A 121,896-nucleotide genomic window follows, 5' to 3' on the forward strand; every position below is an offset into this window, starting at 1 on the left:
ATATATTTTTTATTTTTTGCGGGTCTGGGGATGAAACCCAGGGGCATTCTACCTCTGAGGTGCACTCCCAGCCCTATTTTTATTCTTTATTTTAAAACAAGATCTCACTAAGTTGCGGAGAGCCTCACTAAGTAGCTGAGGGTCCCCGCGAACCACGATCCTCCGATCTCAGTCTCCCGAATGCTGGGATTATAAGCCACTGCTCCTGGCTTAGAGGACCCTTTAAATAATTATAAATTTTCTTTTATTTATTGGGTTTTCTTTTGTCTTTGGGGACTCTGGTGGTGTGGCAAATTTTCATCTGTCAGTGTAGCCAGAAGGGCCACATATGATTACCTTGTTAGCATAGCTTTGGGTTCTTCCTTTACACAAACTTTAGGCCCTTTATTCTCTTCCTACAAAACAGATCCAGCTGCAAGGTAGTACCGTTGTTTACATTTCCCTCTAGTGGTCATCCCCTCTGTCCTTTAATGTGTACTATCAAACTCAGGCACAGAAAAAGACTAGGCATTTTTCTTTAGTGTCCAGGCATCAACAGATCCCCAGTTCTGCAAGATACAATCAAAGAGGGTGCTAGTGACCTTGGCGGATGGGAAGTTTCCCTCTGAAAGAGGGGTAAAAGGGGTCTTTTAAACTTTTCTCACTGTCTGACTGCCCTAAGGTGCTGTCTGGGTCCTGAACCTGACTGAGGTCCACGCACGGCCATGGGCAGGATGAGTCGACTGGATGCATTCACAGACACCAGAGAGACAGACCTAGCACCTGTTTTTGACCGTAGGTCACAGCTGCCCGCCTGTAGCTTCTCTCTGTCTTTCAAGGAAAGTGTCCTTAGTATATCTCTGTTTGGCTTTTCTAGGAAGATGGCCAATATTGGTCTGATCCTTGTCTCCAAACTTTTAGGGTGTTCAGGTAAAAGGATAGATAGTTGTCTCCATCAAAGTAATGTATACTTTTCGTGTACAAGTTTATACATTGACCTGAACCACAATATCCAGCAACCTCTGTTGTTTACAGTAAAGATCCCAAAACAAAGCTATTCTAGTATACTGCTTTTCTATATATCAACAATTTCAAAGCCCACAACAGACTCAAATGTTATTGTAGATTTTGAGCCGAGAACATCTTAATTAATTAATCAATTAATTAATTTATGCGAGGGATTGAACCCAGGGATGTTCTACCTCTGAACTACACCCCTAGGTCTATTTTATTCTTTTTTTTTTTTTTTTTTTTTTTTGGTGGCACAGGGGGTGGAACTCAGAGGCTTTCTACCTCCGAGCTATACTCCCAGACATATTTTATATTTTATTAGAAACAGGGTCTCACTAAGTTGCTGAGAGCCTCACTAAGTAGCTAAGGCTGGCTTCGAACCTGTGCGATCCTCCTGTCTCAACCTCCCAAGCGCGGGGATTACAAGCGTGCGCCACCACGCCCGGCTTTTATTCTTTTTTTTTTTTTTTTTTTTTTGGTGGTACTGGGGGTGGAACCCAGAGGCTTTCTACCTCCGGGCTATACTCCCAGACCTTTTTTATATTTTATTTGGAAACAGGGTCTCACTAGGTTGCTGAAAGCCTCACTAAGTAGCTGAGGCTGACTTCAAACCCGTGTGATCCTACTGTCTCAGCCTCCCAAGCGCGGGGATTACAAGCGTGCGCCACCACGCCCGGCTTTTATTCTTATTTTGAAACAGGCTTTTACTAGGTTGATGAGAGTCTCACTACTTGCTGGGGCTGCCTTGAAACCTGTGAGCCTCCTGTCTCAGCCTCCCAAGTTCTGGGATTACAAGCATGTGCCACCATGCTGGGCTAGCCAAGAGAATTTTAAAATATTAATTACATTTTGTACTTACCCAATTTAATTTAATAACTAAATCATAGGTCGCACCTGAAAAATTAAGGTATCAGATAAACATCATTAGTGTCAGCCAAGCGTGATTGATGGCTCATGCTTGTGATCCCAGTGCTTGGGAGGCTGAGACAGGAAGATTACAGGTTCAAAGTCAGTCTCAGCAACTTAGCAAAGCCCTTCACAATTTACTAATTTTACTGACAATCTACTAAGCTGTCAGGTTTTTTCAAGTCACATGAGCTAAAAGGCCTTTGTTTTTATGTTTTTTTTAAATTTTATGAGCACTCATTTATTAATATGCCTTTTTTTTTTTTGCAGTATTGGGGATGGGACCCAGGGGCATTCTACCTCCAAGCTACACCCCCAGCTCTATTTTTCATTATTTTGAAACAGGCTCCCACTGGGTTGCAAAGGGCCTCACTAAGTAGCTGAGGCTGGCTTCAAACCTACATGATCCTCCTCCCTCAGCCTCCCAATTGCTGGGAATTCAAGCGTGCGCCACCACGCTCAGCTAATATGCCAATTTTTGGTACCATGTAGACAATAGACAGACAACACGTTCATGGGTATAGACACACATGAAGATAGACGGCAAACAAATATCTATGGCTTTTATTTGCAAAGTAGTAAATACCCACAGATAGGGACAAGAGAGAGAGTCACAGATATTTACCAAACATAGTGCCAGACTTAAAGTTCCAGAAGTCAAAACAAAACCCGTCACAGATATCTGACACTAATGATGTTTATCTGATACCTTAATTTTTCAGGTGCAACCTATGATTTAGTTATTAAATTAAATTGGGTAAGTACAAAATGTAATTAATATTTTAAAATTCTCTTGGCTAGCCCAGCATGGTGGCACATGCTTGTAATCCCAGAACTTGGGAGGCTGAGACAGGAGGCTCACAGGTTTCAAGGCAGCCCCAGCAAGTAGTGAGACTCTCATCAACCTAGTAAAAACCTGTTTCAAAATAAGAATAAAATAATATAGAACAAAAGAGACAACAAATATGGAAGCCAATTCAGCAGAGGGTGTCTGGGGCAGGGTCCACCAGTAAAGACCGACGCTAAATCAACACTGCGTGGCCACTTGTTATCATGAGGAAGCGTCTGCATCAGACGTCATCACCACTTATTTTTCAGGGGGAAAGCCCCAGATTCTTAGCTCTTTGCCCATTTTCTTTCCCATTTACAGAACAAGCCTTCATTTGCTAATTTATATTAGGATCAAGCCAGGTAACAAAATTAAAAAAATAAATAGAAAATAAAAACTAGTTTCCTCCTTTTTCTCTAAATCCTCTGCCTTGCCGGGCGTGGTGGCGCACGCTTGTCATCCCCGCGCTTGGGAGGCGGAGACAGGAGGATCGCGCAGGCTTGAAGCCAGCCGCGCTGGCTTAAGAGGCCCCTATTTCCAAATAAAAATATAAAATAGGTCTGGGAGTGTAGTCCGGATGTAGAAGGGCTTCCAGGAACCCCAGTACCACCAAAAAAAAAATTAAAAAAAATAAAAAAAATAATAAATAAATTCTCTGCCTTAATTTGCAATTTTATTATAGCAATGATATAAAACCTCAGGGAAGGTCTTAAAGAGGATCCCAGGACACTTCTGGATAAAACAAAGTTAGATAGATACAAGACACTTCTTAAGTAGAGCCCTCGCTGTTCCACAAAGGTGGAACTGTTTTTCTTCAAACAGTCTCATTATGTATTTAACTCAGTTAAGACAAAAGGTCACATAAAGAGGCTGTGTCTACTTAAAATGAGAAGATTGAACTCATTTTTCCCCCAAATATTGAATACCAAGTAATAGAAAAATAAACATGTGAATTAACATTTTAGTTAAGGCAAAGTTCTGAGAATGTTCCTTAGCTGACATTAACTGACATTTGCTAGGCCATAAAACATGAGATTAGAGGCACTTCACATTCACAACAAAAGCTCAGAGAGCTGAAAGATTGGCCCTTAAGATGTATCGGGTCTAAATATGTGGTGCTTTGTGAAGGTAGTGATAAGTAAAATAAAAAATTATGCGAGTAAAATAAAAAATAAGTGAGTACGGCGGAGTGTGAAAAACACGAGAGAGGTCCGGTACAAATGGCATGTAAAGTTTTAATGGCACGGCTCTCCCGGGGATCAGGGCGAGGCACCGTGGGGCCCGCGCGCCTGTCTGAAGCTAGAGGACCCGGGCTCTCCTTTTCAAGGTATGCATCTCGTGAGATGGGGGTTTTACTCGCGGGAACGCCCAATTATCACGGGGGCTTCGGTCCCTCCCTTGCCCTGCAGAAGTCATGTGACACAAAGTCACACGAGTGCAGGACCCAATTTATCATCCCAGCCTTTTGATGGTAGGGATAACAGATGACGATTGGACCCTCTAGCTTCTTCCTGCTGTCAAGGAGGGGCGTCGTCAGGGGCCCCAGGCTGGGAGGAGTCGGGAGTATAGTCCCCCAGAAGGGGGGGGGGGCAGGTGGGTGCATAGCTGCAGTGTGAATTGGAGGTTACCCTAGACAGCTTAGTGATGTGCGCTTGAGGAGGCTTGAACAGGCGAGGGCTATTAAAGAAAAAAACAAATCATTGGATTGAGCAGGCGACTAAAAAGGAGACTGGCTTACTCACTACCTGGAGAGCTACCCTGGGCTGGCAAGGAGGATGGAGGTTGAGGGATCCAGGAGTCTTCAGCCAGGCTGAGTAGGGCCAGTGACGGGGCCTGGTCTGGAAAGGTGCTCCCCCTGTGCTGAGGCACCTGGGGCTCACCCTTTTCCAAGGGCACTGTTCCAGTGGCCCTCCTGGCCACACACTGGGCACGGTCTGATTGGTGGGCGTGGCTTCGCCCCACTTCAGGCAGGCTCTGGAGGTAGTCGTCATTGCAGTCCTCCACCCCTAGGTGGCGCTCCAGAGGGCTGAGCCGCCACCGCCAGCCGAAGGGCAGCTACCAGGGATCTGCCTTTTGGCAAAGTCAGAGTGTACGCTCCATCTCTGCCTGTTTCTCTCTGAAATTAAAACTTTAAATGCCATGTTAAGGTTCTGTCAGCTGCGACGGACCTACACTCACACACAAAGAGCGCGTCCCGGGGCAGTTGTCTGGCAAGAATGGCAACACAGACTCCCCACGGGCAGACAGAGGGTGTCGCCCCAGCACCGGCCCGGCTCTGGCGTTTCCCGCAGCACCTAGGGCGCGCCCAAGTGGGCCAGAAAGGGAGCCAGAAGCCGAGCGTGTTTAGGACCGTGCGGAGCAGCCGGGCAGCCGCCCAACAAAATTACAGTCTGGTGGGGGCCAAGATAGTGACTGTGATGTCACCAGGCAGTGACTACACGCCATCACAAAATGGCGACTGACGGGAAAATAAATGGCACCTGATGGGGAAGAGCATTTGGAGGGATACCAGACCACTTATAAAAGTTCCTAACTATTCCTGGGCCACCACAACCCATTTCCCAACTTGTATCAAGGCAGACAGGCTCTCAGGGCATCTGCTAGTATAAAGGTTCGACTCCCCATAATTGGTTCGCGGGTGGAAACGAAGAACAGGAAATGGGCGTCCCCGATTTCCCTGCTCAATCGTTTGGAAACGGAGGCTAAGAGATAGAGAAGAACGTCTTCATTCCTTCTCAAAACCGGAGGATGACCTGGTCATCCGGAGGGTGATCCCAGTGGACCAGGGGACAATGGGTCACCAAGCACTTGGATTTTGGGGTCCCAGTGGACCAAGTCCAGACCCGCTAACCAAGGGAAGGAGGCAGTTTACTGGAGTGAAGCATTGCCGGCCAGTGCTGGCTGCGACAGAATCGCTGAGAAGCTGCTGGGGGCGCGGTGGAGCCAGGGCGTGTGGATGCCAGTGGCTGGTGTGGACGGCGCTGGCGACCAGCACAGGCGGGATCAAATGGTGGCACACAGACGGCATGGCTTGCCGGGCCCACGGCATGGAGACACAATGGCTTCCAGGCACACAGCAGACGCTGAGGTCGGGCCCCGAGGAGCACCGCCAGTGAGCCTGGCTTGGGCGGGCGGAACGGAGCAGCAGCAGCGAGTAGAGCTACACCTGGCGTGGGTGACTGTGGCGGACACTGAAGCCGGCTGTGCGCCGCCCAATGAGCCTGGCTCAGGGCGGGCGGGGCAAACCAGCCAGAGGTTCCGGCGGTGACCGGAGCGCCGAGCTGGAACGGCGGTTTTAGGAGGTCCAAGCGGCAGCAGAGGTCCTGGCCCGCGCAGGCGGTTGGCAGGCAGAGCAGGTGCCAGCATCACCCAAGGAGCCTGGCTCGGGGTGGGTGGAACTGGCAGCCTGGTGGCCGGCGGAGCCTGCACGCCCCGGCAGTGGTGGCCACGGCCGCAGTGGCAGTGGAAGATGGCCGCCGGCGCTCTGGAAGAGAGCACGTGGGCGGGAAAAGATGGCCACCGGCTCTCAGCAGAGCACAGGGCCGGAAAGATAGCTGCGGACTCTCAGCAGAGCGCAGGATCAGAAAGATGGCTTCTGGCTCTCAGCAGAGCGCGGGGCCGAAAAGATGGCCGCAAACTCTCAGCAGAGTCCGGGGCAGAAAGAAGGCCGCCGGCTTTCCCGGAGAGCACGGGGCTGGGGAAGAAGGCTTACAGTCCGGGCAGGCATGGGGCAGCAGCGGCGGCAGTGGTGGGAGCAACGCCTGCAAGCGGAGCGCTGGTGTGGGACCTCGCAGTTGAGCTGCTGGCGGGTCGGAGAATCCAGGGCTCAAAAGTGAGTAAAAATAAAAAGGGGGAAAAAAAAAGAAAAAAAAGGGGAGGGACCCAAGAGTTCTCCCTGTTTGGCACCAAATGTTAAGTAAAATAAAAAATTATGCTAGTAGCCGGGCGTGGTGGCGCACGCTTGTAATTCCCGCGCTTGGGAGGCAGAGACAGGAGGATCGCGCAGGTTCGAAGCCAGCCGCACGCGCTGGCTTAGGAGACCCTGTTTCCAAACAAAAAAAAAAAAAAGTAAAAGTAGGTCTGGGAGTGTAGCCCGGAGGTAGAAGGGCTTCCAGGAACCCCAGTACCACCAAAAAAAAAAAAAAAAAAAATTATGCTAGTAAAATAAAAAATAATGTGAGTACGGCAGAGTGTGAAAAACACGAGAGAGGTCCGGTACACGTGGCATGTAAAGTTTTAATGGCACGGCTCTTCCGGGGATCAGGGCGAGGGCCCGTGGGGCCCGCGCGCCTGTCCGAAGCTAGAGGACACAGGCTCTCCTTTTCAAGGTATGCATCTCGCGAGATGGGTTTACTCGCGGGAACGCCCAATTCTCATGGGGGTTTCGGCTCCTCCCTTGCCCTGCAGAAGTCATGTGACACAAAGTCACACAAGTGTAGGACCCAACTTATCAGGTAGTTCCCTTGATCAAGGTTGGTTCCCTCAACATGTGTCTCTGAAAACCTCATGGTTGATGAAATGTGGGGGTGCTCAGAATGCTGGGAGACAATCCCTCATGTGTGTTTTTCTGGATGAACGACTCATGTTCCCTCTGACCCAGGAGCAGGGTTTGTTAGCTTAAAGGGTGTATTCTATCTTTGATAGCTTTATGAGCAAGCACTTATCTTCTCAGGGCTAGCAGGCTTAAGGCCAGAAAAATGAGAGAGAAGATCTCCTTTAAGCTCCCTAGCTTAGCAGCTGGTTTTAAAAACAACACTGCTCCCCTCAGTCTCCAAAGGGCTATGGAGGTGTCTCTTCCATCCTAGCCATAGTTTATACACAATGAAACACTAGCAGGCAGCTAAGACGTCTATGGGAAGTCCTGCAGCAGAGAAAGTGAGAAGAAAAAGGGAGAAGGACCATGAGCTCCTTGCTGGAGCCAGCCGGCAAAAGTACGGGTTCCAAAGAGAGGAGTGAGGATGAAATAATATAACTCTTAAGAATTAAATTCCAAATATTATTTATTCCTAAGCATGGAAGGATCGCCAGTCAACTCCCGGGTCCATATCTCTACTGGCCGACACTGGGGTTTCTTCTCTTGTGGTATTTATAGTTTTTAGCTTTAGGTTACCCTAGAGGGGAAAATTCCAAAGTCCCGGACAGGTCAAACAATACCCTGTTGCCACAAACAATACAAACCTAGCCTTAGCTCAGACAGAACAATAGCATCATTAGCATTAGTAAGCTTCCAAGGCCCAAACCTTGTTGACTCTGGGCAGAGGACAGTCAGAAGTATGCTTTTAGTAAAGATAAGGGAAGACCTTAATGGCTCCCCACAGCTCCTGCACAGCTTTGGCTTAAAGATGAGAGCACGGGGGACTCGTTCAAGAGGACGATTTGGAGCTGGGCGTGGTTGCTACGGTTTTGAGAGAAAATGTTATGGTTTGGGATACCGTCCCCAGGGACCTTTGTTAGACCCCTGGGAATAATTCTCCCCCCAAAAAACCCACAAAAAGTAAAAAGATAAAAAGCGCAGGTTCTTGTCCTAAGCTAAGGATAAATATGCAATAGCCTGGACTCTTGCTGAAGATTTAAAGTTTATTAAAAAGATAGAAATACAGAAGACAGCGCCTCATGTTACCCAAGTAACACGAGGGGGTGCATCGAATGAAATCACCGAAGTAAAAACACGGAACAGACTTTTTATACACATGACCTCCATCTTGTTCACGTAATTCTGATGTAGTAAGAGTCCCTGTAAGGTTCCTCCCCCGCAAAGGTGTCTCCTTTCACGAAGGAGAAGGTCGACCCCCTCCTCCATCCTAGCTAGATTATCCAATTATTATGCAGATCTGTCTTTAGAAAGAAGAAGTCCTAGCTCCCCTCTCCTATTGACTTGCTAATTACTTTTAGCTAAATCAATTTAAGTTTCAATAACTGTTTGCTTCCTGACCAAAACCAAAACCAAGTCTTTCCCCAGGTCTGTCATTTTACACAACTATTTTTGAAGTATGTCTATTAATAATCAGAGCTTTCTCAAATCTTCCTAGGCCATTCCCAATACTGGCACAGTGGTGGTGCACGCTTGCAATCCCAGCATTCGGGGGGCTGAGACCAGAGGATCGCGGTTCGCGGACAGCAGACTCAGCTACTTATGAGGCCCTCTGCAACTCAGTGAGACCCGTTTTCAAAATAAAAAATAAACAATAGGGCAGGAGGTGTAACTCGGAGGTTGAATGCCCCTGGGTTCTATCCCTAGACCCGCAAAAAAAAAAAAAAAAAAAAAGGGTGATTTGGTTGGGGGAACATGGTTGACAGAGAGAGGGGATGGGAACCTCCAACCATCTGCTATTGCAGTGCTGAAATTGTACCAGTATAGGAGAATGGCTTCAAAACGTATTTGAAAATAGATCTGGTATCAGAAAGCCAGAGCTTGAGTGCGGGCAGGTGCTCAGACAGGAAAGGGACCCTGCAGAACCCCCCCCCCCAACAAGGAGAACAAGAGACATAGCCCCGGGGCCCTTTTATTGTAAAGATATGCTAATATTTCCCAAGGATATGGGAGGAGGCCATAAGCCTTCAAGGGATCCTAGACTCAGATAATCAATTAACACATTTGGGGAGGGGAACAAAAGGCTGGGGCTCTGTACCGGAGACAGGGAGACAGGGCAGGCCTACAGGAAGGAATCCCCACATCAGAAGACCTGCCCTGGAGAAGGGTGGATCTCGTCTGGTCAGAAGATTAATTGGTAGAGCAAGATGAAGGACTGTGTGTCGATAAAACTGCTCTGTATCCAAAAGACTCCAGCGACTTCTTTTCTTTTTTTTTTTTTTTGGTGGTACTGGGGTTCCTGGAAGCCCTTCTACTTCCGGGCTACACTCCCAGACCTATTTTTACATTTTTATTTGGAAACAGGGTCTCCTAAGCCAGCGCGCGCGGCTGGCTTCGAACCTGCGCGATCCTCCTGTCTCTGCCTCCCAAGCGCGGGGATTACAAGCGTGCGCCACCACGCCCGGCCAGTCCAGCGACTTCTTTTCAAGTCACCCCACTATGTCACCCTCTGTGGCATAGCGCTTTAATCTAATTTATGTCCTATCTTTCCTTCTTTGTAATCATAAAATCGCTTAAGCTTACAGCAAACAGAGACTTTGGGCTATTCTTTTCTAAGATAGCTCAGAACAAGAACCCACAGCTACATCTCTCACTGTTACAGTTTGGGAGCCCAACAGGGCCCCTGTGGACAGTTTTCACCATAACAGAAATGTTTAGAGATTTGCACTGAATTGGGAGATGGAAAATGCCATTTTCTGGCCTCTGTCATTGTCTAGTTTGTATCGAGGCCAAATTGTATTGCAGGAGGATATTAGGGGTTTGGGGTGAACTGTTGCAGTTACAGACGCTGCGGTGAAAGATGAATATTACCGTTTGGGGGTGAGGGTTACAGGTTAGGGGAACAGTCCCCCGGGGACCTTTGTTAGACCCCTGCAAACAATTCCCCTCAAAAAAAAAAAAAAAAAAAAAAAAAACACACCACGCATTCTTGTCCTGAGCTAAGGATAGATATGCAATAGCCCGGATTCTTGCTGAAGACTTAAAGGAGTTTATTAAAAAGATAGAAATACAGAAGACAGTTACAGCCCCAGGACATGCAGGAGTGGCATGGGGAGGGGTGTTTCAAGTGGGTTCACTGATGCTCCCTGGACGCAGAGTATTGTTATAGCCCCCCCCAACCAGATCTGCGCAGGTCGTTTGATATGTAGATATCCCGCCCTATCTCTAACCCAGGTGTCCTGCTCTGTCTCCAGCCCAGATCTTCCCAGGCCTTTTGTTACACTCCAAAAGGTGTTATCTGGAGTTCCCCACATTCCTTGAGGAAGTTTGCCTCTCTTTAGAAATGTAGAAAGGCCCTAGGCTTCTTCTATTCCTTTGCCAATTGTCTATGGTGCCTGGAAATCTGCCTCCCTCTCCCCACAGCTCCTGACTTTTTTTCCACTACCAAAGATATATTTTAAAATTGAAAATATTTCCCAATACTGGCACATTAATACATTTTGAAGCCCCTTCCCAATACTGGTACATGAACGACCACTGTGAGGCCAAGGGTGTGAGTTTTGAAGGAAGCAACTGGACGGGGCATCCTGTGGGAGCCTAGATGGACCTTCCAGTTGTGAAGTGGTCTTGGGGTGTCCTAAACCCTGGAGTAGGGGTGGGAAGGTCCTGGGCCCTTGGCGAATTTGTGAGTTGATTGGAGGGAGGGTCTGCACCCTTAGAGACCTGTAGGAAAGCCCTAAGCCTGTGGAAGGGAAAGTCCAAAACTGACTCTGGAGAGGGCTCAGAACCCTCAGAGGTCAAAGCAGAGGGGAGGGGTGTGCCCCAAACACCTGAACATCTCTGAATGGGAGGACCAAGCAAACAGCCTCTGGGTGTCTCCACGATGCTGGACTGCTCTCACCCAGTGCTGGGATTTTGGTTATTGCTCCTAAAGTGATATACGGGGGTCCTGGACCCACGGAGAGAGCAAAATGGGAGGAAATGGCGTGGACTTGACCAGAGGTGATGAACTGGCTGGTGAAGGATGAGACAGCGGCAACCCAGATGGTCACTGCCGGAGCCGTGGGGAAGGTGAGGAGATGGGAGAGAGAAAGGGCAGTGAGAACCTGGAGTCCCTCAGGGCTGGGCGTTAGCCTGGATGAGCTGCCGCTGCCCACAGCTACCCAGGTCACAAGAGGGAATGTACCCGATGGTTCCTCACTACTGTGTCCATTACGAAAGGTTTGGGGGAGGAAGGGCACGGGAGACGGCTCAACGGCAGCACAGGTTTTATTGAAATAAACCTGTGGAGGGGATCTCCAGGAAAAGCTGGAGTGGTAGCTAGCTATTGCCAAGGGGCTTGGTAAGGAAGCTTCTGCAGGGCAGGGGAGGGGTGGTTAACTACTGCCAAGGGGCTGTTGCATCACAGTTAAGCAGGACAATGGAGCTTTCTCATAGGAGAGGGGTCTGATAAGCAAGGGACTTCGGCAACACAGTGGGGACATTTTGAGAAGCAGGGGGAGAGTGTGCTGAGCCAGACTTGGGAATTCCTGGTCAAGATGGAGTCACTGTTGTTTGAGGCTCTAATACTGGGGGCGTAGCTTGGAGGTACCATACCCCAGTGTTCCATCCCCAGAACCACAAACAAACAAACAAATAAGCTGGGGGTGGGGGCACACATCTGTAATACCAGTACTTGGAGGCCTGAGAAAGGAGAATTGCAGGTTCTCAGCCAGCCTCAGCAACCTTGTGAGGCCCTACACAACTTACTGAGACTCTGTTTCAAAATAAAAATAAAAGCCAGGCATGGTGACTGATAGGTCGGGTCCCTCTCTCCCCCCATGGGACCCACAATGGGGACAGGAGGTGGAACCCTAGAAGCCAGAAGTGGAGATATCGCGAGACTCCAGGTGTCACAAGACTCCAAACATCGTGAGACAGACTCCAGGCACCACGAGACTCCAGATGTCACGAGATAATTGGCATTCCCACACTGCTAGCCCCACCCCAAGCCCCCACTTTAAATATCAGGGTACTTCTGCTCCCCCGCATGACTCTACTGACCGCGTGGCTCATCCGTTTCTTCCCCCACAGTCTGTAGATATTGTCCAAAGCCACCAGGTTTGATTAAAGCAGCTTTTGATAACTTGGCTGATGTTTACCTCCTTTGCGACTCCCTAGCTCAATTTCAGCATTACAGTGATACACGCTTGTAATCTCAGTACTCAGGAGGCTGAGAAAGGAGGATCACAGGTTCGCAGCCAGCCTCAGCAACTTGTGAGTCCTCCACAACTTAGTGAGACCCTGCTTCAAAATAAAGAATAAAAGGCCGGGCGTGGTGGTGCACGCTTGTAATCCCCGTGCTTGGGAGGCCGAGACAGGTTCGAAGCCAGCCTCAGCTACTTAGTGAGGCTCTCAGCAACTTAATGAGACCCTGTTTCTAAATAAAATATAAAATGGGTTTGGGAGTATAGCCCAGAGGTAGAAAGCCTCTGGGTTCCACCCCCAGTACCACCAAAAAAAAAAAAAGAACAAAAACAGGGCTGGGAGTATAGCTCTGAGGTAGAATGCCCCTGGGTTTAAATCCCAGTACTGCAATAAAATAAAATAAAAATAAAAGCCAGGTATGATGGTGCACTTTTGTAACCCCAATACTTGGGAGACTGAATCAGGAAGATCGCAGGTTCAAGAACAGCCTCAGCAAGTAGTGAGACTCTCATCAACCTAGTGAGACCTTGTTACCTTATTTCAAATTAAAAATATAAAATAGGGCTGGAGTTATATCTCAGAGGTAGATCGTCCCTGGGTTCAAATGTCAGTCCAAAATTAAAATAAAACATTTCTGGGAGTGTAGCTCAGAGGGATATTGCCCCTGGGTTCATTCCCCAGCACACACACACACACACACACACACACACACACACACACATACACACAAATAAATAAGTACATATATACATACATACAAAAATGGGCTGCAGGTATAGTTTAGAAGTAGAAAGCCCTGGGGTGCAGCTAGGTGTGGTGGTGCCTCAACAATTTAGCAGTGCCCTCAGTAATTTAGTGAAACTCTGTTACAAATAAAAAATAAAGCCAGGCGTGGTGGCGCAGGCTTGTAATCCCAGCATTTGGGAGGCTGAGACAGGAGGATCGTGATTCACAGACAGCCTCAGCTACTTAGTGAGGCCCTTTGCAACTCAGTGAGACCTTGTTTCAAAATAAAGAATAAAAAATAGGGCAGGTGGTGAACCTCAGAGGTAGACTGCCCCTGGGTTCCATCTCCAGTACCACACACACAAAAAAAAAAGTTGAAAGAAAGAAAGAAAGAAAGAAAGAAAGAAAGAAAGAAAGAGAGAAAGAGAGAAAGAAGAAAGAAAGCCCCAGGGTTCAATACACACACATACACACACACACACACACACACACACACACACACATGGAAGAAAGACAGAGACATGTCAATCAGTCACAGTGAATCTGCTTTAGCTTTATTTGGGTCCTGATTCAAACAAATAAACCACTAATAATTACCATCAAGTGTGCAGTCAGTCTCCACATTTCCAATTATCTCATAAATATTATAAAATTATTAGTGGTTTATCTGCTTGAAGCAGGACCCAACCAAAGCAGACTCACTATAACTGATACACATGTCTTTTTCCTCTCTCTCTCTCTGTCCTCTCTCGTGTTTCTGGGATGGAATCCAGGGTCACGCACACGCTAGGCAAGTGTTCCACCACTGAGCTACACCCAGCCCAACATGGCTCTTAAATCTACTTACCCAAGCCGAGCATGGTGGCGCACGCTTGTAATCCCAGCATTCGGGAGGCTGAGACAGGAGGATCGCGGTTCACGGACAGCCTCGCTACTTAGCGAGGCCCTTTGCAACTCAGTGAGACCTGGTTTCAAAATAAGGAATAAAAAAATAGGGCTGGGGGTGTAGCTCGGAGGTCGAATGCCCCTGGGCTCCATCCCCGGTACCTTAATCAAGCAAGCAGTGCACTCAGTTTGCTCACAGATGCCTTCTAGTGTTCTGTTGTGGTTTCGCTGCTATGAACCATCTCTAATGTGAGTGTCTCCTGGGCCACATGTATGCGTGTTTCTCTAGGGCATACAGTTGTCTCTTGGTATCTGTGGGAAATTGGTTCCAGGATTCCAAAATCTATAGATGCTCGAGTCCTTTATGTAAAATGGCATAGCATTTGCAATAACATACCCACAGTATAAATAAAACATGCTCCCATATATTTTATTGATTTATTTATTTTGGTGCTTGGAATTGAAATTGAACCTAGGGGAATTCTATCTCTGAGCTATACCTCCAGCCCTATTCTATTTTATTTATTTTTTATATTTATTTATTTATTTATAGTACCGAGAATGGAACCCAGGGGCATTCTGCCTCTGAGTGACACCTCAAGCCCTATTTATTATTTTTTATTTTGAAATGGAGTCTCATTAAGTTGCAAAGAGCCTCACTAAGTAGCTGAGGCTGTCCATGAACCGAAATCCTCTTGTCTCAGCCTTCCAAATGCTGGGATTATAAACATGTGCCACCACGCCCGGCTCCCAGCTCTATTTTTTTTTTTTTTTTTTTTTTTGCTGTACTGGGGATAGAACTCAGGGGGAATTCTACCTCTGAGCTACACCCCCAGCCCTATTTCTCAGTCTTTTTTTTTTTTTTTTTTTTTTTTTTGGTGGTACTGGGGTTCCTGGAAGCCCTTCTACCTCTGGGCTACACTCCCAGACCTATTTTATATTTTTGAAACAGGGTCTCTTAAACCAGCGTGGCTGGCTATGAACCTTCGTGATCCTCCTGTCTCCGCCTCCCAAGCGTGGGGATTACAAGCGTGCGCCACCACGCCCGGCTCTCAGTCTTTTATTTTATTTTATTTTATTTATTTGTGGTACTGGGTATGGAACCCAGGGGCTTTTCTACCTCCAGGCTACACTCCCAGACTTATTTTGTTTTTGCTTTATTTGGAAATAGGGTCTCACTAAGTTGCTGAGAACCTCACTCAGTAGCTGAGACTGACTTCAAACCTGTGTGAACCTCCTATTTTACCCTCCCAAGCACTGGGATTACAAGTGTGCGCCACCACACCCAGCTAGTCCTTTTTTTTTTTTTTTTTTGGTGGTACTGGGGTTCCTGGAAACCCTTCTACCTCTGGGCTACACTCCCAGACCTATTTTTTATATTTTTATTTGGAAACAGGGTCTCTTAAGCCAGTGCGGCTGGCTTCGAACCTGCGCGATCCTCCTTTCTCTGCCTCCCATAACAGAAGCAGAGCCGGGGTTGGAGATAAGGTGTAACATGATCTCCAAAATCAGAGGGACCGCAGGGCGCAGTGGCGCATGCTTGTAATCCCCGCGCTTGGGAGGCAGAGACAGGAGGATCGCGCCGGTTCGAAGCCAGCCGCGCTGGCTTAGGAGACCCTGTTTCCAAAAATAAAAATAGGCCTGGGAGTGTAGTCTGGAGATAGACGGGCTTTCAGGAACCCCAGTACCACCAAAAAAAAAAAAAAAATCAGAGGGACCTGCTGGACTTAGACAGGATAAAAATTCAGTAAACTGGAGTTCGTTGGCATTTTCGTTCGAATTGCCCCCCTGTGCCCCGCTCCGGCACAGGGCTGTAACTATCTCTATATTTCTACCTTTTTAATAAACTTCTTTAAATCTTCAGCAGCTGTCCAAGCGATGAATACTTATTCTTAGCTTAGGACAAGAATCCACGGTTTTTCTGTTTGTCTGTCTGTGCGATAGTGTGGGGGGGGATTACTTCTCCACACACACACACCACGCACCTCCCCCCCCCCAACCTATCCCCTGCAACATCAGCATCTCAAGTACTGGAATTACAAGTGTGCAACTGACTATTTTTTAGGTTTGAAACAAAGTCTCACTATGTTGCTGAGGGAACCTGGGATCCTCCTGTCTCAATCTCATAAATATTGGGATTACAAGGGTATGCCACTAGGTCCACTCCCCAGCCCTTTTCATTTTTTATTCTGAAACAGAGCCTCACTAGATTGCTGAGGCTGGGCTTGAACCTGTGTCCTCCTGTCTCAGCCTCCTAGTGCCTGGCCTCCCAAGTTTTTAAGTCATTTCAGGTGAGCTGTAATACCTCCCACAATGAACATGTTATGGAAATAGTTGTTCTACTCTATTGTGTTTTTAAATAGGCTGGTCTTAAAGCTGTGGTCCTCCTGTCTCAGTTTCCCAAGTACTGGGATTATAGGCATATGCTACCACCTCCACCCAGCTTTTCTTCTTTTCTTTTTTTTTTCGGGTCTGGGGATGGAACCCAAGGGCATTCGACCTCTGAGCTACACCCCCTGCCCTATTTTTTATTCTTTATTTTGGAACCGGGTCTCACTGAGTTGCAGAGGGCCTCACTAAGCAGCTGAGGTTGTCCGTGAACCGCGATCCTCCAGTCTCAGCCTCCCGAATGCTGGGATTACAAGCGTGCGCCATCACACCTGGGTCCTTGTATTTTTTTTATGCTGGCCTGGAAAAGCATATTTGGGGACCCTGGATGTAACGTGGATGGCAGAACATTCGCTGTGGAATGTGATTCAAACAACCCTGCAACACAGAATCCTTGCCACAAGGCGTCACAGGGAACCAGAAGCGCCCTTCAGTACAGGAAGAAGGCAGGGGACAGAAGACCCAGGGCGGGGCGGGGCGTTTTTAGGATAGGTGACTCCTGGTCACTGCAAGAGGACAGTCAGGTTTTTAATTAATTAGTTAAGTTATTTATACGAGGGATTGGACCCCAGGGGCCTTCTACTGCTGATCTCCACCCCCAGCCCCATTTTTTAATTTTTAATTTTAAAACAAGGTCTCAGGAAGTTACTGGGGTTCTCCCTAGGTTGCTGAGGCTGGCCTTGAACCTCCAGTCCTCTGTTTCAGCCTCCCAAGTGCTGGGTTACGGGTGCATGCCACTGCACTGGGCTGGCAGTCAGGTCTCTTAAATCCCTGCTCCCGATGTTGGTGGTTCTTAAGGGTGAATGGAAGCTGGGCGTGATGGCGCACGCTTGTAATCCCAGCATTTGGGAGGCTGAGACCGGAGGATCACGGTTCGCGGACAGCCTCAGCTATTCAGCCTCAGCGGACACCTTCTGCAACTTAGTGAGACCCTGTTTCAAAGTAAAGAATAAAAAATAGGGCTGGGAGTGTAGCTTGGAGGTAGGATGCCCCTTGGTTCTGTCCCCAGTGCTAAAAAAAATATATATACATATATGATAAGTTGGGTCCTGCACTACTGTGACTTTGTGTCACATGACCTCTGCACGGGCAGAGGGGTGCTGAAACCCCCAGGAGAATTGGGCGTTCCCACGAGTAAACCCCCATCTCGCGAGATGCTTACCTGGAAAAGGAGAGCCGCGTCTTCTAGCTTCAGACGGGCGTGCGGGCCCCGCGGTGCCTTGCCCCGTCCCCGGGAGAGCCATGCCATTAAAACTTTACATGCCACGTGTACCGGACTTCTCTCATGTTTTTCACACTCCGCCGTACCCACATTTTTTTATTTTACTTCACATTTTTTATTTTACTTAACATTTGGTGCCGACCCGGGAGGACTTTTGGGTCCCTACCCTTTTTCTTTCTTTTTTTTCTTCCTCTTTTCTCTTTTTATTTTTACTCTCTTTTTGAGCCCCGGACTTTCCGACCCACCAGCAGCTCGACTGCGAGGTCCCACACCAACACTCTGCTTGCAGGCGCTGCTCCCGCCGCCACCGCTGCCACAGCCACCACCGCCAGGGCGTGCAGACTCTGCTGGCTGCCCACCTGCCCCGAGCCAGGCTCCTTGGGGGTGCTGGCACCGACTCTGCCCACTGACTGCCTACATGGGCCAGGACTTCTGCCTGCCACTTGGACCTCCTAAAACCGCCGTTCCAGCTCGGCACTCAGGTCACCGCCAGGACCTCTGGCCATTCTGCCCCGCCCGCCCCAAGCCAGGCTCATTGGGCAGCACACAGCCGACCCCTGCGTCCGCCACAGTCATCCGCACCAGGCATAGCTCCACTCATTGCTGCTGCTCCGTTCCACCCACATGAGCCAGGCTCACTGGCGGTGCTCCTCGGGGCCCAGCCTCAGCGTCTGGAGTGCGCCTGGAAGCCATTTTGTCTCCACGCCGCGGGCCGGCAAGCCATGCTGCCTGCGCGCCACCGTTTGATCCCGCCTGTGTCCGCTGCCAGTGCTGCTCACACCAGGCACTGGCGCCACGCGCCCCGGCTCCACCGCGCCCCCAGCGGCTTCTCAGCGCTTCTGCCGCAGCCAGCACTGCCCGGCAACGCTTCACTCCGGTAAGCTGCCTCCTTCCCTTGGTTAGCGGGTTCCTGACATGGGTCTTCCGGTCCACTGGGACCCCAAAATCCAAGCGCTTGGTGACCCACTGTCCCCCGGTCTACTGGGGCCACCTTCCAGATGACCAGGTCATCCTCCAGTCTTGAGAAGGGATGGAGACGTTCTTCCCTCTCTTAACCCCTCCGTGTCTGAATGATTTAACAGGGAAATCGGGGACGCTCATTTCCTGTTCTTCATTTCCACCTGCGAACCAATTATGGGAAGTTGAACCTTTAAACTAGCAGATGCCCTGAGAGCCCGTCTGGTCTTGATAAGATTTGGGAAATGGGTTGTGGTGGCCCAGGAATAGTTAGGAACTTTTATAAGCGGTCTGGTATCCCTCCAAATGCTCTCCCCCATCAGCTGCCATTTATTTTCCCACCAGCCGCCATCTTGTGATGGTGCGCAGTCACTGCCTGGTGACATCACAGTCACCATCTTGGCCCACGCCAGACTGCAATTTTGCTGGGTGGCCGCCTGGCCGGCTCCGCACAGCCCTAAATGCGCTCGGCTTCTGGCTCCCTTTCAGGCCCGCTCGGGCGTGCCCTAGGTGCTGCGGGAAACGCCGGGGCTGGGCGACACCCTCTAGCCACCCGTGGGGAGCCCGTGCGCCCCGGGATGCGCTCTTTGTGTGTGAGTGTAGATCTGTCACAGCTGACAGAACCTTAACATGGCATCTAAAGTTTTAATTCCAGAGAGAAACAGGCGGAGATGGAGCGTACACTCTGACTTTGCCAAAAGGCAGATCCCTGGTAGCTGCCCTTTGGCTGGTGGTGGTGGCTCAGCCCTCTGGAGCACCACCTAGGGGTGGAGGACTGCAATGATGACTACCTCCAGGAACCTGCCTGAAGTGGGGCAAAGCCACGCCCACCAATCAGACCGTGCCTGGCGTGTGGCCAGGAGGGCCACTGGAACAGGGGGACCACCTTTCCAGACCAGGCCCCACCGCTGGCCTTACTCAGCCTGGCTGAAGACTAACGGCTCCTGGATTCCTCAACCTCCATCCTCCTTGCCAGCCCAGGGTAGCTCTCCAGGTAGTGAGTAAGCCAGTCTCCTTTTTGGTCGCCTGCTCAATCTCACGATTTGTTTTTCTTTTCTTTAATAGCCCTCGCCTGTTCAAGCCTCCTCAAGCGCACATCACTAAGCTGTCCAGGGTAACCTCCAATTCGCACTGCAGCTATGCACCCACCTGCACCCCCTTCTGGGGGACTCCGACTTCTCCCGGCTTGGGGCCCCTAACGACGACCCTTGACAGCAGGAAGTCACTAGAGGGTCCAATCGTCTTCTCTCATCCCTACCATCAAAAGGCCAGGATGATAAATTGGGTCCTGCACTCGTGTGACTTTGCATCACAAGACCTCTGCAAGGGCGGGGGGGGGCCCGAAACCCCCGTGAGAATTGGGCGTTCCCGCGAGTAAACCCCCATCTCGCGAGATGCATACCTTGAAAAGGAGAGCCCGCGTCCTCTAGCTTTGGACGGGCGCGCGGGCCCCATGGTGCCTCGCCCTGATCCCCGGGAGAGCCGTGCCATTAAAACTTTAAATGCCATGTGTACTGGACCTCTCTCGTGTTTTTTCACACTACGCCATACTCACATATTTTTTATTTTGCTTCACATTTTTTATTTTACTTAATATATATTAAGAGATACTTATGGGCAAGGAGAGGGAAAGGCCTGAGTGGAGACGAGCTCGCGAGATGTGCAGCCAGATGGAGCCTCGGGCCGCGCTCGGGACCGTGGTGTTTATTGAGCCCCTGCTTGCGCGTCGGCCACTTCTCTGAACAGCCCACATAGTAACTCACCTGATCCTCATAACAGCCCTGGGAGGAGGGAGGAGGGCTGATTAGCACCCAGCACAGAGGTGAAGAAACCGAGACACGGTGCGCAGGTGACCTGCCCAAAGATGCCGAGCACCGAGACCACTCTCGTGTGTGTGTGGGCTCTCGGCAGTTCTACAGGAAGCAAGCCTGTTCTATAGCCCTTTCTGGTGGCCGTGCAGTGGGGGCAATGTCGCTGGTCACTTGGAGGCCAGAGGCTGAGGGACATCTGAGTGCCAGCAAAGCCACAGGGCTGCCAGGGCGGAGACCCAAGAGGTGAGTTTCTGGCCTCTCGGAGCTGGTCTCCTCCCTCGGTCCCGCTGGCTCCACATTCCTTTTGGGGACACACTGCCCCAGCAGACCCTGCGCTGAGGGTGGGCAGGGTGGGGCATCATGGGCACAGCCAGGCCCTGGCTCCAGCCCTGGACACAGGTGCAGAGATGGCCCCCATGGTCAGCCCTGCCTGGGGTCACCCAGCTTTCTACCTTCCCGAAGGCTGAGTTGGAGTGAGGGCCAGGAGAGCCATGGATGAACAAGGACAGAAAGATGGAGAGGCTCAGAGGGCACACAGACAACAGACAGACAGACAGACACAAAGGGAAAGGACCCGGCAGAAAGAGTCAGAGACAAAACCCAAGAAAGGCAGCAGAGTAGGGAGACGGAGAGGGAGACACGGGGGTCGAGGCGGAGAGGAGCGACAGAGACCAGCAGTCAGTGGAGAGACAGGCAGAGCTCGGCACGCCTCCCTCCCCAGCCCTGTCCTCACGGCCTCCCAGGCCCAGCAGGCACCCCCACACTGACCTCCTTCTTGGCACTCCCACAGCGGCGACCAGTCCTTCCTCTGCTCTGCCCACCTCTCCTCCTGCTGCCAAGCCTATTAAGCTCCAGTCCTGGCCACAACTGAAGGGCCCACACCCCGGGCAGGAAACCACTGAAGAGGCGTCCCTGCTCCCTGGCACCCCAAACCATCAATTAATATTAACGAGGGAAGGCTCCTGCTGCCTAAAGACCCCCAACAGGGCTTGGATGGAGGGAGGCCCTGCCCCGTGACTCAGGAGGTTAAAGGGCCTGGGGCCAGTTCTGAGCCCAGAGTGTCCAGATGGCAAGCGGCGGCGGCAGGAGGGTCACCATCCAGCTGGTGGAGGAGGACGAGGGCCCTGGAGCTGCGGACCCACAGCCCTTTCGGGGCCAGAGATATGAGGCAATCCGAGCGGCCTGTTTGGATGCGGGGATCCTGTTCCGCGACCCTTACTTCCCTGCTGGCCCTGACGCCCTGGGCTATGACAAGCTGGGACCCGACTCGGAGAAGGCCAAAGGGGTGGAATGGAAGAGGCCCCATGTAAAGTGTGGTTGGGGCTGGAGCCTGGGGCTGGGGGAGGAGGGCTGGGGCTGGAGCCTGGGTCTGAGGGAGGAGGGCTGGACCTGGACCCCTGGGTCAGAAGGAGGAGGGCTGGGCCTGGACCATCTGGTCTGAGGAAGGAGAGCTGAGGTCTGGACCCTCGGGTCTGAGGGAGGAGGGCTGGGCCCAGACCCCCGGGTCTGAGGGAGGAGGGCTGGGGCCTGGACCCCCGGGTCTGAGGAAGGAGGGCTGAGGTCTGGACCCTCAGGTCTGAGGGAGGAGGGCTGGGCCTGGACCCTCGGGTCTGAGGGAGGAGGGCTGGACCTGGACCCCTGGGTCAGAAGGAGGAGGGCTGGGCCTGGACCATCTGGTCTGAGGAAGGAGGGCTGAGGTCTGGACCCTCGGGTCTGAGGGAGGAGGGCTGGGCCCGGACCCCCGGGTCTGAGGGAGGAGGGCTGGGGCCTGGACCCCCGGGTCTGAGGAAGGAGGGCTGAGGTCTGGACCCTCAGGTCTGAGGGAGGAGGGTTGGGCCTGGACCCTCGGGTCTGAGGGAGGAGGGCTGGGCCTGAACCCCCGGGTCTGGGGGAGGAGGGCTGGGCTTGGACCCTTGGGTCTGAGGGAGGAGGGCTGGGGCTGGAACCTGGGTCTAAGGGAGGAGGCTAGGCCTGGACCCTCGGGTCTGAGGGAGGAGGGCTGGGGCTGGACCCCTGGGTCTGAAGGAGGAGGGCTGGGCCTGGACCCTCGGGTCTGAGGGAGGAGGGCTGGGGCTGGACCCCCGGGTCTGAGGGAGGAGGGCTGAGGTCTGGATCCCCGAGTCTGAGGGAGGAAAGCTGGGCCTGGAGCCCTGGGCCTGAGGGAGGAGAGCTGGGACCTGGAGTCCTGGGTCTAGAGATGTGGGCTGGGGCCTGGACCCCCTGGATCTGAGGCAGGAGGCCACTGTGGGCCTGGCTCAGAGCAGGCATGGGCATCTGGGTTTCAGGGAAAAGCCAGGCCCCTGCCCACCTGTCCCCAGGCCTGTCACAGGCTGGAGGCCCTCATTACCCTGGTGCAAAGGAGGGCAGGCGGGGGCTGAGGCTGGACTCCCTCTCACCCCCAGGAGTTCTGCGAAGAGCCCCGGTTCATCTGTGAAGACATGAGCCGCACAGACGTGTGTCAGGGAAGCTTGGGTGAGACCCCTGGGCCATCCCCAGCCTCCAGACCCTGGCACCATGGCTGGGACGCCGCCGTGGAGCCCTGGCCCCGGGGCCCCATGTCCCCCCCCATCTCTCCTCACCCAGTCCAGCCTTTCCTCCAGGTAACTGCTGGTTCCTCGCCGCCGCCGCCTCCCTCACTCTGTACCCCCGGCTGCTGTGCCGGGTGGTTCCCCCTGGACAGGGTTTTCAACATGGCTACGTGGGTGTCTTCCACTTCCAGGTAGAGCTGAGATCCTCTGCCCGTGCCTCAGTTTCCCCCGTGGGGGGACAGTGATTCTTGGACTCTGGGGTTGGGGCAGCAGAGTCTGAGTCTGGGGTCCCCTCCCCCAGATTTGGCAGTTCGGCCGCTGGGTGGACGTTGTGGTGGACGACAGACTGCCCGTGCGCGAGGGGAAGCTGATGTTCGTGCGCTCGGATCAGCGGAATGAGTTCTGGGCTCCGCTCCTGGAAAAGGCCTATGCCAAGTGAGAACCCCAATGCCCCCACCGCTGCACCCCAAGACCCAGCAGAAGGCCCAAGCCACCTGGGGTCCCCAGAGTCCCCGCAACCTCTAGGACCCTCAGATCCCACTGAGGGTCCCGAACTGATATCACAGCATCCCCTGAGGATCTCCAAGTCAGACACCTCCCTCCACATCGCACACAACACATTCCTGAAACCTGCCAGTCACCCATCACCCCCAAGGACCCCGAAATCTCAGACATCAGACCCTAGACTCACCAGACCTAACGTTTATCCCCGTGTGGCCCTGTTATCTCAGAGCATTGCCCCTAGTCTATGGAGATATCCAAAGCACCCCAAAAGTGCTGGGTGTAATCCCTGGGACCCTCAATTCTTTTTCCCCATCCCAAGACTCCAAAATGCCTGACAAGCCCCAGAGGACTCACCTCCAAAGCGGGGTCCCCGCCGGGCGTGGTGGCGCACGCTTGTAATCCCCGCGCTTGGGAGGCGGAGACAGGAGGATCGCGCAGGTTCGAAGCCAACCACGCTGGCTTAAGAGACCCTGTTTCCAAATAAAAATATAAAAGATAGGTCTGGGAGTGTAGCCCAGAGGTAGAAGGGCTTCCGGGAACCCCAGTACCACCAAAAAAAAAAAAAAAAAAAAAAAAAAAAAAAAAAAAACCCACAAAGCAGGCCCCTCCCAGAGACTACGTGTCAGAGGAAGGGCCAGGGCTCCTGCAATCTGGCGCAGGACCCCACACCGCACAGTTCCGCAATCCTAGAGACCCTAGGTGTCTGGGTTTCCATAGTCCCCGATCTCAAGAGGCTAAAAATTTTAGGGATAATCCCTTGGGAGTCCCCCGCCCTGAAATAGAGGCTCCTAACCCATGAGGGGGTCCTAAGATACTTTCTGTGCCTCAGACCCCCACCCCCGCTCCCACAGGCTCCATGGCTCCTACGAGGTGATGAGGGGCGGTCACATGAACGAGGCTTTCGTGGACTTCACAGGTGGTGTGGGTGAGGTGGTCTACCTGAGGCAGGACATGCCCGGCCTCTTCTCTGCCCTCCGCCACGCCCTGGCCAAGGAGTCCCTTGTGGGCGCCACTGCCCTGGTGAGAGTTTGCCTCTCAGGGACCCGCTTCGGAACCAGAGCCATCGGGGATGCGGGGGAGGGCAGCTCACTGTGTCCTTTGCCTCTCAGCTTCTGCTATGGGCTTCTCCTCTCTCACAAATCAAACCAGGCAAATTACACAGAAATTGGTCTGCTCATGATGCCAGACGATTCAGGCACAGCCCCATCCAGGTGCTCAGAGGATGTTATTGATGTGTTTTTCTTTTCTTTCTTTCTTCCTCTCCTTCTTTCCTTTCTTCCTTTCTCTTTTTTCAAACTAGAGATTGAACCAGGGGTGTTCCAACTCCAAGCTACACCTCCAGCCCTTTTTATTTGTTATTTGTTTTTATTTATTTATTTATTTTTATTGCGAGTTTGGGGATGGAACCCAGGGGCATTTGACCTCCGAGGTACACCCCCTGCCCCATTTTTTTGTTCTTTTATTTTGAAACAGGGTCTCACTAAATTGCAGAGGGCCTCACTAAGTAGCTGAGGCTGTAATCCCGAATGCTGGGATTACAAGAGTGCGTCACCACGCTCGGCTATTATTTTTTTTTTTTTAATACAAGTGTTGCTAAGTGAGGCTGGCCTCAAACCTGCAATCCTCCTTTCTCAGTCTCAAAAGTACTGGGATTATAGCCACTGTGCCTGGCCGTAAATGTGTTTTTCTTTTCTTTTTTTTTTTTTAAGCTTAAGCAATTTTATTATTACAAAGGCAGAAAGAAAGAGACAGAAAGCACTGCATTGGAGGTGCAGTAGAGTAACTTGGAAATAAGTTACTCCAAATGTGTTTTTCTATGCCGGGGCTGGATCGGTCTCATTCTCAGACAGTATTTCTCATCAGGGTACAAAGGAGGGCCCACAGCTGCAGGTACGTCTCACCGCCAAGGGCGGGGGGGAGGTTATAATAAAGAGCACCTATTTTTGAGAATTTCAGCAAAAGTCCCAGGGTTGATGGTCCTGGGCTTAGCCTAAGCCATGTGTTCCGATGTGACCTTATCATGCACAACTCACTGACTAAAGGTCCCACCCAGTTTCTCATCCACTTGTCCAATCCTCTATGGAGTTACTGATTTTTTTTTTTTTGTACTGGAGATTGAGCCCAGGGGAGTCTACCTCCAAGCTACACACCCAGCCTGATTTTTTATTCTTTATTTGGAAATAGGGTCTCACTAAGTTGCGGTGGGCCTCACTAAGTAGCTGAGGCTGGCCGTGAACCTGTGACCCTCCTGTCTCAGCCCCCCAGTGTGTCCCACCATGTCTGGGTTATTTTTTGCCTTAAAACAGGGTTTCAGCCGCACGTGGTGGCGCACGCTTGTAATCCCAGCATTTCGGAGGCAGAGACAGGAGGATCGCGGTTTGCGGACAGCCTCAGCTACTTAGTGAGGCCCACCGCAACTTAATGAGACCCGGTTTCAAAGTAAAGAATAAAAAATAGGGCAGAGGGCGTAGCTCGGAGGTCAAATGCTCCTGGGTCCCATCCCCAGACCCGCAATAAATAAATAAATAAATGGATAAATAAATAAATAAATAAATAAATAAATAAAAACAGGGTTTCACTGAGTTGCTGAGAGTCTCGCTAAATTGTTGAGGCTGGTCTTGAACCTGCGATCCACCTGTCTCAGCCTTGCAAGTACTGGTAAGTCCTTGGAAGTACACCCGGCTGAGAAACTGATTCTTTTTTTCCTTGCGCTATTGGGGATTGAACCCAGGGGCCTTCTACCTCTGAGCTACACCTCTAGCCTTTTTTTATTTTGAAACAGGGTCTTGCTAAATTACTGAGAGCCTCACTAAGTTGCTGAGGCTAGCTTCGAGAATCTGCATCCTCCTGTCTCGGCCTCCCAAGTGCTGGGATCACAGGTGTGCGCCACCGCTTCTGTTTAGCTTGGTCTCTGGTTTCCATCTTCCGTTCTCCCTGTTCCTCTCCTCCTCGTGGCGCTGAGCCTGTGCCTTGGCTGACTCCTGCTTTGCTGGCAGCGGTCGGGGGCTGGAAGGGGCAGCTGCCCTCCGGTGCCCACTGCAGACTCTCCATCCCCGTCCATAACCAGAGCGATCGAGGCGAGTACCGTACAGAAGAGGGCCTGGTGAAGGGACACGCGTATTCTGTCACAGGCACACACAAGGTGAGCCGTCCCCAGCCGGGCTGGTGAGGCTGGGGGGGTGTCCGGGCACCACCCCACTGAACGCTGCCCGCAGGTGTCCCTGGGCTTCACCAAGGTGCGGCTGCTGCGGCTGCGGAACCCGTGGGGCCGCGTGGAGTGGACCGGGCCCTGGAGCGACAGGTGGAATGGGGCTGGGGCAGGGTGGGGGGCGTCCTCGCCTGCCGGCCCCTCACACCCATCTCTCCAGCTGCCCGCGCTGGGAGGCCCTGCCCACCGAGTGGCGAGATGCTCTGCTGGTAAAGAAGGAGGACGGCGAGTTCTGGTGAGTTCTCAGGACCCGGCTCTGCCTCTGGGAGGGCCGCTGGGCTGGGGACTCAGGGACAGGGTGAGAGGGGACAGGGGGATGTTTGTGGGGATGGGTCCTACTAGGGAAAAAACGTCCATATCAGCAGTAATTTGGTGGGAAAATTCTATTTTTTTTTAAATTAAGGAAAAAGTAGAGCCGGGCGTGGTGGCGCACGCTTGTAATCCCCGCACTTGGGAGGCAGAGACAGGAGGATCGCGCAGGTTCGAAGCCAGCCGTGCGCGCTGGCTTAGGAGACCCTGTTTCCAAATAAAAACATAAAAATAGGTCTGGGAGTGTAGCCCGGAGGTAGAAGGGCTTCCAGAAACCCCAGTACCACCAAAATAAATAAATAATTAAAAATAAAAATAAATAAATTAAGGAAAAAGTAATAGAACAGTAGTAAGGCATAAGAGTTCCTGGAGGGTTGAAAGGGGATGGGGAGCCCGGTGGGTGACGCATAGCTGTAATCCTAGTACTTGAGAGGCTGAGATAGGAGAATCATAGGGTTTCTTTGTTTTGTTTTGTTTTTTTGCAGTACTGGGGATGGAACCCCAAGGGGCATTCTACTTCCGCGCTTACACCCCCAGCCCTATTTTTTATATTTTTATTTTGAAACAGGGTCTAACTAAGTTGCAAAGGGCCTCACTAAGTAGCTGAGGCTGGCCAAGAACCGCGATCATCCTGTCTCAGCCTCCCAAATGTTGGGATTACAAGCGTGCGCCACCACGCCCGGTTAGGATCACAGATTTGAGGCCAGCCTCAGCAACTTAGTAAGGAAATAAATAATAAATACATAAAAATAAATAAATACATAAAAAAGCCAAGGGAATGTGGCGCATGATGGTGAATGCCTGTAATCCTAGTACTTGGGAGGCTGAGACAGGAGGATTGTAGGTTCCAGGACCGCCTCAGCAACTAGTGAGACTCTCACCAACCTAGTGAGACCTTGTTTTACAATAAAAACAAAAGAGGACTGAGGGCGTGAGCTTGGAGGTAGACTGCCCCTGGGTTCAATCCGTAGTACAAAAGGTGGGGGACTGGGAGTTTCACCTGGTGATGAAGTGCCTCTGGGTTCAATCCCCAGTACTAAAAAAAGTTAAAAACAGGCCAGGCATGGTGGCACATACTTGTAATTCCAGTGCTTAGGAGGCTGAAACGAAGATCACAGGTTCTTGGCCAGCTACAGGTACTTAGTAAGGCCCACTGCAGTTTAGTGAAACCCTGTTTCAAAAATAAATAGGGCCAACTGCAGTGGTGCAAGCTTGTAATCCCAGCATGTGGGAGGCTGAGACAGGAGGATTGTGGTTTGTGGACGGCCTCGGCTACTTAGAAGGCCCTTTGCAACGCAGTGAGACCCTGTTTCAAAATAAAGACTAAAAAATAGGGCTGGGGTGTAGCTCGGAGATAGAATGCCCTTGAGTTCCATCCCTAGTACTACAAGAAATAAAAATAGCCGGGTGTGGTGGCGCACGGGAGCTCGTAATCCTGTGCTTGGGAGGCAGAGACAGGAGGATCACGCAGGTTTGAAGCCAGCCGCGCTGGCTTAAGAGACCCTGTTTCCAGCACGGCGTGGTGGCGCACGCTTGTAATCCAGCATTTGGGAGGCTGAGACCAGAGGATTGCGGTTCGCAGACAACCTCAGCTACTTAGTGAGGCCCTCTGCAACTCAGTGAGACCCTGTTTCAAAATAAAGAAGAAAATATTGGGCAGGGGGTGTAGCTCGGAGGTCGAATGCCTCTGAGTTCCATCCTCAGACCTGCAAAACAAAAACAAAAACAAAAAATTTTATATATATATATATATATATATATATATATATATATATATATATATGGTCTAGGACTGTAGCCTGGAGGTAGAAGGGTTTCCAGGAACCCCAGTACCACCAAAATAATAATAATAAGTAAAGAATAGGGCTGGGATGTAGCTCAGTGGCAAAGTGCTTGTCAGCAAGTGTGCAGCTCTAGGTTCAATCCCCAGTCCAAAAGGACAAAAAGAATAAAAAATAGGGTTGGGTGTGTAGTTCAGAGGAAGAGTGCTCCTAGGTTCGATCCCCAGCACCACAATAAACAAACAAAAAACCAGAGGGCTGGGTGTGTGACTTGAAGGTTAAACACCCCTGGGTTCAATCTCCAGAACCAAATAAGTAAATAAAGGCAGTTTCACGGTAGTGGCGGGCGTGTCTGATTCTTGGTCATTTGCGGGTCAATTCTTAGAGACATCTGGAGGCCTGGGGCGGGAGCTGGGGCTCTGTGCTGGGGTGGCTCAGGCTCAGGAGCTGGGGCGTGCCCCTGTGGCCAGGGGTGGGGGTCTGAGGCCGGCCGCCCCCCACCCCCGCAGGATGGAGCTGCAGGACTTCCTGGCCCACTTCAACACCGTGCAGATCTGCTCCCTGAGCCCCGAGGTGCTGGGCCCCAGCCCCGCCGGCGGGGGCTGGCACATCCACACCTTCCAAGGCCGCTGGGTTCGCGGCTTCAACTCCGGCGGGAGCCAGCCGGGTGCCGGTGAGGCCTGGGGGCCCGAGCGCGGGCGGGTGGGGGCTGGGGTCCGCCGGGAACCCATCCCCTTCTCCTCCATTAGAACCCTTCTGGACCAACCCCCAGTTCCGGCTGACGCTGCTCGAGCCCGACGACGAGGAGGACGAGGAGGATGAGGAGGGGCCCTGGGGAGGCTGGGGGGAAAGAAGGGCGGGGGCGCCGGCCAGGAGGGGCCGCCTCCCCAAGTGCACGGTGCTCCTGTCGCTCATCCAGCGCAACCGGCGGAGTCTGCGGGCCAAGGGCCTCACCTACCTCACCGTGGGCTTCCACGTGTTCCAGGTGAGGCCTGGCCAAGCTGGGGGGCTCGGGAGCCCAGGAGCAGGGGGCGAGGGGAGGATGGAGAAAGGCTGGGGTCAGGGCAGGAGGGGACGGACCGAGCGCTCCGCCGGGTCCAGGCTGGGCGGGTCGGCGGCAGGGGCTAAGACAGGAGGGCTGCAGGTTCGTGGGCAGCCAGCCCAGCAATGAGCAAGACTCAGCAACCTACAGAGGCCCTGTTTCAAAACAAGAACAAACCCCAGAAAGGGCTGGGAGTATAGCTCGCGGGTCGAATGCCCCTGGGTTCGATCCCCAGTAGATAGACAGACAGACAGACAGACAGACCAAGGAAGAGCGCGGTGTGCGGTGGGAGGGGCAGGGAGGGGTCCCTGAGCTCGCCCTGCTCTTCTTGCAGATTCCAGAGGAGGTGGGTCTCAGCGGGGCGGCCGGCCGGGCGGGCGGGAGGGCCGTGGGGAGGGCGCTCGTGATCACGCCGCCCGCCCGCAGCTGCTGGGGCTCTGGGACTCCCCGCGGAGCCGCGCGCTGCTGCCCCGGCTGCTGCGCGCCGACCGCTCGGTCTTCTGCGCCCGCCGCGACGTGAGCCGCCGCTGCCGCCTGCCCCCCGGCCACTACCTGGTGGTGCCCAGCGCCTCCCGCGAGGGGGAAGAGGCCGACTTCACGCTGCGCATCTTCTCCGAGCGCAGCCACACCGCCGTGTGAGCCCCCAGCCCCTCCTGGGGACCCCCAGCCCCGCCCAGGGCCCTGCAGCCCAGGGGTGGTATGAACAGCCCCCTCCTCATCTCGCCTCTGCCATTTTCAGGGAGATCGACGACGTAATTAGCGCCGACCTGGAGGCTCTCATGGTGAGGGGCTGCTCTGGGAGGGGACACGACCGAGGGGGAGAGAGCTTTGGGCCAGGACTAAACTCCCCTACCCCACAGGTCCCCTACAAGCCCCTGGAGGTGGATTTGGCCCAGCTGTTTCTGGAGCTGTCTGGGGAGGTGAGGAGGGGCCCAGGGCTGGGGTGTCCCGCCCCTGCCCCACCTCTTCCTGTGCTTACATTACACCCCACCAGCGTCATTTCTGGACAAGCCCACAGCTCTTGCATGCCTGGGGCCTGAGCTCAGTCCCTTCACCCACACACCTTGCCCAGGCCTCCTCCTTCCAAAGTGCCCTTCCATGGCAGCTGGCCTTGCACCCGCCACTGTGGACTCGCACCGCCCTCCCAGTGCCGCCCTGCTCTCTGAGACAGGCATTTCCCCCATCGTGAGCCCTAAGAGGACATTATCACGTCCCCAGCACCGCCCAGCACAGGGCCTGACCCAGGGCAGTTTGACTGGCTTCATGAGCCACTGGCCTCACAGTGGCTTTCCCTAGGAGGAAGAACTCAATGCCTATCAGCTCCAGACCTTATTAAGCATCGCCCTGGAGCCTGGTGAGTTGGCCTTCCAGAGCTACACCCCACAGAGCCCCGTGTTAATCCGTGATGCCAGGGGTCAAGCAGGGCAGCACCCCCGCATGTGTCCCGAGGTGGGTCCTGTGCCTGGCTCTCCACAAGCTCCCCGTCCTCTGAGAAGCAGGGTGTGTAGCTTCTGTGAGCCCAGACTCCAAATGCCCTGCCTGGATTCAAATCCCAGCTCTCTTCCTACTTCGGGGAGTTATGTCTATAGAGCCCTTGCAGTGATGGCCGGCACACAGGAAGCACGAGGGCATTTTGTTTTGTATTGCTTTTTTCCCTTGTAGCCAGGGCCAACACCAGGACCCCTGGAGAGATCGGGCTCAGGACCTGTGAGCAGCTGCTGCGGTGCTTTGGGGTACGGGGCCAGTGCTTGGGGGCGGGGGGGGTGTTGAGGCCTCTCCTTCCCTTTCTGGCGACTTCACCTTGACCGGATGCCCCCATTTACAGCACGGGCCAAGTCTGTCCCTGCACAACTTCCAGCAGCTCTGGGGCCGCCTCCTGGTGTGGCAGGTAAGGTGGGGCCCAGCAGGGCTGCGTCTCCCAGACACACCCTGTGTGCATCAAGGCCCAGAGAACAAGGGCGAGGGGGCCACCCGATGCCAACTTGGAATAGCCTGGCTTGGATGCCCCTACCCCTCCATCTGGTTCTGAATCCTAGCTCAGCCCCTTTGTGGCTGGGTGACCCCCCACCAGGTCACCTCCCCTCCAAGGAGCCTACACGTAGCTGCCCCATCCCCTAGAAGAGGTGGGAGGCGGGAGGCGTTCCATACCAGTGACAGCCATTCGCCACCACTTAATGCCCCTCCCCCACACTTTTGTGGGTAGAATCGGCTGGTCCTGGGGCGGGGAGCTCCTACCATTCCCAGGTAAAAGCGAGCTGCAGGCCTGGCCATGGCTAGGAGAAGGAGGCCTAAGGGGAGCCAGGCGTGGGCTTGGGATGCCTTTCCAGCCTCTCGGGGGACCTGGGGAGGACTGACCTATGTCCCCTCTCCCAGGCCACATTTGACAAGTTCGATGAAGATGCCTCAGGCACCATGAACTCCTACGAGCTGAGGCTGGCGCTCAATGCTGCAGGTGTGGACGGGGACCTGGGCCCTGGGAAGGAGGGGCACAGATCCTCCCAAGAAGGGTCCGGAGCGTCTACCGGGAGGTTGAGGGCTTCCCGGAGAGGCAGAACAAGCCATCCCTTTGGTGTGAAAGCCCAATATCCTCACCAGGACATGGGGCTGGAGAGAGAGGCTCTTCCCGAGCTCCAAAGCAAGTCAGAAAAGTGCCCGCATGGGGATGTTGTGGGCCCTTGCAGGTGGACTGGGCCAGCGCTGGAGCTCCCCCAGCTGCACACCAGGTCCACGTGCCACCGCACAGTAGAGGAAGCCCAGGGGAACCGGAGGCTGTGATTGTGGCCCAGTGGGAGTAAAGAGGGAGGGGCTCGCGTATAGCCAGTGTCCAGGGATGTGTGAGACAAGATAAGCCAAGTCGGGGGAGGGAGAGATGGCGTCAGGAGTAGGTTGGGAGCCATGGTGTGGTGTCTGAGACAACCAGGAGCAGAGGCAGGGGAATGAGGACGGAGGACAGAGAGATCAAAGGTTTGCATTCATTCATTCACTGCTGCTGACGCCTGGCACATGCCAGGAATAATCTTACAAAAGAAAACTTACAAAGTGCTCTTGAGAACTGTTCAAACAGGAATGGCAGTCAGGCAGCTGAAGACGCTGGGCCTGTCTCCGAGCCTGCCACCCCATCTGGCCAGGTTCCCCCCAGCCCTGGCCATAGCACTCCCTGCCCCAGTGCCTGAGGGTGGAGGAATGTCAGGGGGCCATGACCCGTGATGGTCACACAGCCAGGAAGAGGCAGTCTCCCAGACAGAACAGCCCACAACGCACTCGCTATGTATCTGTTAAATGGGTAAAGGGGCAGTGAACTTGTCCAAGGATTTTGTGTATCTGGCCACGGGGACAGAGGTGAGGGGGAGGGGCCACCTGGCAACCTTTAGTCTCTGGGGGGGGGGGTCGAGAACCATGGTGGGGCTTTTGAAGATCTCTGTTAGCATTCTACAGCAGAGATTACTTGTGAACTTTAGATGTGGCGTTCAATGTAAATCACAAAGAAACAATTGCTTATCAGATGGGACAAAAATATCTTTGCTGCATGGAGGTATTCTTTGGTGCCCATCAGCAGGGAGAAAGTCCCGCACCGTTTAAAGAAACAATAAGCTGGGCACAGTGGCACATGCCTAATATCCTGGTACTTAGGAGGCTGAGTCTGGAGGATCAAAGGCTTGAGGCCAGTCTTAGCAATTTATTGAGAGAGACCCTGTTTCAAAATAAAATAGGGACGGGGGTATAGTTTAGAGGTAGAATGCTCCTGGGTTCAATCCCTAGTACCAAAGAAAGGAAAGGAAGAGAGAGACACACGGATACAACATGGAAGGTGCCAGACATGACGTGACAGGTCACTCCGCCTTCACATAACCCTGTGAGTTGGGGCTGTTGTGAGGAGTGAGGGGGCAGCCTACGGCCGCAGTGCCAGATCTGACCCCAGGCCACCTGCAGGAAGAGGGCAGGCAGCCATGGTAACCTCGCATGGTGGGGTGGGGCGCAATGCTGCCCTGGCTCACGGCGCCTCCCCCTAGGCTTCCACCTCAACAACCAGCTGACCCAGGCCCTCACCAGCCGCTACCGGGACAGCCGGCTGCGCGTGGACTTTGAGCGCTTTGTGTCCTGCGCAGCCCAGCTCACCTGCATCTTCCGTAAGTGCCAACCTGGGCTCAGTGGGCGCAGTGAGGATGAGTCTTGTGGTTGGGAGGGCACTCACACTGCCCCTCTCTGCACAGGCCACTGCAGCCAGCACCTGGATGGGGGCGAGGGGGTTGTCTGCCTGACCCATAGACAGGTGAGCCTGGGATGGAGGGCCGGGTGGCTCTGGCACCTCCCCAGCCAGGAGCCCTGCCTCAAATCTGTCTCTTCCTTCTCTTGTCCAGTGGATGGAGGTGGCCACCTTCTCCTAGGACCTGAGCGCCTGCTGCTGGAGGCAGGGAGCTGAGCAAGGCCACCCTGCTTTGAGCCCCGCACCCCCTGCCTGGCACCGCTGGGCTGCTGGCTGGGCCACCTCTGTGCTCTGCCTGCCTCGCCCGCAAATGGAGCAGGTGGCAGCGGTACTTTTCTTGTGTAGCCTTCGTGGGTTAATTCCGGCTCCCTACTCAGAATGGTGCCTGGCTTAGAGGGGCCCACATACCCTTTTACTTTACACATGGGTGGGAACAGGGACAGAGGGCTTGCACGTTCTCCTGAGAGGTGGACAACAGACAGCAGAGAGTGAGAGAGAGAAAGGAAGGACACTGCATGAATCCTTAAAAATATTACATGTTTTATTATCCTGTCCCCAGAAGTGTGGTTTATCCAGAAACCAAGAAAAAAATCAATCAGAATAAATTCAATGGTGGGGGCATCAACTACCAGGCAGCCAGTCCAGCAGCCCACCTCCACCCTAGGAGGTCCCCAGAGACCCCTGCCCGGCGCAAACAAGGAGAAAAATCAGTTGGGGGCTGGGAGGGCAGCAAATCAGCTATGTCTTCATTATGAGAGTGAGAGAGGCGGCAAAGATATGTTGCTAGGTGAATATATATTTATATAATAAATCCGTAAGTTAATAAAGTAAATAGTAATTCTCTTAAGTTTTTAACATTTTTATAGGTTTTTTTTTTGGTTTTTTGTCTTTTTTTTGTGGAGTTTTTTGTTTTTCTGTTTTTTGTGGTTTTGTTGTTTTGTTTTGGTCCTTAGAAAATCTGAGACCATGAGTCCAGACAGAGCAAGGCTGGGCTGGTGGGTGAGAGCCAGGCTGCCCCTGGGATCCCAGAGGAGTCGGGCTGGGAGGGAGGAGGACCTGGGAGGTGTTTAGTCAGGGCAGCAGTGGCGCCCTCTGCTGGACTCTGCAGGGCAGGGCGGTTCCTGGACAAGGCACGTGGGGCTTTGGCCTGGATGTGGGAGGCCTTGAAGGGACCTCGGGCAGGGGAGGGGGCTAGGTGTGGAGGAGCGTCCCCAGGGCCCACAGGGGAGTTGTTCTGCTGTGGGGATCCGCTGTCCCCTCCACAAACGCTTAAAAAAAAAAACACGCATCATATACATTTACCAGAGCAGAGGACTGACCTCGTTTCCTTTCCCCTACCACACGAGGGGAGAACTTCCTGACCAACCAAGAGAGAGAGGAGAGAGCCTGCCCCAGCCCCTCCCTGCCCGCCCGCCACCCTCCCCAGAAGGACCAACAGCGAGCGCTTGCATAGATACAGAGTTGAGGGATGAGGGCGGCAGGCCCGGAGGCCACGGGGAGGGGAGGGTGCAGTCAGGATTTCTCTGGTGGGCCTCACAGGTCGCTCTCGCCGTAGAGGGCTGTGGAGAAGGACTTGTAGTCGAGGGCGCCGGGCATGGCATCGGGGCCCTGGTAGGGCGCCATGCGGGCGATGCAGTACTCGGCCTGGTCGGGGGGCAGCTCTCTCCGCAGCTCCTCTGCTGTGATGAAGTTCTGGGGGCGGCAGGATGGGACTCTCAGCCACCCCCACAGCTCGCTGTGCTGGCTGCGCTTCCTGCCGCAGGGCCGCCCCCTCCTGCCAGCCCCAGGCCCTTACCTTGTCCCCTGCCAGGACCTTGAAGGAGGCGATGACCTGGTCAGCTGTGTCTGTGTCCGTGGTCTCCCTGGACATGAAGTCAATAAAAGCCTGGAAGGTCACGAGGCCACTGTGGTTCGGGTCAACCACACTCATGATGCGGTTGAACTCGGCGTCGCCCTGCAAGGGGAAGGGCACGGGACAGTGGCACTTAGCGAGGCGGGGGCAGCAGGCGGTCCAACTTCCCCCAGAGCAGGGCCTGTGTCCTCAGCCTGCCTCCAACGAGCGGGCCCAGGCAGAGCCTGCCACAGCCCCACTGCCCCAGGCCCCAGGCCTCGGAGCTGCCCCTCGGCACCCTCCCACCCAGTCTCAGAAAGTGGGGAGTTGGGCCCCGACTCATGAGTTACCTCTGGAGGGTGGGGAAGAAAGAAAGAGAGAAAGAAAGAAAAGGGGAGAGAGGGAGGGCTGACTGCCCCCTCTCTGGAGACTTTTGGGAAGGAAGGGACTCGGGCATCATCGGAGGGACCCCAGCCCAGCAGGTGCAGCAGGGAGGAGGCAGGCAAGGCTGCACTGCTCTGGTGGAGGAGTGTCCCCGAGGACATGGAAGCTCTGGAGGTGGTGAGGGCGGGAAGGCGAGGAGGAGGAGGAGCAGTGGCGGGGGAGGCAGAGGCTGCATACCAGGCTGTATCCTGTGGAGATAAGCAGAGCCCTGAAGTCATCGGAGTCCATGCTGCCTGTCTGCTTCTGCTCCCAGGACGCAGGCATAGCAGAGGAGGCCGGGCCCAGAGTAGGCAAGAGGGGCCGCCCCATGTGCACAGCGGCAGACAGGACAGTGGCGGAGCAGGGAGACAGGCGGCCCCGAGAGACCAGGTAAGGGGGAGGTGTCCAGAGACACAGGGCAGGGAGGAGGCAAGAGAGCCAGTGAGATGGCACACACGATGGCAGGGGTGGAATGGCGAGAGGGGAGAGAGGAGAGAGAGAAGAGCAGTTAATGCCACAGTCCGCTGGGGCCCTGGTGCGCGTACCTGCCGGTCATTCTCCACGTCGTAGCCCAGGCTGATGAGGCAGGCCTTGAACTCCTCGGGCCCCAGTGCCCCGCCATGGTCCTGCCGCGCCATCCAAGGCAGGTGTGCAGGAGGGGCGGTGTGGAGACCAGGCCGCAGAGAGGTGGGTGAGGGGCCGGGCCACATGCAGAGGGCAGGGGAGGACACATGGGAAGGGAAACACGGAGTTAGCATGACGCACACACGGCGATGGCCAGGGACGGGTGGGGCAGGAGGCGGCCAGGGCAGCAGAGGTGCAGGGCCCCCTCTCCTCCTCTGGACCAGGGCCTAGGGGTGCAGGACTGGGGGCTGGGCCCTGGACTCAGGGCGGGCATGGGGTGCCCCCTGACATCCAGGAGCAGGGCTTGGAGACAGGGATGTAGGGGCTGCCTGATGGTTCAGAGCGGAGGCTGCACAGAAGCCAGGGAGGTGACATATCTAGCCGGACTTTGGCACTCTGGACCCCTCTAAAGGGGTTACCAGACAAAATCTCCATTTTTAAAAATTTATTTTATTTTACCTTATTTTGTGATACTAGGGAAGGCTGACTTTGAACCTGAGATTCTCCTGTCTCAGCCTCCCTCCCAAGTACTGGGATTACAGGTGTGCACCACCATGCCTGGCTTATAATTCCATTTTAAACACACTATGAGCCAGGTGTGGTGGTACATGGCTGTAATCCTAGTACTTGGGAAGCTGAGACAGGAGAATCGTAGGTTTAAGGACAGCCTAAGCAATTAGGGACTTTCATCAACCCTGTTTCAAATAAAAATAAAAATAGGGCTGGTGATGTAGCTCAGAGGTAGAATGCCCCAGGATACAATCCCTAACACCACAAAAACCAAACAACAATAACAAAAAAGTGTGTGTGTGTGTGTGTGTGTGTGTGTGTGTGTGTGTGTGTGTGTCCAGATTCCCAGACCAGATCTCAAATCCTGGGTCTGGGTATGTTGGGACTTCATCTGTCCCAGGGTCTCAGCAGTAGGTTGGTGAGGATGCAGCCCCAGACGGGATCCCCAACCCCCTTTTCCTCACATGTACCCCCACACGCCATCAGTGGCTGGGATCCTGCCCACCCTATGGGTGGTGGCTGATGCTTAGCAACTGTGATGTGAATGTACAAACAGATGCAGAGACGAAGGGGGCAGATGGGATAGTGACGGAGGGACGACACAGCATGCATGGGGGACGCTCACCTTGTCAAAGTGGTTGAAGGACGCCCGGAACTCCTGCATCTGCTCCTGGCTGATGCCCTTGGCATCTCGGGTGAGGATCTGGTTCTCCACCTCATTGATGGTGCGGGCGATGGTGGTGAGCAGCTGCTCCCAGCCCACGCGGATGTGCTGTGGAGGGAAGGGTATGACTGCGGGCCTGGCAGCTGTGTGTGTGGTGGGGGAGGGCTGGACCAGATCTCCTCTGGAGACTTTTCCAAGTGCCTCTGCAGCCTCACATGGTGCTTAGTGCTTCCCTGCTGGCTCTGCCAACCACTGGGTTAATCTCCTACTGGGGATGGATGCAGCAGAAGGCCAAAGGCCCAAGGACACTTGTGCCAGGATCGCTGTAGCAACTATTTACTTAATTGTGTGTGTGTGTGTGTGTGTGTGTGTGTGTGTGTGTGTGTGTGTGTGTGTATGCGCTTGCTGGGACTGAACCCAGGGACATTCTACCTTTGAACTATACCCAGCATTTTTAATTTATTTATTTATTTTTGCAGTACCAGAGATGGAGCCCAGGAACATTCTACCTCCAAGTTATACCCCCAGTCCTAGTTTTTAGTGTTTTTACTTTCGAAACAGCATCTCCCTGAGTTGCAAAGGGCCTCACTAAGTAGCTGAGGCTGTCTGCAAACCATGATCCTCCAGTCTCAGCCTCCCAAATGCTGGGATTAAAGCGTGTGCCACCACGCCCGGCTTGTGTTTTTTTTTTTTTTATCTTGAAATAGAGTGTAAGCCAAGGTATGGTGGTGCATGCTTGTAATCCCAGCATTTGGGAGATGGAGACCAGAGGATCGTGGTTTGTGAACAGCCTCAACTACTTAGTGAGGCCCTCTGCAACTCAGTGAGACCCTGTTTCAAAAATAAAAAGACTAGGCCGGGCGTGGTGGCGCACGCTTGTCATCCCCGCGCTTGGGAGGCGGAGACAGGAGGATCGCGCAGGTTCGAAGCCAGCCGCGCTGGCGTAAGAGACCCTGTTTCAAAAATATAAACTAGGTCTGGGAGTGTAGCCCGGAGGTAGAAGGGCTTCCAGGAACCCCAGTACCACCAATAAATAAGTAAATAAATAAATAAATAAAATAAAATAAAAAGACTAAAAAATAGGGCTGGGGTCGCAGCTTGGAGGTACAATGCCCCTGGGCTCCATCCCTGGTCCCGTAAAAGAAAAAAAAGAAAAAGAACAAGAAAAGAAATAGAGTCTAGCTCAGCTGCTGAGGCTGTCCCTGAACCTGCAATCCTCCTGGATCAGCCTCCCAAGTCCTGGGATTACGGGTTGTGCCACCACGCCCAGCCCATGACACTTTTAGCGGCTTGCTGGTCAGTGGTCAACAGTGGCTCTGGAGGGGGCTGCACTGGTTTGTGGCATCTGTGCATCTGAACGGTGTGACCTGTCCTCAGGGTCAATTTCAAGCTACTAACAGGACCAGCTCTGAAATCCCAGGCACATTAACCCTCACTGCAGTGCTGCGCATGCTCCTCACACGCCAGGGCCTGGGCCTGAAGCAGACAAACTGCAGAGGCCACAGGTGGGGGTGGGGTGCACACGTGACCCTTCCCAGGCCCCAGGATAAGCCTGGCTTAAGATGGGTGTCATCATAGAGATGGAAGAACAGAGGTAGAGAAACTGATTTTCTTTTCTTTTCTTTCTTTTTTATTTTTTTTTAACAGTACTGGGGATGGAACTCGGGGACATTGTACCGTCGAGCTATACCTCCAGCCCTATCTATCTATCTATCTATCATCTATCTATTTATTTCGGGTCTAGGGATGGAACCTAGAGGCATTCAACTTCAAGCTACACCCCCAGCCCTATTTTTTATTATTTTGAAACAGGGCCTCATTAAGTTGCAGAGGGTCTCACTAAGTAGCTAAGGCTATCCGTGAACCACGATCCTCTGGTCTCAGCCTCCCGAAGCGTACACCACCATGCCTGGCTAATCTTATTATTTTTGAAACAGGGTTTCACTGAGTCGCAAGGGGCCTCGCTAAGTAGCTAAGGCTATCCGCAAACCTCAATACTACCGAATGCTGGGATTACAAGTGTGCACCACCATACCCGGAGGGGAAACTGATTTTATGTGTGTGTGGTGGTGGTGGTGGTGGTGGTGGTGGGGAGCTGTACCGAGGATTGAACCCAAGGGCATTCTATCTCTGAGCTACACTCTGAGCCCTATTTTTAATTTTTATTTTGAAACAGTCTCACTAAGTTGATGGGAGTTGTCACTATTTGCTGAGGTTGTCCTCAAACCTGTGATCCTCCTGTCTCAGTTTCCCAAGTATTGGGGTTATAAGTGTGCACTACCACATCTGGCTAAACTGATTTTAAAATGCATGAATATTCTGGTCTAGTCCTTTCAATCTTTTTTTTTTTTTTTTTTTTTTTTTTTTTGCAAGTCTGGGGATGGAACCTAGGGGCATTTGACCTCCGAGCTACAACCCCAGCTCTATTTTTTATTCTATATTTTGAAACAGAGTCTCACTAAGTTGCGGAGGGCCTCACTAAGTAGCTGAGGCTGTCTGCGAACTGCGATCCTCCAGTCTCCGCCTCCCGAATGCTGGGATTACAAGTGTGTGCCACCACACCCAGCTCTTTACAATCACTTTTAAAGAGAAGGAGGAAAAAGTGGTAGAAAAAACATACACATCTTTCCTATACGGCAAAAACATTTGAAATACGGAGTTGGCCAGCTATGGTCGGGTGCTCGGGCCGCTCACCTCCATGGTGTAGTTGGTGTGCTTGTTGTCAAAGATGAGCGCCTCCTGGATGAGCTGGTGCTGCTGCTCGAGCAGGTCCAGGTTGGGCTTGTAGTCCACGATGCTGCACTCGTACTGCTTCAGGTGGCTCAGCTGGTCCTCCAGGGTCCCATTCATTTCAATGGAGATGCGCCCAATCTCCTGCAGGGAGGCAGTGCCGCCCGCCGCCCGTGAGACCACTCCCAGGGGAGCCTCTGGCCCAAGGCCTTGCTCACTGGACCCCCAACACGGAAGGCCCAGGGCTCTAGACCAGTCCCTCTGGTCCCCTCTCTTGGGCAGAAGTGGCCAGGCAGCTTGTGCCCTGTGCTTCCCAGCCCCATCTGTACTGTGAGGCCCAGAACCATGATAACCCTGACTGTGGGAAGATGGGGCCTCACGGAGGGTAAGTTATCACGGGATGGGCAGAGCCAGGATTCTGTGTGTGTGGTGGTGGTGGTGGTGGTGGGGGGGGTACTGGAGATTAAATCAAGGGGCAGTTCACCTTCGAGCTATGCCCCCAGGCCTTTTTATTATTTTTGTCTTGAAACAGGGCTTTGCTAAGTTTCTGAGGCTGGCCTTGAACCTGCTACCCTCCAGTCTTAAGCCTCCCAAGTACTGGGATTACAGGTGTGTGCCACCATGCCCCACAGCTAGGCTTTGAACCCAGGCCTGGCTAGCTTCAGAACCTGCAGCTCCTGCCATGGGCAACACATGCCCTTGGCACCCAGTAGCGGCGCTCATGGCAGAGACAGCACAGGGCCTCTATGTTGACCTGCCGGCTCCACGGCCCGGCTGCAGGCTCGCCACACACACGGGCCACTCTGAATGCTCAGTAAGCAGTGGCCTGAGTTGCTACTGGCAGTGCTACAAACCTCCTGGGGATGTCACAGGCCCAGGGAGCACAGTGTGCTCGGACCCTTCTGTTTGCAGCTATGCTACAACCATCACACGGGCCAGCAGAGGGCAAGGTGCAAAAAGCATTTGGTTGAGAGAATACAGTAACTTCACCTCCATTTCAGAGCTACCCAAGGGCTGGAAGTTCAGATGGGCCAGAGGCAAACACCTACCTGTCTGACCCTCAGCTATGTCTCCTCCACATAATCTTGCTCATCCTCCTATTTATTCTGCAAGGTGATCAGGGCTTCCGGGGGTCAGAGTTGGGACCAGTCCAACCAGGCCTCTGAGCGTGCCACCCAGGGGCCCCAGGACCCCTGGCTACGGGAGCTGGCCCGGGGCTCTTTCTCCGTTCCACCTCGCTCAGCAGCAAGGGACCCGCCCTCACCTCCATCTTGGTCTGGATCCAGGGCCCCACCACGTTGGCCTGGCTGGAGAACTGGCGGCGGAGGTGCTCGTTGGACTGCTGCTTGCTCTGCTCCTCGAGGAGCGCGTGGTCCCGCTTTGGCACCAGCTGCTGCACCTGGGAGGGACGCACGGCGGGAGGTCAGGTGGCGGCTCTCCAGCCTGGCCGGCCTGCCCGGAGCGTGCTAAGGCCCTGCCTACCTTCTCCCACTTGGAGTTGATGATCTGCGGGGTCACTGTAGTGTAGGGGTTGCTGCCTGACAGCTTGATATGGTTGCTCTCAGCGATCCTCTGTGCCTCCTTGTGGATGGCCAGGATGGCCTCCCGCTCCCGGTCGGCATCCGGGAGGGTGGACTTGAACTGGTCATGGGCAGAGATCAGGCCCTGGAGGGAGGAGGACATGTGAGGGGGCAGCCCAGGCCTCCAGGGCTTCCCGAGGAGGGTGGGAGCGGGCACAGACCTCGATTTCCTCAATGGTGTGGACGATGAACATGTCCTGCAGGTCCTCCATGGCGCTCTCCATCCAGTTGTTGAAGGGGGCAGCCCGCTTGGCGTACTCCAGGTGCAGCTGGTCGATGGTCTCCAGCTGCTTCTCTGTTTTCTGGGGTGTGCAGAGGGGCAGGGTCAGAGCCAGGAAGGTGGGGGTCAGCTGGTGACGAGGGACCCTGGGACACTCAGGGGTCAGGAAATGTCCCTCTGGGCTGTCAGAAGAACCTGGACTGGGCACATCCGTCCTCCTCTCCACCCCAGGGCGGGGACACAGGCCTCCTCACCTCCAGGGCCTCTCGGCGACTGTGGGTCAGAGCACCCAGGGCATCCCACTGGTCACAGATCTTCTGGCACCGGGTGTTGACGCTGTGGGAGTCGTAGTAGTCCAGCTCGCTGTGGGCCCAGAGACAGCAGTGAGTGCTGGCAGGAGTGGCCGGGGTGCTCCCCGCCCCACGGGCCCCGGGGACAGTCACTGGAGGCCACCAGTGGTTAGCCCGCCTCTGCTCTGGGCCTTGGCACTGGGGTGGGCTGGGGTGCCAGTTGCTCTTCTGATTTAAAAAAGCTTAGCAGAGTGCAGAGCTTAAGACAAGGTTCTCATTCAAACTCCACGGTTTGGAACTAGGCACTGTGACTGGTTTTTGACTCTCGCAACTCTGGCAGAGTGTACCCCTAGTCTGGATACCTCAGTGTTTTCATCTGTGATGTGGGGATGAGGTTGCTGAGGGGGAGCCAATGTAAAAGGAGCAATAGCTACTTACTGACAGTTTAATTTATTTCAATGGGCATTATGAGAAAATACACACCAGCTTGCAATCTCATTCTAAGAAATCAATCAGATACTTAAGAAAAAAGTGAGCAACTTAGAGGCAAATACATAAGAATATAGTGGCCCTTATCTGAGGTCTGGCTTTCCATGGGGTGAGTTACTCGTGACCACCCTCCCCAATGCATACATACAGAGTTACTCATGACCACCTCTAACCAATACATACATATAGAGTTACTCATGACCACCTCTAACCAATATACACATATATTTTGTGGTACTGGGAACTGAACCCAGGGGCATTCTACCTTCAAGCTACCCCCCACCCCGCCTGATTTTATTCCTTATTTGGAAACAATGTCTCCCTAGGTTGATGGGTCTCACTGCTTGCTGAGGCTGTTCTTGAACCTGTGATCCTCCCAAGTACCAGGATTATAAGTATATGGTATGCCACCAGGCCCAGCGACCCCAAAATATTAATATTTGCCTTAACTCCTTCAAGACAGAAGGACTACTTTGACATGACTTTTATTATAGTATATTATAATTGTATGATTTTATTATTTAATTTTGCTGTGCCTAATGTGTTAACTAAGCTTTATGATAGGTATCTACGTACAGAGAAAACAGAGGAGACATAGGGTTTGGCTCTATCTATGGTTTCAGGCCTCTGCTGGGGGTCCTGGGTCATAGCGGAGATGAGGGGGAGCTGCTGTACAGAGACTGGTTTGAATGCCTGTGGCTGGGGAGACACTGGGCTGACAAGGTTGATCCCGGCTGGTTCCCGCCTTTGAATGCCCCTCGATTCCTGCCCATCCCCAGCACCAGCGTGCCTTCCTCTAGGGAGCCAGGGCTATGCACCTGCCTGGTGGCAGGATCCTAGGCAGTCATGTACAGGTGGGACCTTAGGGGCCTGGTGAGGCGACACCTTGGAAGGACCAGGCAAGCTGGCCACAGAAAGACAGGGAGAAAGCAGCCGAGAGTAAGGCCAAGCTCCCCAGGGGCGGGTTCCAACCCTGTCTCAACCACTTTGTGACCTTGAGCAAGGCTCCGGCCTCTCTCCACCTCAGTCACCCCCCTGTGGTTGCTGTGGAGATTAAATGACCTGATGCATGTAGAGCTGAGTGCTCTGGATTTGCTGTTGCTGTTAACCAGTGCATGGAGGGGCTGCCCACCGGGCTCACTGAGACTCATCCCTGGAGGAACAGATGACACCATACACGCCCCCTTTGCCCCTCTAGGGCTTCTGTACAGAAAGCTGCTTCAGAGACCGCCTGTTCCCGGCTCAGGGGAATGGGTTTCAAGAGGCTGGCCCAGCATTCATTGCAAGTGTGTCTCCTGCCAGCTTTCAGGGCTCCACTGCCCACACCCCCAGCAGCCCAAGGGCGCCTGTGTCTGTGACCTTGCTCTCCTTGGCCTGGACATGCACAACTCTCAGAGGACCCCCATGGTGCCAAATAGGGGCACTGTGGTTCCTGGGACTGAGAAAGCCCCACAGGAGTCCGCCTTGAGCAAATGAGAGCCCCCAAAGCACTGGCAGTGGGGAAGGAGAGTTTCAGAGCAAGCCAGCCTTGCCCAGTGTGGGCCACGCTGCATCAATCAGGGCAGGCCCAGCCCCACAGGAACAGCAGAACTTTGGGGGTGGTTGAACAGGGTGGGGGTGTCTGTGGAAATGCAATTGTAGCCAAGGACACTATTTTTGAGCAGTCGGCTATTTTGAGAGTCCTGCAGCCCCTCCAGGGCCTGTGGATTTTCCATGAAGTAATGGCCTGGGCCTCCTTCTCCTCAGCCCTCCCTGCTGCTGGCCCTGCATGGTGGAATAAGGCCCCATTCACTGGCTCCAGAGGCAAAGTGTACTAATTGTGTGCACAAGTTTATCTGACTGGGACGGGGAAGGGAGGGGAGAAGCCCAGCTGCTTGGACGCCCTCACAATAAGTGTATTCTGAGCAAGAGGGAAGGGCCAGGGAAACAATGGGCTCACTGTGCAGCCCAGCTCCCTGCGGGGGAAGCGACTGGAGCAGCCAGCCCAGCCCATCAGGGGCCTGGGGGCCACATGCTGTGGATGGCAGAGGAGGCAGAGCTTCGGGGACCCTAGCACCTGAGGACCAAGACAAGGGGCCAGACCTCCCCTCTGCAGGAGGATCCAGATTTTTCTCATCCAGGGTTGGGACAAGATGGATGAAAGGCCTCAACCCAGAGGAGCCCTCTCTGGTGTCTAGGAGGTGATAACAAAGGGCTCGGGGACCCCTCCCAGCCTCGAGGCAGGCTGGCCCTCCAGTGATGGGCGCCGGGGCCCATACGTACTTGAGCTCCTGGGCAATAGCCGCGATCTGCTCCACGCGGTCCTGGTGTGCCGCCAGGTCGCTCTCGAAGGCCTCGTGCTTGCGGATCAGAGCTTTGATGTCTGACAGGGTGGCTGTCTCGTAGTCGCGGTGCTTTAGCATGGCTTCCTTCCCTGGAAGGGCAGAGGGGCACTTGGACGATAGCACAGTGGCTACAGGGCTATCCAAATTGGCGGGGAGGGGCCGGGGGGAGACACAGACTCCACATCCTTCCTTGCTGAGGATGGTGCTAGGAAGGCTGGAAACTTCAAGCACCTTCTTCCTTGCCCTCGAGGATCTTTAAAGCCAACTATGTCCCTGATGGACCTGGGAGACACTCTGGAGTTGGTGGGCCTGAGACAAGAGAGCTCACTTCAATCTGTGTGTTCTAAACCTAGCATCCTCTATTGGTAGAAGACCATAAGAATTAGATGGTGATACCATGGCTGGGACGTTAAATGCCCACTTTTGGAGCCATGACCTGGAGAAGGATCCTGGGCTCACAGCCCAGCCCCAGCATGGTTTGGGAGGCGGCAGCATGGGAGTCCGGGTTCTTTGTGGAGCCTGACCTCTGCACCCCAGCACTATGGAGACAGGTTCCTAGGGTGGTGGGCCTATCACACATCTCTGCCCCTCCCATCATCCTGTGGATTTTTATATGCAGTGGGGCAGGGCATCAGGCCCTTTGAAGAAAGGGAGGAACACTGTTATTAGTCCTGGAGCCTGGCTAATTATATACCCTAGAACAAAAGCCCAAGCCAGGCCTGCAGGCAAGAAAGGGACTGTGGGGAACAGACAGGAAAGCAGCAGCCTGGGAAGGTGGTCAGGAACCCCAGCTCCTAAAAGGGCCCTGCTTCAGGAAGCTCCTGGGACTTCTTGTAGAGCAGCAGCTGAGAGCACAGGTGTCTTTCCCAGAGCACCTGATAAACAGCTGCCACCCAGTGAGAGCTCTTGGCCTGATCCTTCATTTGTAGAATGGGACCAACTATACCTGCATGGCGGCGGGCTATTCTAAGTTTCGGTGAGGTGATGTTTGAAAACGGCAGGCACAGAGCCAGCACTATCCTCAGCCACAGCAGTTTCACCTGCCAGGCAGCTGCTAGGCACCCCAGGACAGGGCCTGGCACGACAGGGAAGAGGTGGGCTGCCTGAGAGATTCCAACTCTGCACCCCTGCACCCCACCCAGGGCAGCAGGCTTAACCACAAAGGCAAGCTTGCAATTCCCTTCTTCCAACTGCTCTCTCAAGGGTGGGAACCAGAAATAGCAGGTTAGTAGCCTGCCTCAGCAGAGTTCCAGCAGGGAGGAGGAAATGAGGAGTGGGTTGTGGCCCGGCTGCATGTGATCAGGCCCAGGGGCAGCCAGAAAAAGAATGCCGAGGGCTTCACTGTTTAGTTTTACTTCCAGGCCACCTAAATTCCTTGGAAAAGCATCCATGCAGACCCTCACCCCTGCAGGCTTTGGGCACAGGTGAGGAGACCATCCTAGCTGGGTTCCGGCAGTGGAGGGCTGGGTTCCGGCAGTGGAGGGCTGTGGGGCCCACCTGCTCTCCAGTTTTGTGTAATTGGTGACTCAGAGAAGCCTGACCTTGGGAATGAGAAGGGGCAGGTCTGCCTAGGGCCCTGGGCTGCTGAGGGCAGGGCTGGATGCAAAGCACCCGGGGAGGTGGACACCTGCCAGGCAGGGTATATGGGGGCCATTGAGCCAGCTAGACTCTGGCCTGAGACAAAGCTGACTTCTTTTTTTTTTGGGTGGTGCTGGAGGTGGAACCCAGAGGCTTTCTACCTCCGGGCTATACTCCCAGACCTTTTTGTAAATATATTTTTTGCAAACAGGGTCTCACTAAGTTGCTGAAAGCCTCACTAAGTAGCTGAGGCTGGCTTCGAACCTGTGTGATCCTCCTGTCTCAGCCTCCCAAGCATGGGGATTACAAGCATGTGCCACCACACCCGGCTCAAAGCTGACTTCTAAAAGCCCTCAGGCGAAGGCTGGAGGTCACTGCCGGGTAAGGAGCTCTGAAGCCCCAGGAGGGGCACTGAACAGCCTGCCCAAGGGAAATCAATGATGACACCCAGAGCGGCACACGGATTATGACAGCAGGATTATGACCCCGTATATCCCCATGACAAGAGGAATGTAAAGATTTGCTGGCCTGAACACTCCATGGGCAGGGGCCTCACCTATATGAGAAGCTACTTTGCACAGGACCAGGCAGGGAACTCACTCAAGAGACGCTTGCTGAACAAACGCACTGAATGCCAGCCCCATGACATCACAGCCAGCACACCCTCCTCACGTGGGCACTACTGTGATGCGAGGGAGGGGAGGCGGCTGCTCATTTCCTCGCCTCACCGACCGCTGCGCCCCTGCATTCTTTCCCTGGCAATGAAGAGCGGGAAGGATGGCTGAGATCTGGCAGTTGCTGTTGGAGACCGGCAGGGCTGAGCAAATAGAAGGGCCCGAGAGAGGCCACAGCCAGGGACACAGCTGAGCTGGATGCAGGGTTGTGCAGAGTGCCCACAGGAGCCTCCAGAGCTGGGGTTTCCTGTCCACACAGCTGGGGGTGGAGGGGAACTAGAGGAGCCCCAGAGGCGTGGGGAGGACTTTGCGGGGAGCCTGGGCAGGAGGAATGAGAACCCACACTAAGCAAGCCGCGAGAAGGAGCTGGAAGTGTCAGGGCTAAGGGAAGGAGGTGGCCACAAGTAGAAGGGAGTACTGTAAGGACTGTAAGAAGGGTTTTTTTGGTAGTGCCGGGAACTAAACCAGGGCCTCCGTGGAGTTACACCCCTAGCCCATGGGTGCGTCTTTGCTTTCCCAGGCACCAGTGGTTTTGTGGCCCGAGATCTGGAATGCCAACCATGGTGTGGGTCCTGATTGAGGGCCAGAGATGTGATGGAATTCTACCTCTTAAGCCAAAGGACAGGCAGCAGCAGGGCTGCAGAAAAACAAGAGGCAACACTGCCCCCTTGGGAGAAGCCATCATAAAGAGGGCCAGGCCCTTTGGAAAAAGGTGGAGCACCATGAAAGGGGAGGCTGGCAGCTAGAGCACCGCGCGGGTCAGGCAGTGGTGCCAGGAGGTAGCCCCCAGGCCTGGCCTTTAATGAGTCAGGAACACAGCACAGGCTCTTCAGTGTGAAGCCCACGGTCACAAGCATGTGGGAGAGGGAGGCAGGCTGCCTGGACACAGGGTCAGGGCGGGAGAGCCCCGCCCCACACGGCTGCCCTGGACCAGGACCATCCTCGGGGAGACCAAGGCACAGTGGACAGGCTGAGTGCCACACCTCTAAGAGTGGAAAGGGGCTCCCTGCGTCCCTGAATGACACAGGAAGGGTCTCTGTAAGTACCTCCGAGGCCAGGGGAGACTGAGCAGTCAGACGTACCTTGCTGCCCAAAGCTGGATGAACCCAAGCAGCACTTCTGACATAGAAGGGCCTGATAAGCAGACCCTCCAGCAGGGGCTGTGTGTGCACATGTGCGCGCGCGCGCGCGCGCACACACACACACACACACACACACACACACACACACACACACGAGCCAAGAAAGGAGTGAGAAGGGGGAGGACCCCACCATCAGTCCAGGCCTCATGGATGGATGCCTTCTGCCGAAACTTCTCCGCCAGGTGGTCCAGCCGCTCCAGCCTGCGGATCTCGTTCAGCAGCCACTCCTCGTAGCCCTTCTCGGCCTGCTCCAAGTGCTGCCAGCCACTGTTGATGTCCTGTGGGAGCAGGGGAGGGCAAGGCCATCACTGGGTGCGGTGGAAGGTTTATGAAATGGGCTGGAGTCCTCTGTGACCCCGCTTTGTTAACCTTTGGGATAAGTAAGCGAATCTGTGACTGGCGAATGAAACACCTAATGCATGGCTGCCATGGATGGGGTTACGAGAGCTGGAGGCGACTGTCCAGGGCACATCGTCCCTCCTCTGACCAAGGACCTCAAAGCATTTGCTGATCCTGGAATCATGGCAGACCTGGGGTCCAAATTCAAACAATTCCACACTAACCATGGTATGGTTTGGGGTATGTGTGAAAGCTCTGCATATAAAGATCTAGGGTGCGATGGGGGGATGGTACAGTGTAAAGCACACCCCACCCCACCCAAGGGGCTACATGTTCTGGGTAAGAAAGATGGTGCCGGTCAAACATCAAGCCTGCAGACAACCCCGGAGCCCTCCCTGCTGCCCAGTGCCCCTTGCCTGGCACGCCCAGCCGGGGGGCTCACCGAAACCATCCGGCCCTCGGAGGGCATGAAGGCGGGCCGATTGCTGAGCCGCAGCTTGGTCTGCAGCGTGTTGAAGTTGATCTCCAGCTGGCACTTCTCCTGCACCTTGGGCGGCTTGTGGACACGACGGTAGTCTCGAAAGTCCTCCAGCTTCTGCTGCATCTCCTGGATGGTCTTTTGGGGCACTCGGTCTTCCAGCCAGGGAATGGTGCGCCGGATCCACTCCAGGAGCTATGGGCCCCCCAGAAGCCATGGCAACTTTTGTAGGGCTGCTCTGAGCGCAACAGGCCACACCCTACTTATGGGCCCATGAGATCTTCCAGGTCCTGTCTCTAGGGCTGCCCAGCGTCTCCATGATTCCCGTGGGACACCCCAGCATGGAATTCTGGGAGCATGTGTCCCCATGAACCACTTGTGCCGTCTCTATTTCCCACTTGTGCCTTTGCTCCTAGTCTTCCTTTCCCAGACCTAAGTGGGGGCCTCGATTCAAACACTCCACCTCAGGAGCCTCCTATCTGCACTCTCGAGTGACCGGCTGCTGCTGGCGTCGGCCTCCCTCGAGTGGCCAGTGCACACGCAGGGCCCGGGACAAAAAAAATCAAGAAACTGAAAAAACCAAGTAACCAACTTTTATGAGCTGCTCTGATCCTTACTAGAGTAAGCAAAGTTGTAAATAAGCTACAGACTGGAGGCTCTAGAGCAATTCTGGGAAAGGAGTTACTTCCTAGCACAGACATGCTTGGAGAAGTGCCTCAGGAACACTAACCCTGGCAAAGTGGGAAAGCCAAGAGCAGGCTTCGCATGAGCGTGCATGCTGAGGTGTGGTGCCAGCCGCCCCTTCTAGGCGGTAGCTGGGGCCTTAGGAACCTAACCTTTCGCCCTGATTTGGCGTTAGGACGATGGCTGGAGAAGATAGTGGCTGTGTAATGTTACTGAGCACAGGGCCTTGCTCACAGCAGGCAAGTGCTTTGCCACTGAGATGGCCCCGGCCCCCAGCTTTGCCTCTGCAAAACGTCCTCAACTAGGCAATTAAAAAGCGGGTCACTGTAGGCTGGCTATCAAATACTTTTCAAATTTTCCTGGTCTATGGAGTCTCAAAGTCTGTGGAACCACTGGTTCAAATGACTGTTGAGCATCTCTGTAGCTCAACAGTCAACCCAAGCTCAGGACCCAGAAGCCGGCCGGCATGGGGACCCCAGTCTGACCCTCGGCCTTCTGAAGCCAAACCAGAAGGTCACACTGTGACTTGGTCAAACTCCACGATCTGTAAATTCATGACCTTCCCTAGAAGGCCTCCCAGTGGCCTCTGGCCAAGGGAGTAAGGGTGACCTTGCCCTCGGCTCAGTTCAGTGGGGCTGCCGGGGCAGGGAGTGGCACACTCACGTCGCTGGCTAGCCGCTCATAGTCCTCCATCAGGTGCTCATTCTCCTGGTTGACGGCCAGCACCTTGCAGATCCGGTTGGCAGCAGTCTCAGCCTGGGGCGAGGGAAGCACACAGTCAGGGCTGCCTAGGAGCTGGCAACCCTCCCTCCTGACACAGGTCCCGAGAGCAGCTTGTCCATGGCCCACACGGAACTCCCCAAGGAACAGAAGGAGAGGAAGCACAGCTCCAATAAGATGGCCCTGAGCAGCCCTGCTGGCACCCATGGTTTGCTATAAAACACCCTTGCCCAGTGAGTGGGGCCCCTCGGCGCAGGACGGAGGGCTAGGAGCTCTCTACTGCTCAGAACAAGCCCTTTAATCCCCACAAAGAGGAGGGCCCAGTGAGGCTGCGATGGGCCTATGTCCCAGGAGGAGCCTCCCCTGGAATGGTAGCTGGAGAGCGAGAGCTGGGCTGCTGGGGGGGGCGGGGGGGGGCGCTGCCCTGGGAACCTGGTGGTGAGGGTGCAGGCAGAGCATACTTGCTCCCTTCCTGCTCCCCTCAGAGCGGGTGCTGCCAGCCTGTTTGGCAGAAGGGCTTTGGGGAACAGGCCATGGTGGAGCAGGGAGCTGGGCCTTGTCCTGCTGAGGATGGTGTCAGGCGTGGAGCAGGAAGGAAGGGTACCACACGGGGAGAGACCAGGTACCTTTCAGGAAGCACAGAAAGGGTCCGAGAGCAGTTGAAACGGCAACAGAACAGGAACAGAAATAGTGAGGAGGGTCTACAGAGCGACGGGGAGGAAAACAGAGGCTTGGGAAAGGGCTCCAGGCCCGTCTGCTGCAGGCACCTCCACCCAGCCTGTCCAGTCCACACACACAGCACGGGGGCAGGTGGGGAGGTGGGCAGGCAGCTGAGGCTGGTGTGAGTGCATGCACACACAGGCACACACGCTGTCCTGTGCCGCGGCCCCGCGCAATGCTCTTCAAAGGCGCGCTTCACAAGGGCCAATGAACCCAGCTCCGGGAGTGCAGAAAGAAGCACAGCCTGGTGGCAGCTGGTAGGGAGTCATGGGGTCAGTTCCTGACCCCTAACTGGGCAGAGACTCTTGGTACCCTGGGCTCAGATTCACTCTGCTGCCAGGCAGGGGCTGCTGCTCAGATGTGTTTTTCACTGCTGAATTCCAGGCACCCAGCTCAAGGCATTTTTAGGTGCTTGGGGTTGATGAACAAATGAGTAAAGAGAGAGAGCGAGAGAGCCCGGCGTGGTGGCGCACGCTTGCAATCCCAGTACGCGGGAGGCTGGGATAGAAGGATCACAGGTTCAAGGTCAGCCTCAGCCACTTAGTGAGGCCTTCCAAAACTTAGTGGAACCCTGTTTTCAAATAAAGAATAAAAAATAGGGCAGGGAGCCGGGCATGGTGGCACACGCTTGTAATCCCAGCATTTGGGAGGCTGAGTCGGGAGGACTGTGGTTTGAGGACAGTCTCAGCTACTACTTAGTGAGGCCCTTTGCAACTCAGTGAGATCCTGTTTCAAAATAAAGAATTAAAAAAATCCAGGTATAGTGGCACACGCTTGTAATCCCAGCACTTGGGAGGCTGAGATGGGAGGATTGTGGTTTGCGGCCAGCCTCAGCTACTACTTAGGAATTCAGGCTGTTGGAATTCAGTGAGACCCTGTTTCAAAATAAAGAATAAAAAATAGGGCTGGGGGTGTAGCTCAGAGGTAGAATGCCCCTGGGTTCCATTCCCAGTACTGAAAAAAATAATAATAAGGGGCTGTGGGTATAGTTCAGAGGTAGAATGCCCCTGGGTTCCATCCCCAGTAAAACACACACACACACACACGCACGCACGCACGCGCGAAAAAAGAAAAAGAGAATGCTTCAGTAACTAGGCCTACTGTGCTAGGCCTGGGAATCATCTTGCATTTATGAAACAAAAACCCCTTGCCAAGCATGGTGGAACACACCTGTAATTCCAATACTTGGGAGGCTGAGACAGGAGGATTGCAGATTTGAGGACAGCCTCAACAAGTAGTGAGACCCATCAATCTAGCAAAGCCCTGTTTCCAAATAAGAAAAAAAGAAAAATCAGGCTGGGTGTATAGCTCGGAGGTAGAATGCCTGTGGGTTAAATCCCCAGTGTGTACACACACACACACACACACCCCAGATGCTCTTTGAAGAGAGTGGATTGAGTCTTTAGGGAAATGACATCAGCAATGAGAAGCATCACAAGCGTGTCCTGAGAGGTGAACTCAAAGGCCAGAGAAGGCCGGGTTCAGCACCTCCTTCCTGGATGGGTCTGCCGTCGGCTGGCCTTTATTTCTTCCTTCACAAGAGGGGCTGGGCTTGGTGATAAGCCTTCTGGGCCCAGCTGACACTCAAACCTCCAAATGCTCTGACCTGGACTTTCCTGCCAGTACCACTCCAAACATCCCCCACAGCCTCCCTCTACCACCCACCACACCCGAGTTCAGCTCCAAATGCGGGGTGGGAGTGGGGGGGGTCACTTTGTCTGGCGAGGACAATATGGGGGGCAGGGAGGCCTGTGGGGGATGCATCCAGTGGCAAACATGCTGTTAGCTGGGGCCTGTGGTAGCAAGTCCCATCACTGCCCACCCCACCCGCCTGCCTGCCTGGGCAGGGGCAGGCCTTCCCTCCAGCCTGTGCCCCAGCACAACACTCCAAACACAAGCTCCAATCACATGCAGAGTCGAAGGTGAATAGGCTCTATTTGTTCATGTGGCCACGAGACCCAGATAAACCACCCTCAAGCCTTGGCGGGCAGGAGCGATGTACGGGCCAGTAGGATCCCTGGCCACTTCTGGAGCACTTGCTGTGCCATGCAGGCCTGCAAGAACTCATTTCACCCTCAGAAGAATCCTGTGAGAGGCCCTGGCATGACCCCCATTTCACAGATGGGAAAACTGGGGTAAAGCGACTTATCCAAGGTCGCACTGCTGCACACTGCGGGGCGGGGCAGGTCAGACTGCCACGCACGGCCCTGCTGGATGTGGCGCCAAGGTGGCGGTCTACGGAAGGCTCAGGCACAGCCCCTGTGACGTTAGAGGGGCTCTATGACTTTCCAAACTTCAACTTGCACTTCTTTCAAGCGGGGCTAATCAATTAGGCCTTCAAGAGGCGCATGCAAGGCCTCTCTTACAACTTGCACGAAAGTCCTTACAGAATGTCTACTGTACAGTAAGTGTTCAGGGAACAAGACCGCGTTCCTCCTCTGCCCCCATGTCAAGTGCCAACACACGGTAAGTCAGCAGGAGCGCAGCGCTGTGAGACACTTCAGAGCAGGGAGGGGACGGAGGTGCCCTAAACGAGGGCGCCAGACTCTGGACACTGCTGTGGGAACAGATGCCTTCATCTGCCCTGTCCACGTCAGCTTGGCTCCCGTAGGCGCCAGGGCTGGACAAACTGGGTCAGCTCCAGAGGAGGGCCATCAGCTCTGATGAGCCCCACCTGGGCATCTGGGCTGGGAAGGGGCTGCAGAGGAGGAGCTCTCGGCTGCACCCCAGTGAGAGGGCACAGCAGGCTGGCAGCCCAACAGGCACAATGGCAAGAGAGGGCAGGACGCCAAGGGGTCAAGAGAGGGCAGGACACTGCCATCTACGGTGATGCCCTGCTTCCATTTCCTTATCTGAGCACCAAGATACTGCCACCAAGCTCACAAGGTGGGCTGTACGCAGAGAAAACTTCTGTAGGGCCTGGGCCACAGGTGGGAGGCACTGAGGGCCCACTGTCACGGGGAGCCTGCCCTAGGTGGTGACGCAAAGGTGATAAAGAAGGCAGGTCTGCGCCACACAGCAAGGGACCCTCCCCCCGGCTCACCTTCTGGGCCCCCGAGAAAGCGTGGTAGAAGCAGGACACGTAAGTCATGATGGCCTTCTCATCTGGCCTCAGAGTGCCCACAATATCTGCGCAGAGAGAGAGAGAGAGAAAAAGAGAGAGGCAGGAGAGAGTGAAAGATGCAGGGAGGGTGGCCGGCTGGCCTGAGGCTCATGCAGGAGGAATAGCGCTTGCTCTGGACTGGAAGCCAGCCCCGGCCCAGGCCTGGGTGGGCACGCCCTGCGTGGCTGTGTGGAGAGAGGGTCTGAACAAGCTACCTTCCCTTTCACACCAGGGCACGGCCTCTATAAAAACTGCTTTGTTTTGGGCTGAACAAGTCGACTGCTAGTATTTTCCTAAACATATGAAGTAGGATCATGTCACGTGTAACCTCCTATCACCTTTACATAAGTCCCCTTCGTTTCCTGAGGCTCGCAGCGTGAGACGCAATCCTCCCCAGACTACAATGGTTCTGTGCAGCCTCTCTAGTTTCCACCTCTCCCCAGCCATTCTGAAAAACCCAAATGTGTTCCTGCCCCAGGGTCTCTGCAATTGCTTCCCTCTCTTTGCCAGCCTTCACCCGGCAGCTCCTGCTCATCACTGGAGGAGCCTGCTCAAGTCACCCCTCCTGCAGATGGCACCAGATAAGAGTCGCCGCAGCAACCTCTGCGCCCCGTGCTGCCCCACATTCTCGATTGCGCTTCTCATCTCATGAGCGACCGTATCTGCTGATGGGCCACAGTGTTATCTGCCCACCCGCCAGGGTGTAAGCTTCCTTAATGCAGGGACCTTGCCTGACCCCATCATGACTGTGTCCTCACTACTGAATGGGCAGTAGAGCCCAGGAGTGGGGGGGTGGCTTCCAGTCGGAGAGAGGCCACTGCCGTCTGCAAGAGAAATGAGGTGAGCACGGGAGGCAAGAGCAGCAGCGGCATTGGGCAGTGGCGGCGAGGAGGGCCTGCCTGGCCCTGCCCGGTACCTTCTGCGCTCCTGAAAAGGCATGGTAGAAGCTGGACACATAGGTCATTATGGCCTTCTCGTCGGGCCGGGCCGTGTTCACGATGTCTGCAAGTGAACAACAAGGGTTAAACTGCCCGAGCGGTGTGGGGCGTCACTGGCCAGGACCCACAGAGCTGACTCAGCGACACCTGGTGAGTGGTGGGCGCAGCCCACCAGCAGCCCCACCCCCACGCTCAGGAAAGGCCAGGGCTATGGGAACTGGATTAAAAGGAGGCCACTTCCTTTCCCTGAGAATGGCCTCAAGGGGCTGCAAGACGGTCAGCTCCAAGGGCCACCAGAGGCCAGAGACATGGATCTTGGCTGGGGGTGGTGCTGGCTGGGAAACGGAGCAAAGCCGGAAAAGGAAAAAACAAAATTCCACTCTGGCGGCCTCCAGGGTCTGAGCCTGCTGCAGGCAGGGAGGGAGAGGCCAGGCTGATTGGCAGGGGGCCTGAGCCAGCCTGCCTCAACCTCCTTGCCTCTCTGCCTGGGGCTCTGGCCAAGATGCAGGCCGCCAGTGAGCGGATCCCTCACATGCCCCCCCACCCCCATGAGTGCGCCTGGGCAGCCTAGGCTGCCTCTGCTCAGCTGTCCCTGGCTCACCCAGATCCATTCACCCCAGATCACCAAGGTCACCCCCAAGCTCTGCCGAGCCCACAGGCCCTCGCCCGAAGCCAGACCTTAGGAGAGGATGAGGCTCTCAGGAAATGTAACTGCACGAAAGGGATGTCCTTACCTTCTGCATCCAACATCTTGGGGATGTCAAGGTATTTCTCGGCCACTTCAAAGGCATTGTTCAGGTTGGTGACGGGATCGTCCTGAGGGGACGGGGTGAGAAAAGCAGGAAGAATTGCGTGAGGGTCAGGAGAGGGGCAGAAAGGCACAGGGCTGGCCTGGGAGGGAAAACCCGAGGGCAGGGCTGGGAGGTTTCTTTTGGAGTCCTCAGATTCCTGTGCTGTGCAGGGAGGGTGGCACATCTGGATGAATGCAATTCCTACTCAAAGTGAAGCAAAGTAGGAACCTTCTCAAAAAAAAAAAAAGAAAAAAAAAGAAAAAGAAAATTGCAGGGATGTGCTTTTCACACTTTCTAGCCACTTATGGACCTCAGATCCTGCCTTGACACCCAACAGGTGTAGTCCAGATCTGAGAGAGAGTGTGTGTGTGTGTGTGTGTGTGTTAAACAGAGCACCCACATTCTTTTTTTTTTTTTTTTTTTTTTTTGGTGGTACTGGGGTGGAACCCAGAGTCTTTCTACCTCCGGGCTATACTCCCAGACCTTTTTTGTGTTTTATTTGGAAACAGGGTCTCACTAAGTTGCTGAAAGCCTAAGTAGCTGAGGCTGGCTTCGAACCTGTGAGATCCTCCTGTCTCAGCCTCCCAAGCGCGGGGATTACAAGCATGCTCCACCACGCCTGGCAAAGAGCACCCACATTCTATTCTCCCTAAGTACCCTAGCTCCCTCATGGGATCCCAGTGCCATAGGACTATGGACCACTGCACCCTGATCTCTGCTTCCTCTCCCTCCCCAAGGCCCTGCTGGAGCCTGGTTCAGGTTCTCACTGCCACATGGCGGGCGAGGCCTTGTGCCTCTTCCAGGAATGCTCTCCTCTACTCAAAGCTGCTCCTCCTCCAGGGCTCTTCCCTGCCAGTGCCAGTGCAGGGGCACCATCCTTCCACAGGACGGTCTGGCTTGTGTGGCTGGTTTGCCTTGCCATAAGGCTGGGGCTCCAAGAGGGCAGGGCTGGCTCCCATGTGCTCTGTGCAGGCGAATAAGAGTGGGGCTCAGCACAGGAAATGCTGGCTGGCAGGGGTGGTTTGGAACTCCCTATTGTCCTTCCCCTTGGGCAGAGGAGGAATGCTCTTAGAATACAAGGTCAAGGAAGGGTAGTGAGAAGACATACAGGACAGGTCCTAAAACAACCCTGGCTGGCTGCGACACCCATGGAGGGAGAGAGGACGGTCCCTGAGGGAGTAAGGAAGATGAAAGCCACCAATCCAGACCTAGGAGAGCTGGCATGAGGCTCTACTGGCCAGCCCAGCTGATCACGGAATCCAGTTACAGAAGCTGGTGATAGGTAGGTAGGTGGTCCTTGGGGAGGGTGAGAGGGCTGTCAAGGGGAGCTCAAGGACGTACCTTTCTCAGTTTGTCATACTCAATCAGCTCTGGTCTATGCCGGTGGATGAGGGCGTTGAAGGCGAGACCATCTTTCCAGCTGGAGATGAAAGGCAAAGGTTATGAGGAGGGCGTTCACTGCAGCAGGAGCGCCCCGTGGTCTTGGGCACCCATGGCAATCACGCGGCAGCCACTGCAGGGCCGAGTATGGCAGAGTAACTGCGAGTATGGCCTCTGGGGCCACAGTCTGGATCTTGCACCTTTGTTAATTCTGACATGGGGTGAGCGTCCCACGGTGGGTGGGCTTTGCTTTGGTACTGCGGTCTTCCCATTCATGGCAGCGGGCACTCCACAGGTACTTACTGACTGAATCAACACACAAACGAGTGTGAAGATCAGCCATCTGGTGGCAGGAAAAGGAAGGCTGTACATGGAGAAGAGCCACCAAGGGCGGGACCATAAGCTATAAACAGTAGAGCACTACAGGAAAGGCCCGGAGGAGCCTGTGAGGCCCTGTGTGCTTGTCCCAGAGCTTAGGAGGGGCGAAGCCACACCCCACTCCAGCGTCTGTGCTTCTAACTGGCAGGCAGCCGCGGTTATGGCGATGGTGCATCTGTCTTGTTATTCTCTCACTGGAGTGAGAGCAGGTTCAAGGCTGGACCTGGTCTTGCTCAGCTTAGCAGATGACGAGAACATTTTCTCCAACTCTAACTGTAACACAATCTAAGGACTGGTCCCTCTCAGGATGTCAGAATAAAGGAAGATCTTGGTGCTTGCTTCCGAGAGTCACTTGCTTCTTGGAGGCCTGTAGGAGTACCAGGCATTATTGCCTACGGGTTGTCACTGTCTCCTTGGAGAGGACAGGCAGGGACTCAGGCTGGCCACTCAGATCATGGCAGTACCATGGGAAGTGAAGGCAGTTAGGGAAGCACCCGGGTCTGGGGTGAAGGAGGAGATAAGAGGGGCTTGGGCATTTACCTGATGTGGAAGTTTTGCACATTGACATTCTTATATGGGGCTGTCTTTCTCTGGCACCAGAGAAGGAGCCCTTCCTTGGCAGAGGTCTCTGCAAAACATACAAGGACAATAAGACTGGCTCAAAAATAAATCCTCAGAACTCAGCCCAAGCTGGATGGGACTCTCAGCCTCAGGCCTGGAGGCAAACAAAACCCAAGGGGAAAAAACAGACATCACAGAGGCAGGAAGGAGGACTGCTCCTGCTCCCGCTCCGCTCCAGCACACGTGGACCTCGACCCATCCCCTGCCAGTCGGCATGGCCATGGCCTGGCTTAACCCTCACGGCCCCAAAGAGAACCTGCCAGCCATGGTGGCCCCAGGAAGCAGCACTGTCAGGACATGTGTTGTATCCTTCACTGCAAAGCCTGCCCTTAGCTGCTAGAGCACACTGTTAAAAGAACCCTGGACACCAGCTTGGCCTCTTCTAAACAGGGTGAAAAACAAGCTATGCAGCAGCCTGGGAGGCCTCTCTGCTCCTTGTGGACAGCACACGGGCAGGGGGCACATCTATCCTGCAACCTGGCTCCCAGGAGCAACCTTCATATACTGGCCTGATGGCTTTTTATGGTTATGCTGGGAATTAAACCCATTCTACCTCTGAGTTATATCCCCAGACCTAGTTTATTTATTTGGAAACAGGGTCTCACTATGTTGACACAAGCCTCACTGAGTTGCTGAGGCTAGCTTTGACTTTTGATCCTCCTGTCTCAGCCTCCCTAGTGCTGGGATTACAAGCACGCCACCACGCCTGCTGCCTGACAGCTTTTCTCATCCTGAGGAGCATGTGGGTGGATGAAGGGGTGTAAAGCCCAATGGCCTGGCTGACACCAAGTCCTCTGAGGCCGAGGGCCAAGCGTGGGGTATCAAGCAGGAGGAGAACCAGCCCAGGCCCAAATCCAGCACTAGTCTGCTCCATAACTTGGGTTGCCAAGCTGAAAACTGGGGCCAAACCCCTGGTCTGTTTCACGAGGGGGGATGGGGGCCTATAAGCTGGAGGCCAGCAGCGGGGAAGGTCCAGTCTGCCTGTAGCCCACTAAGCACTCACGCCTGTAAGCATGTCACTGTGAGTCACCACAAGAAAGCAGGGAAGAGGCTTGAAGCACAAGGCAAGGCTTCAGGAGTCCCAATCCAACGCACCCCAAGTCGGAGGGTGACAAGGTGCATCTTTTCTGTGTCTTACCTTCCACAGAGATGTCCTGGATAGCAAACCTGAGGATGATGGTCCAGATCATTCCCAGGGTCATCTTTGCGTTGCCATCCACAATCTCTGCATGCAGGGGAGGACGCAGGGGGAGAAGGTTGTTAAGCCAGAGTGAGGCTCAGCTCCCCTGACCACGGCCTCGCAGCCCATCTAGAGAACAGCCTGACTGTCCCACTGAACCCCGGGCTGTCTCCCAACCTCCCCAGTGGGACCGTGTCCTGCACCATTCCAAAGTCTGCTACTGCTGAGCCCTCAGGGCCTCCCTTCTCCTTGGCCATTCGCTGTGGTGAGCCAGCCCACAGAACTCTCCGTGGGCCTCTCCCAGGTGAGGAGCCGTCTGCTCACCCTTTGCTGGGACACACTGCTCTGACACAGCTCCACCTTTACAGCAGCAGCCCTGCCCTTGGCTAAGATGCCGCATCTCTGCTGGGTCACTGCATGCACTGCACACCTGCTGTGGACCTGCCATCTACTTCCGCCCTTGTCCATCTTCCCAAAGCACGCTACACTTGTCTCCCTCGAACCCCTTTAGTCTGTCCAACTCCACAGATTAGTATCACACCCCTGCTTAAAGCACCACTGTGCCTGAGAGGACACTGGCTCTGTGTGCGGTCAGAGGCAATGCCCCGCGCCCCTTCCGGCAGCCTCTGGCTGTGACCTCTCAGCAAGCCAGGCCTTTTCTCCCTTTGAGGGTCTCATACCTCTGTCCACTGACAAAGGATGCCCCGCCCCCTTCCCTCACAGGGTGGGCCCTCTCCTGCCACAGCCTCTGCTAATACACCACCTCTCAAAGGCAGCTTCAGCTTCCCTCACAGCCCAATCCTCCAACTGCCTTCTGGTGTCCCACACCTCAGCACACCAGAGGAAACAGGGCAAAAGGGGCTTCCACAAAGCAAGAGGGAGACAGAGGCCAGGCGAAGGCTAGCTGGAGGCACGCGGCATAGCGCTTCAGAAGGCCTGGTAACGCTGCCCTGAGGACAGGAAACTTGAGGGTGGTGGGCTTGGTTTCAAAGGAGCAGAGTGGTCATACAGAGGATAGGGTCCACTTTCCCTGGACACGCCCAGAGGGAGAGGGACTCGGTCACAAAGGAGGAGCTGCCAGGCAGAGCCATGGGCCAGAAAGGCAGTTTTTGGCTTTCGGATTTCAGAATGAGGAAATATGCTGTCAGCTGCTGGGAGGCAAGAGAGGCACCCAGCATCTGTCCTGGTCCTGACCCAGGCCCAGGGCCCGTGTGGAGCAAAGGCAGATCTTTGCTCCAGAAAGCTACATGGCCTGCCACCCGAGGCCCGGCCACAGTCCCACACCCAGCCGCTGCAGGTGAGCGCTGTGTGTGGGGACGACTCTCTCAGGACACACCCACCAGCTGCTCCCCTGGCCTGCAGCTGTGCCTCTAGCTGCTGCTCCCTCTCATGACCACCACAGAGGAGCAGGGGACAAGTGGAGGCGGGGCGAGGTTCACAGGTGTCCTGAATCTGTGATGCCTCCATGAGGCCGCCCTCCAGCAGCTCTGTCCTGGGGCTGGTCATGGGGACTGGGACTGAACCATCTGGGCATGAATGGGAACGTTTTCAGACCGAGTTTTTCTCCAGTTGAAACTCTGGCCTGCCACGGGTCTCTCCTCTAACCCTTGTCTGTATTTACAGAGCAGCATTTGACAAAACAAATGCAGCTGTGAGAAGCAGAAGGCTGGAGAGAAGCCCAGAGGAAAGATCCATGCAGGACAGAAAATCTCTGAGCCTGATTGAATTTTGGGGTTTTGATTTTTTTAAACAAACACCAACCACCTCGACTGTGGCATGCAAGGCTTGGCACCCCTCCTGGGAGAGGTCCTGGGCTGGGGCAGGGCCTTGGAACTCAGACACACATTCTGGCCTGGAGTCCTGGCCAAAATCTCAGAGCTCTGTCATTAACGACAATTAGTTTTCTTTGTTTTTCTAAAAGCTGGGACAACATGGATGTCAGGGCAAGAAACCTTGGTCTGACTAATGAGCAGAACTGCGAGCCCAGGCTGGGAGCTGCTGGACTCCATCAGGCCTCGCCTCCTCTCATCGCCAAAAGCGCCTGTGCGCTGAACCCTGGGACCCTAAGGAGAGCTCGCTGCCGGGGGCGTGGGCAGAGCGGGCGCAGCGGGCCCTGTGTATCCACTAGGACAGGGTGGTCCAAAGCCAGGCTTTCCTGGTCCATGTACCCAAGGCAAAGTCTGGGCATGGACCTTTGGCCTCATCCGCCTTCCCAACAGCCTAGGCCCTCTTCTCCACACTCCGTCTGCCCACACATACCAGGCAGGGTCAGTGGCAGAGGTGCTCTTGGCCCAGGGAGAGGCCAAGTCACGTGTCTGTCATGTCTGGTGAGCCCAGTGCAAGGAGGATGAGTGAGGGTGACTGGGGTCCATGTCAGAGCCCTTCCTCCCCGCCTTCCTGGATGGCCACACTGCACTTCCCTGACCTGAATGGCACCAGGGTTTATCTTATCTGTAGGGTGGTGTTGGGGGGCCGTGGGTCCAATGTCCTATCCAAGGCATCACTGGTCACTGGTAAATAAGCACTGGGGCTTTAAGCACCCCGAAAGCTTCACACTGACAAAACCTTGTGTGTTTAAAACGTGGATGTGCTTGGAGTCCAAAGGTCGGGAACTCGGCTGGAGTTTCAGCTGAGAATTCACTCGGACTCACCTTCCGCTCCAATGGAGACCAGCTTGACTCCTTTGCTGGCGATGAAGTCCAGGGCTTTGTTCACGTTGTTGATTTTGTGCACTCTCATCTTCCCCCGCTCAGGCTTAGGTAACCTCTCCCCTGAGAGAAATGCAAAGAAAAGGAGGGGGAGACAGAGAGAAGCCTCAGTGTCTCCTCCTCTCTCCAACACCAGCTCCCTGACCCCACGCCCGCAGGCCAATGGCAGACACAGGCTCCAGCCACTGTGAAGGCTCAGCCTTCTCCCCAGCATCGATGGGGCTGAGTTTCCAGGACTCGCTGGCGCAGGGCACGTGGTCCAGGTGTGGACTGCGCTGAACAGGTGCGAAGCTCACCTGAAATAACCTCCAGGAGGAGCATGAGCTTGAGCCCGTCCCGGAAGTCCTCGTCGATGTTCTCGATCTGTGTCCCGGCCTTCCGCAGGTGGGAGTTGCACCAGGCTGTGAAGGTCTGGGGAAGCAGAACAGAGCGGCACACAGGGTCAGCTGAAGGCTCTCTACCGAAAACAGAGGCCACCTCCCTGACCTCAGGAGGGCGAAGGCCACTTTGAGGCACTGACTTGGGGCCAGGCCCTGGTGCCACCATTCATATATGTTGTTTCTGACCTTTTCAATGACCCAGGCAAATATGAGGAAACTAAGGCCTGGGTATCAAACAAACTTACCACACAAGCAGGTGGGGGGTATGTGTGAGAGCTTGGACTGGAACCCAAGCCTGTCAAGTCTGGCAGCAAGTGCTCTTCCCACATCCGGAGCCGCCATGAGAGAGCCCATACCTGCTCCAGGCAAGAGCACTGCCTCCTGGCATGCGCGCCAGGCCTGCAGGCCTGACTGGGCAAAGGGAGCTTAGGTCCTCAGCCCTGGGCCCACCACAGATGCTGGCTGGACACTGGCTTCCTTTACCCATTGTTCCCCTGGGAAGGAGCTCAGACTGCAAATGTCCCACCACTGGCAGATACGACCTGAACAGGAAGGCCTCTGGGGAAGAAAAGTTCTTACAAATCCCTTCCTTCAGGCTCAGGGTGGCACGAGCACAGAGCTGTTGAGCCCTGTACACGTCCCCATGTAGCTGGGCTCCCTGCAGGCCAAACACCTGACCTCTCTAGTTCCTGGAGAATATCCCATGTCCCTCCTTCCAAATTGTAAGGCCCAGTGCATCTTGTAGGGGCTGGAAGGTTAAGTGGGAAGCAGCCATATTCCAGGAGGAAGTTTCTGGGAATCAACTGGAAGGCAAAAGGGAATTTTCCTGAACAAGAAGCCCAAGCCCCAGACTGAAGGTATAATGAACCCATAATGACGGCAAGTACAGGGCCATTCAGACCTGCTAGCCACAGCATGCTTCCACAGCACCAAACATCAGTGGCACAGAAGCGACTCAGGTCAGCTAACACCAACGTGCCCCGATGTCTCCTGGGGAAACCCATCCTCACCCACCCACGGCAGGGGCTGAGAAAGCCCCAAACCCCTGTACCCCGTACCCCACACCCCACCTGGCCCCCTAAGCCTGCAGGGGTCAGGGCAGAAGTGGCCAGACCACCAGGGTCGTGCAAGAGCACATTCCATGTCCAGGATACAGGCAAAAGCCACATGGGGCCCAAGGAACTTCCATGGAGTCTCTGGCCAAGTGCCATGTGTTTTGACAACTATCATCAGGCCTCCTTATTCAGAGACTCATTACAAGGCCCCTCCCAGATAAAGATAACGCCTAATAAATATGCATCCCCGCAGTGGGGCTGGCTTGAGGCTTCCTTCCACACCCCCAAGAGAGTCTGAGGGCAGCCAGACCACCCTGTCTCACTCACCTCCCCCAAGTTGCATGCTGCTCCCTCCACCAAGGATGTCTTTGCGACTAGAGCCTGGCCACACAGCCACCACCAAGCCCTTCCTCAAAACAGCCTGCAGAACAGACCCCCCAAGACACCACCCCACTAGCTTGCCCTGACCTGGTTCCAACCCAGACAGCCTTCCTCTGTGCAGACCCTGTACAGCACTGCTCTCAGGTCCCTGGCCGCTGTCTCCTCAGTGGGCCGCAAAGCAGGCGCTCCTTAATCAATGAGCAGGAGCTCATTAATTAGCTGTCCAGCCTTAGTTCCCTTGCTTTCTCCATGCAACTGGGACTCAGGCAAACCAAGGCTGGAATGCTGGTTCTGACACTCACATGGACATGCTACTACCTAGGTCAGTCAGCACCAGGACTCCAAGCCAGAATGCCTGTACAGTGCACAACGGTGCTCAAAACGGCACCCACATTTCACAGGGCCCCCTCCCTCCCTGCTCTGGTCTCAGAAATCCTGCCCAGGCCTTCCACAGACTGCCTGCTCTGTCCCCTGCCAGCCCTCACTGCCACGCACAGCCCTCACGTCTCCAGCAGACACCACGCAGTCATTTTTTGTCTTAATGGTTGTGACACACACAGCGCTGTCTTCTACTACCTGTGGGCTCAAAGGGGGTAGGAGGTGCACCTCACAAGCTTTTATAATGCCCCAAACACAGCAGGCCGCTATGGCAGCCAGCAGCAGTGCAGAGCTCAGAGGGCCTGTGGCACAGAGGGCAGCAGCAGGCGGGTCTGGTCAGGAAGTGACTGGAGACATCCAGCCTCTGCTCTTGCATGTGCCAGAAAGATGTGGTTAGATTACAGAGTAGCCAAGTCACATCCTACAGCCCAAGCGTGCAAGAGGGCGGTTCTCAGGGGGTGAGTCCCCTGGTGCTCTGGTGCTGCGGGGTGCCCAGGTCTAGGCCCCTGGTCTGCACAGAGGGCTGAGTGCATGTCCCAATGGCAGCTCTCCCCGCCCCAGCCTTCGCTGGTTACTCCTGCATGCTCTGCAAGGGACACAGACCTGGCTTTGAATGGCAGCTCCTTGCCTTCCTTGTCCTGTTTCCAACCAAATGACTTTACCTACATTAGCCTGTTTCCTTCCCTGTAAGATACATTTATCAGAATCTACCTCCTACAGCTGCTGTAAGGATTAAACTGGGGGAAATGCACTTAGAGCATCTGTCACAGTTGCTGGCATAAAGTCTGTGTCAAGTGAACCCCATGCATAACAACTGACTGCTTCCTACTCCATACCCAGGAGGGGCAGGATCCTGTCTTCCTCGGCAAAGGTCCTCTGCCCACCTACGCAGTTTGGAGGGGAGATGGAATTGTAGGAGCCTCTCTGCAGACGGCCCCACTCCAGCCTGTGGAGGCACTGAATACACCGTGCCTCTTAGGCCCAGGCCATCTGTCCTCTCAGGGGCTGCTGCTCCACCTGCCCCCCAAACACCTGCCCCAACCTTGCTCATCAATTTCTTTTTTCTATTTTTGTTGTTTTTTGTTTTGCGGTATTAGAGATGGAACCCAGAGGTATTCTATCCCTGAGCTAAGCTGCGGAGGGCCTCACTAAGTAGCTGAGGCTGGCTGTGAACCTGCGATCCTCCTTTCTCAGCCTTCCAAGTGCTGGAATTACAAGCGTGCGCCACCACGCCCAGCTCCCTGCTCACCTTCTGTGGGGAGCAAACCTCTGGGGATCGCACAGACTTGCGCTCAAGCCTTGCCTTTTCCGCCAAGGCAACCGGCCAGAACGTGGGCAAACGACGAACCTCAGTTTCCTTGCTGATAAATGGAGACCAAACCTCTCCTTGTAAGATGAGGATTAAACAAAAAGATGCATGTGAATCGCTTAGCACTGTGCCTGGCACAGATTAAACACTCAGTGTTACACAGATGTCAAATAAAAGTCTATTTTTAAATAATGGTAGCTGTGTCATGTGCATCTATCTTCCTGACTGGAAGCAGGCAGAATCCCAAGAACACAGAGTAGGTGCTCCTGGGAGGAGCCATGTGCCCTGGCAACAGGCTGGGGAGGAACTCCCTCCTGATCTGAGCCAGTGTGGGTCTGGGAAGCCCTCCTGAAGATGAGCAGCACCCACCGACACCAGAGGCTCACAAAGCCCTGTGCTCTGGGCAGGAGAGCACGAGCTCAGGGGCTCCTACTGGGGAGCAGGCAGAGATGGGTGCCACTTCTCCACGCAGTGACTCGGCAAGGAGCTGGAGTTCCAACAGGACGCTAAAAATCCAGTTTTTTCTACTCGGTTACAAAAATAACGCCCTGATTAGATCCTTTGTCTCCCTCCCCAGTTAGATTAAGATGTGTGGAATATAAGCCAGGCGTGGTGGCGCACGCTCATAATCCCCGCGCTTGGGAGGCGGAGACAAGAGGACCGCACAGGTTCGAAGCCAGCCTTGCTGGCTTAAGAGACCCTGTTTCCAAATAAAAATATAAAAAATCAGTCTGGGAGTATAGTTCTGAGGTAGAAGGGTTTCCAGGAACCTCAGTACCCCCCCACACACAAATGTGTGGAATATAGATGGTGTAGAGGGCGGTGTCTACTGATAGAGGCCTTGTGTGCCCACCACAATCTCCTCTGCTGTACAAAAATGTGAGGTCCTGCCAACTCTGAAACGCCCAGGCCCGTCCATTCCCCCGAGTAAGAATATAATCCCTTTTTCTGGTACTGGGACTTGAACTCAGGGGTATTTTACCTCGGAACTGCACCTCCAGATATTTTATTTTGAAACAGTCTTGCTACATATCTGAGGCTGGCCTTGAACCTGCAATCCTCCTGTCTCAGCCTCCTGAGTATTAGATTTAGAGGTGTGCACCACCATGCCCAGCTAATTAGATCTTTTCTATTAAGGGAATAAATTAAACTCCATTTTGCAAAACCACCCGCAAGCTTCTTGTTAGGAATAAGAGACCCAACAGACATCTGGTTTAGTGTGCTCACATACCTGACTTCCCTGGTGGCAAGACCCTTGCCGAGCCATTTTAAAAACACATGTCTTTTCTTATAACGTCATGGAAATTTACTTCTAATTTATTTCAATAAGCATTTGCTGAGCGTCCACCAGGGCCAGGTGGGTGCCAAGTTCTTAACTGTGTGCAAAAGCAGACCCAAGCTGTACTGGCATGGTGCTCCCAGACTGAGGAGGGAGATGATCCCACAAATCCAACCCTACTCAAACCACAGGGTGCACATCCTTAGAATCGTGGTAAAAAAATCACCCAGCAGACACTCCCAAGAGCCAGCTGTGTGCGAATACTGTTCTTTCATGCGCATACTAACTAGTAAGGCAGGTGCAGTTCCTGTTCCTACTTTACAGATGAGGAGACCAAGGGCCGAGATGTAAAAGCACCTGCTCGCATTAGTCATGCACCCAGAGAACTACACAGCTGGATTCAAAGCCAGGTAGCCTGGCTACAGACGCTCTCCTTGGGTATCAGGCTGTTCTGTTTTCTATTTTGTGGTGCTGGGGATCAAACCCAAGGCATTCTACCTCCAAGCTACACCCCAGTCCTATTTTATGTTTTATTTTGAAACAGGGTCTCACTAAGTTGTGGTGGGCTTCACGAAGTTGCTGAGGTAGGCCTCGAACCTGTCTCAGCCTCTCAAGTACTGGAATTAGAGGTGTGTGCACCATTCCCAGCTCATCAGGCTGATCTGTATCCTGCCTCATAAAGGAGCTGCAGGAAAGGCTCAACACAGTGGGGAGTTGCCTTTGAGAGGTCATTCTCAAACTCTAATCTGAATGATGAGGAGTTAATAAGACAAAAGGGAGACTTTCCAGTTAATGAGAACTGTGTGTGCAAAGGCCCTGTAGCAGGAGGGGCAGAACCAGGCCAGAGAAAGGGAAGAAAGAGAGTAAGGCAGGGAACGTCACCAGGCCTTTAAAGGTCACACTGGCTACTGCTGCCTGGGGAAGGAGCTAAAGGGACAAAGGTCAACTGTGCTAACAGGAAGAAAAGAGCTCTGTGGGGAATGCCTGCCTGACCTGCCTGACTGAAAGGGAACTCTAGGTCTGTCTCCTCTGGGAGAGGCCAGCCAGACTGGGGTGGGGGTGGGGGGTGCGCTCCTCTGTTGTCCTACCATTTTGTGAGGGCAGCCATCAGCTCTGATTTGCTAGAATATGGCCGTGGCCATGTCCCCCAACACCTCATCTAAGAGGTACTCAATGTATTCATCTACCTGACAGATACTGACCTGGAGACTCTGTAATGTACTGGAGCCAGGAGGAAACTTAGACGGAACTTTAAAGGCCATAGTGAGTAAGTACTAACTGCTGATTCCATTTACACACAAGTAACTCTCTTAAACCTCCAACTCTGATCATGTGAAACAGTGTCTCCACCAGACAGATGAGAGGTTGAGGGACTTGCTCAAGGGCACACCAAGGAGCACAGGTGCACCTGCGACCACAGGCAGGGAGGCAGGCAAGGCAACGCCAGGAGGGACCCTGCTGCTCCAGCTCGACCCAACCCGTCTTCGGCCCTGAAGCCGAGCACACACCTAGCTCTGTGAGTGTGTGTGTGTCTAAGTGTGCAAGTGGTACTGGTACCCCTACTTTTTATTCCTTATAGTTGCAGTACTGGGGACTAACCCCAGGAGCATTCTATCTTTGAGCTATACCCCCAGCCCCATTTTTTATTCTTTATTTTGAAACAGGGTCTAAGTAGCTGAGGCTGACCTCAAATCTGTGATCTTTGTATCTCAGCCTAAGTATCGGGATTACAAGAGTGTGCCACCATATCTGGCTATTCTTTTTCTCTTTCTTTCTTTCTTTCTTTCTTTTTTTTTTTTTTTTTTTTGTGTGTGTGTGTGTTACTGGGGATGGAATCCAGGGGCCTTCTACCTTTGGGCTATACCCCTAGACATTTTCTATATTTTATTTGGAAACAAGGTCTCACCAAGTTGCTGAAAGCCTAAGTAGTTGAGGCTGCTTCGAACCTGCATGATCCTCCTGTCTCAGCCTCCCAAGTACTGGGATTTCAGGCGTGTGCCACCACGCCTGGCTGGTGCACCCAGCTCTTGACCTATCTAGGGAGGAAGGATGTGGACTGGTCTGTCTTTGAGAATACAAGTGGAAAGCCACAGACAAGCCTGCAGAGCCTGCCCTGCGGCTGGCAGCCTGTCGAAGTCTTTTCTGGTTGCTAAAATAGCTCAGGGTGTGAGTGGAGAGAAAGGGAGGAGGGGAGAGAAAGAGGAGTTTGTTGGTTCTTGGGATCCCGTCACCACCCTGCTCACTGAGGCACATAGTGAGCTGAGAAAGGCTTCTGCTTTGTCACTGTGTGTTGAGGGCGGAGGAGGGGGCCTGGCATCACTGGTCATAAAGTCCTTCCTGTGTCACAGGGACCCCTCCCAGCCGCAGGATGTGGAGCGGCTGGGTGAATGAATGATGGATATTGTTCAGGAGGTGACCTAAGCAGTCAGGAATGTGGCAGCAGTGGGCTTTAATGAGCCATTCATGGATGACACCCTCCCCCAATCCAAAGAGGTGAAGCCCTTACCCGCATCCATCAATAAGACGCGACTGTTAGGAAGACCTAAGAGGGCTGTGTGGTGCCCCAGCAGGCAAAGTGATGGCGGGCACACGGAGAGAGGGCCCTGGGGGAGATGTGGTGGCCCAGCTGGAAAAATGTCTCTTTCTCTTTTCTTTCTGACTTCCTGTTACTAAATGTGTTCTTAGGGGGTAGGGGTATATTTTGGTGGCAGAGCGCTCAACCCACAGTGGGAGGCCCTGAGTTCCTTCCCTAGCACCCAAACAAACACACACATCTTCTGCGTACTAAGGGGGTGGCATGGAAGGAAACGTGTGTTAGAAGCTAGAAGCCCACTAAGCGTAGAACAAAGACAAGTCTCTGCAGATAGTATGGGCCTAGAAAGACTCCAGTGAGTTCTGAGGCTAGGGCAAGTAAATTGGTCCTGACTGGCACATGGAAAGAGGATGCAATTGTGGTTGGAGGCTTTACTATTCCCACCAGCCCAGCAGATGCTCACAGGTGGATTCCACTGAGTCCATGGTTGATAAGATTTTAGGAAATGCCAGGCATGGTGGCACATGCTTGCACTCTCAGCACTTGGGAGGCTAAGGCACGAGCATCGCAGGTTGGTAGCCAGCCTCAGCAACATAATGAGGCCCTCTGCAACCTATCAAGACCCTGTTTCAAAATAAGAAAGAATAGCTGGGCGTGGTGGCCCACGTGTAATCCCCGCACTTGGGAGGCAGAGACAGGAGGATCACGCAGGTTTGAAGCCAGCCGCACGTGCTGGCTTAGGAGACCCTGTTTCCAAATAAAAAATGTGAAAATAGGTCTGGGAGCGTAGACCGGAGGTAGAAGGGCTTCCAGGAACCCCAGTACCACCAAAAAAACAAAAAATAAGAACGAATAAAATAGGGTTGAGGGTGTAGCTCAGAGGTAGAATGCCCCTGGGGGTTCCAGCACCACACACACACACACACACACACACACACACACACACACACACTGTCTTATGCCACACTGCCTGCTCTGCTGTGGCACCGCCCACACACTTAACCGGTTGTCATCATCTAGCCACTAGCACAGAAGAGCCAGCTTGCATCAATCTACCCGGTCCAGGGCTGACTGCAACTGGCCATGGCACCCCCTCAGGAAACAGAGGCCACAGGGCCCCCAGGGTCCTGGGAGATTCCAAGCCTCATCTCTGAAATACCGTGTTGGGGTTGCGGCTCCGCGGGGGCATCAGCTGCTTTGAGGGGGAGGACGCCGTCCCGCCTCCTGAACGCCCACCTTGCCTGCTGTGTCCTCTCATGCTGCCCATGGCTCCTGCTTCCGTGGGTCCTCAGGAAGGGTGTCCAGGGCTTGGACACAGGGGAGGAGCAGCTATTTATCCCTAGGGCAGGCAACCACCCTTCTTATCACCCGTCTGCCAGACTATGGCTAGGCCTCAGGCAAGGCCGAGCCCCACTGGGGCACCTTTTCATTTCGTGAAAGCAGAGACTGCTCCTGGGGCCTTGGGCTTCATTGGCAACTATAAAGGTTCTTTCGGTACCAGACAGCTCGGCCTTCTGGAATCTAGGTTACCAGCTGCCCAGGCGAAGAGGTCATCACCCCAGCCCTGTCTGTGAAGCCTCTGGAGCAGCTGGTGAGCACCTTCACCAGATTCTGAAAGACATGAAAGCCAGGGACCAGGTGGAGAGGAGAGGAAACCAACTGGTCACGATGCCATGGGTACTGAAACACGGGGAGCAGAATGTCCCCCACCCCGCACAGGTCATCAGGGCTACCCATGAAGTGCCCAACCCAGCCAGGGGCAGAACAGGCATGCCATGTGTGCTGTCCCATGACAACAGCCTAATCTGAAAGAAGTTACAGTGAGATATGGAATGCTCCTTATGTCCTGGGCTGAAGTTGCCTTATTCGGAGTTTTCTCAGCCTACATGAAAAAGCCGACTTCCCAGCTGAAGAGGTATAAATACTGCAGAGTGCAGTCGTGAGCATTCCAAAGGTCCTGCGTGTCCATCCAGAGCCAGCTCTTTGCCCCCCTGCTCCTCCCAGAAGGCTGCGTTCCTGGCCTGGCCAATCCCCTGCGAGGTGCCAGGAAGCACACGTGCTGCTTGCTCAAGGAGCTGACTCTGGAATACATTTCCTTCCTCTGAGAAGCACTTGTCCAAGACTTTCTTCTAGTGCTTTACAGGGCTGGCTATGTCTCATTACTCCAGTCTCCCCTCAGATATCTTTGTTCCTTCCCTGGCTTTGCCACCTCCACCAGGCCAGCACTTACTGGAAATCACGCTATTTGTTCATAAGCAGACTCCCTCCCACGAGCAACAGCAGCTCCGTGGGGGGCCTGTGTGCCGCAGGGCCCCACTGCTGAGCGGCGCCTTGTACATACTAGGTGCTCAACAAATCCTAGAGTGGATGGAATAAGGACTTCTCGGTTCAAACATTTAGGACTCCAATGGCTTCTAACCGCATTTTATACGGATGAGAGTTCCTACTTGGGGATAAAACTGCTTGCTCTCAGGAGGTCACACAAATAATCCTGGAGTTGCAGATGTTCCACAAACAGGGAAGGGAAGAAAATGTTCTGGGTGTGCCGCCACCACCACGTAAAAGAGAAGGGCCCTTGGCCCCTCTTCATGTAGGTGTCTGAGACCACTGGACTTACAGGACCCTGGTTTAAGCAGGTCTGGACCCAGGTGATGGGTAGGGTGGGCGGCTAAGGCGCTGATGGATCTCTTGACAGTAGCTTGTCCAGAAAGTGCAGTGTGGCTCAGTGAACAGAGCAAGGGCTTTTGAATCTAAACATCTGAGTTCAAATCCTACTTGTGTCACTTACTAAACATGCCTGGCTTCAGAAAATGAAGCTCACCTCTAAGTTTCAGATTTCTCCTTTGTAAAACAAGGATAAGAGACATTCTGTCAGCGTTCAACAGGATGACATATAAAAAGCACAACACATCCAGCCGGGCAGAGGGTCAGTGATCAATAGATGTTCTATTCATTAGTACATTATTAGTGTTCCGGAAGGCGCCACTCCTAGGTATTAGCACTGCAGCTGGTGAAGCCAAGCCCGTGAGGACTTGCCAAGTTGCTGGCTACACTCTGGTGGCTGACACAAAGCAGCTGTCCCCAGACCTCCCCTCCCTTAGCCTAGCTTCCCAACTACCAAATGAATATAGGAAAATATATTTTAATAAATAAATTAAATTAAAACAAAATAAGCAAAGGAATTAAAATGATAATATCTGGTCCTTCTTGTTTCCAGACATCCTTCAAATGCAGCAGTTCTCAACCCTGGCTTGGCTTCTGAGTAACCTGGGAGCTCTTCTCCCCTCCCCCTCCCCCTCTCCTTTTGAGATAATGAACTGCAGGTTGTTTTAGGTCATTAAGCTTGAGGCAATTTGTTACACAGCAACAAGAGAACGTATACAATGCAGAAGCAGAGTTGGATCATGTATGCCTGTACTCTTTTAAACATGCACACAGTCTGTGTACAATATACATGTGTATATGAGAATCAGTATTGTTTTCATCATAGGGATAGAGTTCACATACCATAAAATCCCATGAATTTTAGTATATACATACGTGTATGCATCTGTCACCACTATCTATTTTATTTATTTCTTTTCAGTACTGGAAATTGAATCCAGGGGCATTTCTACCTCCAAGCTACACTCCAGTCCTATTTTTTATTCTTTATTTTGAAGCAGGGTTTCAATGAGTTGCAGAGGGCCTAAGTAGTAGCTGAGGCTGGGCGCAAACCACGATCCTCCTGTCTCAGCCTCCCAAATACTGGGATTACGAGTGTGCACCACTATGCCCGGCTTACCCTAGCCCTATTTTTTATTCTTTGTTTTGAAACAGGGTCTTACTAAGCTGAAGAGGGCCTCACTAAGTAGCTGAGGCTGGCTACAATCCTGTGATCCTCCTGTCCCAGCCTCCCAAGTACTGGGATTACAGGCATGCGCCACTCTGCTTATTCTTTGAAGAATAATTTAATTTTGAGAAAGTCTAACATTTTTCATCAGCTGCTTGTGTGTTTGCTGTAATAGCTAATAAGCCATTGCCTAATCCAAGGTAATGAAGATTTATAGCTATGTTTTCCTCTAAGAGTTTATACATTTAGGTCTCTGATCATTTAATTTTTATACATGGTCAGATAAGGGTCTAATGTCATTCTCTGCACATGGATATGTAGTTGTCTTAGCACTATTAATTGAAATGACTACTCTTTTCCCTGTTGAATTATCTTATACCTTTGTTAAAAAATCAAATGATGCCAGTCATGATGACACATGCCTGTAATCCCAGCACTTGAGAGCTGAGACAGGAGAAAAGTAGGTTTGTGGCCAGCCTCAGCAACCTAGTTGGACCCTGTTTCAAAGTAAAAAACAAAACAAAATAAGAGTAGCTCTGAGGCAGAATAGCCCTGGGTTCAATTGCCAATACCAAAAAAAAAAAAAAAAAAAAAAAAAAAATCAAAATGACAATAAATATACGAGACTTGGGAGTTTTTAGAAAATGCCTTAACTTCACAAGCCAAATATATCAGATTCCCTGGAGATGGGCCCTAGACAATGACTCACATGAAGTCACATGAAAACCAGTTCTCTAACCTCTCATTCTAGAAATGAGGGGTCTGAGGCACAGGTAGAACCACAGAGGCTTTGCCACTAGATTTGTTAAGACTGGACTAGACCCTTGGAGCTAGAAGAAACCCAAGAGAAACAGGTTAGTAAGGGGCTCCAACAGGACCTGTCTCTTCTCCATCTTTTCCAGAACCATCCCATACAGAGAGAACCAACAAAAAAAGGCTACTCAGGTTACATTCCAAAGAACTAGTTCCTTTCCAAGAGAGAAGTGCCTGCCCTTCCCACGAGAAGTCCACTTGCACTGAAGATGTGGGTCCAACAAAAGGCAGGTGGGGCCTACAGGATGGAGGGCGGAAACAGGCCTAGCCTCCAAGCAGGGCTTTTCAACAGGAAGAGATGGGTGAGGCCTACCTTGATAGCTACTTTTGAAAGGAAACTTCCACTCCCAAAAGGCAGTTTTAAAATTAGGGCAGCAGCAGAGGCTAGGGCTCTGCCTCCAGCTCCTCTGGCCCCATCTGGCATTCTGCTGTGAAATGATAGGGCACACTGGGCCCTTCACCTGGAGATCAGGGAGCCTGAGCTACAAAACCCCCATTTACTTCAGTGCTTACAGCTGAGCTCAGGTTTCCAGATGGGCTCGGGAATTAAAGATCTTCTGGTTTAAACTTTGATCTTTCAAAAGGATAGAGCCAAGCAAGCCAATTTTGACTTAGAGATTGTGTGGTTTGGGATCCTAACAGGTGCCTAAGAGTACTCAGAATTGATGTTTTAAAAATCCACCCAGGGACTTGCTTAATCCAGACAAAGGGACCAGGGCTTTTGGGGAGATGAAGCTGGGGGCACTGGTGGGTAGTTGCCTGGGTGGGTGCCCCCTCTTCATTTTTCTGTCGTGAGCTGCCAAGCACCCCAGGGAGCTCCCCACAGAGATCTCAGCATACCATGGGTCAGGGCCCCAGGAGCTGGGCAAAGATCTCAGCATGCCTTTCCTCTGTTCACCTCACTGGCAGGCAGCCTGTAGCTGCTGTTCCTTACAGCATCCTCAACCTGGTCCTGCAGCTAAAGAGTGATCAAGCTAGCCGGGAGTGACTTTGGACCTTGGACCACCTGACCTTGAACCACCATGACCTTGGGCCACCTGACCTTAGACCACCATGACCTTGGACCACCTGACCTTGGACCACCTGACCTTGGACCACGGAAGGGATTAGCCTGAACAACTGAACTGCCTCTTTGGTGACCCTTTCCCTTTTCCTGTTTTGAGAGGTTTTAATTAAACAGTTCACCCAGTGCAAGCAGATGGGGGTCCCTGGGGTGGAGCGGGGGGCACACTTACAGACATGCTCAGAGATGTGTGTGCTCTATATATCCTCTATGTCCACTAGCTTGGTGAGTGTGGGAAACCGAGAGAACTCAGAGCCTGCTTCTGCGTGCCCCCCCCAAGTGAACTGGAGGTGGCAGGGGCTGCCAGGTGCTTGGTACTCAGGCTGCCTACTCTCTGCCAAGGCACAGCATGGCTCCCCTTCGGGCTGGTACCAGCAGGGGCTCAGTGGGTACTGGACCAGAGAGTGAAGGGATCTACCAGTTAATCTGAGAGGTGCCTCTGACCGAAATTCCAGGCTTAGAGTTTGGTGGTGTTAAGAATTATCCAGTCTTGCCTCAGCCCGTGTGAGTAGACGCTGGCTCTACTCCCGGCCTGGGATGGAGTGAGCCCACCATTTCAGGGGTTAAGGAAGCACTCTGGATATTAAGTCTCTTTTTCTCCTTTATCATATTCAATCTATTTCAGACCCCTTAGATATATAAGGATGGACAGTCCTTACACTGTCTTGGAAGATTTTAAAAAAAGAAAAACCAAAATAAGGTTCTATAGCCAAAGAGTAATTGTAGGCCTGGGAGGAACCAGTAAGGAGAGACTGAAACCTCTGACTCATAATTGCCCCATTAAAAATGGTGAAACCGTTTGCCCTGGCAGAGTGACAGGGCTAGACTCTCACCCCGGCTTGCCCCACCCACAAGCCTTCCTGGGGCTGGTACTCACGCCTGGCCAAGCCACACCAGTCCTAAGGGGTGGCTGTCTCCAGGAGCAGTATGACATCAGAGGAGGAAGGGGGCCCAGCCACTGCAGGGGGCGGAGCTGACTGCTAGCCCTAGAACAGTGGGAAGTGACTGGAGGCATGGCTTATTCTATGTGGAGGGCAGGGTGCAGAGGACTGGGGTGGTGGAGCCCCCTGAGGTGTGGGCTATTTTCCAGGGACAGACTCAATGGTCCTGAGAATGCAGGATGAGGACTAGAATGGACTCTGGGTACCATCTCGACCTGCCCTATCAAAGGTACTAAGGGGTTGAGCCTTAACAAAGACAGCAAGAAGTGTGTTTATGATTGGAGGGGTATAAGGCCTACCCTAATATACTGTAAAGTGATTCACATTTATAAGCACTTAGCATGTACAAAGATTTGTTCCGAGGGCTCTACGTTTGCAGAAGAGGCTCCAAAGGCTAGAGGCAGGGCTGGGCCTGACGGGCTCTCCTAGTCTAGCTGAGGCGGCTTTATGCCTCCGGGGCTTGCTGTTAGGCCCACGTGAGATACTTCACGTTTTTTCTCTGTCTAATCTAGTCTATGGAAGACACTCGCCCAAGGGCAGTCCCAGAGGCCCTCTGCGGATTCCAGAAGCCCCTGCGCGTCAGCAGGCCCACACTGAGCCGCAGGGTGAGTCATGGGAGAGGGAGGGCGAGTCAGGTGACTGGGTGAGAATCAGAGCTATGCTGAGGTGGACTGGTTACCTTGACATTCCTGTGATTCTGCCAAGGTAAAAAGTAACCCAAGGAGTTTGCCTTATATGGGCACAATGACAGATTTCAACACAACAGTGTGTTAACTGACCCCGTATCAAACCCGTTCCCAGGTTGCACAGGAGACGCCTGATAAAGCTGCTCTCAAAGTATAGGAAGTAACAATTTATGACAGGCTATTGCTGCTGACTCATAAAATAAAGGTGCAGCTCCGCTGCCTCTGTGTGTCTTTCAGAGGAGCGGGGTGGCCTACAGGCCAAGACAGCAGCTCTTGTCATTCTTCCTCCCACAAGTGGTGGGGTGGCCTGGCTCAGAACTCCCCCCATCTACCACCATTCATGGACCTGACTCAATACAGGCAGAGAGGAAACTGCTTTCAGGATGTACCTGAGCAGCCAGCCTTGTCTGGGCTCTAAGAGCCCTGACCACCTGCTTTCTCCCATAGAAGCCTAAAAGAGAAGAGACAGGGGCCTCCCCAGGAGGCACAGCCTTTCAGGCCAGCAGGAAACCAAATGGGCCTCATAAGATTCCGAAGGGTCATCCCAGCCTGGCCTCAGAATGCTGGCACCAGACAGCCCCTCCCGGGCAGCTCCAAGTGCCCCAGAAGGGAGAGATTCACTGCTCTGAGCCTCTACCAGACGACATTTGCTTCAACTTGAAAACAATGAGTTTCTACCATGTACCATCTACTATCCTAAACTGGGATTAAATCAACAAGCATCCCTGCCCTCATGAAGTGCATGTTCTAGTGGAAGAGACATTACAGCAGAAAACAAGAAAATTGGACAGATGGATACAAAAAAGAATATCCTAACGGGGAGCAACTGCAGGAGGGGAGGGAATCAAGTTTGGCCCGTCTGGAAAGGCCTTTGGGGGAGGTGACATTTGGACCTGAGTAAGTAGACAGAGCCACCCACAGCAGGAAAGAGATCATCCCCAGGGAGGGTTCCAGTGAGCAAAGGCCTAGTGGGCACAGCCAGAGTGGAGGGGACTGGAAGCTGCAGTCAACAGGCAGCTGTGTGCCCCAGGACCCCCCTGCCCCACCATCTGCTTTAGAAACACACAGGCCAGGCCCAAGTGCGGACCACAGTGGATGCACATGGAAGTCATCCCAGGGAGTGATTTCCAAAGCTCTCAGCCTTGCGAAGCACCAGAGGTAGAGTGGGATGTGTGCCTCCTACTCCAGTTTAGCTGGAGTGGCTCTTCTATCTAATTCATAATATGGCAGATCGATGAGACTTGGCTTGAAAAGCATTTGCAAAATAACTTTGCTTTAACTATTAAAGCTTCTAGCCAGGCATGGTGGTACACACTAAATACTTGAGAGGGTGTTGTCAGGGGGAAGGGGGGATGGCAGGTTTGCAGCCAGCCTCAGCAACTTAGTAAGGCCCTCCTTGATTTGGTGAGACCCTGTCCTAAAATAAATAATAAAATAGGGCTTGGGGTATAGCTCAGTGGTAGAATGCCCCTGGGTTCAATCCCCAGTAACACACACACACACACACACACACGCACGCACGCACGCACGCACGCACGCACGCACACATATAAAGCTCCTTACAGTTGGTTCTCCTGTTGCATCAAGATTTGTTCCAAGGGGAGGGCAGGGCTGTTAGACTTAGCAAAGGGAGGGCAAAGAGGAGTTTCTGGTTTCCCTGATGCGAAAGCCTCATCCCTCCCTCCCCGGCAGAAGCCAATGGCCCTCTCTGCTCTGTGGGTGGCAGGAAGGCAGACACCACACACTGAGGTAGGGAGGGCTGCTTCCTTTTGAGAGATGGAACAACAAAGGGAAGAAGGCCTGTATACCAAGTACCCCCCAAAGACAAATGCTGCTATAATTCCACTGTGTGGCCTAATGCCAACAGATGGAACCTGCCAGGGAGACCCGAGGAGCAGCTGACTTTGTAGCAATGCCAAGATAGGAGCCACTCTCCCTGTGGGAATAAACCCTTCAGCATGAGCTTCACTCCAGCCTCACAAGCATCATTTCCTCTTGAACAAGAAAATTAAGAACATGGGAAGGCAAGGGAATTAAGAGAGTCCTAGCTGATTTAACTGAAGACCTACTAAGTAGAAACCTGGCTTCGGGCAGCTTCCCATCTACCAGGGGGACTGAGAGCTTCAGGACAGGAAAAGAGAAAATCACAGCCAAGGGTCCGGGAAGAGCCCAACAGATCTGCCCTCCAGGAAGACACAGTCCATCAGAGAGGGAAACTGGTGAGCCAGCCACTGCAGGACGGCGTGCAGGGCGGTGTGATATAAGGACAGCAGAGGTCGGTGACATCTGATCCAGGCCTTGAAAGAGAAGCACTATTCTGATAGGTGGTGACCTGTGAAGAAGTTGCTCCATATCCTGGGAACACCAAACCAAGGACAAAAAACACAAAAATGCAGGTTTTGGGGGACCTCAGGAGAAGTAGCAGGGGATAGTGTCAGCTAAGGTCAGGGGGAAGAGAGACAGAAGAGCTCAGAGTGTGTTCCCTGGGCAGTGGGAATCAGAGAAGGTTTTCTCAGAATGACCTGATTAGATATGAGTCTCAGAAAGAAGAGACTGGAGTCAAGGCAGTCAGGAGGCTGCCTCAGGAGACCGACAGAGCTGATGGGGAGACCCTGAGAGTGGCCGAGGCATCTGTCTACCCAGAGTCGCTCTGCTCAGGTGGCTGGCAGCCTTTACATCTGCACTTGATTTTGTTTGGTGATCCTAAGGACTAAACCCAGGGACATTCTATCACGGAGCTGCACCCTAAGCCTGCTTTATGTTTTACTTTGAGACTGGGTCTAAGTTGCTGGCCTCCTGCAATCCTAATGCCTTGGCCTCCCCAGTAGTTGGGAATGTAGGTATGTGTCACTGTGCCCAAATACCACCTGAACTTTAAAGCACCCACTGTGTGTTCTGACTTAGGACAATGACAGGAGCAAAGAATGGGAGGAAGGCTAGGACTATGAAAGATATCTGAAAGAAACAGGCAAGACCTAGCTAGGCAGGCATGGTGATGCACACCTGTAATACCAGTGCTTGGGAGGCTAAGACAGGAGGATCCAAAGTTGAAGGACAGCCTCAGCAAGTAGTGAGACTCTCACCAACCTAGCAAGACTGTTTCAAAATAAGAAATAAAAGCCAGAGCCGGGCGTGGTGGCGCACACTTGTAATCCAAGCATTCGGGAGGCTGAGACCTGGAGGATCGCGGTTCGCGGACAGCCTCAGCTACTTAGTGAGGCCCTCTGCAACTCAGTGAGACCCGGTTTCAAAATAAAGAATAAAAATAGGGCAGGGAGTATAGCCCGGAGGTCAAATGCCCCTGGGTTCCATCCCCAGACCCGCAAATAAATGAATGAATGAATGAATGAATGAACGCCAGGCATGGTGGTGTATGCTTGTAATCCCACCATTTGGGAAGACTAAGACAGGAGGATCGTGGTTCAAGGACAGCTTCAACTACTACTTAGTGAGGCCCTTTGCAACTCAGTGAGACCATGTTTCAAAATAAATAAATAAAAATAAATAAACTGGGCACAGTGGTACAGGCCTGTAATCTCAGTACTTGGGAGGATGAGAGAGAAAGATTGGAGGTTCAAGGACAGCCTCAGCAAATAGTGAAGTTCTCAACCTAGTGAGCCTGTTTCCAAATAAATAAAAGGGAAAAAAAAATTGGACTGAGGGTGTAGCTCAGAAGTAAAATGCCCCTAGCTTCAATCCCTGGTACCACTAAAGAAATATTTAAACAAACAGGGCTGGAAGGTGTGGCTTAGTGGTAGAAAGCCTCTGGGTTCAATCCCCAGTACCCCCTATAACACACATACATACTCCCCCTCTCAGGGCTGGGCTGCAGCTCAGTGGTCGGCACTTGCTTTGTATATACAAGGCCCTGGGTTTCATCCCCAGAGTAGAAAAAGATACAAAACAAAAACATCCCTACCTGAGAAACATACTAAAGCATTTCCGTGTGATGTCTGGGGGAGGGAGTTGGGAAAAGCTGATGAAACAAGTCTGGGAAGATGATAACGGGGTAATAGGTACATACAGACTGCCTCTATAGTTTTATAAATATTCCACAAGAGTATGTGTGAATGAGCAGGTGGTTTCTAAAGTCTGTACTTCAGAAAGGTTGAGAAAAGTGAGGTGAGAACCACCAGCATCCTCGGAGCCCAGCATACAGGCACCTGATGACGCACTGCGCAGATGCCAAGGGGATGGACCGTGGCTAGCCTCTAGAGAGCACCCCAGTGGGCATATGGGGGCCACACAGAAATATACAGGAAGTGAGAAAATGGGATCTGCAAGCAAAGGCTTTCATGTTTTAAAAACACACCAGCAGAGCCGGGCGTGGTGGCGCAAGCTTGTAATCCTAGCATTCAGGAGGCTGAGACCAGAGGATAACAGTTTGCAGACAGCCTCAGCAACTTAGCCCTTTGCAACTCAGTGAGACTGGTTTCAAAATAAAGAATAAAAAAAATAGGGCAGAGGGTACAGCTCCGAGTTAGAATGCCCCAAGTTCCATCCCTAGTACTGCAAAAAAACAAACAAACAAACAAACAAAAAAACCAGCAAGCTGGGCATGGTGACACATGCTTATAATCCAAGTACTCAGGAAGCTGAGACAAGAGGATTGCAGGTTTTCAGCCAGCCTCTGCAACTTAGTGAGACTCCATTTCAAAAATAAAAGAATAAAATGTGTCTGGGGGTGTAGCTCGGAAGTGGAATGCCCCTGGGTTCAATCCGCAGTACCACAAAATACATACATAAATAAATAAATTAATTAAAGAAATAGGGCTCAGAGCTAAGCATGGTGGCTCACACTTGTAATCCCAGTACTTGGGAGGCTGAGACAGGAGGATCCAGATTCATGGCCAGTCTCAGCTACTTAGGCCCTCTGCAACTTAGTGAGACCCTGTTTCCAAATAAAGAATAAAAAACTGTGCTGAGGGTGTAGCTTGGAGGTAAAATGCCTCTGGATTCAATACCCAATACCACAAAAATAAATAAATAAGTAAATAAATAAACAAATACACACCAGCAAATATCTGAGCACATTTCTTTTCTCAGGATGTGACACAGCCTGTAGGCCACACAGTACCATTCTTTTTTCCTCCAAGAGAAAGACCCAATTGCTCCCAGGTAAAACTGGACTCTCCCACCCCACATTCCAGCCTCAAATGCCCACCCAGTTCCCACCGTTTTCCTCCTCACATTATCCAGCGAGGGCTGCTGAGGCCAAGCTGCACCCTTTCAAAGGAGTCCTAGAGCACACCCACTATCATCAGAACAAGCCATCTCTTTCTCCTCTCCTCTCCTGCAGAACAAGGTTGCATTTAAAAGGACAAACAGTCTCAGGCTTTGTCTCCCAAACACAGTGGAGGTCCCGGGGGCGAGTACTCCAGGGAACAGAGTGGCTGCTTCCCCAGGATGGGTTACCACTGACAGTGAAGGAGGTGTGGAGGGACATGGGAGACAAAAGCCCAACCCCAAGCCAGACAGCAGGGAGAGAAAGGACAGGCATGTCACCCTGGATCCCAGGGCCAGGAGAGTGGAGGAGCTATCAGATTCTGCTCGGCCACACCGCGTCTCCTCTATCTTTCTCTAGATTTTCCATGGTACTGACTTCTCTGCCAATGCCCCATAAATAACAATGGTCACCAAACAACCCATACGGCTCTTCCTTTCCTGGTACTGTGTGTCTCAGGTCTCAGTTCCATAAACGGAGACCAGTGGGCTGTCCCAGAACACTGTACACTGGTAAGTCGGGTTTCAGGAAGGCAGCCAGCCGGCTAAACCACAGGGCTATATTTTAAAGTTTTTAGCTATCCCTAGAAACAAAACATTTTGTCTCTTCCACTATGTAAGTTAATTTTACCTATCGGTAGCAATTTCTATATAAAAGGAAAAAGTTTTAAAACAAGGGGAAGAAGGTATTTTAGCTACACATGCCATTTTTTGCTTGAAGGAGGGATTGAACTCAGGGGCACTTTCTCACTGAGCTATATCCTCAGCCCTTTTTATTTTTATTTTGAGACAGGGTTTGGCTATGTTGCCCAGGCTGACCTTAAACTATGCCTCCTCCTGCCTCAGCCTCCTGAGTTGCTGGGATTGCAGGAATGGGATGCAGCCACATGTATCTTTGTGTGTGTGTGTGTGTGTGTGTGGTACTGGGGATGGAACCCAGGGGCTTTCTACCTCCGAGCTGCACCCCCAGCCCTATTTTTTATTCCTTATTTTGAAACAGGGTCTCACTTAGTTGCAAAGGGCCTCACTAAGTGGCTGAGGCTGCCCATGAACCCGGATCCTCATGTCTCAGCCTCCCAAATGCTGGGATTACAAGTGTGCATCACTATGCCTGGCTTTACATGTATCATTTTTAAGGGTAAAGGCCTTCTTTTGTCTTGCTCATCAAAGCACCTCTGCTGCCTAGACCCATAAACACATGAACACCTAACTCATCAAATATTTGCACAAAACAGGATAATTTTTTTTAATTCTGTTCTAATGATAGTTTCCCCAAATCTCTAAGTGACAGTGATGTCTCCCTCCTTTGCCTACCAAGAAAGAATCCTGTTTGTCCTATAATTGGCAGGCACTGATGCAGAACTGTGCAAAGACAGCTGGTTGCCATCCTGAGTCTAGACACATCCCAGGGAGGACTTCTTATGAGCTATCAGGGTACACACAGTTAAGTGTAGGACCAGCTTTCAGATGGGCCAGCAGGCCTGAAAAGGTGAGGTGGGCCTGGATGATGACAGCAACAGTATACTTTTGCTCAGCGGACAGATTATGGGTAATCGATCTCTACCTTTAACACCAAGCTGAGTGGCTGTCCCATCAGAAATGCTCAGACAAGGGGACAGATGAATGGAAGGTCCATTGTACCTGTCTGACTGGCCACTTATCCATCCATTCAGTATCTATTGAGTACCTGGATTTTGTTGGACACTGTCCCACATGCTAGGGACAAAAGCACTAGACAAAACAGATTCTCTTTCTGCTCCCATGGCCTCCACAGCTTCATGGGGGATGAAAACAAAGGATAGTTAGAGTTAAAAGTAAAAGTGGAGGTACCAGCTGGGCATGGTGGCCGACACCTCTAATCCTAGTACTTGGGAGGTTAAGACAGGAAGATCACATGTTCAAAGACAGCCTCAGCAAGTAGCGAGACTCTCAGAAACCTGTTTCCAAAGAAAAGAGTAAAAACGGATGAGGGTGTAGCTCAAAGGCAGAATGCCTTTGGGTTCAATCCCTAGTACCACAATGGACTGGAGAGGTTAAACAGCCTACAAGTAGTAAAGTGAAACTGAGGTCTAAAAACTGACAAGGAGGCTCTTGTGGCTCACATCTATAATCCCATCTATTCAGAAGGCTGAGGCTGGAGAATAAAAAGTTCAAGGCCAGCCTGGGCAACTTAGTAAGACCCTGTCTCAAAAAAAAAAGAAAATTAAGATGGACTGGGGATCAGGCATGGTGGCGCATACCTGTAATCCCAATACTTGGTAGGCTGAGACAGGAGGATGGAAGGTTTGAGACTAGCCTCAGCAACTTAGTGAGACCCTATTTCAAAATTAAAAATAAAATAGGGCGGAGGTATAAAATGCCCCTGGGTTCAATAACCTGTCTGTCTGTCTGTCTGTCTGTCTGTCTCTCTCTCTCTCTCTCTCTCTCTCTCTCACACACACACACACACACACACACACACGTAGATAATTTCCTACGGTCAGAAAAAAACAAAGGTGAGGAGATTTGGAGGGGAAAGAAGCAGGGGCAAAGGCCTGTGTGAGGGCAGAGAGCAGGAGGAAGGCGGCCCTGGCCCGCGGCCAGTGACTGACTGGGAGGAGAGAGAACCAACGCCACAGGGCCGCAGACCCGAGCCAGGAGTACTGAGCAGGACTTGAGCGGGATATTCCTTGGCCTGGTGAAGAATGAACCGGAGGGGTCAGGGTGGATCAGGGAGCCCCACATCAGCACCTGGCCCACAGTGGTTCTCCACTGGTGTCCAGAACCCGAGCTCCTGCCTGTGTTCTTGCAAAGGGCCGACGCAGCTGCTTCAGGAGGTAGGACCTCAGGGCTTCCTGAGATGAAAAGCTACAAAGCGGATCTTTCCGGGCCTGTCTGTAGTAAGGAGCAGAAGGGCTGCCTGTTTACCTCCTGCATCCGGCCTGGAGGGCTGCTGGTGGAAGGCTTCCCAAAGGGAAAGACACATGTGGTGCTCTGCAGGACACATAACAGCTCAAGGAGATTCATGAGTACTAGGGGCCCCACTGGTCTCCCTCAGAGAGGTCTGCAGTGAACTCTCAGGAAACTGCTGGACAAGAAACTTGCCTCTCCTTGCCCAGAACCACTGAGAGCAGGCCCCTCAACACACATCGCAGATAACTGGGGATCAGCAAGAGATCACAGCTTCTTTCAAAGGATCTTACTTCCAGGATCCCTTAAATGCTCAATGCTTACTTATCTAGAAGTTGAATTGGCTGTAACTCAGGATAAATTTTTTTTTTCTTTTTTGGTGGTACTGGGGTTCCTGGAAACCCTTCTACCTCCGGGCTACACTCCCAGACCTATTTTATACTTTTATTTGGAAACAGGGTCTCTTAAGCCAGCAAGGCTGGCTTCGAACCAGCGCAATGCTCCGGTCTCCGCCTCCCAAGCCCGGGGATTACAAGCCTGCGCCACCACGTCCTGCCTAGGATAAATCTATAACAAGGAGCTGGCTTCACATTTACACATTATAAGACAACTCCACCGCCTTAGTTCTTTGGCTGAAGTTCCCCCAGTTATAGAAAGGTTCCTTGCTCACCACTCCCCCAATTCACAACTCCTACTGGGACTCCAACTCCCACAGGCCAAGACCCCATAAAGACTCCATTCCTCTTGAATACTGAAAATCCCATGGTGGGTACGTCATAGACCCTGTTTTGCAGACAAGGAAACAGGGTCCCTCGGGCAGCAAAGAGCAGGGCCAGGAGGAGAATCTGACTCTCTCCAGCTTCATGGCCTGTGTTCATGAGAAATGACGTCCACAGCCTCCAGAGCAGGAGGCACAGGAGAGCAGCAGAGAGCGGCACAGGACCAGACCTCAGCTGGGGCGGGGTCTAACTGCCCGGCAGCGCTCCCTCCGCCCTGAGGCCTCATCTGAGTGATGAAGAGCTGACCTTTCACCAGAAAACCTCTGGCGGGCACCTCATCAGCCAAAGTGCACATGATTGCAACATGGACTTGAGCCCTCCCGATAGCTGGAGGCCTCCAGTCAGCCATTAAGAACACGGATCAGGATGTTTGCAAAGATCCTCCCTCCTGGGAGATAGTTCTAGACTTATTAAAAAGCAACAAAGTAGAAGAGGCAACACCCAAACCAGGTTGGCTATACTCTCACCATAGGCCGTTCAGACTAGGATTAATTCTTTGGCTGGTTTCATACCTTCAATTTCAAAAATATCTAGTTTGTGCTTGTCTACAAAGGAATGTGGCCGGGCACCTCCCACCAGCAACACAGAAAACAACTCCCACTGCCATCACCTGTTCTTGAGATCAAGCCATATATAGGCAGACTGCAGCAGACAGCTGGCCAGAACGCAGCTTAACTCCCAGCTCCACACCACTGTTCACAACGCTCCCATCCCACCAAGCTGTGGCTCCCTCAGCAGAGACGGAGACCCCGCCTCTCACCATACCCACATCTGCCACCACATGCGTGAATTCCAAGGATTTCTAGGAGCCCCGAGTTTTAATAGCAGGGGGAAGAAGTGAGAGGGACAGAGCCATTGGCTCAGCCCATACCTATGGGGTATTTCTTCCCATCATTTACGGGCTGAGTGGCTTGGGACAAGCTGGGTGACCTCTTGGGACAAGCTGGGTTTCCTCATCTGTGAGGATAAAAATGATGTGCTGATGCAAAGCAAGACTCCCATACGCTTTTCTATTTTTACTTATTTTGGGGTACTGGGGAATCAAATTCAGGGGTGCTCTACCACTTAGCTATATGCCAGGATTTTTTATTTATTTTTTATTTTTTTGCAATACTAGGGATGAAACCCAGGGGCATTCTACCTACGAGCTACACCCCCAGCCCTATATTTTATTCTTCGTTTTTGAAACAGGGTCTCACTGAGTTGCAAAGGGCCTAAGTAGCTGAGGCTGCCCTTGAAGTGTGATCCTCCTGTCTCAGCCTCCCAAATGCTGGGATTCCAAGTGTGCGCCACCACACCCAGCTACATGCCAGTATTTTTTAAAATTTTATTTTGAGCCAGGCATGCTAATGCACTCCTATAATCCCAGTATTTGGGAGGTCGAGACAGGAGGATCACAGGTTCAAAGCTAGCCTCAGCAATTTAGTGAGGCTGTCAGTAACTTAGCAAGACTCTTTTTCCAAATAAAAAATAAAACAGGGCTGAGAGTGTAGTTTGGAGGTAGAATGCCCCTGAGTTCAATCCTCAGCACCACAATAAGGGGGAAGGAGGACTTGGGGGTCTAGCTTAGAGATAGCTGGAGAGCACACGCACAAAAAAGTTTTTGCTTTTACTTTTTGAGACAGTGTCTAGCTAAGCTGCCCAGGCTGGCATCCATCTTCGAATCCTCCTGCCTCAGCTTCCTGAGTAGCTGGGATCAGTGCACTACAGTGCCCAGTTAAACAGGCCATATGCCTGAATGAGCTGTTGTTGGGATCTGTCCCTGAATCAAAGATACACGTTTCTGTGGTATTCCACTTGACTGGGTAGGGATGGTTCTGGGGTTTTTTGGTTTTTATTTTTTTTGTTCTTTACTGCTGTATACTCACTGCCTAAGACAGTGACTGACATGCAATAAATGTTTGTGTGTTCCGTGCTTTGACACTGTATCTAGAACACAACTGGGATCTTTGCAGGAAAGAGTCTGGCTGCTGTCACTCCTGCCCTCGCTCACCTCAGGCCGCTCTGCCACCAGGTCACAGCCTCCAGGCCCTGCCGCCTGGGCTCTCTTCCCTTCCCAGGTCGGCGCCTCTTCCCCGCTCAGGCTCATTTCACTGCCTCCACCTCACAAATGCCACCCCTAACAGTGCCACCCAGTCTACAGCAAGCCCCCACAGCCCCTCTTCTAGGGTTCTGCCCTTTCCTTTCATGGGGATGATCCTAATGTGAACACTCAACTGTCCTGCTGCTGGCTGTAGCTGGTTACTTCTCCCACCAGGCTGTAAATTCCATGGACAGGAGAAGTATTTTGTTCACATACTGGATAAATGCTCAATAAACACTGAAGAGACAGCCCCATCACCTCCGTCACTCATGCTGGGGCCAATTATTAGGCCATAGTGAGACCGCTTCTTCTCATCAATCTGCTACCCCACCTCTTCCCTTCCCTCCATAATTCATTTCCTTCTTTTCTCCATTCATTCTGAGTCGGCCACAAAGCATGCAGATGAAAAAACAAAACCTCACATAACAAATACTATGTGGCCCACACAGCTGGCAGTACGGTCCACTACAAGAACTCCCGGCACTTTGATCCCTACAATGTACCCTGGGGCGCAAATCCGCAGCTAGCTAGGAATTTTTTCATCCAGGCAGCTAGGGCAGCTATGGTACAATAGATTAACGTGATAGGCCGGCGAGCTGATAGAGCCTCCCCTGCCAGCTGTGTTCTGGGTGAAAAGCCCTTCCCTTGCCGAGAATTTCCATCCATGGAAAGGCAGTGAGCAATGTGAAGCATTACAACCATTTTTCCTCCAGCTATTTCTAGGCACATAAATAACCTCTAAGGCCTCAAGGCCAGCTTGGGAAAACAATCAGGCCAGGAAATACTCAAACCAGTGTGAAAGCAACAGAGCCCAGAAGTTAAAAGCTGAGGGTGATGCCTTGATGGAGAGTTCCCTGGCTTTTCCCAGACAGGCAGCTCCAAATGCAAAGTTTTATAAAGACTAAAGGACCATTAATCCCATTAGCAGGAGACTCAATTAGGGCTTAGGGGAAAAAAATCACATGCATACCTCAGCAGTAAGTGTCAACTACTTTTTTAAGAGTCAATAGATTTGCCGCACGCCTACTATAATCCCATTTTCCTGAAATCTATCGCTCTATCATCAGTAACAAGTACTAGAAGATACACAGATTTTAGCACTCATATTTCATGAAAACTAGACTGTCAACATCTTCCAGAAGTTAAATTTAAGGAACCAATCCTGAAGCATTTCTGTACGTCTGCCACTTGTATAAAGACTGTTTGTTTGTTTGTTTGTTTGTTTGTTGTTTGTTTGTTTAATGGTTCTGGGGATTGAACCCAGGGGTGTTCTACCATTGAACTACACCCCAGCCCTTTTTATTCTTTATTTTGAAACAGGGTCTCACTAAGTTGCTGAGGCTGGCCTCAAACCTGCAATCCTCCTGTCTTAGCTGGCTTTGTATGAAAAAAAAAATTTTTTTTGGTACTGGGGATTGAACCCTGAGGCATTCTGCCTCCAAGCTATACCCCCCAGCCCCAGCTGGTGTGTGTGTGTGTGTGTGTGTGTGTGTGTGCGTGTGTGTGTTTCTGGGAATTTAAGCCAGGGGCATTCCACCTTCACGCTATACCCCTAGCCCTATTTTTTTAGTCTATTTTGAATCAGGGTCTCACTAAGTTGCAGAAGGCCTAAGTGGCTAAGGCTAGCCATGAATATTTGGGGGCGGGGGAGCAAGGGGAAATACTCCTGTCTCAGCCTCCCAAGTACTGGGATTACAAGCATATGCACAGGCCTCCCAGCCTGATTTTATTTCTTATTTGGAAAGAGGGTCTCACTAGGTTGCTGAGAGCCTCACTGAATTACTGAGGCTAGCTTTGAACCTGCGATCCTCTGGTCTCAGCCTTCAAATCCTCCTGTCTCAATTTCTCAATTAAGTACTGAGTTTACAAGTGTGTACCACCACACCCATGCTGCTTTGGGCCTTTAAAAAAAATTTATTTATTTTATTATTATTATTTTTTTTGGTGGTACTGGGGTTCCTGGAAGCCCTTCTACCTCCGGGCTACACTCCCAGACCTATTTTTTTTTTATATTTTTATTTGGAAACAGGGTCTCTTAAGCCAGCACGGCTGGCTTTGAACCTGCATGATCCACCTGTCTCACCTCCCAAGCACAGGGATTACAAGCATGCGCCACCACGCCCGGCTTAAAACAAATTTAAAAAGCTGGGTGTAGTGGTGCGTGCTTGTAACCTCAATACTTGGGGGCAGGAAGATCACAGGTTCAAGAACAGCCTCAGCAAGTAAGTCAGACTCTCATGAACCTAGCGAGACCCTGTTTCCAAATAAAAATAAAATAGGACTGGGGGTGTAGCTCGGAAGTAGAATGTCCCTGGGTTCAATCTCCAGTGCCACAAAAACAAAACAAAAAAACTCCACTATTTTTGTTCATGGAAATGTGAAGATGGATCCTAAAAATTTGTATTTGGTGAGAGGAATTTTGAGCAGCCAGCTCAATTATCTAAGGTAATGAGAAAGGTTGAGAGTCCAGAGGATGGAAAACAACAGATATGGCAAACCTCTCTGCTGCCATTCATTCCAATTACCTTTAGTCAGAGCTGTCACTAAGGATCGAGGGAAAATGTATTTTCTCCCTCCCAGTAAGAGGATTAAGCAGCACCAATTCAATGAAGAGGAAAAGAAACTAAAGAAGGGGCAGAGACAGAACCAAGAAAGACCATTCGAGGTCAGGGGTCACAGTGGAGAGCTCCAGGGGCCAAAGAGGCCTCACTGTTTTTTTTTTTTTTTTTTTTTGCCTGCGGGAGTTTTGTTTTGCTTTTAATTTGAATTGCCCCAGAAAAAAACCTCTGGATTTCTAGCTTCCTGGAAAATGAAGTCCCAAGATCCCATTCCCACCTGGGCACCATCACTGGGACTGCCTAGGGCCACCTGGGCTACTTCACCAGGTTCTGTCATCTGCACTATGATAAACCCCAGGAGCATTCACATCCATTCCCCTCACAAAGGGCCAAAGGACAGGACCACCCAGCCTGAGTGACATCATACATGCCAGGACCTCACCCCCCCCATCCTGTTTCTGAAAGGGGACTGCGGGCGAGCCCCCAACCCGGCTCAGCTTCTAGCCTTTTTTTTTTTTTTTTTTTTTTTTTGCAGGTCTGGGGATGGAACCCAGGGGCATTCAACCTCCGAGCTACACTCCCTGCCCTACTTTTTATTCTTTATTTTGAAATCAGGTCTCAGTGAGTTGCAGAGGGCCTCACTAAGCAGCTGAGGCTGCCCGCGAACCCAAACTGCGATCCTCCGGTCTCAGCCTCAGGAATGCTGGGATTACAAGAGTGCGGTACCATGCCCAGCTAGCTTCTAGCCTTTTTTAACCTCCACCCCACCATGCACCTGTGTGTCCACTGATGGCCTGAAATCCTAGGTGCTGGAGTGGAGGGTGTTGTGTGACCCCCAATTCCCATGAATAGAAATACCAAATTCCCCTGGGGACCAGGACACATTCTTTCCAGGTACCCTACCCAAGGGATGCACTGAGAGGCTGGAACAGGGCACATGTGGGAGAAAGGTAGTGTTAGGAAAATGTCAGAAACACCAGAAATACTGGCTCTGTGGACCCTGAGGAGCAACCCCTTTTAGCTGCCAACACTTTCCAACTGGTGCTAAGAGTGAACAGCTATCTCCACAAACATCAGAAAAGTTTCCATACATTGAAGACCAAATAGTGAGATTCTTGGCTGGGCTGCAGCTGCCTCTCCCTCCTTCCCCCCACTCTGGCTTCAAGCTACCCACTGAGTCTTTCTGGAGCTACTAAGCCAGCATTCCAAGATACCATTTCCAAAGTGGCTTCAAAGAACAAAATCCCAGGGTTACAACCATGGCGGTATCCGCCCTGAACTGTTACTGGCAGGTCAGAGTGATGCTAACCTCACCACCCACGTCCCGAAGCCACTCGAGGCTCAGCTTCCGCAGCTCCCACTGCGCCAAGGCAGCCCCTGGAGCAAGCAGTAGCCTGAGCAGAGGACGCCACATCCCCTAGCAAGCACACCAGGTGCCGTTTCCACCTGCCCTTCCTAGCTGCCTCGCCAGCAAGCCTGCAATCCCAAGACCGGTCAGTCCCCTAGGCCTGGCCATCCACTCCACACCCCCCCCCCCCGGGCCACTGAAGACTTAGGCATCCACCAGTGCACTGTGAGGGGCATCTATAAACTCAGATTTTCTTGGCCAGGTGATGGTTACATGTGTCATTCCTTCCCAGCACTAGGTCCTGAGCCAGAAGCCAGGAAAAGGCTGGATCCCAAGGTGACACCTCAGCCCTAGGGAACCTAAGAAACCACACACCAGGATCAAACGGCCAGGACTCAGAAACATCTGAGACACACACAGCATTCTGGAAAGATCCTTTCGAAATCCAGAAAGGCAACGTCAATGGGCCGATGTGTCTGTCAGTAAGCACTAAGCCAAACGCCTCACTCACATCTAAGTGTCACCTCAGTGCTCAGGCCACTTTCATCATTTAATTCATTGTATCTTCCCTTTTCCAACATAACTGCTGCCGGGCTGGTGGCACACACTTGTAATCCCAGCATTTGGGAGGCTGAAACACGAGGACAGCGGTTCGAGAACAGCCTCAGCTACTACTTAGTGAGGCCCTTTGCAACTCAGTGAGACCCTGTTTCAAAATAAAGAATAAAAAATAGGGCTAGGGGTGGAGATTGGAGGTAGAATGCCCCTGGGTTCCACCCATCCCCCGTGCTGAAAATAAAAAAGTGTAACTGCTATGAAGACAGGGACTGGGTTGGGTTTCTTCCTATATCTCCAAGCCTAACATACTGTCTGGGTATCTGCCGAATGGGGGCAGGGGAAGAGGAGTGAACAGATCCCAGGATGTAAAGCACAGGAACTTGCATGATTCTCCTGTGTAATCCTCAAACTTCCTTCTGCAGCTGTTAGGATGTCAGGAGGGGCACAGGGAGGAGGGCACTGGAACTGTATCTGGATCCTGTATTAGCATTTCAGAGGCCACTTGGTTCCATCAAGAAATTGGACTATGCAAAGCATGAAAGGAGACACCACATTACAACCTCGTCTGAGTAATCACCCATGGTTTATTTGAAATTCTAAGGAACAGGCACTCAAAAGATATAACTCTCCTTGGCCAGCCCTGGATCTTCTTATGACGGCCTTCTGCCATATAAATAGCAAGCCAGCTTGCATATTTTACATTAATGTCTTCACGCAAGGGCGCTTTGAGTTTATTTTTGTTGCTTTCATTTTAGGACTGTGTTTATGCCTCTCTGTTAGACTTCCAGCCAGTGGAAAAATGACAAGATGCAAAGCTTGTCTTTTTTTTCAGAGGTAGTCCAGACGGTTCCTAGAGGCACTTGGGAAGATTAACAACTTATAGATGCCAACTCATTGGCTCTGGGGAGTTTTCCAAAATGTTTTATGCGGAAAAAGCAGATACATCAGACTGGTCCTGTGTGTCCATTTCTGTACTTCATAATGATGGAGTGAGCGTTTACCTAGTTCCTAACTACTTACTACACAGCTGTGGGCCACAGTCCCACACCGTAACAGCCAGTTATTCTAAGCACTAAGTGGAGAATGCTCCGAAGGGGCCGTCTCTGAAAAGGCAGCAGCATTTTAAAGCGCAAGAAGAGTTAACTTAGATCAAGGAAAGTTGAACCCAGCTAAGAATACTTTAAGACCCTCCCTCCTTAGGCTCGCACTCCACTCTTTTTACTTGACTTGCTTCTTCAGAGACTGACATCTGGGTGTTGCGCACCCCTCCCCTCCACACACTCTTGTTTTAATCACCCACCCTCCTCCTCCTAGGCCAGCAGCTCTGTGGTGACAGCCTGGAACAATGACATCACCCCAGGTTTACCTCCTTGGCAGGGTCACCGATATTGTTTGCAGTTAATTTCCTGTAAAGGCTCTTAAGGCAGGAAACTAGTCCTGTGCCTGAGTCCTTGCCTGTTTAGAGCCATCCTGTCAGGCTGAAACAAAGGGTTTTTTGGTGGGTTTTCCCCTTTAAAAAAAAAAAAAACACAAAATAAAACTTCCCTGCACTTTTAATGAGCACCTTAATTACAAGCTAAAGAATTAGATATATTTATGGATGACCTCATACTTGCTGATAATTAGCAATTTGAAAGTCCTGGCACATCCCTAGGTTCCTTCTCCTCCGTCCCCTCCCCCAGCCTACAGGTTAATTGAGAAGCTTGACCTTCCAAAACAGAGCAGGCTTGGCCCAGGGAGCCCCCACGCAGGGCCTGGCAGAGGGGCTGGCTCCTCCTGCCCAGTCCAGAAGGGAATTGCTTCAGAGACACTTCTTGCCTGGGATAATGATGTAGGAGGGTGACAGGTTTCTGGGGGGCCCCCACTCTAAGTGTTGACAAGTCTTAATTAACACCAGGGATAATTTAACCCTGGCACAGTTGGGAGAAGAAAACTGCTCATCTCCAAGGCAGGAGTGTTTGGATGTGCCTGGTCCCCACAGTGCTGCAGGGAGGTCGCCCTTCTCGGGTTCCCACAGTCGCCTTCCCGGTCCTTGCCTTCCCGGTCCTTGTACTCCTGGCTCGCAAAACCTCACAACTGGAGGTGCGGCTGCCTCGGGCTGTACTTTCCATACACTCTTTTGTGCTAGAGGGGTGGAAAGCACAAGCTGGGTGGCCCTCCCTCGGGGTCCTGTCTGCTGCCAGCAATGGTGGCTCCTGAAAATGGCTGCCCTACCATCCCAGCCCCCAGTCGGCTGTCACTCTGCAGTAACATTTTCCAAATTTGCTGTGGGCCTGCGCCCTGTTAGGGAGAGGCTGGGAGGCAGACATTCTCCTCATTCTTTTGCCTTATTAGGTTGTGGATCTGATTGCTTTTGGGGGGATAGGGGCTAAGTTGAGAAATGACATCAGGAAATGACCCCAGGAAAGGGGGGCCCCAGGAGGAAGGAAGAAAGAAGAATAAAGCAGTAGCGTGAGAAGCGTGAGGGAGGCCTGGAGAGGCACCGCTCCTCTACGCCGTCCGCAGTCCTGTGTTCAGAATCAGCAGCTGGGCACAGGCTCCCAAGCAGCTCTCTGCCCTGCTTGACAGCCTTACTGGGCAGGATTTGGGGGGTCATCAGTGGGAAGCCCCTCCTGCTCCTACAGCACTTAGCAGTCGAAGAGAAGGGGTGTGACTTGTTTCTAGCTTGAGCCCACAGGATTTCTTTTCTGGCTTTGGAAGGAAGGGGACTGGAAAAGAAGAGGACTTGAGAAGAGAGCCCCTCAGCTGATAGCAAACTTAACAAGCAGAGTTCCTCATGAGCGAGCCTTCCTGGCACTGCCTGTGTCTCACCCAGACACAAAACTAGTGAGGGCTTGAGACTCCGAAACAAGAAGCCACCTCCCACATAATGAGGCCCAGATGGGCGCAGAGGCCTGGAGAGGGCTCCGTGTGTCACTTGCAGCCCAAGTGCGTGTTGCCACTTGATGGAGGATACTTCTTTGAAGTTGCTAGCTGGGTGTAGGCTCCGGAACGCCCTAGGGGAGACTTCAGGAAAGGGGGTAGACGTTTGAGTTTTCCACTGTGTTGCACATTTCAACAGGCCCTTCCAACCCTTTGAAGAGGAGACTTGAGCAGCAGGCCCCACCTGGATGCAGGATGGGAGCTGCTGAAATCGAGCGCTTACAGTGTGCGAGGCACCATGCCAAGGGCTTCCTTTACACCATCTCCTTCAATCGTCAGAATCACCCTGAGACATTCGAATGCCCCCTTTCAAAGGCCAGTGAGGCTGAACCCCTGCCCCTCGCCCAGGGGCAGGCAGCGGGGAGGCAAAGGAGCCCAGCTCTAACTCAGCCCCCTTCTCACCCCACTGCTCCAGGACAGGACCAAGGGTGGACAGCGGGGTACCAGAGTGCCTTCCCTCGGGCATTCAGCACTACTCCCTACTCCCGGGACACAGCTGCTGGGACCAGGAGACAGCCTGAACCCCAGTGTCACCTGAGCTGCCTCCTGTGTCTGGTGAGCAGGCTGGGTGTATCGACTATCCTGCCACAGAGCAGGCGTCCCCACCAGGGCTGGGCTCACACAAAATTGACCCTGATTATTCTGCAGTTTGTCCCCCAGAAACATCTCCCAAGTAGGGTGAAGCAATACCTTCCCCAACTATAAGTAATGAGTGCCAAGTTCTCTCTCTCTTTTTTATTTTTTTGATGGTACTGGGGATGAAACCCAGGGGCATCCTATCTCCAAGCTACACCCCCAGCCCTATTTTTCTTCCTTTCTTTCTCTTTCTTTTTTGTGATACTGGGATATTCTACCTCTGGGCTATATCACTGACCTATTTTATATTTTATTTGAAAACAGGGTCTCACTAAATTCCTGAGAGTCTCACCAAGTAGCTGAGGCTGGCTGTGAACGTGCGTGATCCTCCTGTCTCAGCCACCCAAGTACTGGGATTACAAGGGTGCGCCACCACGCCCAGCATCCAAGTTCCCTTTTTAAAGAGTGCCCACATCCCTAACATCTCTCCCATAAAAAAGGGGAAAAGCACCATCTCATAAAAGACTGCCAGGCAGACCCTGCCTGGAAGCCTTACCAAGGTGGGAAAGGAACTAGAAACCAAGCGTGCTAATATCCTCTAACCCTCTCTTCCTCGCACCACCCAGCTATAGAAAACAGCTCAATCCAGGCGATACCTGTGGCCCTGACCACCTCACCAAATCCTTCTAACAGCAAACCTATTGATTCTAGGCAGTCTAAAAGATGCAAACTGGAGGTCCAGTTTGCCATGTGATTTCAACCAGTACTCCACCTGCTTGAGCTGAGCCTTAGACTCTTAAGACTCTTCACGGACCATCTGCAAGAGGGAAGAACCCACCTAAAGCCACACGGACAGAGAAAGGCATGGGCCAATCACCTGCCTCACCTCACCCTAGGAGCCAGAATGCAGCTCAAGGATGCCAACTTGGGGAGGGAGAGCACATCAAGGGCACTGTGGTATTTGATTCACATATTTAGCCAGAGCATGTGAATGAGGTTTTTTGTTTTGTTTTTTTTAAGTGGTTTCGGGGATAGAGCCCAGAGTCTTTCTAACCCTGGGCTATACCTCCAGCCCTTTATCTTTTTTTTTTTTTTTTTTTTTTGCAGGTCTGGGGATGGAACCCAGAGGCATTCGACCTCCAAGCTACACTCCCTTCCCAATTTTTTATTCTTTATTTTGAAACAGGGTCTCACTGAGTTGCAGAGGGCTTAAGTGGCTGAGGCTGTCCGCGAACCACGATCCTCCAGTCTCTGCCTCCCAAATGCTGGGATTACAAGCGTACGCCACCTCGCCTGGCTCCTTTTTTTCATTATTATCTTTTTTATTTTTTGAAAACAGGGTCTAAGTTGCTAAGCTGCTGAAAGTCTCACTGTGTTGCTGAAGCTGCCCTCAAACCTGTGATCCTCCTGTCTCAGCCTCCCAAGTACTGGGATAACAGGCATAAGCCACCATACCCAGCTTCTTTAAAAAAAAAAAAAAAATGAAGCAATTCCTGGGATGGGAACTCTTTAAGTTCCACAAGACAGGTCTATGGCATTAATTTTTCAAAAAGCACACATGGAAGCTTAGCCTGACAGGCAAGAATAAACTCTTAAGACAGAACACTGAGCCAACCTCAGAGCCAGGACAGCACACTACCTGTGGCACACCACACCAGCCAGCCATGCACCTCTGCCGCCTCGGCACACAACAGCCATTCCCGGTTTAAGTGGTCACCTGGACCAGGGGGCAATACGCGTCCCCACACACCCTGAGGGTTACTAAGGCACAGGACCCAGAGACCCTTGGACATAAGAAAGGCATCTCTAGTTGAAACCTGGACTTACTCTAAAGAGACCACCAGCAAACTGAAAGCACACACTTAAAAAGGCAGCTGGAACAGACTCCCCCATGGGGAAAGGGGCCTGACCACTCACTACGGCAGGGAAAGTGACAGGACCTGTGTATGGACTCAGGTCCCGTGCCTGAGGTCTTGCTATTCAGGTGCCCAGGCATGGCTACAATACCTCACCCCTCAAGCCTGAGGCACCCCAAAAGAACACTCATGTGAGAACTGGTAGGGCTGTTGGGCAGAGGCAGCTTGACCTTCAATGGTACACAGGGCCCCTAAGAGCTGGGGCAGAGGCCACCCCTCCTGCGCACTCACCTCCTTTATGAAAGTGTCCATGACTGAGCCCACCTGCCCTTATTCACCCTTTTCTCTTCTGGGCCACGGCTACAGTGCTGTGGGCTTGCCGGTGTGCTGCTTAGTGTCCTCCTGAGGTGTCCGTGGCTTTCTCTCTCCCCAGCTACACTGTGAGCTCCTGGAGAGCATGGGCCAGGTCTCCGGTTTCTCTCATACCCCCAAAGGCTCGGCACAGAGCTCCGCTCGGCAGCGGGGCCCAGCAAGGGCTGTTGTCTGGCCCTGGCGGTCATGTTTCTACCTAAGCGCTGGACTCTGAAGCCCATCAAGCCCCAACTCATGTTACAGGAGAAGCTGGTTGGCTGTAAAATGTAGACCTGCTCTGGTCAATGGCCCCTCAGCCCGCTAGCCAAGTGGCAGCTCTCAAAGGGTCTTCCGTGTCTTTAGTTGGGTAGAAAGAGGCAGCTTCCCCCAGGAAAGCCCTTTCTCTCTGCAGTAACAACTTGGAGCAGGTTCAGTGAGGCACAGATGCATAATGGGCCACCCACCATGGAAACTTACAGCTATCCCAAATACAGGGTAGGACTCACCAGAATTTGACATATTTTCCATTCACCATAACCTTTTTTCCCATTTTGAATAAACTTTATAAAGGGGAAATTTTAATTTTTCATATTTAAGGGGAAAAGGATAAACATAAATGCTTATCTGCCCTCTTATACATCTACTTAAAAGATTTAACAAGTTCACACAGGGATGCCGCCGGAGACCAGAAACCTCGCCATCTTCTTTCCAGCCAAAGCAGTCAAGCCTCTGTGCTGCTACAGACACCTGTATCCTGTTGACAAGGAAGAGGTTTGCCATCCGATCTCCTCGAGGGAAGGGCAAGGAGAATCCCAGCCCATATTTGAGAAAATGATCCAGGAACTTAAGTTCCAGTGGGGCACTGTGTGTGCAGAGGCAGGGGGGACTTACTGAGTCTCAGCTCTGCGCTGCTTCTCCCTCCCAGAGCAAAGCCACAGAACTAGTCTGGCAAGCTGTGCCTTTAAATGAGGCGCAATGGGCCCAGGGAAATCTACACATTTCTGGACTGGCTTCCAGTGGGGAACAGAAAACTGGATGCCACAGCCTCAATCAACCGGAGTGCCTGCCAATTTCTGGACAAGAACCACCTAGCTCTACCAGAACAAGGGAACAAGGAGGGAATACTGAAATAAAAGAGATTCACAGAGAAGGAAAGGTTCTAGGTAAAGAGCCAGTTTAAAAATCTTAGAATGCCAGGAGCCGGGCATGGTGGCGCACGCTTGTAATCCCAGCATTCAGGAGGCTGAGACAGGAAGATCGCGGTTCGCAGACAGCCTCAGCTACTTAGTGAGGTCCTTTGCAAAACTCAGTGAGACTGTTTTAAACTAAAAAATAAAGATGGGTGTGGTGGCGCACACTCACAATCCCAACATTCCGGAGGCTGAAATCAGAGGATCGTGGTTCATGGACAGCCTCAGCTACTTAGTGAGACCCTCTGCAACTCAGTGAGACCCTGTTTCCAAATAAAGAATCAAAAATAGGGCTGGGGGTGTAGCTCATATGTAGAATGCACTTGGGTTCCATCCCCAGTACCGCAAAAAAAAAAAAAAAAAAAAAATTAGGCTGCCAGGTTTCCAACGCCAAAAAGGGAGACTCAACATTTTACCAAAAATAAAAAATAAGCCAGGCATGGTGGCGCACACTTGTAATCCTAGCATTTGAGAGGCTGAGACAGTAGGACTGTGGTTCGGGGACAGCCTCAGCTACTTAGTGAGGTCCTTTGCAACTCAGTGAGACCCTGTTTCAAAAATAAAAAGAATTAAAGCTGGGCGTGGTGGCACACGCTTGTAATCCCAGCACTTGGGAGGCTGAGACAGGAGGATCACACAGGTTCAAAGCCAGCCTCAGCTACTTAGTGAGGCTCTCAGCAACTTAGTGAGACCTTGTTTCAAAAAAAGTATAAAATAGGTCTGGAAGTGTAGCCCGGAGGTAGAAAAGCCCCTGGGTTCCACCCCCAGTACCACAAAAAATAAGTAAATAAAACCCCAAAATAAAAAGAATTTAAAAATAGGGCAGGGGGTGTAGCTCAGAAGTAGAATGCCCCTGGGTTCCATCCCCAGTACCGCAAAATAAATGAATAAATAAATATAATAACAATGTTCCATAAAGCAAGTGGCATCTTAGTGAGTAAAAAAGGTTGGTAGATGGGACCACAAGAGGGCTGAAACTTGTTCACGTGGTAAAAGTTAAGCTCTCTGAAAGCATCACACTACAAAGCTACAGGAGCTAACACTCCAGATTTAAAAGTCACCAAGGCTTTAATCAAACACAGGTGCCTACTGCAGCAAGGATCACGGAGATAACTGAAGCTCTGGTTTGGTTTGATGCTCCGCAGTCCCGCTTCCCACTCTAGAAGTCTGGCCACTCTGGGGGCCCGGGAGGAAAGGGCTGCAGTGCTAGTGGGAGGCTCCTGGCCTCCTGGCCTCCACCCCAGACCCCATCAGCACTTGGGACCATAAAGCTCTTACGATCTGGCTGTGCCTGTCACTCCTCTGTGCCCTGCTCTGTGCCCTTTGCACTCAGCCCCCCCACCCCAGTGCTCTCCTGGCTCCCTTTCTTGTTAGACAACAGCTGAAATGCCATCTCCTCTGAGACCTTCCTTTCCATTAAAATACCTCTGCTCCACCCTCCTACCCTCCCCACACTTTCTGCACTTGCCACATTGCAGTGTAGTGTGAAAGGATAAACTTAAAAGCCAAAACTTCTAGGCTCAAATCCTGGCACTGACATCTGGGCCAGTGGCTTTAATGTCCATGGGTCCATTTCCGCATGCGTCCTACAGGAGTAACACTTGCCTCCCAAATTACAATGGGAAGCAATTGCAATGATGTCTTCCATGGAGTAAAATGATGGCTGTTATCATTACTCTATACCACATAATCATATCAGGAGTCACCAGTATTTACTATTTACATGTTTGCTGTCTGTCTGCCCATTAACCTGAGAAAATCAAGAACATACAGAAGCCAGGTGTGGTGACACACGCCTGTAATCGCAGTACTTGGGAGGCTGAGACAGGAGGACTGCAGGTTCACAGCCAGCCTCGGCAACTGAGAGAACTATTTCTAAATAAAAAATAAAATAGGCCGGGGTGTGGCCTATTTTAGAAGATTTCATCCCTAGTTCCATAAAGAAGAAAAATAAAAGCCGGGCGTGGTGGCGCACGCTTGTAATCCCCGTGCTTGGGAGGCAGAGACAGGAGGATCGCGCAGGTTCGAAGACAGCCGCGCGTGCTGGCTTAGGAGACCCTGTTTCCAAATAAAAATGTAAATATAGGTCTGGGAGTATAGCCTGGAGGTAGAAGGGCTTCCAGGAACCCCAGTACCACCAAAAAAAAGAGAAAGAAAGAAAGAAAGAAAGAAAGAAAGAAAGAAAGAAAGAAAGAAAGAAAGAAAAAGAACAGAACATAGAAGCCAGGTGTGGTGACACATGCTTGTAATCCCACCATTTGGGAGGCTGAGACAGCAGGATCATGGTTTGTGGACAGCCTCAGCTACTTAGGCCCTTTGCAATTCAGTAAGACCCTGTTTCAAATTAAAGAATAAGGCCGGGCGTGGTGGCACACACTTGTAATCCCTGAGCTTGGGAGGCTGAGACAGGAGGATCACACAGGTTCAAAGCCAACCTCAGCTACTGAGGCTCTCAGCAACTTAGTGAGACCCTGTTTCCAAATAAAGTATAAAATAGGTCTGGGAATATAGCCCGGTGGTTGAAAAGCTCCTGAGTCCCACCGCCAGTACCACAAAAAAATAAATTTTAAATAAATTTTAAAATAAAGAATAAAAAATAGGGCTGGGGGTGTAGCTCAAAAGTAGAACGCCCCTGGGTTCCATCCCCAGTACCACACACACACACACAAAAAAAAGTATAGAACCAAGACAAGAGTTTGCACCTGGCCACCTGAGCTCCTAGGGGACGATCCCAGGGCAGGGAGCGCACAACCCAAAGACCCTCACATGCCACAGAGCTAGAACTCTGTTCAGAAGTCTCATGCTTAAACTATGCCTGGAATGCTTGATAGAGACACGCATTTATTTTTAGGCGAGAAAGCTGTCTCCTAAGCTAACCCTGTGGCCCTAAATCAGGCCGTATTTGGCAAGGATTGCTTTGTGCCTGTTTACTAAAGAGGTCTACCACTTTCTCAAGTCTAAGGTGGCTACACTCAGAGTGCATCATGAGTCTTCTATTTTTATGGTCAAAGCTTGCTCACTCTGAATCTCAGGGGTGTTTCTGTGCAGCAGGAGGAGCCAAGGGTCACTCCCTTACCTTCCACAGCACTGGGCCATGACGCATTAGCCAATCATCTCTAAACCGGTTCATAACTCTCAACCGAGCTCCCTTCCAGGGGTTTTCCCATGTCATTGACTTACTGAAGTTACAAAGGAAAAGAGAAAATAAATTTCAAAAAAATGGGTGAGGCCAGGTGTGGTGGTGCACACCTGTAATTCCAGTACTTGGAAGACTGAGACAGGAGGATTGCACATTAGAATCCAGCCTCAGAACTTTATAGCAAGACTCTCAGCAACTTCGAGACACCCTGTTTCAAAATTAAAAAATAAAAAGGGGCGGGAGGTGTAGCCTGGAGGTAGAATACTCCTGGGTTCAATCCCCAGTACAAAAAAAGGCCAAGAAGACACGCCTCTAATCGGCCTAGGTTATTTCCTCTCACCCCACTGGAGGAGACAGTGCTGGGTAACTGAAGCCAACATCCCTGAAAAAGACATCTTGGTACATACAGGCCTTTCTGTTTTATAGAAAGTAGAATTCTACCACAGTCTTGGCAGCATAGTTAAAAAAAAAAAAAAAAGTAACCGCCTCACAATCCCAGTGATGTTTACCATCTGGATACCTTCCAGGACTTGAAAATCTGAATCATGACTGGGTAGCAGACAGCCTGTAAGAGGGTCGATTCATCAGACTGCCCTCGAACCAGCCTGGCAAGTTGGTTGCTTCCAGACATTTTGAATTTTCAGTTTACTTCATAGGCCAGAACTGGAAGATCATACAAGTCTTAAAGTAAAAAATAAAGCAACAAAGAAAAACTGGCCCATCCAAATGCAAGCCAGGTCCAATAAAAGCTAAGGAAGCACTTTGTGAAAGCATTTAATAGTTTCATCAGACATATAGTTTAATGGAAAGCCACTCATTTTCTTAAAAGGAAAGAGGGGATAGGGAGAAAAGGGTTTATTTACTGTCAGTTGGGAAGATAGGGATTTTTAACAAATGTTTGCACTTGGGATCTGCTGGGAACTTTAGCTTTCTTTTTGTCAGTGTTTGTAAAAACAGGCAAAAGATGCAGACACACTTTGCCCTGCTATTAAGAAGTCACATAACTGAGATTCCAACTCTTAAAAAAAAAAAAAAAAGAAAAAGAAAAAGCCCATGGATCTGGCCACAGAGCTACAGACCTGGCCACAGAGGTATCAGCTATCAGCAGCTTCAAAGGCACACCCTTGTCTATAAAGCAAGCTGGCCCAACCCTTACCCCAGGAGAGAGCACTCTCACCCCCAGGCAGGGCCGCCACAGTGAATGTGGTTATTCTCCTATAAGACCACCTGGAAGCTTTTTTTTTTTTTTTGGTTGTTCCCAACTCAGAGATTCAAACCTCCTGCCACTGGTGTAGCCTTTGAGTGTGGTCCCATCCCCAAAACAGTAAGTAGGAAGGCAACTGGGCTTCCATGGAGATAGCAACCTTTTACTCACAGCCCGATTTAGACATATCACAGGGCACTAACGTGTTAACCATTCCACGTGCACACACCACGGCTGACGACAGATGGAAGCGAGCTTCCAGCATTGCCTTCGGCCCTGGGTGACAAGCTGCAGGCCCACAATTCTCTTTGTGTGACAATCCCTCAAGCAACTTGCCAGCGCTGGATGGTGAATCACTCAAGCTCCCTTCCATGATGCTTCTCCTAACTTGAAAATGGCCTCCTCCACCAAGGGGGTTGTGGGGGGCATCTACTTCACTTCCTGCTGTGCCCTGATTCTGGATGGCTGCTAATGAAGACATTCTTAGCAAGCCAGGCATGGTGGCACAAGCCTGTAATCCCAGTACTTGGGAGGCTGAGACAGAAGGATCCCAGATCCAAAGCCAGCCTTGAAGACTTAATGAGACTCTCAGCCACTTTGTTAAGATCCTGTTTCTAAATAAGAAATAAAATAGCCGGGTACAGTAGTGCACGCCTCTAAGCTCAGTACTTCAGAGGCTGAGACAGGAAGACCACAGGTTCAGAGCCAGAATAAAAGCTGGGCGTGGCGGCACACACTTGCAATCCCAGCACTTGGGGGGCTTAAAAAATAGGGCTGGGGGTGTAGCTCAGAGGTAGAATCCCCCTGGATTCAATCGCAGTACCACAAAAAGAAAGAAAAAAGAACTAAATGTATAGCTGGGCATGGTGGCGCACGGCTATAATCCCAGTGCTTGGAGGGCTGAAACAGGAGGATCCCAGGTTCCAGAAGAGTCTTAGCAATTTAGAGAGCTCCTGTTTCAAGATAAACAAAATAGAGCCTGGCATGGTGGCACAAGCCTGTAATGTCAATACTTGGGAGACTGAGATAGTAGGATCCCAAGTTCAAAGTCAGCCTTACCAACTTAGGCTCTCAGGAACTTAGCAAGACCCTGTTTCTTAAAAAAAAAAAAAAAAAAAAAAAAAAATAGGGCTAGGGGTATAGCCCAGAGGTAGAAGGCTCCTGGGTTCTACCTCTAGTACCATAAACAAACAAACAAATAAGCAAGCAAGGCAGGCATGGTGGTGCATGCTTGTAATCTCAGTACTTGAGAGGCTGAGAGGGGAGGATTGCTGTTTTGTGGCCCAGCTGCTCAGTAAGGCCCTCTGCAACGTAGTGAGACGACTTCAAATAAAGAATAAAAAATAGGGCTGGGGGTGTACCTCAGGAATAAAATGTCTCTGGGTTCAACCCTCAGTACAAAAAAAGAAAGAAAAAACACCACCAAATGTGCTCCCTTCAGGCTCCAGGGGCGCACACCCACTGCCTTCAATTTACCTTTCACCTACTCTCAAAGCCATCAGGAGCCATCAGGAATGGTGGCACATGCTTGTAATCCTGGACCTTTGGGAGGCTGAGACAGGAGGATCAAAGGTTCAAAGCCAATTTCAGCAATTTAGCGAGGTCCTCGGCAACCTACTGAGGCCCTGTTTCCAAATAAGAAATGAAATCAGGCTACGAGTGTGCCTCTGGGTTCAATCCTCAATACCAAAAAAAGGAGGGAAAAAAAAAAAGGCCATCAGGGACAGGAAAGATGAAAGAAAAAAAAAGCCACTAGAAAGCCGGTGACGGGCATCACTCAGTCCCACACCTTTGGGGGAAAACTTTAGAAAGCCATGAAACAAACCACAACGTCGTCTTTATTCCTGTCTGAAGCAGAAGACACATGCCATTGTATCGCGGGCCCCAGGGCCCGCTCAGTCGCTGCAGCACGGGCAGCGCCGCTTCCCAGGATGACTTCACTGTGCTCTGCAAAGCAGACACTGCTGCTTCTAGCTACTCGGGCCCCACGTCCACAGTTCCACTGGAAGACAAAGCGTCTGTTCTGCTCTGATATTTGGAAGAAAAACATTTAAATAAGCCTTCCTTAACTCAGCAGGAGAACACTGCTTTCCTTTCGGCATGGAGAGTTCAAATACCCAGATGAAACGGCAGCACGCCTTAGTTGTGGGAGCCGCCAAACTTTGGTTATGGAAGAGTGAGAAAACTGGAGCCTTAAAAACAAAAGGCTGTGTGTGAGGAAGTGAGAAATCCATGATTCTTATATTTACAATGCGGCCTGATTTCTTAAAAAACAAAACCCAAGAAGCTCTAACATTTGAAAGCAAAGTATCATCCAGCCGTGACAACATGCTCGTGTCTAGTGTACACAAAGCAAGGGCTGTGTTCCTTGGCCAGTCGCTGCCCTGCCTGCTCCTGCTAATGCTTCCCAGGTCAAACGAGATAAAGTTCTTTCCAAATGTGACGTGCAAACATGTGGAGATTATCCACACCCGGCACTGAACCCTGAATCAAACTGAGGAGGTTATTCCCTTTGATTCAATAGTAAACCTATGACTTCACAGAGAAGGTCTCTGCTCGGCACTGGTGGGTTTAGCGTCTCACCAACACTAATGTTGGTGGCCAATCTCTCGTCAACAAAAAGAGTAAGCCTCAGGCCAGAGCCTTCAACAGACATAGTACCCCGCGACAACTTAACAACACTGTTTTGCTCTCAATGCATTCATTTTTTCAGTTTCCTTCTAATTATGGATCAGAGAAGCTGGGCTTTCCATTTGCCTATGATTAACACTCATATCAATTTTCCCTTTAAAGACTGAGCTTAAAAATTCAAATTGACTTAAAGAAAAATTTTGAGAATATAAAAGTAGCCAGGCATGGTGGCACATGCCTGTAATCCCAGGATGTGGGAGGCTAAGAAAAGTGATCTCAGGTTTGAAGCCACCCTATGCAATTTATTAAAGACCTCAGCAACTGTGTGCAACCCTGTCTACAAATAAAAATAGGGCTGGGGCCGGGCGTGGTGTCACACACTTGTAATCCCAGTATTTGGGAGCCTGAGAAAGGAGAACTGTCATTCTTAGACAGCCTCAGTTACTTAGTGAGTTCCTCTGCAACTCAGAGACCCTGTTTCAAAATAAAGAATAAAAGCCAGGCGTGGTGGCGCATGCTTATAATCCCAGTATTTGGGAGGCTGAGACAGGAGGATCATGGTTCATGGCCATCCTCAGCTACTTAGTGAGGCCCTTTGCAACTCAACTGAGACCGTGTTTCAAAATAAAGAATAAAAAATAGGGCAGGGGTGTAGCTTAGAGGTAGAGTGCCCCTGGGTTCCATCCACAGACCTGCCAGAAAGAAAGAAAGAAAGAAAGAAAGAAAGAAAGAAAGAAAGAAAGAAAGAAAGAAAGAAAGAAAGAAAGGAAGGAAGGAAGGAAGGGCGGGCTGGGGGTGTACCTTGAAAGTAGAATCCCCCAGGGTTCCATCCTCAGCATGCACATGCGCACGCGCGCGCACACACACACACACACACACACACACTCTCTCTCTCTAAAAGCTGAGCTTTTAAGGCGGGCGTGGTGGCGCACGCTTGTAATCCCCGCGCTTGGGAGGCAGAGACAGGAGGATCGCGCAGGTTCAAAGCCAGCCGCGCGCGCTGGCTTAGGAGACCCTGCTTCCAAATAAAAATGTAAAAATAGGTCTGGGAGTGTATCCCGTAGGTAAAAGGGCTTCCAGGAACCCCAGTACCACCAAAAAAAATAAAAAAATAAAAAATAAATAAATAAAAGCTGAGCTTTTAATCCCATGCCTGTAATCCCAGTACTTGGAACACTGAAACAGGACCAAGGATGGCGAGCAGGTTCAAAGTCAGCCTCAACAACTTAACAAGACCCTTAGCAATTTAGTGAGATCCTGTTTCAAAACAAAAAATAAATAAGCCTGGGAGTATGGCTTGGAGGTAGAGTGCCCCTAGGTTCAAACCTCAACACCATCCCCAAAAAAGTGTAAGTATGTACCAAAAAAAAAAAAAAAAAAATCATACTGAAGTTTTGGATGCAGGGAAATAAACACAGGAGGGTGGTCTGGCTGCAGTAACACTGCCCCTCCCTCCTGTGAACAGGGGTGGTCCCCAGTTTTCGTACTTAGCAGGGGTGTGCAGGGGCCCCATCCCAGGAAGACAGGAGCCAGCACAGCAACAGGTGGCAAATAGCAAATCCCAAGTAAATTTAATCCACTGGCTTTTAGATAACACTTCAATAAATCACATCTGAGAAAGACCAGTGGCCTCTTCAGAGTAACTGCTCCTGAAACTAAATAGAAGGCAACCGAGTTATAGCAACTAGCTTTTAAAGACTTTCCATGGACATTCCAAGTTAATGCCTCTGCTGTTTACAAGGGAGAGGGGAGGGAGAGGAGGGGAACTAACACAACCAAAAAAGGCCCAAAACCAACACCAATGTCTCGGACTGTTACAGTCCCAGGGAGACTGCTTGGATGAAGCTTCCCAAGTGCTGATGTAGGACACTCTTGCCTATTAAATATACGCAAAGATTTCACTTTCTGGAAGAGTCCTGCACCTTCCCCCTCCTGCTGCCCCCCAACCCCCACCCCTACACAAGAGCACTCTTGAAGCTGAGGCTGGAATTTGAAATGGTTCCGTTTCTTTGATTCATTGAACCTTCCACTCCTTGCTACCTGGGATTCAGTCTAAAATGTAACTCATAAACCTTCTTGAAAAAGTAAGTGATACTTGTGCCACTTTGAAACATTTTATAACAAGTCCTGGCTGTCTGCACTGCCAGCACTGTAAAACTAAGTTTCCTTATAACTCTTCTTTGATGTTTCAAAGTGTAGACCCATCCTAAAGGAGACTAATCAGCTCTCCATGAAATAAAGACTTCTTTCACGCTTCCAGGATGGCTGGAGTTGTATCACAGACTTCCGTCTGCCCTCTAATGGGTCCGGGTTTCACTCCCTCCGGTCACTGAATTGCCAACTTGCTATCACTTGCCTCTTATTTCCATGAAAAAAGAAAAGGAGAGGAAAAATATCAAACAAGATAACTCGAGTGCTTTTGTTATTCTGTAAACCAAATACACAAAAAAAGGGAACGGAAGGAAACTGAGGGCAAGGAGCAAAATGTGTTGGTTGAGAACATCAACATCACTAAGTAAAGAAAACAAGAATAAATCAGGGCCAGTGGCACTTGACTAGAATCCCAGTACTCAGGAGGCTGAGCTAGGAGGATCAGGGGTTCGAGGCTAGCCTCAGCAACTTAGTGAGGCACTGTTTCAAAAATAAAAATAAGCCGGGCGTGGTGGCGCACGCTTGTAATCCCCACGCTTGGGAGACAGAGACAGGAGGATCGCGCAGGTTCAAAGCCAGCCGCGCGCGCTGGCTTAGGAGACCCTGTTTCCAAATAAAAATGTAAAAATAGGTCTGGGAGTGTAGCCCGGAGGTAGAAGGGCTTCCAGGAACCCCAGTACCACCAAAATAAATAAATAAATAAATAAACAAATAAATAAATAAATAAAAGCTAGGTGTAGTGCCACACACATATAATCCCAGTATTTGGGAGGCTGAGACCAGAGGATCACAGGTTCAGGGCCCGCCTCTGCAACTTAATGAGACCCTGTTTTCAAATAAAAACAAAATACAGCTGGGGGTGGCGCTCACAGCATTAGTGAGACCATGTTTCCAAACAAAATGTTAAAAATAGGTCTGGGAGTATAGCCCAGAGGTAGAAGGCCCCTGGGTTCCATCTCCAGTACCACAATAAATAAAGAAAAAAAAAAAGGCCGGGCATGGTGGCGCACGCTTGTAATACCAGCATTGGGGAGGCTGAGACAGGAGGATCGCGGTTCACGGACAGCCTCAGATAATTAGTGAGGCCCTCTGCAACTCAGTGAGACCCAGTTTCAAAATAAAGAATAAAAAATAGGGCAGGGGCTGTAGCTCGGAGGTCAAATGCCCCTGGGTTCCACCCCCAGACCCACAAAAAAAAGGAAGAAAGACCCTAAGAACCTGTCAAAGGCTTGTGCGTTTCCCAGCACAATATAAACCAATATAGAAAAAGCCTATTGTGTTCACTCAACAGTCTCAAATTCCTCAGGCCTTCCCAAATCACTTTTTTTGGGCTCCATTCGCCTTGCTGTCATCTGCTAGATATCACTGCCAGATAACTTGTACTACACACTCAGTTAACCCTGAAAAAGGGCACTGTCCGGCCAAAGTCAGCCATGACTGAAGTGTGCATCCATTCAGATGGCAGGCTGCTCCCACTCCAGGGCCAGACTGCAGCTCCCACTCCTGCTGATTAAGAGCACCTGTTGAGAGCATAAGCCCACAGTTGAGAGGACCTCCCTGGCTGCATCTCTCCTGGATATGAAGACCCAGCCTTATCTCCAGGGCTGTTTTCTTCCAACACTTTCACCCAGCTTTCTCCAAAAGGCAGTCCACTTGTGGCCATTACTGCTGCCATTAAGTGAGAGCTTCCAGTACCATTCCAACTGAAAAGTGAGTCAGTTCCCCATCAGCTCCCGTGGCCAAAGTAGCCTCCCAGTGGGTCTCCCAAGAAGCCTGAACAGGGGAGGGTGTTTCAAAAGGCAGAGGGCCACCCAGGGCCCACACCCGGGACCACCCAGGATTAGGCCTAGTGGCAGGCACCACCCCAAGGTCACAACAAAATCTCAATCTCAGCCCGGTGAGCACGAGTGACCTGGAGCTGCCAGGCTGTCCCCCACAACCTACCTCCTCTTTGGTCATTAGAAAAGTCATGTTCTAAAATATTATTTTCCTCGGATATGGTGGCCCACCCTTGTAATCCCAGTATTTGGGAGGCTGAGACAGGAAGATCAAGGGTTCATTTTTAAGGACAGCCTCAGCAAGGAGAGAAACTCTCATCAATCTAGTGAGACACTATTTCAATATAAAAGTAAAATAAGGCTGAGGGTATAGGAGGTAGAATGCCACTGAATTCAATCCCCAGTATATTACACACATACACACACACACACACACACACACACACACACACACCCTCTTTATCTCCCCCCCCCCAGGGCCCGGTGTGATGATGGCACATGCTTGTAATCCTGGTACCTGGGAGGCTGAGACAGGAGGATCCCAGGTTCCAAGCCAGCCTCAGCAACTTAATGAGGCCCTCGGCAACTTAGTGAGACCTACTTCCAAATAAAAAATAAAATAGGGCTGGGTGCGTACCCCAGAGGTAGAAGGTCCTGGGTTCCATCCCCAGTACCACCAAAACAAAACCCCCAAATACATTTTCCAAGCCAGGCAGGATGGTGCATGCCTATAATCTCAATACTTGGGAGGCCAAGACAAAAGGAGCATGGGTTCGTGGCCAGCCTCAGCAACTTAGTGAAGTGCTCAGCAATTTAACAATACTGTTTCAAAATAAAAAATAAGATAGCCAGGCGTGGTGGCACACATTTGTAATCCCCAGCGCTTGGGAGGCTGAGACAGGAGGATTGCACAGGTTCAAAGCCAGCCTCAGCTACTTAGTGAGGCTCTCAGCAACATAGTGAGACCCTGTTTCCAAATAAAGTATAAAATAGGTCTGGAAGTGTAGCCCAGAGGTAGAAAAGCCCCTGGGTTCCACCTCCAGTACCAACAAAAAATAAATAAATAAATAATAAAATAAAACTGAGGGAATAGTGCAAGGTAGAATGTCCCTAAATTCAATCCCCAGTACTCCAAAAATAAATAATAAATAATTAAATCAGCCAGGCATGGCGATGCACTCTTGTAATACCAGCATTTGGAAGGCTGAGACAGGAGGATCACGATTCGCAGACATCCTCAGATACTTAGTGAGGCCTTTTGCATCTCAGTGAGACCCTGTTTCAAAATAAAGCATAAAAAATAAGGCTGGGGGAGCCAGGCGTGGTGGCACATGCTTGTAATCCCAACATTTGGGAGGCTGAGACAGGAGGATCATGGTTCACAGACAGCCTCAGCTACTTAGGCCCTCTGCAACTCAGTGAGATCCTATTTCAAAATAAGAATAAAAATAGGGCTAGAGGTGTAGCTTGGAGATAGAATGCCCCAGAGTACAACAACAACAACAACAACAAGTGTGTGTGTGTGTGTGTGTGTGTGTGTGTGTGTGTGTGTGTGTGTGTATGGAGCTGGGGGTGTAGCTCAGAGGTAAGAATGCCACTGGGTTCAATCCCCAGTACCACAAAAAATTTTAAAAATTACATTTGCCAGGAGAGAAGACAGTGCTAGCAGCTGAGCTTTCTCGCACCTATCCTAAGAGGATGTACAGCACAATGTATTCTTCCCCCTTCACTTTTCTTTTCCCTTTTTTTTTTTTTTTTTGCACTACGGGGCATTCTACTTTTGAGCTACACCCCTAGCCCAACTTTAGTTTTCATTCTGAAACAGGGTCTCAGTAAAAGGCTGGTCTAGAACCAGCAATTCTCCTGCCTCAGCCTCCCAAGTACCCACCTCGCATATATAGTCTTATTTCTAGAGGACAACTGAGAGAGAGAGAGAAAGAGAGAATGAATGAGAGAGAGAGAGAGAGAGAGAGAGAGAGAGAGTGTGTGTGTGTGTGTGTGTGTGTGTGTTATTCAATTTGAAAACTGTTAAGGACCTGTTAGTCTTAGCCAGATCCTAAGAGACAAGCAATTAGAGTAATGGAACAAAATAACAGATGGCTACTTTGGGGCCTCCATCATCAGCCTAAAAAGAAAAAAAAAAAAAAAAAAAAAAAAAATCTTAAAAGACCTATTTGGAAAAAAAAAAAAACACCATCAGAACTTTCCAATAATTAACTTACACCTAATACAGCCCAAGTCAAAGGTCAGGCTCTGAACTGCCAGTAGTGATATTTCAAATGAGCACACAAACTCAGCATGGCATTTCTTCTTGCTGCAGTGAAGAGCTGGGGTAACCGTCACCCTCTATGAGAGCAGGGTGGCAAGGCTACCCAGCCGGCCTGTTTATTTATTGTGGTGCTAGAGATTAAAAACCATTCTGCCTCTGAGCTACCCCCCTAACCCTATTTAATTTTTATTTTGAAACAAGGCCTCCCTAAGTTGCTGAGGTTCTTGCTAAATTGCTGAGGCTGGCCTTGAATCTGTGCTCCTCGGGTCTCAGCCTCCTCAGTACTAGGATTACGGGCAGGTGCCGGCACACTCAGTTCATTCGGGCCTCTTTGGAAATTGGGCTGGGCATGGTAGTGTACGCTTGCTTGTAATCTCCATACTTGGGAAGTGGAGACAGGAGGATCTCAGGTTCACAGTCAGCCTCAGCAACGTAGGGAGGTCCTCTGCAACTTAGTGAAACCTGCTTCAAAATAAAATAGGGCTAGGGTTGTAGCTCAGAGGTAGAATTCCCCTGGGTTTAATCCCCAGTACTACACACAAAAAAAGAAAAAGCCGGGCGTGGAGGCGCACGCTTGTAATCCCCTCGCTTGGGAGGCTGAGACAGGAGGATCACACGGGTTCGAAGCCAGCCTCAGCTACTTAGTGAGGCTCTCAGCAACTTAGTGAGACCCTGTTTCCAAATAAAGTATAAAATAGGTCTAGAAGTATAGCCCGGAGGTAAAAAACAAACAAACAAACAAACAAAAAACCAGCCCCGGGGTTCCACCCCCAGTACCATAAATAAATAAATAAATAAATAAATAAATAAATAAGAAAAAAGAAGAAATTGGGAGAGGAAACTGGGCGGAGTGCACAAAGGGACTGAACCCAAGGGCATTCTGCCTCTGAGACATACCCCCCCAGTCCTATTTTATTTTTAATGTGAAACAGGGTCTCACTAGATTATGAGAGTCTCATTATTTGCTGAAGCTGTCCTTGAACCTGTGATCCTCTTGCTAGGATCCAAGCCAAGTGCTAGGATTACAAGCAAGCGCCACCACAATGGAAATGTGGATTATAATTACTCAAGAATTTGCTCCAAGCTACTCTGGGAGGCTGAGGTGGGAGGATCAAGTGAGCCCAAGAGTTCAAGACCAGACCAGGCAACATGGTGAGATGCTGGCTCAAAAACCAGACCATTCCTCCAATCCCCCAGCAGAACATCCAGGGCCTTCCCATGTAAAAACTGTTGCATAACCTACTTTTTTTGTGGTACTGGAGATAGAACCCAGGGGTATTCTACCTCCAACCTACATTCCCAGTTCCATTTTCTTTTATTCTTTCTTTCTTTCTTTCTTTCCGGTCTGAGGATGGAACCCAGGGACATTCTACCTTCGAGCTACACCCCGGCCCTATTTTTTATTCTTTATTTTGAAACACAGTTTCACTAAGTTGCAAAGGGCCTCACTAAGTACCCTACGCTGCCAGCAAACCGCAATCCTCCTGTCTCAGCCTCCCAAATGCTGGAATTACAAGTGTGGCCCACCAAGCCCGGCTGATTTTATTTATTTGGAAACAGAGTCTAAGTTTGTAGCCGCACTAAGTTGCTGAGGTGGTCCTTGAACCTGCGATTCTCCTGTCTCAGCCTCCCAAGTGCTGGGACTGCATGTGTGTGCCACCACGCCCGGCTCATAAAGTACTTATTAGATAATGGCTTAGCTACAGAGGCCCCAGAAGTCAGAGCAAAGGGCTTCCAGGTAGAGGGAGGCACGCACACACACTCTCTGACTTGGGCCAACCCTTCTTCAGCTGCTCTGGACACAGATTTTTAGAGCAATATGTCCACATAGGACACTCACAGGACTATGACTCTCCCTGTGCCCGATGGACTGGCCTTGGAGAGGAAAGAAAGGCAATCTATCAGTCACTAAAGAGACATCACAAAGCAGAAAAAGCCCAGCCAGCCTGTTTTGGGGTCGGGAGATTATAACTCCCCCCACCCCATGTCAGAAAGGATCCCTACCCCAGAGATGGAAAGGGCACAAAGAACTGAAGCAAAACTTTTCCTCTAAAGCACAGTCAGGAGTCAATATTTGCTTTAGTAGGTATAAGCAAGACGCAGGAGAACCTGGCCCTCAGGAGAATCGAAAGCAGTTGGTGTCAGAGGCCGCAGTGAGCCACCCTTTCCCTCAGCCTTGCCTGGCCCGGAGGAAGGGAGCCAGGAAGGAGCAGAAGAGTGACACACACTGTTCTGGTGAGCCCCAGTTCCCACCAGGGCCTGAGTGTGCCCCAGCAGCCCCAGGGCAAGGGAGACTATGACCACTAGGGAGCACACCCCCAGCTCCCAGAAGGGAGTGGAACAGCTGGCAAAAGGAGGCACTTGGAGAGTGGTAGGAGGCAGGCGAGGAGGGAACTCCTACTCACACCTGAGAAAAAAAGGGCCAGAGGCTCATCTCCCCAAGCACCTAAAGCTGGAGAAGACGGATGCAAGACTATCTCAAAAGTGACGCTGTGGCCTCCGTTCTCCTCCCGGTCTTCCAAGTCTCTTGGCAACTCTCAACTGATTCCAACTGGCTTGGGCAATAAATTATTGTTGAGGCCGGGCGTGGTGGCGCACGCTTGTAATCCCCGCGCTTGGGAGGCTGAGACAGGAGGATCGCGCTATAAATATATATAAAATATATATAAAATATAAAAATATATATTAAAAAATATATAAGTCTGGGAGTGTAGCCCGGAGGAAGAAGGGTTTCCAGGAACCCCAGTACCACCAAAATTATTGTTGAGAGTACAGACTAGATCTCCTCTTCCCCCTCAAAATACATTTTTATGCCAGCCATCTCAACAATACCATCCTGAGGTAGGTGGAGCAACGGAGAATGCCCCCCCCCCCAGTCCCGTTATAACTGAGAATAATCAAACTGACTTGGGCACTTTTAAATTTTCTTGCGGTACTGGGGATTGAACCTAGGGGCATTCTACCTCTGAGCTACAGCCCCAGGCCTAATTTTTTTTTTTTTTTTGTGGTAATGGGGATGGAACCCAGGAACATTCTACCTCCAAGCCAAACCACCCCCCAGCCCTATTTTTTATTCTTTATTTTTGAAACAAGGTCTGAGTTGCAAAGGGCCTTACTAAATAGTAGTTGAGGCCATCCACAAACTGTGATCCTCCTGTCTCAGCTTCCCGAATACTGGGATTACAAGCGTGCGCTACCACGCCCGGCTAATTTTTTTTTTTTTTTACTCTTTATTTTGAAACAGGGTCTCACTGAGTTGCAGAGGGCCTCACTAAGTAGCTGAGGCTGGCTGCGAACCTTGCAACCCTCCTGTCTCAAGCCTCCCAAGTACTGGAATTACAAACCTGCGTCACCACACCCGGCATGATGTAGGTAATCGCCCTGGTTGTGCCAGGCCCCACCTCAGGCTGCCCCGGAACACCTCCTCCCACCAATGCCCTCTAGGCTGGGCTGCCGGTGCCTGCCCCAGATACCACCCACACCCGCAAGAGGCTTCCTGTCACTCTCCACTCACACCCCTAGAGTCTGCTCCCACAGTCCCGAAATATCTTCCTCAAGCCAACAATCATGAGTCTTCTCCCAAAGCCCCAACGGCACACACATCCATCCACCTCTGGGAGATCTCTGAAGGGACTCTATCCCTTCTCATTTTACAGATGACAGAGCTGCTTAGTAACAAATCCAGAAAGAAAACCCTAATCTCCAGAACACATGAAATGCTTCTAAATTCAAGTGCCTCCCACCTTCTTCACACACACCACTTCTCAACAACCCCTTCCCCACTCACCCACCCAACACGTTTCTTTCTTTAGCTCCTCCAGCGCACACTCAGTGCTCACACACTCAGCCACCCTAGATTATCCACTCTCCAGCACACCAACTTTTTTTTTCTTTTTTCCTTTTTTGCGGTACTAAGGATTGAACCCAGGGACATTCTACTTCTGGGCTGCACCCCCAGCCCTATTTTATTTTTTATTTTAAAACAGTGTCTTGCTAGATTACTGAGGTTGGCTGCAAACCTGAGATCCTCCTGTCTCGGCCTCTCAAGTACTCGGATTAGAGGTGTGGGCTCCTGCTCTGCTTCTGACCTCCCTTTTATTTCTGTGGGTCCCCCCAAGTTGCTCCCACAACCCTCATACACTTTGGTGGTATAAGATTCCTTCACTTGCACCCCAATTAAGAGGACATAATTCTCCTGGGACACTCACTTATTCCTCCCAAAACTATCCCTTTTTTTTTTTTTTTTTGGGTCTATTCTTCACAGGCTCCCTTTCAAATGGGACTTTGATTTTCCTAAACTAACCTCCATCCGGTATCCGCCATTCCAACCCAACATTCCCTCCAACCATTCTCACCTTTGCCAGATTACATTTCCCCCAGGCATCTTCCAGCCCTCTCCAGATCTTTTCAGCCTATTAATCCTCCAGAAACCCCTCTTGGAGAACCCTCCCCCAAAATACTCCCAGGCTTTTACCACCAATTCCTCTTCCAGTCTTTATCTCTTCCCTTTAGAACAGGGTACCCCAAATAAATCTCACCTCCTAAAACATCTAATTCACAGGCCCCTAACTTCTCCCTTCAGAGCCCTAGTCCTTAGCACCCCTACCCACCGCCGCCTTTGCCCCTAGCCTCCCCCCAGCCTCTCTCTGGTCTCTCACCCCTCTTCAGACTCCACAATCCCTTCCTTGGTCTCCCTATTCCATCTTCACACTTCCTGATTCTCCATCTCCTTTAGAACTCCCCAACCTAAGACTCCCCCAGGTCCAATCTTCAGACTTTCTGAACTACAAAAAAATGCTCACTATGTTCGGGATCCCAGACCCTAATTCTACGCTGGCCCACAAATTCACGTCCCAGACGCTATTTCTCCCCTTAACCCTCCCAACTCGTTCTGGGAATCCTGCAACCCCCGCCTCAGATCCCAATTCCATTTTAGCCTTCCCAATTATCTCGGCTCCCCCAACTGCCCACCCAGACCTTTTACCAAGTCTCCTGACTCCCTTTTGCACATTCCCTTACTCCCTACTGAGCCCCCGGCTATTTTTTCAGATTCCCATTCCTTCCTCAAGCTCTGCGATTCCCTTTTGGAACTACAAATCCCTTCCCAGACCCGCCAATTCCCTTTCAGAACCGCAATTCCCATCGCAACCCCTCCAATTGCCTCTCGGGACTTCCAGCCCGCCCCAGCCCCCAGGGAGGCCCCGCCAGCCCGGCCCGCGGCCGCGCACCTTGCGCTGCTGCTTCTCCCAGGCCGGGTCCAGCAGCAGGTCTCGGTCCCAGTCGTCCTCCTGGGCCATGTAGTCGCCCATGCCGCCCCCGCCGCCAGCGCCATTGCCCCCGCTGCTGGGGCCGTACTGGTACGACTGGTTCGCCGCGTGGTAGTCCACCATTCCGCCGCCTCTCGCTCGCCCACCAGTCCGTCCGCTCCCGCCGCAGCACCCGCCCCTATGCCGGAGCCTCCGCCGCCGCCGCCGCTTCGGCTGCTACAGCCCGCCCGCCGCCCGCGCCTGCGCACTGCCCGCCGCGCATGCGCCGCGCCGCAGCCGCCGCCCTCCGTGCGCGCGCACCTGGCGCGCTAGGCCCGCCCCCCGGCCCGCGCCTGCGCAGACGCCCCTGGCGCGCCGGCCCGCCGGCCTGTGCACGAGCCGCGCCCCTGCTCCCGCGTGCGCGCGCGCGCGCGTCACCCGCGTGTGGGCGGGGCCCGAGTCGTGAATGATTCATAAGGCGGGTCTTGGGTCGGGCCTTAACCTGTTCCCGGTGGAAAGTATTCCCATTCGGCAACGCATGTGTGACACGTGTTTATTGTACGCCTACTGTGTGCTAGGCTGTGTTTTGTTTTGTTAGTTTTTGTGGTATTAGGGACTGAACCCAGAGGGATTCTACCTCCCAGCTACCCCCCCAGCCCTTTTTATATTTTGTTTTGAAATGGTCTCGTTAAATCGGGCGTGGTGGCGCACGCTTGTAATCCCGGCGGAGACCGGAGGACCGCGGTTCGCGGACAGCCTCAGCTACTTAGTGAAGCCCTCCGAAACTTAGTGAGACCCTGTTTCAAATTAAAGAATAAAAAATAGGGCAGGGAGTGTAGCTCAGAGGGGAGGTCGAATGCCCCTGGGTTCCCTCCCCAGACCTGCAAAAGAAAGAAAGAAAAGAAATGGTTTCCTTAGGTTGCTGATAGTCTTGCTAGGCTGCTGAGGCTGTCCTCAAAGCACACAATTCTCCTGAGCAGCCTCTTAAGTACTGGGATGACAGGCATGCGCCACCACCCCCAGCTATTTTATGTATTGGCGCGAAAGAAGATAAAATTCACTGCCCTCTTGAAATTACTTTGTAGTGAAGACACAAAAATGTGAACAAGTATGTAGCATATCGTCTGGCCAGGTGCAGCCATCCTGCAGTCCCAGCTGGTCAGGAGGCTGAAGCAGGAGGATCGAAAATTCAAGGCCAGCTGAGGTTGTCCATCAGTGGTAGAGCACCCCGGGGTTCATCCCCAGTGTGGGGGTAGGGGAAGAATATAGTATATTCCAATGTTATGGAGAAAAATCAAACATAAGCAACAATGCAAATAAAGTTCTCAGGGTAGGCATCTTGGAGGAGGCAGCCATTGGACAAAGACCTGAAGGATTTACAAAATGGATGTGAACACGCCTGTAATCCCCAGTATTTGGGAGGCTGAAATAGAAAGATCGCTGGTTCCCAGCCTCCCTCAGCAACTTTGTGAGTCCTCTGCAACTTAGTGAGGCCCTGTTTCAAATAATAAATAGTGCTGGGGGCATAGTTCAGAGGTAGAATGCCCCTAAATTCAATCCCTAGTACCATAAAAAAAAAAAAAATAGAATTTAGGTCCAGCTGAAATAGGTACTGAGTAGTAAGGTACAGGATTATTGGGGCTTGTTGATCTTCATTATTCATTTAACAAACATAACTAGGCATGGTGGTATATGCCTGTAATTCCTATATTTGGGAGGCCGAAACAGGAGGATCTCAGGGTTGGGTTGCTTCTTTTGTGTGTGTGTGTGTGTGTGTGTGTGTGTGTGTGTGTGTGTGTTACTGATGATTGAACCCAGGGGCCTTTTACCTCCGAGCTGTAACCCCAGCCCTATTTTTTCCATTATTATTCTTTATTTTGAAAAAGGGTCTCACTAAGTTGCAGAGGGCCTCACTAAGCAGCTGAGGCCAGCTGCAAAACCTGCAATCCTCCGGTCTCAGCCTCCCAAGTACTAGGATTAGGGCCTTGCACCACCATGCCTGGTTGTGGATCACAGGTTTGAGACCAGCCTCAGCAATTTAGCAAGACTTTCAGCAGTCTAGCAAGACCCTGTTTCAAAATAAAAATAAAAAATAAAAAGGGCTGGGGGTGTACCTCAGAGATAGAATCCCCCTGTATTCAATCCCTAGTCACACACACACATACACAAACACACAGACTACACAGATCACTTAGGAGCCCGACATGATAGCATTTGCCGGGAAACCCAGTGACTTCAAAGCTAAGGCAGGAGGAAAATCACACGTTCGAAGTCAGCTGGTGGTGTGCTCAGTGGTAGAGTGCCTCTAAATTCAATCTCCAAGGTCTCCCTCTCTCTCTCTCCCTCTCTTGCATGTGCACGCACGTGCGCACGCGTACACACACACACACACACACACACACACACACACACACACAGATGGGGGGTGAGAGATGGAACCTCTACAAGCCAGGCACTTTTCTTGGGCTCTGGCCATAGGGAAATGAGCATGGTATGCCCGGTCAGTTCTCAAGTGTCTAGCACTGTAGTGGGAACAGGCAATAATAAATAAGCAAACACAAGCCGGGCGTGGTGGCGCACGCCTGTAATCCCCGCGCGTGGGAGGCTGAGACAGGAGGATCGCAGGGTTCAAAGCCAGCCTCAGCTACTTAGTGAGGCTCTCAGCAACTTAGTGAGATCCTGTTTCCAAATAAAATAGAAAATAGGTCTGGAAGTATAGCCCGGAGGTAGAAAACCTCTGGGTTCCACCCCCAGTACCACCAAAATAAATAAATAAATAAACACAGATAAGTGACATGACCACATTAATAGTCATCACAAATATAAATATTTGAGCTCCTAAACAACAACTGATCTGCTCCCTAAACCAGATCATCATTTAGTCATCTGCATCTCAGTTAGTAACACCTTCAAAATGCTTAGCAAAACCTTTGCAGTTGCCCAGTGAGGTGGCACACACTTGTATTTAGTGAGACCCTCTTTCAAAATAAGTAATAAAAAATAGGGCTGGGATGTAGCTCAGAGGTAGAATGCCCCTGGATTCAATCCCCGGTATCCCCCCAAAATAACCTAGGTTTGGGAGTGTAGCTTAGTGGTAGTGTACTTGCCTAGCATGTATGAAGAGGCCCCGAGTTCCATCCTCAGCATCACCACCCAAAAACTCCTTCACCTTCGTCCACTGTACTTACCACCATCTAATATACTATGTGATATGGTTGGGGTTTTTTTCTTTTTTTTCTTTTTTTTCTTTCTTTCTTTTTTTTTCTTTTTTTTTTTTTTTTTGGTGGTACTGGGGTTCCTGGAAGCCCTTCTACCTCTGGGCTACACTCCCAGACCTATTTTCTGTATTTTTGAAACAGGGTCTCTTA

General features: G+C 51.8%; 2 protein-coding genes across 10 annotated transcripts; one reads left to right on the top strand and one right to left on the bottom strand.

Moving 5' to 3' along the window:
* Window positions 1-21,498: 21,498 nt before the first annotated feature.
* On the top strand, window positions 21,499-34,189 carry CAPN12 (calpain 12; the record flags this gene model as incomplete). The annotated part of the gene is made up of 21 exons (XM_080702756.1): window positions 21,499-21,738; window positions 22,835-22,904; window positions 23,033-23,151; window positions 23,262-23,395; window positions 24,316-24,484; window positions 26,532-26,606; window positions 26,680-26,765; window positions 26,833-26,907; window positions 29,272-29,435; window positions 29,512-29,747; window positions 30,139-30,150; window positions 30,231-30,439; window positions 30,544-30,586; window positions 30,665-30,724; window positions 31,101-31,158; window positions 31,467-31,537; window positions 31,630-31,692; window positions 32,178-32,256; window positions 33,815-33,931; window positions 34,016-34,074; window positions 34,163-34,189. 21 exons carry the CDS (start codon window positions 21,499-21,501, stop codon window positions 34,187-34,189), a joined length of 2,166 nt encoding a protein of 721 aa, XP_080558882.1.
* Window positions 34,190-35,541: 1,352 nt separating this feature from the next.
* ACTN4 (actinin alpha 4) lies at window positions 35,542-118,672 on the bottom strand (the record flags this gene model as incomplete). 9 transcript variants are annotated; one of them, XM_080702203.1, is made up of 22 exons in its annotated part: window positions 35,542-35,700; window positions 35,804-35,962; window positions 36,461-36,526; window positions 36,808-36,888; window positions 38,022-38,168; window positions 40,755-40,934; window positions 42,055-42,189; window positions 42,273-42,455; window positions 42,532-42,672; window positions 42,845-42,953; window positions 45,632-45,782; window positions 49,218-49,365; window positions 49,869-50,099; window positions 51,252-51,344; window positions 56,048-56,133; window positions 56,804-56,885; window positions 58,202-58,280; window positions 59,159-59,246; window positions 60,378-60,464; window positions 63,071-63,190; window positions 63,424-63,538; window positions 118,511-118,672. In XM_080702203.1, the coding sequence occupies 22 exons, from the start codon at window positions 118,670-118,672 to the stop codon at window positions 35,542-35,544; spliced, it is 2,802 nt and encodes a 933-aa protein (XP_080558329.1). The 9 variants fall into 9 exon arrangements, with proteins under 9 accessions (XP_080558329.1, XP_080558337.1, XP_080558336.1 ...); XM_080702211.1 differs by lacking the exons at window positions 36,808-36,888; window positions 56,048-56,133 and adding an exon at window positions 55,072-55,157 and having other exon boundaries at window positions 42,055-42,183; XM_080702210.1 differs by lacking the exons at window positions 36,808-36,888; window positions 56,048-56,133 and adding an exon at window positions 55,072-55,157 and having other exon boundaries at window positions 40,755-40,931.
* Between the last annotated feature and the right edge of the window lie 3,224 nt (window positions 118,673-121,896).

This window comes from Muscardinus avellanarius (assembly GCF_963383645.1).
Source record: "Muscardinus avellanarius genome assembly, chromosome: 10".
NCBI lineage: Eukaryota > Metazoa > Chordata > Mammalia > Rodentia > Gliridae > Muscardinus > Muscardinus avellanarius.